At 40.4% G+C, this 144179-nt stretch overlaps 5 protein-coding genes and 1 long non-coding RNA gene across 10 annotated transcripts in view; 3 read left to right on the top strand and 3 right to left on the bottom strand.

The window, feature by feature from the left end:
- slc24a3 (solute carrier family 24 member 3) overlaps positions 1 to 16857 on the top strand; it is a 102496-nt gene extending 85639 nt beyond the window's left edge. The window contains exons 6-17 of the mRNA XM_029449470.1: positions 2244 to 2347; positions 3131 to 3205; positions 3435 to 3460; positions 3573 to 3626; positions 4212 to 4339; positions 4818 to 4978; positions 6146 to 6386; positions 8036 to 8202; positions 8596 to 8710; positions 9272 to 9384; positions 11558 to 11623; positions 11771 to 16857. Of these exons, the coding sequence (XP_029305330.1) occupies positions 2244 to 2347; positions 3131 to 3205; positions 3435 to 3460; positions 3573 to 3626; positions 4212 to 4339; positions 4818 to 4978; positions 6146 to 6386; positions 8036 to 8202; positions 8596 to 8710; positions 9272 to 9384; positions 11558 to 11623; positions 11771 to 11926 (1406 nt within the window). The 3' untranslated portion in view covers positions 11927 to 16857. The remainder of the gene's footprint in view (positions 1 to 2243; positions 2348 to 3130; positions 3206 to 3434; positions 3461 to 3572; positions 3627 to 4211; positions 4340 to 4817; positions 4979 to 6145; positions 6387 to 8035; positions 8203 to 8595; positions 8711 to 9271; positions 9385 to 11557; positions 11624 to 11770) is intronic.
- A 10058-nt stretch (positions 16858 to 26915) lies between these two features.
- On the bottom strand, positions 26916 to 69166 carry LOC115019801 (ras and Rab interactor 2-like). The gene is made up of 12 exons (XM_029449409.1): positions 68944 to 69166; positions 59158 to 59257; positions 51923 to 52023; positions 48593 to 48788; positions 47144 to 47255; positions 46261 to 46333; positions 44300 to 44391; positions 37199 to 38800; positions 30698 to 31006; positions 30471 to 30602; positions 30217 to 30380; positions 26916 to 29722 (listed from the first exon to the last, which is right to left on the bottom strand). The coding sequence occupies exons 2-12, from the start codon at positions 59215 to 59217 to the stop codon at positions 29252 to 29254; spliced, it is 3312 nt and encodes a 1103-aa protein (XP_029305269.1). The 5' UTR covers positions 59218 to 59257; positions 68944 to 69166; the 3' UTR covers positions 26916 to 29251.
- A 1815-nt stretch (positions 69167 to 70981) lies between these two features.
- Positions 70982 to 80257, bottom strand: LOC115019802 (uncharacterized). 2 transcript variants are annotated; one of them, XR_003833501.1, is made up of 5 exons: positions 79754 to 80257; positions 78286 to 78509; positions 78004 to 78163; positions 73606 to 73900; positions 72429 to 72567 (listed from the first exon to the last, which is right to left on the bottom strand). XR_003833501.1 is itself a non-coding variant. In XM_029449410.1 (4 exons), the coding sequence occupies exons 1-4, from the start codon at positions 80046 to 80048 to the stop codon at positions 72383 to 72385; spliced, it is 864 nt and encodes a 287-aa protein (XP_029305270.1). In that variant the 5' UTR covers positions 80049 to 80256; the 3' UTR covers positions 70982 to 72382. The 2 variants fall into 2 exon arrangements, 1 of the variants encoding a protein (XP_029305270.1); XM_029449410.1 differs by lacking the exon at positions 73606 to 73900 and having other exon boundaries at positions 70982 to 72567; positions 79754 to 80256.
- A 23378-nt stretch (positions 80258 to 103635) lies between these two features.
- Positions 103636 to 109625, top strand: ppp1r35 (protein phosphatase 1, regulatory subunit 35). 4 transcript variants are annotated; one of them, XM_029449926.1, is made up of 7 exons: positions 103636 to 103828; positions 105309 to 105534; positions 105649 to 105734; positions 106119 to 106204; positions 107412 to 107515; positions 107606 to 107696; positions 108010 to 109625. In XM_029449926.1, the coding sequence occupies exons 2-7, from the start codon at positions 105310 to 105312 to the stop codon at positions 108288 to 108290; spliced, it is 873 nt and encodes a 290-aa protein (XP_029305786.1). In that variant the 5' UTR covers positions 103636 to 103828; position 105309; the 3' UTR covers positions 108291 to 109625. The 4 variants fall into 4 exon arrangements, with proteins under 4 accessions (XP_029305786.1, XP_029305785.1, XP_029305783.1 ...); XM_029449925.1 differs by lacking the exon at positions 103636 to 103828 and having other exon boundaries at positions 105288 to 105534; positions 106119 to 106174; positions 107418 to 107515; XM_029449923.1 differs by lacking the exon at positions 103636 to 103828 and having other exon boundaries at positions 105288 to 105534.
- Positions 103912 to 136471, bottom strand: LOC115020061 (uncharacterized). Its single transcript, XR_003833528.1, has 3 exons — positions 136270 to 136471; positions 114293 to 114441; positions 103912 to 106262 (listed from the first exon to the last, which is right to left on the bottom strand). It is a non-coding gene; the product is annotated as an uncharacterized LOC115020061 (long non-coding RNA).
- The window catches only part of b3gat2 (beta-1,3-glucuronyltransferase 2 (glucuronosyltransferase S)), a 43925-nt gene continuing 30285 nt past the window's right edge, over positions 130540 to 144179 (top strand). Inside the window, exon 1 of the mRNA XM_029449927.1 lies at positions 130540 to 131237. Coding sequence (XP_029305787.1) covers positions 130704 to 131237 — 534 coding nt within the window. The 5' untranslated portion in view covers positions 130540 to 130703. The remainder of the gene's footprint in view (positions 131238 to 144179) is intronic.

The raw sequence follows: 144179 nt of genomic DNA, 5'->3' as shown, positions 1-144179 counted from the left end.
GACGGCTTCCCTGACCACCGGGGTCCACCACGGTGTTCGAGGGTTACCGCCCCTTGAGGCACCTAAAACCTCACCGCAGCTTCAGCAATAGGTTTTGAACATCACCCACTCAGGTTCAATGCCCCCAACCTCCACAGGGATGTCTGAAAAGCTCCGCCGGAGGTGTGAGTTAAAGATCCCCAGGACAGGGGCTTCCTCCAGACATTTCCAGTTCACCCGCACTACCCGTTTGAGTTTACCAGGTCTGTCCAGAGTCTTCCCCCACCCGTTGATCCAACTCACCACCAGATGGTGATCAGTCGACAGCTCCGCCCCTCTCTTCACCCGAGTGTCCAAAACATGCGGCCTCAGATCAGATGATATGATTACAAAATTGATCATTGACCTTTGGCCTAGGGTGCTCTGGTAACACATGCACTTATGAGCATCCTTATGTTCGAACATGGTGTTTGTTATGGCCATTCCATGACTAGCACAGAAGTCCAACAACAAACGACCATTCGGGTTTAGATCAGGGAGGCCCTTCCTCCCAATTACGCCTCTCCAGGTGTCTCCATCGTTTCCCACGTGTGCGTTGAAGTCTACAGAGTCCCCTACTGGAGCCCCCTGCAGGGCTCCATTCAGGGTCTCCAAGAAGGCCGAATACTCAGAACTGCGGTTTGGGGCATAGGCACAAACAACAGTCATAGTTTTCCCCCCCATAACCCGAAGGCGTAGGGAGGCGACCCTCTCGTCCACCGGGGTAAACTCCAACGTAGCGGCGCTCAGCCGGGGGCTAGTGAGTATCCCCACCCCGGCCCGACGCCTCACACCTTGGGCAACTCCGGAGAAGAATAGAGTCCAACCCCTATCCAGGAGTACGGTTCCAGAGCCAAGATTGTGCGTGGAGGTAAGCCCCACCAGATCCAACCGGTAGCGATCCACCTCCCGCACTAGTTCCGGCTCCTTCCCCCACAGAGAGGTGACGTTCCACGTCCCCAGAGCCAGCCTCTGCTGCCCGGGTCTGGTCCGTCGAGGTCCCTGACCATCACTGCCACCCGTGTGACAGCGCACCCGACCCCAGCGGTTTTGCCCACAGGATGGATGGATGGGAGGCACCACGTAGCTTCTTCGGGCTGTGCCCGACCGGGCTCCGTGGCAAACCCGGCCACCAGGCGCTCGCTGTCGGGCCCTCCCTCTGGGCCTGGCTCCAGACAGGGGGCTTCCTCCGGGCATGGGCCTCTCCTTTCCTTTCCCTTTTTTTCATGAAGTCGTTTTTGAACGAAGTCGTTTTTGAATGACTTATATGGCAATAAGCCAGAGTTATATTATTGTTGACAATATCTCATCTATAGCAGCATAGTTTCAAGTTAAATAGTTAACATCATTAAAGCTGTGTCAGCATGCTTTTCATCTTGTCATTAGAAGGTAATAAATTACATTTAAAGGTTAATGGACAATCTATCAAAAGGGTTTAAATATCTCGGCCTTCTGTTAAACCCCCGTTTAAAATTGAAAGAACGTGTTTAAAAGGAGAGTAAGGGTGAATGTACAACCTTTTGTGCATTTCATGATCTTGTCACATTTGAATTGCTCCTGATCTCATAACCTGGACCTGGAACAGAAATGAAACATGTTACAGTAACATGATTACTTGCCTGCTGTTCATGGTGTAAATATGTGGAGCCACAGAACTCAAACTGGATTATAAGTCAAATCATTTAATTGTTGTAGTTGAAACAGTTTTGAAGACTCTCATGATAAACTACTTTTGTTATAATATGTCTATTTTTTGTTTATTGTTGGTATTCTATATGTTTTCATATCCAGATGTTTCTATTTTATTGCAAAGTAAAGCTGGTTGTTCACAAAGTCGTAGAAATGACTCTTGCAAATAGATCTGTTGAAAACTTTTAGGCTTGTGACCCCTAAATATGGACATGAGTTCAACAGTCATTGTTCATTAGTATGTGATGGCTCTGAGAGGTGAACGTATTTCACAGAAAAAGGAAAAAAACTAATAGAGAAAAACTACAATTTCTTGTGACAGAATTTTAAAGTTCTTATTCCTTGGACGTCCTTAAAAAAAAATATATAAAAACAATAAATGTAACTAAGCTTCAATTGAAAATGATTGTTAATTCTTGACTACAATCACACCACAGAACCATGACAGCGTCACCAAAAAAAAAAATTGTATCTCCAAAATGTGAACCAATATCTTGTCAAATGTGGTCATCGGTATTTGTGTATCTGCTGTACAGGAGTTTTCGTCACGAAAGGTGACGTCGGGGTCGGCACCATCGTGGGCTCAGCCGTCTTCAACATCCTCTGCATTATTGGAGTGTGTGGGATATTCGCCGTGCAGGTACGGCGCAAACACACACACACACACACACACAGACCTATCAATAATGTTTTTTGGTCTCTTTCATTCTCTCGCTAATACACATTCACACAAACATTTATCAAGTATTTGAAACACTTCACTGTTAAGTATGCAGCCGTGAGCTGATCCTGTGCTGACATGTTTGTGCCAAGCCTCTGGCACTATGTGTTCTTTATTTTTAATTTTCCACAGTACGCCTAAGTTTTATAAAAAATAAAAACACAAAAATCATAAAAATATAACCTACACTCTCTCTCTTGTCATAACGGCATTTATTGTGCAGCAAAAGTGTGTGTTAGAAAATGATATGTGTCCCGTTCACTGCTGTAATCCTGGGAGAAAAAGAGAAACATACTTGCAAGATTTTTTTTCTATTCAGATTGCATGTTATGCAAGACCAACACACACACACACACACACACATACACACACACACACACACACACACACACACACACACACAGAGCTTGGTTTATCTTGTTAGTAGTGCACTGCAGTGAGTACATTGTGGGATTTGTTACTCAACAGGACCAAAGATGTAGTTCAGCGTCTGCAAGTTTTTGCATCGTCTTACTCCTTCTCCCTTTCTGTCTGTCTGTCTGACTGTCTGTCTGACTGTCTGACTGTCTGTCTGACTGTCTGTCTGACTGTCTGACTGTCTGACTGTCTGACTGTCTGTCTGACTGTCTGACTGTCTGTCTGACTGTCTGTCTGACTGTCTGACTGTCTGTCTGTCTGTCTGTCTGTCTCTCTCTCTCCCAGACAATCCGTCTCTCCTGCTGGCCTCTGCTCAGAGACTCCAGTTACTACACCTTGTCTATCTCTGCTCTTATAGTGGTAAGGAACAGCTTGATATAACCGAACACAGTCGTATAAACATAGCAAATACAAAGATTCATCCTGCAATCTCTCGGCTGGAGACATATTAATAGATTGTATCAGTTGGACTGATGTGATTGTCTACATGTAACTATGCCTTCAATGTATGTCCACAGCTGTATGAATTACATATTCAAATCTATGATGTTCACTTCTCTGTCATTTTCCCTCCCTTTCCATTTAACAGATCATATATGATGAAAAAGTGGTTTGGTAAGTCTAATCAAGTGTTGATGGTTTAAAATGAATGAATCAACAAGACGACCTCAAAGTGTAATGTACAAAATAATTCTCCTGGTAAATTGATCCAAACTGTGTTTTCCAGGTGGGAAGCTCTTACGTTGATTCTAATGTATTTCGTCTACATTTTGATCATGAAGTAAGTAATTAAGCTTCATTTCTGACGCAGTTTTCAAAGAACACTAACAAACAAAACATTTGTCTCCAACCCTTGGATCGCAGTTCACCTGTCAAAGCACATCAGTATAATGCTGTTCATCTTCACTGGTCAGAATGCTCTCCGAGAACCATATTGGAACTCAGTCTGCTGTATTAAGTCTGTGCTTATTCAAAATGATCACTTCCTGCTGCTCTTTTTCACATTAAAAGTTTTGCATAGACAAATCCTATGGACTTAATTACTGTAAAGCAACTGCAGGGTATCTTGCCTCCATGTAATGCATTATTTTTTATAATCACATGGGTGAAAGTGGATTGGTGAAGACACGATGTCAGACTTTATAGTGGCATTTAATGTTGCTGGGAAAATGAACAAAAACAGAAAACTACATCAAATATAAATAAAGATAAATATTGAAACACAACAAATCAGTTGTTGATCTTAGGTGTCTCGATAAAACAAAACTGGTGAATAATTGCATGTTTGTCATCAAAATTTACAAAAGAAACACACTGCAACATGAATGTTGGATGGGACTTGGATTTGACCTGACCTTTGTTTCAGGATGAACTCTCATGTTGTTCGTTTTCTGGAGAGACGGAAGAAGAACTCGTGCAGTTTGAGGAACGGAGCGGCCAGTAACGCTGAGCTCGACGATGGCTGCGACGCTACCGCTGTTCTACTGAAGAAAGGTACACTTTTTATTTATCAAGGATTCTGAAGTACTGGGAAAGTGGAGAAAATGTTTGATGATGATAAACTATTGTTTACCAATAAATAGGTTCAATTCAACTCCATCTTAATCCACAGCATGTTAGTTACTGAGCTTTACAGGTTGGTAAGTGCATTAACCCGGGATAGAGCCAGGCTAGCTGTTTCCCTCTTCCCTTCTTCATACTGAAGAAAAATAAAAGTGTTGTTCTATTCTTGAAGCGCCACTTCTTGACTGCAGAGTTGTACGATCAGTTGTGTGGAACCCTTTCTGTGGTTACAAACATTCTCAGAATACATTGAGTCCACTGAATTATTTAGGATTTGATTGTGTGTTGCTGAATTATACATTCTGACACAGATATTACCAGGTAGAGATGGATGCGTTCTCTTGGGGTCATGAGTGCATGTGTAAGTTGCATAATTACATGCATGTGTGTGTGTGTGTGTGTCCTTCAGCGAACCACCACAGGAAGCCGTCTGTGCTGATGGTGGATGAGCTGCTGTCAGCGTACCCCCACCAGCTGTCCTTCTCTGAGGCAGGCATGAGAATCATGATCACCAGCCACTTCTCCCCAAGAACCCGACTCACCATGGCTTCACGAATGCTCATCACCGAGGTCAGGACACACAGGCGCACTAAAGCTGCACTTTTAATTGAAAAAACAAACAAAAAAAAGATTGCTGCCATTTCCAATTGGAATCAGACTGCAGTGTGTTTTCCTCAGTGTTGCAGACCGCCTCTTTAACAAGACCCCCGGCCTACGAACCAGCTTGAGAGGCACTACGTATTTTTCTACATTTATCAAGCACGAGTCAAGACACGATGTACAAACCTGGTCCGAACATGCTCTACTGCTTCCAGTAGTAGAGCATACTGATCACAGTATGTGCTCTACTGATTCAAGATCCTCTGCTGTGTTTTTAGGAAAAAGTATCCTAAAAGGAAGACTGTATATGTTGGGTTTGATAATGTTAGCCTGCCTGTGCTTTACACCACCCATAATGCAGATGTTTCTCTGTAGACCAAACATGTTTGCACAAACAGCTGCATACTTGGACAGTTATTGTAGTGATGGCAAACTGTTAATAATTCACATGTTCGAGCCTCTGCGCCCGACCTCGCGGTGAACTCTGAGAACATCCATCATGTGAAGGCAGCTTTACGCTAATATCAACTTTAGCTTCTCCGACAGGATGAGCTGCTTCAGAGCCCTGAAACATGTCGTCTCAGTCGAGAGCTTTAAGGTTACAAGGTTAAAACAGGGAGATTCTGACGACTATGTTCACCAGCTGTCATTTACACTCTGCACTGCTGAGCTACCTGTCTGCACTTTACATGATCTCACTATTTAGTTGTCATTTATGAATCTAAAAATGACACAGAATGATTTTTCTTCTTCCAAAAACAATCTTTTTTGCCGAGCATAAACGTGCACATAGCTGAGTGGATATGGCTGTTTTCATTATAGCCGGTGAAATTATTAGATTCTTGTTACAACATTATTTGTTAATCAAGTTTATAACTGAAATGTAAATATAAAAACAACAAACAAATTGAAATTTTGATATAAAAACGATAACGTGTTCAGTCCTAGTGTGCCGCACAAAGAGCCACATACAAAAAGGACGACTTTTAGTCCTTTCAGTTTGATTTGAACTGACTAATCATTTCTGAATATGTTTGTATAACTGTGTGTGTGTGTGTGTGTGTGTGTGTGTGTGTGTGTGTGTGTGTGTGTGTGTGTGTGTGTGCGTGCGTGCGTGCGTTCGTTCGTGTGACACAGAGGCAGCGTCTAATCAACACGCGGACTTTGACCAACGGTGACTCTGATGTTCCAGTGAAAGGAGGAAGTAGGCGGGGCATAGAAAATGGGATGTCTGGGGCTGAAAGGGGTGTCGGTGTTCGCCATGACGATCGAGAGGCGGGCAACGAGACAGAGAACGAGGACAATGAGAACAATGAGAACGATGAAGAGGAGGAAGAAGAGGATAGAGGGGGACCCTTAGTACCCTTCCAGTGCCCAGGTACCTGCTGGAGATGGATCTGTGTGGAGTGTGTTGTTGAAGAGGATTTATTTGTTGTCAGTTCTGTTTAAAGAAGCACTTATTTGTTTTCTCTCCTTGAGAGACTCCACGAAGATGCAAACAGTCACAGTCACTGCAAAAAAAATTGTACCAGCACGAAACCAGAACATGAGCCATGTGTGTGTTCATCAGTGAGCTTTACTGCTGTTTTCATTTTAGGTGAAATTGATTGGTGTTTTGGTACAGTTGGTTTTCACGCCTGATGCGAAGCAAACAGAAAACTGCACATGAACCGTACTCGAGACCACCGTTTAAAGTGGACCCAGGCACAGGATCAGATTGGCTCGGTAAACGGTGTTCAGGGTTAGTGGTACGCCTTCCAAACCAAAAGGTTGTGAGTTTAATACCAGGGCTGCCACCATTGTACTCCTGGATAAGAGTGACTTACAGTAATGTAATACTAATAAAACAAACTGGACTTTGGGGTTGAGTGTACTTGTGTCGGGCCAGGTCTCTGATGTGAAGCCTCCATATTGTTGAATGATTCTGCTGTCAGTCTTAATGCTCAAAGGGGACATATTGTCCCCCGTCAGTCTGAGCCTATAGCAGTGTTGGGAGTCTGATTATTAATAAATATGATAGCTAATATTAATAAAGCTATTAATATGAATACAATCATAAAGTGGCACTACAGCCATGTAGGTGCAGTAGCTCAAATGGCATTAAACTGGCTAGTAATTATTCAAAATAATGTAATTCACATTAAATCCTTAATGGGGCAAAGGAAAATGATATCCAGTTGATAAAAATAGTCTCATAAAACATACTAGACTCGGAATCAGGAAGATAATTAAATGAATAACTATAAACAAAATGACAGAACATAATTTAACTATTTATTTGCTTTGGGAACTTTGTAGTTTGGATTTGTAGTGAACATTTAGTCCAAACTATTCTGATTTCAAAATGAGTATTACATGTACTTATTTTTCCCATAATTCTTTTACAGGTCGCTGAATGTTGGTTTAAAGGTTACTCACAGTCATGCACAAAATATGTATCCCAGTGAGCTTTCATTTTATTTTGACACGCCGCTGCAGACTCTGTGGCGCTGGACGTCAGTGTTTCTTCTAAATCTTCAATCTTTATTCAAAACCAAAATTATCACAAATAAAAGGGGGGAACACACAAATCACAAAAACATGAAAGTATAAAGTGAATTTTGATAAAGACATGAATCGTTATTAAAACACAGCTCAGCTCTGTTTGCCTCAGTATTTATCTTTCACAGCTGTCAGTCATTTTTGTACAGTAATTCTTATCAAATCAAAGAGTGATCGGATCAAATGATGTCTTTATCAAAATAAGTTGACATTTGATAACAGTTTATCAAGTTAAACAATGTATTCAGTTGTATCGTTCATCTTACTCCTGCATTCTTAGTGCTGTATTTCAACCACGTGTCTCCATCAGATACTGTATCAATCAAGTGCAGATGTCTCCAGATTTCACTATGTCGCTATATAATCCGATATAAAGGATGTATATAGTATGAGAGGGCATAATAATCTATCTTTTTAGCCTTTGCCTTTCTACATACAGTCCATGTAGCTCAGCCTTGACACTTCTCTTGGCCTGTGTGTTTGCAGCGGGGTGGTGTAACAAGCTGAAGTGGCTGCTGGCCTGGCCTCTGTGCCTGCTGCTGTACTTCACCGTCCCCAACTGCTCCACGCCTCGCTGGGACAACTGCTTCATTCTATCCTTCGTCTGCTCCACACTGTGGATCGCAGCCTTCTCCTACGTCATGGTCTGGATGGTGAGAGACTGGGAGAAAAAAGACGGGGAGGCAAATTGGCAGAGATGTAGATAAAAGATTTTCAAAAAGATCTCAGTGATATGCTATTCTTTAATGTCTTGTCTAGCAATTAACATGGACAAATTAATAAAAGTATTCTTTTACCAAAAATAGAATGAAATGATTGAAAATGGGCTGGAATTAAATGAAGAAGACGGGAGGACTAACAGTGAAAACATGATATTTTGTCTTTAATTTGTGTCCAAAGTGTAATTAAAATAGTTTAGCTGTATTTTCTGTACCCATCTCAAACTGACTCATCTTTCTCCTATCTCTCCAATAATAGAAGAAGAAAAAAAAGCACACACACACCAAAATACAAGCAGTAATCGTCTGTCTCTGTCTGTCTGTCAGGTAACAGTGATCGGCTTCACACTCGGTATCCCAGACGTCATCATGGGCATCACCTTCCTGGCAGCCGGCACCAGCGTCCCTGATTGCATGGCCAGCCTCATAGTGGCACGACAAGGTAATTACACACACACACACACAAAAAGGACAGGTTACAAAGCTGTCATTTAACACACACACACACACACACACACACAGGAGTGTGTGTGTGTGTGTGTGTGAGGGGGGGGGGGGGGCTATTCCGCTGTCCCCCCTTCCGTCCCTGTGGTGAGGCTGTAAAAGAAGGGGGGGTGATGAGGGAAGACAGCACGACAGGGTCCATTCCTCCATCCTTTCATCTGTGTTTATTCTTGCTCCGGTCATCAAATATTTAAACTGCTCTGTCTGTCTGTGTGCGGGGGCTCGCTCGGAGACACACTCGCCTCTGCAGTTTAGTCGTCCGTCCTTTGCTTTGTAGCTGCTGTCGCTTCATCGTTCGGTTGTTTCTGTGGCACGTCAGTCCGACAGGTAGCTCCACTGATGTCGCCTGTATCAACTTGTCGCAGCCCCTCACTCCCCCAATGTAACTTCCTGTCTCCCCGTTGCCAACTCACTTTTCCTTTAACGCCGTCTCTCTGTACCTTCCTGTTGCTTTGTGTTTTTTTTTGCTTTACAACTCTATCTTTATCTGTCTGTTTAGGAATGGGAGACATGGCGGTGTCCAACTCCATCGGCAGTAACGTGTTCGACATCTTGGTGGGGCTCGGCCTCCCCTGGGCCCTGAACACCCTGGCTATCAACTACGGCTCGGATGTAAGTGGCACACTTCTCCATGTACTTCACACCCCTTCTTCTCAAGGTCCAACTGGAACTCTTTCCAGCGACAGTGGGGATGTCTATTGCAGTCATTGTTTAGAATTCATAGACGGTGAAATAGGTGCTCCTTAGAACTTTAGATAATCAGCTAATTTAGTTTTTTTTTTCTCACTTTCAGTATTTAAGATACTTTCCATGGTGCAACGTAACACTTCCAGTTTCAATCACCCACAGCATGATGGAAGTTGTAGTGACAAAACTCAAAACATATATAAACTAGATGGAAATAATAAAAATAATTAGGCTGACATAATAAAAGTAAACTGTTGTGTTTGACGCTGTCAGCAGAGATGTGCACAGACATTTTGTAGCATTGGCTCAGTTGTTCTTTTTAAATGTCACCACCACACCCACTGCACTTCCATCATGCCTCCTTCTGATGTTGTAACATTATATAAATAAATACATTTTTAAAAAATTACATAAATGTAATAATAAAATGCACCTCTTGTCCATAAATCCATAACTATTTACAAAATAAAAAATAACAAAGACATACTTTAATTGATATAAAGTTATAAGAATGTGGAGGTTAGATATTTCAGTAATAATTACTTTTTGTAAAGTGCAGCTCTCATGAACATTATATCATTTACAAAATCTAAATAATTTCAGGTAAATATCAAATAACATAGCTAGCCTACACTGGAAAGATCAGAAGGAAATCTCAGAAACAGAGAAATGACATGTACATAATACCACTAACGGTAAGTGAAAATATGTTTTTTGTTATGATTTGGGCAAATAGACCCTTTCAATCCCAACATAGATGCAGAGTACAGTTTACAGCCCGCAGCATGGACCAGGGACACTGAGTTGGAGTCGGCCTTTGCTTGACGTTGTTATTTCATAGAAAACAGAAATAGCCCCAGACACTGATGAAGGCAAGATGGCCGGAAAACGTTTGGTGAATAAAGCATGGTGTAGTGAAGAGAAGAGCTGTGCGTCATGTTTTCATTTTGATGGACTTGCATTGAAGCTCACACTCCTCTACAGGCTGAGTGTGCACTCTCAAAGTAAGACATTGGTATTTTGTGGTTTAACATGCAGGCAAACTGGGAACCATGAGCAGTATCAGACACAATCATCTTTTAATGCAAAATCCATATTCCAGTGTAAAGGAGTAGACGATAAAGAGCTGTGTCTGACTGTCTTTGCACTTGGTCAAACGGTTGCAGCTGAACAGATAAGATAAACATCATATTTTATTTTTTGAGTTTTCTTTGTGCAGTTATAAAACGACCAGTGATGGATAAAGTGAGAAACTATGATGAAAAGAGAAAAGAATGCTATTCAGTAGTCTGTGCATTTGTCATGATTTTAAAAAATCATCTAAAATATCCAAATAACTGAACCCGATGAAACAGAGATTCATGAGATAACACAAAATATTAGATAAGAGATAAAAACTACAAGATACAACATAAAACAACAAAAGCAATTCAATGACAGACAAATAAGCATGAGCAGAGGCTGTAATTGAGGGGAGTATGGTAATAACTGTGTGTGTGTGTGTGTGTGTGTGCGTGCATGCATGTGTGTAGGTGGAGAGAATGAATTACTGGTTTGTCAATAGAAGCAGATGCGTTATGCACCATCACAAATAATCAACACAAAGAAAATAATTGAATGTTTTTCTTTTGTAAAAAGAAATTAAAACTCAGATTAAACAAGGTAATCTTCTCCAGAGTTGTTGTTATTTATTGATTTTGCAAAAATAATGAATAGTTTTTAACAAAAGCATAATTTTTCTGCTTGTTATAACTGCAGGGAGCTGTTCTTCTGTACTCTCCACAATAATATAAGCACAATGCAAGATTTATAAAAGTCCATGACGTTCCATAAAGTTGTCCATACCATAGCGAAAAATGTGAACATTTGTAGAGATTAATTTTGGAGGCAACGCAGTAGAATTAATTGATTTTGCAGCTAAATATTATATATTTATCTTAAACTTATTTTAAATAAGTGTTCGGGCCATTAGAACTCGCTGTCGAGCTGAGAGGGAAAACATTCATTAGAGCAGTTTAAGTTGTATGATGAAAGGATAAAAGTTATATTTCTTCACACTGATGTAATACTACTGATGTCTCACGTTATCTTTTTGCAGATCAAAATTAACAGCAAAGGACTGATCTTCTCTGTGGGGCTCCTGCTGGCGTCTGTGTTTCTGACTGTGAGTGTATGACAGCGTGACAACTTCCTCTCACAGATTTCTGACTTCTCTGTGTGTGTGTCTCAATCTGTCCATTGATCTGTGTACCTGCCTGTTTTTCCACCCACCTGCCCCCCTGTCTGTCTGTCTGTCTGTCTGTCTGTCCAGGTCCTCGGAGTTCACCTAAACAAGTGGACTTTGGACAAGCGCCTCGGTTTCACGTGTCTCTTCCTCTACTCCGTCTTCCTGTGTTTCTCCTGCCTTATCGAGTACAATATCTTCACCTTTGTCAACCTACCAACCTGCCGGGACTTACGGGAATGACTGAGACACACGCAAACATAACACACACACACACACACACACTGATATACAGTACATACGTGCACACACTGTATGCAAGGAATTCCAAGAGAATCCGAAGATAGAATTAGAACCAGAAAGTATAATTCTAAATATAATTAACAGCAAGAATTATTTGCAAACACCATTTGAGACACTCTGTTTGAGAAGACGTCCCACTTTGCTCTTTTTTCGATGCCTGTCTTTCTGCTCAGTGCAATATGGAGCTGCTCTGATGTTTGAGTGCGGGGTTGATTTCAGGAACAGAGATAGAAATGACTGACTTGATACAAGCCTCACACAGGACAGCACTGAGGACAGCAGCCGCAACAACAACACAAATAACCTTTTGTTCGACCACTGGTTGCTCCTGACGAGAGGACCTTTATTTTAAAACTCCCTGTATTTAGGTGTGAAAGTAGTCATGTTTACTAGCTGCTAACCTTTCCTGAGAGGAAAGGCGGGTCTTTTAGATCTACTAGTTGAGAGTAATAATTATAAAAGCAATGATGTAAATGGGTGGGAGCGCGTAGGTTAGCGATGTGGTACGGATAATGTCTAAACAAAGTTAGGGTCAAGAACAGGAAATGTTATGCAGATGGGCACATTTTTCAAACACCATTATCTTAGGACGTTTTAGATTTCCATTAGGTGTTCATAATTAAGTCTGTTGAGTGTGTTTGTTCAAAACATTTTAAGAAACACTTAAAATATAATGCCCCCCCCCCCTCCTACACAGAACCAGGGCATTATACAGTCACCTTTTTATAAATTAAAGCTGGGGTAGGCAGTATATCTTTGCGGTCGTTGGGTAAAAATGCAATAATAACCTCTCAGCATATTGTAATTCTAATGGTTTGACAAAAACTAGACCTATTAACCTCCTCATGGTTCTGTTTTCAGGCTTTAGAACTGTTTGTCCGTGACGGGAGTCTATCCAATCACAGGTCATTTCATTGAGAGAGAGCGTTCCTATTGGCTCTTCTAATAAAGCGTCTTTGCACGATTAAAGCCTGATACAACAGAAGAATATCCTGCAGGAGAAGTTTCTAATCTACCATTGGCAACAACTGCTTACACTGCAAACAACCCTAGAACAGGAAGGACAATATCAGCAAGGCGTTTCAGAGATGTAGGTTAGTAAAAGATTATTACCAACATTTTCTCTCCATCTCTCTAAAAAAAGTAGTTTAGCCTTCTTTGAGCTCATGGCTGCAGCACAACTGTGAAGGCTTAGTGGTTAGCAGCAGGCTAAACAACAGATACATGTTCTCTACATCTCTGAAACACTGGTATTGTAGCGAGCCTCTTACTGTATGAAGCGTGCACATGCTTGTTCGGTGTAGGGAGGACAGAGAGGAGAGCTGCAGGACGAGGCCTGTATTCTCAAATTCTGCTGGGTTTTTTGCCTTTTCCAGAAAACAACATACACTGGGTTATCACTTGAATTACAATATACTAAAAGGTTATTATAGAATTTCTGCCCAATAATGCCCAAAATAAACTGTCTCCCCCAGCATTAACTTCAATAGCATCACAGCTGTAGCTTCTATGTTTTGTACTGAAAAATAATTAGCTTTAAGGAGAATGTTTTTATTTTCCTTCTGTAAATAGCACACCTCTGTAAATACCCCCAGATGTCATATTTATTATTTATTCATGTCACACGCACATTTCTCCTCTGGAAGTCACAAAACACCCGGGCAGGTTTTATTTATTGACCCCGGGTTTCTGAAATCCACACAGAAGATCATTTCAGATGACCGCTCGTATTCAAACAAGCACAATTTTCTCGAAAGGTATTTGTCTTGTTGATTTTATCAATGACTTGATTTAGTTATGTTGTGTGTGTGTGGATGTTAAAAAGCAGAATTCAAACTTGCACTGAAAAGCTGAAACTAGCTTCACTGGGAGACTGTAACTGTTTCTCCCAAAACATGCTGATTATAAGGATAACATCCTTGTAAAATGAAGCAGGTTTGTAGGAAATGATCACGTCAATGTTTTAAGAATAGGGTTAGGGTTGATAATGATCTGCTGCTTTTTTCTCTTCTCAAAGACACCGACCAAATAGACTCAAAACAGCGGCGGCATTATTTCAAACAGCCAAGAAAGTTGGACGAGGTATTTCCTCTGTGGGGGATAGATATCCACATATTCACTCCTCCGGGGTCCCAAAGAGGAGGTGAGGTATTAAAGTGGAGGTATTGTAGGAGTAGAGTAAAGATGCAATATAAGCATCAGGACTTTTATCCCAGCTCTAATACTTAAAGGTTGAGGTCTCAACTTTATTTTTATCCAGGAGTTCTTTGTATTTTGTAATGCCTAATGTCTAGATTTGTCCAGATATGGTAGGTTTGTGGTAAATTGAGATAAATATTCCTACTAGTTTTAAGAGCATGTACAATGTGGTTCGTGAACCCTACGGGGGATTTTTATTCCACTACTGGAGTCGAGTCGAGGCTCGCCAACGAAGTCACATTATTCCTCAAAGACTTCATCACAGAAATGAACACTTCGTCTGTCAGAGCCTGTTGATCCATTCAAATGTCATCTTTTCCTCCAGATTTGTTCATTTGAAATGTCAAGTGCTCTAATCATTTTTATTTTATGGAAGACAATTGCTAAAACACAACTAAGTCTGATTTGTTTCAGGGACATTTTTTATTTATTGAGCAGTAATATAAAATATAAGATCTGATAAATATTGTCTTTCGAATGTACAAATAATTAATGTTATTTTTGTTTATATATCATACACATTTATTTATTCAGAGGCAGAGTACTCTGTGCTATGACCGGAAAACAGGGTTTAAATGTGTTTTGAATCTTATGTAATGCAATAACTATGAGCTTACAATTATGTAAATATGCCGCTTTATTGATCAAAGACAAATTTATAATAGAGTTTAACCTGATGTATTCAAATTGTCTATGATGTTTGCCCATATGTGACACTGTAACAGCATTCTTTATGAAGTTATTTATCAATGACTATACAAACAATCGAAACAGGACTGTTAACCTACGGAGCTCGACAACTCTAAACAGCCACAGTGTAATCATTGTTAAAGTCATTATCAAATACTGTAGATTCTGGTAATAATGTTACTATACCTCAGTGATCAAAGACACAGCTTTGAAATATTCATTAAACATTCATTCGAGTCCCATCGTTTCCTAATAATTTATTTGAAAGTTCCTCTGAAAGAACTATTTAATTTGGTGAAAGAGAATATTCTGAGACAGTAAGTACACAACTCATTTATTTGAAATAGTTGTGTTGAGTTCATAAGAAGTTGCTGTTTTCCAGAGGAAATATATGGAAGCCAATTTCTACCAGAAAAAGGAAAATAAAAATGAAATGTTAGAAGTTCCTAAACTAAAAACGAATCTCATAACTTATTGTTTGAATAAGTAAAATCACACCATTTTATTTTAAATAACTCTAAAATGTTGACTCGATCATCATTTTAATTAGTATCTAAACAATTTGAATTATCATAACTTATCTTAAATTAGTCATTCCTCACATTTATTTATTTTCCTGGTGGAAAAGTGGGCTTCTATAAATTCTCTAAAGACTTAATGATATGACGGAAAACATGACAGAGAGCCATTAAACAAGTAAATTCATCATATATATTAAATGTTCCCCTTAGACACATTTCAAATTATTGCATATTCATCTGACCTGCCTTAAAGACTCGAGGTTACACTACAGTGGAAAATTCAATCAGAACTGTGCAATATCTTTGGTTTGATTATAATTGTTACAAATGAAATAGTTGCCCAGGACCTTCTTCAGAAGTTACACTGATCATGTTCTTTCTAGGAAATTGTTAGGAAGCCGTGGGACCGATGAAAAAAAGTGTCTCTCTTTCAAATCCCAAAATGCTGATGACTGTTGGACTGATGTACACTGTTCAACGTTTAGTTTCAAAACATAAACAGTTGGAGATTTTAAATAAATGAATAAGTGGATCTTTAAGCATATATATTTTAGTATTCCGAGCTCAAACCAGTCAGCCACAAGCTAGCTCCTCCTCCTTTATGGTTGAGTGACTACAATACAGATATTTACTCTATACTATACTGAACAATCACTGGTTACAAGGCATCAATCATTCCTTCATGTTTTGAAGTATTATCAGTATCTTTACAACCCAGGGCATTTTTTTCAGTTTATCATATATCAGAAACTATCTGTATCATGCACTTTTAAAAATTGATGGTGCAGATTATTTGGTTCATTACTATCTGTGCTGCTATTCACTGCATGAACCTAACACCTGAAACATGGGCTACCATGTCTTTGAATCTAACCAAACTAACACAAAGACGCTCACATTTTGAAAAGAGGTGTCTTGTAGAGGAGATTTCTAAATAATTTGTGATATTCACATGGGTGATATTGCTGATGTACATATGTATATAGATAGGTGTAAATGTATTTATATATTTTTTGTCTCAATCTGTATATCTGTTGAATATATTTTCATAGATCCTAGGTCTCCCTTGTACCCCCCTTTGATGTGTTTGAGACCTCTGAAGCTATTGTCCTTTGTTTACTCGCATGGAGATATTTCAATATAATAAATTATTTATGGTAAATCTTAATGTACTTTGGGATGAGAGTCAAATGAGTTTTTAGATGGCACTGGATTTAGTTTGAACTGGATATCCTAGATGACTGCATGCTGTTGCTAGTATGGGATATAAGCGATGGAGAGTGAGAGTGAGAGTGTTTGCAGATGATACGTTTCTCTATGTATCCAAGCTTTACCTCTTCATACACAATAAACTTTTCAACAGATAGGTTTACTTTGTGTTTAGATGTTTTAAATGTAATTTTGAGAGATAATTTTGCTACCTGAGCATTAATAAAGTTGTCTTTGCTTAAGGTAACACAAGCCTTGTCCTGTAGTAAGTTTTTGGACATACAAACTCACATGCATGCAGAAACTTCCTCATAAGGGCTGACCAGTACCAGTACCTTTCATATGTATCATTTAACAGTTAAACAGTTACTTTTACTAAAGTGTCATACACATGAAGAAGAAGAAGTACTCTGATCATTAACTTAAAGGTTCTCTCTAATTAATTCAAAGCATATCTGTGATTGAGGGATTGCCTCCACACTGCTCTTAACATGGCATTGACTGAGCTGGCATCTAGCAGCTAATGGTGCTAACAGCAAAAACAGTGCAAATAACGGCAACACTTCTGACAAAGCTAACAGTGTTAACCTGCTGATGAACCAGAGGGCGGGCATTACGTTTCTGTGACAACGCGGTGAGTCGGGATAGCGTTTACAGCTGTAACCGCCGTATGAGCGGCATGCAGAGGAGCAGCCATTAGCCAGCCACACAAACATGCACACAGCCGGCCCAGCTACCAAAACAAAGAACAGAGAGGCAGAGTGAGAGTAACTTCATTCTCTGCTCAGGATAACATTACTACACTATATCTTCACAGAAATGTTTGCAATATAATTGTAAATAACAATAATTTACCTCTCTGGGAACCATCACCTTATCGTGGTGGAGAGGTTTGTGTGTCCCTATGAACCTAAGAGCTGTGTTGTCTGGAGCCTAGTGCTCCTGGTAGGGTCTCCCAAGGCAAATTGGTCTCAGGCGAGGGGCCAGACTAAGAATGGTTCAAAAACGACTTCATGAAAGAGAGGGAAAGGAAAGGAGAGACCCTGCCCGGAGGAAGCCTGGAGCCCCTGTCTGGAGCCAGGCCCAGAGGGAGGGCACGACAGCGAGCGCCTGGTGGCCGGGTTTGCCACGGAGCCCGGTCGGGCACAGCCCGAAGACGCTGCATGGTGCCTCCCATCCATCCATCCTGTGGGCCCACCACTCATGGGAAAAACCGCTGGGGTTGGGTGCGCTGTCACACGGGTGGCAGTGATGGTCAGGGACCTCCACTGACCAGACCCGGGCAGCAGAGGCTGGCTCTGGGGACGTGGAATGTCACCTCTCTGTGAGGGAAGGAGCCGGAACTAGTGCGGGAGGTGGATTGCTACCAGTTGGATCTGGTGGGGCTTACCTCTACGCACAGTCTTGGCTCTGGAACCGTACTCCTGGATAGGGGTTGGACTCTATTCTTCTCTGGAGTTGCCCAAGGTGTGAGGCGTCGGGCCGGGGTGGGGATACTCACTAGCCCCCGGCTGAGCGCCGCTATGTTGGAGTTTACCCCGGTGGACGAGAGGGTCGCCTCCCTACGCCTTCGGGTTATGGGGGGGGAAAACTCTGACTGTTGTTTGTGCCTATGCCCCAAACCGCAGTTCAGAGTATTCGGCCTTCTTGGAGACCCTGAATGGAGCCCTGCAGGAGGCTCCAGTAGGGGACTCCGTAGTCTTGATGGGAGACTTCAACGCACACTTGGGAAATGATGGAGACACCTGGAGAGGCGTGATTGGGAGGAAGGGCCTCCCTGATCTAAACCCGAACGGTCTTTGTTGTTGGACTTCTGTGCTAGTCATGGAATGGCCATAACAAACACCATGTTCGAACATAAGGATGCTCATAAGGGCACGTGGTACCAGAGCACCCTAGGCTAAAGGTCAATGATCAATTTTGTAATCGTATCATCTGATCTAAGGCCGCATGTTTTGGACACTCGGGTGAAGAGAGGATCCAACTCACCATCTGGTGGTGAGTTGGATCAACGGGTGGGGGAGACTCTGGACAGACCTGGTAAACCCAAACGTGTAGTGCGGGTGAACTGGGAACGTCTGGAGGAAGCCCCTGTCCTGGGGATCTTTAACTCACACCTCCGGCGGAGCTTTTCAGACATCCCTGTGGAGGTTGGGGCATTGAACCTGAGTGGGCGATGTTCAAAACCTCTATTGCTGAAGCTGCGGTGATGAGCTGTGGTCTCAAGGTCGTAGGTGCCTCAAGGGGCGGTAACCCTCGGACCCCGGTGGTCAGGGAAGCCATCCGACTGAAGAAGGAGTCCTTCCGGGTTATGTTATCCGGGAGGACTCCGGAAACAGTTGCAGGGTACCGAAGGACTAGAAGGGCGGCAGCCTCTGCCGTGTCAGAAACAAGGCAGCGGGTGTGGGGGAAGTTCGGAGAAGCTATGGAGAAGGACTTTCGGTCGGCACCAAGGTGCTTCTGGAAAACCATCCGGCACCTCAGGAGGGGGAAGCGAGGAACCATCCAAGCTGTGTACAGCAAGGGTGGGACCCTGCTGACTTTGACTGAGAAGGTTATCGGCCGGTGGAAGGAGCACTTTGAGGAACTCCTCAATCCGACTAACTCTACCTCTATGGTAGAGGCACAGCTGGAAGCTGATGGGGGATAAACGTCAATTTCCCTGATGGAAGTCACTGAGGTAATCAAACAACTCCACAGTGGCAAAGCCGCAGGGGTTGATGAGATCCGTCCAGAAATGCTGAAGGCTTTGGGTGTTGAGGCGGTGGTGGTTCCCCTATTTAAAAAGGGGGACCAGAGAGTGTGTGCCAACTACAGGGGTATCACACTTCTCAGCCTCCCTGGTAAAGTCTACTCCAAGGTACTGGAAAGGAGGGTTCGGCTGGTAGTCGAACCTCTGATTGAAGAGGAACAATGCGGATTCCGTCCTGGTTGTGGAACAACAGACCAACTCTTTACTCTTGCAAGGACCTGGAGGGGGCCTGGGAGTACGCCCATCCGCTCTACATGTGTTTTGTGGATCTGGAGAAGGCGTATGACCGGGTTCCCCGGTTGATACTGTGGGAGGTGCTGCGGGAGTATGGGGTGAGGGGGTCACTTTTGAGGGCCATCCAATCCCTGTATGCCCAAAGCGAGAGTTGTGTCCGGATACTCGGCAGTAAGTCGGACTCGTTTCCAGTGAATATTGGCCTCCGCCAGGACTGCACTTTATCAACAATCCTGTTCGTGATTTTCATGGATAGGATATCGAGGCGTAGTCGTGGAGGAGAGGGGTTGCAGTTCGGTGACCTGAGGATCTCATCGCTGCTCTTTGCAGATGATGTGGTCCTTATGGCATCATCGGTCTGTGACCATCAACAGTCACTGGATCGGTTCGCAGCCGAGTGTGCAGCGGTTGGGATGAGGATCAGCACCTCTAAATCTGAGGCCATGGCTCTCAGCAGGAAACCGGTAGATTGCCTACTCCGGGTAGGGAATGAGCCATTACCCCAAGTGAAGGAGTTCAAGTACCTCGGGTTCTTGTTCGCGAGTGAGGGGACGATGAAGCGAGAGATTGGCCGGAGAATCGGAGCAGCGGGGGCGGTATTACAGTCACTTTACCGCACCGTTGTGACGAAAAGAGAGCTGAGCTCTCAATATACCAGTCGATCTTCGTTCCTACCCTCACCTATGGTCATGAAGGCTGGGTCATGACCGAAAGAACGAGATCACGGGTACAAGCGGCCGAAATGGGTTTTCTCAGACGGGTGGCTGGCGTCTCCCTTAGAGATAGGGTGAGAAGCTCAGCCATCCGTGAGAGACTCGGAGTAGAGCCGCTGCTCCTTTACGTTGAAAGGAGCCACTTGAGGTGGTTCGGGCATCTAGTAAGGATGCCACCTGGGCGCCTCCCTAGGGAGGTGTTCCAGGCACGTCCAGCTGGGAGGAGACCCCGGGGAAGACCCAGGACTCGGTGGAGAGATTATATCTCCTCACTCCTCAGGATCCCCCAGTCGGAGCTGGAGGATGTGAAGGGAAGATTGGGGTTCCTTACTGGAGCTGCTGCCCCCGCGACCCGATCCCGGATAAGCGGTAGACGATGGATGGATGGATGGAATAAATGTACAAGTACAGAATTAACACCAAACTATAATTATATAAGTACTCTTGATGCAGAATGACCCATTTCAGGTTGTTTAATTAGTATATATGTTATATTATATGCCTGCATGGCTGTGCCTTGTCATCTGTTCTTCCTCTTTTTGCAGGTAACTGGTACATGGGGCTGTGCATTTTTGCTGATGTGGAGCAGTTAGGTACCAAAGTCATTAAGTTGCATTGTTTTGGCACCATTACTGTCTGTACCAAAGATGTTGAGATATTTCACAGGAATACACAATATACACAGTATTTCTACTTGTTGGTGGTGCTTAAGGAATGCTGACCCCTCAGCATTCCTTAAGCACTAACCAACAGGTAGAAATACTCAACAAAGTCATCAGGATCCATCCTTTGGGCGGCAGAAGCTCAGTACGTAGGGACTTGGCTTGGGAAACGGAGGGACCAAGTATGGACCAAGTATTGGCAGTGCTAAGGTGTTGAGGAAGGCATCGGACCCCCACACTGATCTATAGTAGCTGCCCATTGTTCCAAATACTTAGGATGGGTTAAATGCAAAGGTTACTTTGAACTCTGGACATTGTAGTTACATGGCATCTGCTGTAACCACCAGGCTACCAAGGAGCTCCAGCTGTCACTCCCATACTTTCTGTCTCGACATACTGTCTGTATGTCGAGTTCATCACACCACTCAACTCAATTATAAGACGCACACTTTGTTTTTGCTGCAGTATTTCCTTCCTTCCTTCCTGCTAACAGCACTATCTGCAGACACAAGAAATGTCATCCTCCTCCTAATGTTAATACTATTTTTAGCATGACTGTAACATTACAGATGAAAAAATAGCCTTTTGGCTAACTCTGGCACATTTACAGCAATGTTTATTCATAAACACTGTCCCTGTGAAATAAACTGATGAATACAAATGAAATAAACTCCCATCTATTAAGTGCAAATTATGCATTTAATTATTTCTCTAACATTCTCTTTTTGTCCGTTTTTTGTTTAATTTTAGTTTTCAATACGCTGTGTGGTACCTTAAATATAAAATGAGTTCCTCTTATTTAGATTTTCAGTTAATTTTGTGTAAAGAGGATGACCCCAATGTATTTAGTTTTCTAGTTGTAATACTTATCTATGATAAACATATGGTTTTGATTGATTCCATGCAGGTACATAATACATCCAAAGTGCTTACTGTTGGGTCACGTAGACCCCAACCACAGGGTCCGTGGGTCATTTGGTACCGGCCGCACAGAAAGATTGAATAAAAAAATATTTTATTTTGAAAAATTACCAGTTACATCTGTCTGTGCGTCTGTGTATCTTGACACATGTTAAGACGCTCGTCTCAGTCAAGTGATATTTTAATTCAAAAAGTTAAGCCCACAAGCAACAATGAGTGGAAAACAAACGTCTTTAAAGAGCTTTTTTGGAAAAGGGAAAAGACCCAATGAGGAGACATTTAAAAGACAATATCAGGAGTCCTACTTAAACTACTACTGTTTATCGCTCCAGGTGATTCTCATGCGCCTGCTCTGCATAATATACTCGCACATGAGGCAACGAAGTCTTCATAACGGCTTCGCCGGCACCCGGCAATTAAATACAAACCCTTTGGAAAGAAAAAAACATGAACAAGGACATAAACAATTACTGATGGCCACCACATCAACACATGCGAGTGCACGGAGAGCGTCATACTTCGTGACTAACTGTATTGCTAAGAGAAGAAACCTTTTACTATTGGTGAAGAATTTATACCCCTATATTGGACCGGCTCGTTGCAGAGACACAAGCTCAGGGCTCCCACTAATTCAGCGTAATGGTGAGTTTTTTATGCACTTTATATTTGCCAGCCGTATCATTTTATTCAAATCAAATCAAATCAAATCAAATTTATTTGTATAGCCCAATATCACAAATTATACATTTGTCTCAGTGTGCTTTACAGACTGTACAGGTTACGACACCCTCTGTCCTTAGACCCTCGCATCGCACAAGGAAAAACTTCCTAAAAGAAACCCCAAAATTAAAGGGGGAAAAATGGAAGAAACCTCAGGGAGAGCAACTGAGGAGGGATCCCTCTCCCAGGACGGACAGACGTGCAATAGATGTGGTGTGTACAGGATGAACAACAGAGTACAAATACAACATTTGACAGAAATTATGTTGTGTTGGAAAAAACGAAATAGAAAGTATGGATGAATCCAGGAAAATGTCAATAAGGCTTCCCGGTGTCCAGCAGGACCAGGTCAGCAGGCGCTCTCACGATTCATGATCCTGACGTAAACTTTATCAGTGGCAACCTGCCACATGAGAGACAGACACTCCGGGGATGATACCCCGGATGGTGAGTTAGTAACAACATTTACATAAATGCATACAGATAGAGAGGGAGAAGAAGAGAGGGAGGGGAGGAGAGAGGAAGAGAAGGAAGAGAGCAGGGAGGTGTCCACCGGCAGTCTAAGCCTATAGCAGCATAACTAGGGGCTGATCCAGGGCAAACCTGAGCCAGCCCTAACTATAAGCTTTATCAAAAAGGAAAGTCTTTAGCCTACTCTTAAATGTGGAGAGTGTGTCTGCCTCCCGAACACAATCTGGAAGCTGGTTCCACTGGAGAGGAGCTTGATAGCTGAAGGCTCTGGCTCCCATTGTACTCTTAGAGACTCTAGGAACCACAAGTAACCCTGCAGTCTGGGAGCGTAATGCTCTAGTTGGTTTATAAGGTACTATGAGATCTTTAAGATATGCTGGAGCCTGACCATTAATTGATTTGTAAGTCAGGAGAAGGATTTTGAATTCTATTCTGTATTTTACCGGGAGCCAGTGCAGTGCAGCTAATACAGGAGTAATATGATCCCATTTCCTTGTTCTTGTCAATACACGTGCCGCTGCATTTTGGATCAACTGAAGAGTCTTAAGCGACTTTTTGGGACAACCTGATAACAATGAGTTGCAGTAATCCAGCCTTGAAGTAACAAATGCATGGACTAGTTTTTATGCATCATTTTGAGACAGGATGTGTCTTATTTTTGCAATGTTACGTAGATGAAAGAAGGCAGTCCTTGAGATTTGTTTTATGTGGGAGTTAAATGACAGATCTTGATCAAAGATGACGCCAAGATTCCTTACAGTGGTGCTGGAGGCCAAGTTAATGCCATCCAGAGCTTCTATGTCATTAGAAAATGCGTTTCGGAGGCGTTTAGGGCCAAGTATAATAACTTCAGTTTTGTCTGTGTTTAACATCAAAATGTTGCTAGACATCCAAGTGTTTATGTCCTTAAGGCATGCTTGAAGTTTAGCCAATTGATTGGTTTCATCTGGTTTAATTGATAGATATAATTGGGTATCATCCGCATAACAATGAAAGTTTATAGAGTGGTTCCTTATAATATTGCCCAAAGGAAGCATATATAAGGTGAATAGAATAGGTCCAAGTACAGAACCCTGCGGAACTCCAAGACTGACTTTGGCTATCATGGAGGATTTATCGTTAACAAGTACAAATTGAGATCGCTCAGATAAATAGGACTTGAACCAGCTTAGTGCGGTTCCTTTTATGCCAACACAATGTTCCAGTCTCTGTAGTAGAATGTCATGATCAACAGTGTCGAAAGCAGCACTGAGGTCTAACAAGACAAGAACAGAGACAAGTCCTTTGTCTGATGCCGATAGAAGGTCATTGGTAACTTTCACCAGTGCCGTCTCTGTGCTATGATGAACTCTAAATCCAGATTGAAAAACCTCAAATAAACTATTATTATGTAAAAAGTCACACAACTGTTTTGCGACTGCTTTCTCAAGGATTTTAGCGAGAAAGGGAAGGTTAGATATCGGCCTATAGTTGGCTAAAACCTCTGGATCAAGACTAGGCATTTTAAGAAGTGGTTTTATTACAGCTACTTTAAAGGATTTTGGTACGTAGCCAGATAATAGAGACAGGTTGATCATATTTAATAACGAGGTGTTAATTTAAACAGTTTAGTTGGAATCGGGTCTAAAAGACAGGTTGATGGCTTAGACGATGAGATTGTTGAAGTTAGTTGGTTAAGGTTGATTGGAGTTAAACAGTCTAGATATATTTCAGGAGTTACAGATGTTTTTAAAATTCCAACAGTTGAAGTTAAGTCATTACCAATTGAGGTCAGGAGGAGATTAATTTTGTCTCTAATAATTATAATTTTATCGTTAAAGAAGCTCATGAAGTCGTCACTACTGAGAGATATAGGAACAGAAGGCTCTGTAGAGCTGTGGCTCTCTGTCAGCCTGGCTACAGTGCTGAAAAGAAACCTGGGGCTGTTCTTATTTTCTTCTATTAAGGAAGAGTAATAAGCTGCTCTGGCATTACGGAGAGCCTTCTTATACGTTTTAAGATGATCTAACCAGACTAAACGAGATTCTTCCAATTTAGTGGAACGCCATTTACTTTCAAGATTTCTCGACTTTTGTTTTAGTTTGCGGATTTGTAAATTAAACCATGGAGCTTTCTTTTTCTGTTTTATGATCTTCTTCTTTAGAGGAGCGACAGAGTCGAGTGTTATTCGCAGTGAGGCTGCAGCGCTATCAACAAGATAATTAATTTGTGAGCGACTAAAGTTAGCATTGGAGTCCTCCATTATATTGATATTGAGTCCTGGTATTGAATTAAGTGCTGATGGAATCACTTCCTTAAATTTAGTCACAGCACTTTCAGATAAACATCGAGCGTAGGATATTTTGCCTACTGGCTTGTAGTCCAGTAACAGGACTTCAAAAGTTATTAAAAAATGGTCTGATAGAAGAGGATTATGTGGACACACTAATAAACTTTCAATTTCAACACCATATCCCAGAACAAGGTCCAGAGTGTGGTTTAAACAGTGAGTTGGTTCATGTACATTTTGACTGAACCCAATTGAATCTAATATTGAGATAAATGCATTATTAAGGCTGTCACTATCAACATCCACATGAATATTAAAGTCACCTACAATAATTACTTTATCTGTTTTAAGGACTAAATTTGATAAAAATTCTGAGAATTCAGATAGAAATTCAGAAGTACGGACCAGGAGGGCGGTACACAGTAACAAATAAAACTGGCTTTATTGTTTTCCATGTTGGGTTTGAGAGCGTAAGAACAAGGCTTTCAAAAGAGTTATAGTTTAGTTTAGGCTTAGGATTGATCAAGAGGTTTGAGTCAAATATGGCCGCAACTCCACCTCCTCGGCCAGTACCTCGAGGAACGTGAGTATTAATATGACCAGGTGGAGTGGATTCATTTAGACTGACATATTCTTCATGTCTCAGCCAGGTTTCAGTGAGACAAAATAAATCAATCTTATTATCTGATATTAAATCATTTACCAATCCAGCTTTCGTTGATAAAGATCTGATGTTTAAGAGCCCACATTTAATTTTTCGATTTAGTTGCACTTTTGCAGCGGTGGTGTTTATTTTAATTAGGTTTTCATGTATAACTCCTCTTCTGTTAACCATAGACTTGATTAGTTTCAGTGGTCGTGGGGCAGACACAGTCATTATGGGGATTTGAGTGGGTGACTGCCCGGAAAGAAGCACAGAGAAGTGTGTAAGACTGCAACTCTTTGTCCTGGTCTCAACTCTGGGATTGTCATGGATTAGGTCCACTAATAGACTTTGTAATATTATTGGATATGAGATCTGCTCCAGCCAAAGTAGGATGGATGCCGTCACTCCTAATCAGACCAGGTCTTCCCCAGAAAGTCCGCCAATTGTCTACGAAAGCCCACATCATTATCTGGACACCACCGTGAGAGCCAGCGACGGAATGATGACATGCGGCTAAACATGTCATCATTCAAAAGATTTGGCAGAGGACCAGAGAAAACTACGGAGTCCGACATTGTTTTGGCAAATGTACACACCGACTCCACATTAACTTTAGTACACTCCGATTGACACGCAATCGCGTGTCATTACCGCCGACGTGAATAACAATCTTACTGTATTTACGTTTATTCCGTCATATTTATCCCCCCCCCCTTTGAAGGCCGGTCCGTGAAGATATTTTCTTACATGAAACCGGTCCGTGCCGTAAAAAAGGATGGAGACCGCTGAGGTAGACGATGAAACAATAATCACTCTGAACCACTGACACAGTGTGAAAATATGAGGTGTGACCACCATCTAGTGGCTATGTACTGGTACAACAGGTCTTGTGAGAATAGCTTTGATCAAATACAGACACAAATGTAATTCCATTTCCAATATTTATTAAGTGCAAAAGAATATTTATGATATCATTCAATGACAAATCATAAACAGGAAGATGTCTCCTCAAAGCAAATGACACTTTGACACTAAAAAGAACATTATAGAAATGTAAAAGCCATCTGTGAAAAAAAACCCAGCACAGAGACCTATAAATACTTACTTTGCTTATCAAAGAAAATATGGCAGTATGAGTCAAGTCAAACGATGAACACTTCGCACCCAGACCTTACATACATGGTTAGCTACTTTAAGGTTAATTACAGAAGATGAATGACATTAATGCTACTCAACTGCCTCCAAAAGCTCTCAGGTTTCCTCTCCACTAACCACACCTCAGACATTTACCTCTGTCACTGTACAACAGGAATTAATGTTCAATACTCAGTGAAGAAACAGCATTTCAATTAGATTTTCCAACAACTGGAAGCTTTAAATTCATAAGAAATTTTCAAGTATTTTTTTCAAACCTACAGTGCCAAATTCAATACTGATGTAGACTGTAGAGCAGAGAGAGACTATCCCAGTACATGTCCTTCTCCTGCCTACTGTGTCCTCACATCCATTTGTCTTTCCAAATATACAGCACGTTTCACTGTGACCTCAGACCAGCTTTGATTCCACACATCTGTTTTTTATAACTGACCACATTTTTTTCCACCAGGATAAAAACCTTTAACATTTGTCAGTAGTACAGAGACTTGTCAAAATTGTAACGCTGAAGCCACAGTTGTTCCTCGGTCACATATTGTCAATCTGTGGAAAAGATACCCTTTAAAAAGCAATATATCAGGTATGATACAGTATCATTCATATCACCAGGATAATCAGTCAATAGATAGATGAATGTTACATTTTCTTAAACACTGGCAGACTTGCCTGTTTCTAACATTACACTTAAACACAAACTACATGCAAGAGCAATATTTGACTAATTTTAAAAATGTTAATTCTCAAGATTATCATATAAAAATGCCATATTATATATTATACTTCTCATTGATAATGCTGGCATCTACCTGCAAATGCACAGGAAATGCGGCATGTCGAAAGCAGAAGGAAATTAGCCGTGGCTCAGTAGCCAGAGCAAAGATTTGACAAAGAAATACACTGTTATTCGATTATCTTTCAATGTCAAGTCAAAACAGAAAAGGAGGCACAGTTAGGCTCTGATATTCAAACAAGTATACAAAGAAAAAGGCAAAATTGTGTCTCTTTTTTCATTGGCACCACACTTTTGGCACCATAGATATTGTGTAAATTAAAGAGCATTTACACTGTGGGTAATGTTGCATATGTAAAAGACGATATCACTGGTTCTGCTGCATTGATTTTGATACTTTCATGAACATTTCTGACAGTGTTAAAGAAGTTTAATGCTAAATCGGTGCAATACTCTTTTAGTGCCTGCCGGTTTGTCGAGGTTGTATATGTACAGCACTTTTACTAGTAATGAGGAGTACAATAACTGCATGTAGACTAGTTGCCGCAAGGTATAAGAAAAGTTGTGCGTTGGTAAATAGGTTTTTAACCCTGCTACAGCACTTTCTAAACTTTGTTTTTACATTACAAGTGTGTGTTCTTAGCTGTACAGTTGAGTTCCTTTTCTTCCGATGAATTTTGTTGCAGTAAGGCTTATTTCTTTACACCTGAGGCCATAAATGTTGTGTTTCAGATGGAACTCTTGCTGTGTGCACCAGTCACCACTGGGTGTTGCCAAAGCCATCACAAATATATAAACAATCTGAGGGATTAACAGTTTCAAAACACAAACAACATAATAACAGTTTACCAGCAACTGTTGTAAGTAAATCATATTAATATCCATTAACTAAATAAACGATCTGCTGTAGATTTAAAATGATTGATCAAAGCTTACTTACATGTATCACAGATCTGATTTCCCTCTGTGTACCCTAAAGGTATCAACAAGAACAGCTGACCCTGAAGCACGTAAAGCACCAGAATTAAGGCAAGACTGTGAACACAACTCAACATCTCTACCTTAATTGTGTGTTTACACTTAAGAGCCGTGTTCAGCAAAGTGCAGCTCTGAAGCCAAATGTAGAGCCATGGAAGTAAAAAAAAATACTTTACTCCTTTCTTATTTTCCTCTTTCACCCGTGTCTGTCTGACATAACTTTCCATCAAGGGGAATGTTGACTGAGACGGAGGTGCTATCCAAAACGAGAAGTAAGGCTTTGTAAAGACACAGCGTTTTGCTCAGTCGAACCCTTTCAACATGTTTGTTAGAGATACTGGGCCGTACTGTCACAGCTGGGAGGCAAAGACCCTGTCGATCAGCCCCTGTTACAGTCATATGGATATAGAGTTGGCATTGAGGTGGCTGGTCGGCAGGCTGAGGCTCAGAGTAGGACTGAGGCCTGAGCTGAGAGCGGGCTGGGGGGAGTGGTGTGACAGGTTAATGCTGAGGTCATTGAGGTTGTCCAGGGGGTCAGAGGTCACAGTGAAGTTGTTGAGGTTGGGTGTAAGGGGAGCTGATGACGAGGTGTTGCTTTTGGCCATGCGGCGGAAGACAAAGTGGAAGGGAGTGGCCTGTGAGCGGCTGTGGAGCTCAGCTTTGATCTTCTGAGGGTGGGTGTCCGGTGCCAGCTGCTGGCTGCTGCCCTCCATCAGCAGGAACAAGCCATAGTTCTCAGGGTCCGACACTTTAAACTTCTGGGCACACAGGCGACACACCTCCTCCACGGGGGCGTAAGGTCGGACCTGTAGGGTCTTGGCTGTACAGCCGCTGTCCAGCTCCTGCAGCGCCACCCGCAGGTAGTTCTGAGAGACAGTCAGAAGAAAAACACAATCAGACAAACATTTTAGCTCTCACACTCACTGAACACAACTACTGGGTGGTACACCAAGCAAGGCAAGCACAGCCTGAAGCTGAACCTGCAATTTTGGTTAAATCCTACACTGTAGCTACAGCCATAAAACAATCTTTGATCCACCAAACCAAAGTATTTGGGGCCAATTCTACAATTTACACAGGTTGGTGATTGAACTTGGCTTTAGACATGTAATATGTATTACTTCCACTGCACATAGACTTGGTAGCTAATTTCTTTTAGGGGTGTCTCAGTGTCCATTTGTTATTTATTAAATGTATTTTTCTTCGTTTAATGCTCATACAATATAAAGAAAAAATGAATGCAACCAATTAATGCAACCTAACAAACCACATGAAAAAATGTATCATGTTAGTGTTAATGAAGTCAACGCCCAATAAGCTATGTCAACATACTCATGTGAAAGAAGACATGTGCCATTACCTGGAAGTCATCGATGGACGGTGCAGAGCGCAGGGTGGTGCGTCGGCGGTGCCACTGGTGGAGTGTGTCTCTGGTTTCAGAGCTCAGCACTCTGGCTGCCTGCTCCTCCTGGAAGTGTCTAATCAGAGACATGGCTCCATATGCGCTGGTCAGGTAGTAGCCACCTGGACACACAGAGGAAGAGGGTTAACAATATGTACATAGAAATGTTAAAAAGAAAATATTATTTTCTGTGGAGGTTTAAACAGACAGACCTTCTCCATGCAGCAGAGAGGGGTCCAGCAGCTCCATCATGTAAAGTATCTCATTGTTCAGCTGGGGCATGTCACACTGGGCCAACACGTAGGTCAGCATGGGCAGGAAGTCATCAGCACCATACAAGCGACCTGAGAGGCAGACAGACCAGTTTCAATTACAGATCTTAAATTGTATTAATTGGTTTTAGAGTTACATTGTTTGTACAATATATTTAGATGTCTACCTGAGTTGTCTTCCATGATGGTGTAGATGAGTTTGCAGACTCTCAGCAGCATGGTGACCTTCTTCTCAGGGGAGTACAGTTTACTCATGGTGTGGAACTTGTGCTTGATCTTCTCTATAGCCACGGGGTCCGGGGGCAGCGCGTCAGCTACGCCCATTTCCTGAGGCTGCCGGGCCCTGGCCAATGACAGGTTCTCCTTCAGCTCCTGCCACTCCCCGCTGCGAACCTGGAACTCCTGCAGGGCCGCGCTCACCACCGGTTTGAGGGTCTTCAGGATGCACTTGTGCATGGCCTTCTCTAGGACTTGGTCTGGTGAGAAGGGGGATATGGGTGAGCTTTTTCATATGAATTTACTTTGTCCATATGAACATTACTAGGATTTTATTGGATCCAAGGTAATCAAACTCAACCATGTTTTTCATCTCGATAAAAGAGTTTTAGGTAGGATGAGGGCAGCCCCAATGTGTGCCTCTCATGTATGACTGCAACATGCATTCATTTACAACAGCTCTGTTGTGTTCCTGTTGGATATCTGAACAAACAACTCCAGGATGTCTGAACACAAGCCTCAGATAAACAGCATTGTAGAAGAGACCATAGATCACTCTGACTGCTAAACATCTACTTGTATTCCCACCTCTGAGGACAAGCACGATAGGCTGTGTGACCTTAAATTATCTTTATGTGTGTTTATAATTCAGTAACCTGGTTGTATATCTGTCTACTGTCAGTGTATCATGAGGTTATTTCATTTCAGAGCAAACACCACGTCAAGGTTAACATCACATTCCTTCTGTGTTGTTGGTCAGGATCTACACGCTTTCCAAGGTCAGTTGGATTGTCATGTGTGATACCCATACTCTCATTGTTTACCATCTGTTTACATCAAAGTCTAAGACAGCAGTGTGTTGTTGTTGCTTGCAGTGCGGGGTGTGTATCCACACAGTGACAGTGTCAGCTTTTACAAGCTCAGCTTTTGCAATCCGACTAACACAAACCATGACATGATGATACAGACAGGATGGATGCAGAGAGGGAGGCCAAACCACAGCACTGCTGAATAAGGACCATGTGTGCATGCTGCCTGTGCATGTGTGCTGACTTTTCCTGAAGAAAGAGGTGAAGTCAGCCGTTTTTTTTTTTGGCTGAGCAGATCTGCACACGCAGATTTTACTTTCCACCAAAGCCTGATGGCATCCAGCATCTGCCATTCACGAGTCAGTTATTATGAGTTGATGAATTCCACCTCCCTCGCTGGGATTACTGGAACATTTCTCCACAACCACATTACAGTTACCTGCTGACACCTCAGCTGGAACCCAACCAGACAGCAACATTCTCACTTTCAATACAAATTTAAGACAAAAAGCTTTTAATTAAACATTTCTTGCGTCACAATTTTGTTAGCCAATAGTACTACGCTGCAAGTAATTATTTTCATTACTGACTAATTTGCAAAATATTTTCACAATTAATTGTTTAATCATTTGATTTACAAAATGTAGGAGAATAATGAAAAATGTTCATCCAAGAGCTCATTGAAGTTAATGTTATTAAATGTCTTGTTTTGTCCAGCCAACAGTCCAAAACCCAAATACATTTTATCAACGTAGCAAATATTCACATTAGACAGGTTGGAAGCAGCCAAATGTGCTTGAAAAGATTAATTGATCAAATTAAAAAATAATCTAGTTGTAGCCCTAGTACACAGTGAATGATGGAAGAAACTAGAAATTTGAAGTCGTAAATGACCAATATGCACTTTTCTTTGGCTCAGCAACAAAAGGCTTCTTCTTTCTGGCGTTTTCTATATTTGCTACTACTTCTCCTAGAGCTCAATAATCCCTGGACTCACCACAGGTCTGTTACAGTGATTATAAACAGGGAACACAAACATTCTTCACTCTGGGCATAAAGTTACGGCTGTTTTTGTGATTCTAAAGGGGAGAAAAATCCAGATTTACGGACATATATCTTAGATGTGTAGTTTCTGGCGTCATACATTTTCTGCACTTTAGAGGAACTAAAGACTGAATGCTGACCCCTCTGCATTCCTGTGTCCTGCTCTGGCATCAAAGTGAATTCATGCACCTAGCGTACATGGCACTGCGACATCACCAGACAAACGGTTAAGTCACAGTCTAATTCACTACGTCTAAGTCTGCCTTGTGTTATACGACAGACAGACGGTAGAAAACACAGAGGACGCAGTCTGCTTACAGGGAACTAATCAGTGAAGGTCAGCAAACAACAGGCAATCTGACACAAACACACACTTCTTGCAACAAAACACGGCCTCTTCCTGCTCCATATAAACATCCTCTCACCAAACATCGTCTTTGTTTTTTCTAGGCTTTAACTAAACACATTGTCCTTAACAATTCTACAAGGAAATGTTAACATTAATAGAAGACTGGGATGTTTTGTTTGGTTGTTTCTTTGTTTATTCCCCATGTACCAGAGGATTTTTAACCAACGGACATTTTTAGGCAACACCTTAAGCCGATAGAATTAAAGTAAAAGCAGATTCAACACATACACATGTAAGCACACATATAATGGCAAAGGCATGTAGACAATGAGACTCCTTGTAGTAAAAATAGCCAGGTGTAATCAGGAAGAAAAGTGTGTCTATCTGTCCTGTCACTGAGCCAAGGAGCTGTCCTGATACATAGATGACTTACTTCCTGCTTTATTAATAAACACCTTAAAAATAGCCTGTGTACTTATCTCTGTCCCTGTATTGATTTAGCAAAGACTGGATTATTCTCTCAACATCTACTGGATGGAAACGACCAAGGCCTTAAAGGGAAAGGAAGAGTTTTAACTTCTGCGTTGTCAATAGGACACTTTTAGATTCAAGCTAATATCAGACACCCTCTAACACAAATACAGCAAAGCATCAAAGGGGAGTTCTATGAAGCAAGTCAGTTGGCTCAACAAAACCTAAAGCCCAAACCAGAGATAATGGGTATAATGACGGTAGTTATCAACTGCCTTTGAACCGCCGACACCAGTCAAGAGGAAGAGTTATAATAGATAGCTATGAAGAATATAAAAAAAGCCACAATGTTGGTGTACATAAAGCAAGAGAGGAATGCTGGCAGGAAATTATTATTTGACCACTTAATGTGCTCTCCATATGTACGGTTTGTTTCTAAAGTGACAACTGCATATTCTAAAGACGGAATCGGAGTTTCGAGCTTCCGGTGGAATCGCAATGCATGCTGGTGTGGCGGGGCTAGAAAAGTGAGCACCAACTCTACAAGGGCCGCCATATTGGATTTCTTCTCTACGTGTTTACATTGTATTTAGCTTATTCTTCAAGCGTGTTGTAAACAAACCTACTACTCTACAATGAGTTCTGAACTCCTTTCTTATGATGAGGTTCAGATGTGGAAAGTCGAAGCTTTGAAAGTATTTTGCCGCAAGCGGAATTGAAAGGTTTCAGGAACAAAACTGGAGCTTATTGCCAGGGTGTTTGCTGCATCAGAGATGGGCATTGAGGAGCAACCAACAGCTAACGAAAGACTTTCAATCACAGAAAAAGAAAAGACGAAGCTTTTGGTTATGCCGAGTGGCGTTTCAGTGCCTGATCCCTTGACATTGCAGGATGGCTGAGTCAATGAAAACAACAGCATGACTTCTTGACCGCCGATATACCTCAGCGATATAACATTATTTTTAATGTCTGACCACCCAGGGAACGATGTCGAGTTTCATAAACCAACTTTGAACGAATACAAAAAAGGCAAAGCATTTAGACTGTTTGACTCTCGCAGATTCTGAGTTTTGCTTTTTGAAAGCAAAATGTACTCATTCAATGAAAGTTTCCCATACGCCACATTCGGCCAGGAATACTACAAGCATATTCAGTAGTTCAGTGAGACCAAGAAAAACCTTAGCGTGGCATACAGTATGATTGCTCAGATTTTCTGCATCATCAACTGAGAACATGTTAGTTCCTGTGTCAAAAAAATGCAATGCAAATTCCAAACGTTTTATGAAGCACAGAGCCTGATGAAGAAAACCTGGCTTAAGAAAGAAAGTCGTGATATCTATTATCTCTGATTGGGGTCTCAGTTTGTGTCGAGCCAGCTAACGCAAAGAAAAGCCTGGATCTATCACACTTGCCTCCTAGTACACCCCGGAGGTCTTATCCAGCTGTTGGTGTGATCATAACAAATGCACACTTTGTGAAGCACCACAAACAGAGCTGACGTCGAGTTGTCCAAGGCTATCTGCCGGAGAAGAGCCTCCAGTGTGGGATGAGTGGAATACAAGGAACTCTATTCTGCCGCCCACATGCCCCTTTCACCCCCCTTGAATATCCTGAACCCAAACACACACATGGTTGGGTTGCTGAGTGAGCGCTAGACGAGAACAACAACAACTACAGCAACTTCTTGAATATGTGCTCTGTGATTGTCTCCCTTTAATTGTTACACATTTTGTGTCTATGTCACCTATAAATGTGCTTAATTTAGCTTAGGTTGCATTACTTTTACTGGTATTTGAGCGATTATTATAAGTGATCATACTGAGTGTGAAATCACCCATCTCTCATTAACTAATGAATTAATACTGCATGAAAGCACACACTGTTTTACCAAAATACTGAAAGATAAATTCAAAGCAAGGAGAGTGGAAGAGTGAGAGACAGGGTTAGGAGGGGAGAGAGAGAGAGAGAGAGAGAGAGAGAGAGAGAGAGAGAGAGAGAGAGAGAGAGAGAGAGAGAGAGAGAGAGCAAAAGAAACACAGAAACCAAGAAAACACATAGAAAGAGTGTCAGTGAGAAAGAAAGTGGAGGGGGCTTGCCTCATATCCTGACTTGGATTGGAGAGTTAGTTAAAAAAGGAGTCGAGTTGAAGCAAGACAGAGATTGTACGAGTTGGCAGATGGTCACCCAAATGCATCTGCCTTGAAGAGAAAACACTCTCTGAAGCTGCCACAACAAAATGTTGTGCAACTATTCCAAGAACTGAAACCCCAGCAGTTCCCATTGTGTCATCCCTGTGAAACAAAGGCCATTCAGAAAACAGGCCACCACGACACGCGACATATAAACATGAAGAAATATAAAGAAATAAAAATGTTTTCCTCTTCTCTTTAAAATTTACAGTATTTGTAGTTCAATCAAAAAAAATGTTTAATCTCTGTTTAAAAAAAGAAAAAAAGTATTATTATTTGGGGCATTTCATGCCTGAGGCAACAGTAGAGCGATGACAGCTGTAGAGCACAAGAACTGATCAGCAACATTCTGAAAACGTCACTGTACTTTTTATACACTGTTAATGTGAACTGTTCGAAGCTGGTAATGGAGGTGCTATAGACTTGCATTATGGTGTGTTCAAGCTCTATTCAGCAAACAATTCATTCATTTCATTTTTATCATTTAAAAATATAATTCTAACAATTAAGAACTAACATGAAAATGTAAAATATCAGCATTCAAGATTTTTATTAATGTAATGCGATGGCTACTGATAAAAGACAACAGTTTTTAATCCGATTCATGACTTCATAATTATAGACCTGTGCTGAACTATTTGAATGGGGCCATTAGAAACAGCCCCCTTCCTCCTGAGATAAAACCCTCTCTGTGCTCTCTGTTTACATGCTGCTCTAGCCAGCCACTGAATCTTGGCCTAAATGATTCAGACCACTCTTCCGGCAGGTGTGTGTGTGTGTGTGTGTGTGTGTGTGTGTGTGTGTGTGTGTGTGTGTGTGTGTGTGTGTGTGTGTGTGTGTGTGAGCTCTTATGTATCTATGTGGTTGTGTCTGGTCGCCCTTTCATGTTGCCGTCATAGTATTGTAAGATGCAATAAAGGATGGCTATAATAAAGGGTAATAAGTGGGAAATGCAAATGTTAGTATTGGACAACAGGGTATTTGCACTCTCTCTCTTACAATCTTACTTTTACCTGTCCTTACTTTCTTTTTCAAATGAATACCGACTTGTCAGCATACATGACAACAAACAATGAACTAAAAGTAGCCTGATGGTCAGGGCTTCACCAGGTTTGTGTACATGCATTAAGACACGGGAAGACATCCAGAAGCAAACACGTGAGGTTTTCCAATGTACTCACTGCTAAAATATTGTTGTCACTGCATGTATCACAGTTTCTCTGGCATAGTGTTTCTATAAAAATGAGGATCTCTCTATAAATACATTAATAACTTACACTTCCTAAATGTAATCACTCAAATATTTGCAAACAGACCGAAATGACTCCCACCAACCTCCATATTTAGTTGAGGACGAGGTCATAATGCTTTAAAGATAGAAGTGTTGTAATCGAGCAGTACCAGATTTTCAGGAGTAATCTAACAGTTGACCAAAATTTTGTTTTTACTATTATTAAAACATTACGCTGAAATGGTTTTTCATATTGAGGCAAACATTACACGTGCAGTGCACAAGCCATAGCCATAAAACTAGCGAAATAACAAGAGCGAAAAAACAGCAAAAAAGAGCGAGAAAAGATTATCACTCACCGATCTGATCTTCAGGAATTAGGCTCTCGATTGGTGGCTGCAACTCAGAGCTCTGTCTCAGGTAGCTCTTCATCTGAGTGATAAACTGACGGAGAGTCTGTAGCATCTCCAGTCCGGAGGCGTAGCCCTGGCAAGCCTGGGTGCCCGCACCCTCGCCCATGTAACTCAGGTAGTCCTGCACCAGGCAGCCGAAGTACGAACCTTTATCCCGGGACAACTCCATCACCCTGCGGATCGCCCTCTTCTCAGGCGTCAGCAGTGAGTTGAAAACACCACTCATTTTACGCAGGTGCCCTCGCAGGGCCTTCTGCAGAACTAAAGCACTGCCGCTGGGGCGGCGCTTTGTGCGGTGGCCTGGTGGCACCATAGTCAGGTCCTGGTCTTGGTCCTGGTCGCTCTCAAGACTGACGCCATAGTCAGGCTCCTCTTCATCCTCGTCATCCTCATCATCATCGTCCTCCTCCATGCTGCAGTAAGGCATATGGGATGGTGGGATGGAGAGGGGGAGGTGCGTGTTAAAGTCAGCCACAGTGGGGGGACTGGGGTCATGCAGGTCAGGAAGGAAGAAGGCTGAGGACTGAGAGAAGTCCAGAGAATCTGAGGAATCTGTAGAAAGGCTCATGTCACTCAGCCGCTGGCCGCCCCCACTGCATTCTTTGCCTGCTTCTTCTTCTTCTCCTCCTGTAGCATCTGCTTGCTTGCTTGTTATCATCAGTGAAGAGTCTGGAGGACTGCTGGAGTCCTGGGCGTGGGTTCTGGCAGCATTACGCTGAGAGAGTCTGGCCCTGATGACGGCCTTCTCAATAGTCTGGTCCTCCAGCGCCAAGTGGCACTGGGCATCCTCCTGGCTAGAGGATGGTGAGGCCTTGGCCTGACGTGAAGAGGAGGAGAGCGATGGTAGTGAAATGGGAAGGGAGGGTCGGGGTATGGATATGGGGGAGCTGATGCTGAGCCTCTTGGGAGGGGAGGATGAGGGGCTGATGCTTAGCGAGGAGCCCAGACGAGAAAGGAGGCTGCTGCCCCTCTCCTCCACCTTCTCCTTGGGGACGTTGATCCAGGAGATCTTCTCTGGCATACTGCGTTGTCGTAGAGGGGGGGCTGAGATTTGCGACACAAGGCGAGGTGGGGGTGGACGTGGAGGTGGGGACCGCGGCACACTGTATGCACTTAGCTTCTGACTGCGAAAGCTGGTTTGGTCGTCCTGTAGCTTTGAGTTTCTGTCAAGGCTCTGAAGGTTGCTTTGACCTGATTGGCTGCTGTCACTTCGATCTGAGCTGCAGACCTGAGAACTGTCTCTACAGGAGTGTTGAGTGTTTAGGCTGAAGCTAACGGGATCCTCCCTCAGGCCTGGCTTTTCTGTACCAGAGGGATTTGAAGTGGTGATGTTTTTGCAATCTAGTTGATGAACCTTTATGAAGAGCGGGTTGATAAAGCAAAGTGCTCTGTTGGACTGGCAACACTCAAGCTCCGATGGGGTGCGAATTCGAAGCAGAGGGCGCCCTGGGGTGGTGGCCAAGGGGGGAGGTGGTCTGTCAGGAGCAGCTATTCCTGAAAAGGAGACTGAGCCCTTCCTCCTGTGGCACAACTGAGCATCCCAGAAGCCTGTGTGAGAGACAGAGAGATAAATATGCTACCTATATTATGTGGACAGGGTCTGTTACAACATGTGTGTGTGCCTCTCTCTTCCCTGGCAGCGTCTTCAAACCCCTTTTGTTTCACTTTTTACTTCACAACACCTTACACAACATTATCCACATGAACACTACTGATGTAACTGACTAACACACCTCATATCCAAATTCATCTCTCAGTTTATCTTCTTTGATATTATTAGTAACATTTTATTTGGCATTTTATGTCTGTTCCCATATATAATACTGACATATAGCTCTGGTACATATTGAACCGTGTTTGGTCTACTATTACACCCATACCAATGATGAAACTGTCACTTTGTTTCAAGCTGTTTTTTTGGTAGCTGACAAATGTATAGATTCAAAACAAGCTGTGCTATATTTATAAATGTATTTGTTTATTTGTCAGGGACAGTTTAAAAAAACATGTTGCATATAGGATTTCTAGCCAAGGCTAATTTGCACCGGCTGTCCCTGGTTAGACTTTTCTGCCTAAAAAGGTCATAACTTATCATTGTTCCCAATCGTACATTATTAAAATGGGCACATGTTAAATACTAACATTCTCATACAAAAAAATATATACTGAAAAATGCTCACCTTTACTTATGGCAACTTAAAATTTGACCTCTAATCCATTCCAATGACCTAATACAAGTCCAGCAATTAGAACCGATCTCAAAAAACCTCTAAATGCGGCTTTGTACAAAATCACTGCTGTTTACTTTTGCAGACTGAGAGGCTCAGTCTGTCAGGAAGAAGGAGGGAAAACAGCACTAAACTACTGTAACACAACAACTTTTTCCAAGTCCAAGCCGTACCAGACAGAGCAAAGCATGACAGGCACACAGCAGTGGGAACAATACCGCTTGAGGAATACGAGTACCAGACACAGAGCAGCTCCTTCACCCAGCAAGAGCAGAAAAAGAGAGGGCAGAAATACTCACTGTGATCCCAGAGCTCACACAGACAAGCTGTTGATTTCACACTCTAGTCTTAACTTCTCTGTACAGTTCTGATAGTGTTGAAGAGGACACACCGCTGTGTCTGCACAAGCTGAAACTCGACTGTTTTTTTGGCTCACAATCTGTGTTATGACTCACTCCTGTTAATGTGTGTGTGGGCGGACTGTTAGCACCACCTCCCTCCTTCCCTTTCAGTTAATGTTGCCTAGTCTCTCTCTCTCTCTCTCTCTCTCTCTCTGTTGTTCTCTCTCTCTGACACACCAAGACACGTTTTTCCTATATCCCTCCTACTCTACTCTTGTTTACTCTCACTTCTATTAGTATGTTATCCTTTTTTCTGGATTACATTATCTGATTATATTACTTATTACTAGTCCAGTGCCCGTGCAGCTAGCTTCTTGGGTTTCAAATTGAGTCTATGCACGCGTTTACAGTCGCAACGCATCATGAATGCAAAAGCTCCCATGAAAATGTTATGGCCTCAATAAAGTCAAAGCCCCATTAAATGTGCATGATCCAGGTTTGATGAACGCTTGGGAAGAAAGTCGAAGTTTAGACTGGCCGACATCATGGATGTATTAAAATAACTGGATACAGTGTTGGAGGCGGGGCCCCGTTCAGTCCTATGAAAGTTACTCAGTGGTGCATGAAGCCAAAATGGCTCAATGTTTGAGTATAAAGTCTCGGCTCAGTCACATGAATAGGCGGGAAAATAACTCTGGATTTGGCTATTAGCGCATTTTATAACTTTGAGAACCTTATGATTTAAATAAGGGCTTTTCAAGTGTTCGTACTGGGAAGTTGATTTACCTCATACCTTGTCTCTTTCCCAAAGTAAGGAAAAAATCTTTCTGGACCCCATGGCGTCACATGACCAACAATAATAACCAATAACCAATAATTCCACGATTTGGCCACTACTAAAATTTGCTTTAACGTCTGCCGCTCTTTCTGGGGGCTTGGCCGACACACAGAGAGACGTCTTTATTTAAAAGGAGGCACACCTTTTTGGCCACTCCGGGCACCTGTACTGTAACAGTACGGATGAACGTGCAACGTGTTTAACACACACACACACACACACGAACACACACACGCTATTTTGTGAAATATAACATACAGAGACCTCCCACAGTGGCAGTTAGCGGATGTGGTCGTTTCGTGGATTTTGATGCGCATTTATTTGCACTTTTACGACTTACGCAGGCGTTAACCAAGGTCCAGGCAGGCAGACCGGGTTTTCAGTTTTCTACAGAACCACTGATCTCAATAACTTTGAGTGCAGCACTGTCCTCCCTCAGGTCCTCAGCAACAAGCCAAGCCAAGCCAAGCCAAGCCAAGCCCAGTCAAGCCAAGCCAAGCGTGAAGTAGATCGGTAGAAGGGTTGGCGAGATAATCGAAACTCAGATACACACACACACACACACACACACACACACACACACACGTGTGTCATTATAGTATGATGTCATCAGATGAAGTTTTGATGATTCTGTTAATTAAAAGATATTTCACAATGTTTTTCTAGATACTTCTAATTTTGGGGAATTCTTTTTGATTACTCTCTTATACATACAGGCATGTTCACACAAGTATATGCAAAGCATAGCAAAGCGCTGCAGTACAGTGTTCAAACACACACACATACTTTCACACCAGGGACTGAGAGCAAAGAGGAATGTGGTTTGGCGTGTTTAATGTAGGAACTGGTAGTCATGGTAGAGTTAAGGGTAACTCGTAACTCATAGAGACATAAATATGACAGCTGAACTGGAGCCAAGAATAGACAGAGCTAACACACTGTACAGGACGTTAAGTCATTCACTTTGGTTCTTTCGAAAACGTAATTACCCACTTGGCTTATGTAGAAATGACAGCAAATAGGCAGATCAAACAAACACATACTTCCTGCATGCCAATGGATTAAAACAACGCTGCATGACCTTTAATATGCTCTAACACTTGAGCTGAGTAATAAAAGATTTGATTTGATTAAAGTGTTATGTCAAAGGCTTGAAAATTATAACTTGTAGCAGCTCTAAAGTTAAGAGGTAAATTATCTTAACTGATATGTGGCTGGTTGTGTCGATTTCATTTAGCAGATTGTTCAGCATCACTATAAAACAAACAATTGTTAAGTTTAATATTTTTGACACGGTTAACCTGTGTGGCTATTTAAAGGTATTAGGAAAACACTGATAACAAATATACAGTATCCTAACTGTGCATACATTCTGCAAACAACCCCATCAACAAGTCAATGTTTTTGATTTGTTTAATGTATTTGTTCCACTTAACAAAAACAAAGGAGCTGGCTGAGCATCTTGTGGACAACTTCATTCTAGAAATGAAATGCATCCCTTGTAAAATACACCACCCAAGCACAAATAAAAACTGTAATGGTAAATTAAGTTTAAATACCTACTACTTCTGTTTCATTTGGTTTCTGGGAATGTCAAAAAAATAAGTTTGTGGAGGGGGGCTCCATAGTGGCCAACATCTCACTTTTTCACCATGGCAAGGTAATTAAACTGACCCTGCCCAGCTTCTCATACTTTGAGTTAGTAATATGAACTTTAACTTTCAAAAGGCATCACAAACGATGACAAACAAGTCCAAATGAGTCAACAGTTATCTTTTCTCATCTTTCCCAGCCACTAATGTTGCTCCTTTGTACGTCCTTTGTACTGCCTTCAAGATCAAATATTTACTGCCGCTCAAGTACCTTCAAAGACACAAAACCCACCATTGTGTCACCTCACTAAACAAGAACCCTTTTATGAATGAAAGAGAAAGAGAGAGAGAGAGAGAGAGAGAGAGAGAGAGAGAGAGAGAGAGAGAGAGAGAGAGAGAGAGAGAGAGACTGAATAATACAAGAGAATGTATGTCTGTAGATCCTTGGACACTGGCAGTCTAGTCTATACATGAAAGCTTAGAGCTGAGTCACAGCAGCAGAGCCTGACTGGACAGAAAGGTCACTCTGAGAGCGTTATGAAAAGGGCAGTGTCGTGAAAAGATAAATCCACTTACACTTAAACCATCTTTGGATCAAAAAAGTACATAGTATAAATAAGAAGAAACAGGCATACAAAATAATGTCTGCTCTTTTAAGAAAAGAAAATATCCTAAATGACATTATTCTGTAACATCCATGGTCTTCATTATAGAAAAAACTTCACCTTTTTTTGAGACGGAAGTGTCAGATTATGTGAATGAAGTGTCAGATTATGTGAATGAAAATGTCCAATGTTTTGTGGTAAGTGTGTGCTGTAAGAAGGCCGAGGCCTTCCGCAGCTGGGAGGGAATAAAAAGCTCCAGAGGCAGCCAGCTCTCGCCTGAGTCCATGCCCAGTTGAACAGCACTGATCTGGGCCTGGAAGAGGCTTTTGTCCCTGGGGGTGAGTCATTTAGCACAGGCATGTCAGTTAATCCTTCGAGCAGGGGGGAAAGGGGTTGAAATGGATTTTACAAGTGCCACGCCTCAGAAAAAGAAAAGAAAAGCAATCTTTACAATTTTTACACACAACAGATGTGGGATGGAGTAAAATACGACTTTTCTGAATCAGCAAGAGGCTGGGGCAACTGCACAAATCAGTTTGGCTGCAAACAACTGATGCAATTTTACCAATGATTTATTCACACTGACAGGAGAAGTGTCTCTGTTGATGCAATAAGGAAGATTTATAATAAGCACAAGTCATAGACAGTGATACTATACCTCTGCACACAAGCTTTTCAGAGATTTCATGGTAACCCTTTCTGTAGACTCTAGTGATTTTAACCTGTTTCCCTGACCTACTAAAGGATATTTTCACTGCTTGAATATGATCACGGGAAAACCCAATGATGTACATTTACAGGCTTGCTGGTTAGCCAACATTACACATATTATGTTTTTTATACTAGTCTGTTAATTTGTACATGTGTAAACAGCTTCATTTGAAAATGTTAAAAGCCAATTGTTTGGCAATTATTGTCAGATAAAAAGGAATCACTCTTAGCATAAAGCATATATTGTGTTTGTATCTATATTGTGTTGTTTTCTGCTCCAATGTAATCAAGAAATGTTATCTTTATATCCCACCTTCAGCCTGCCATCAGTTCACAGATCCCCCAAATTGTATGCTTGTATGCTCCCAAATATCTGTGTGTGTGTGTGTGTGTGTGTGTGTGTGTGTGCACGTGTATCTGAGATTTGTTTATCTCGCCAACCTTTGGACCGATTTACTTCATGCATGCCGTGTGTGTTGCTGAGGACCCGAGGGAGTGCAGAGAAGTTATTTGGATGATTGGTTCTGTAGAAAATGCGAAAACCCGGTCTGCCCGGCCGGACCTTGGTTAGCACCGGCCCTAAGCCAGCGTGGCCACGTCCGCTCATGGCCACTCTGGGCCCTGCTACCGGCTACAATGGGTCGTCCCTGTATGTTTTCTTTAACTAAATAGCGTGCCTGTCCTTGCCATTGCGTTGCACTGCACTATTAATATTCAAATTAGAGAACAAACCTGCGCCAAGTTTAGCAACCTCCTCAAGATTAGCAGACGTTCTGGCTGAAGCGATGACTTCTGGAAGCTTCAGAGTGAAGGGCAACACATCCCTTGGAAAAAGAGAAAAGGGGAAAAGACTTGGTCAACAGAGAAAAGGAAAATCAAGTGAAAGAGGGCGGGCCTACAGTACCAGTCAAAACTTTGAGAAGGTGTGTCCAAACTTTTGACTGGTACTGTATTTTGAGTGACTGCATTGGAAAAGAGTAGCAAGATATAGCCTGGGTGTGCAGTGTATTTTCAACCACACGGCCGGAGGGTAATATGTCTCCGCTGCTCTCCTTCCTGTGGGTCTTTTACAAGCTTTCCAAAGGCCTCAGTCAAGCAAACCTGAGTGTTCAAAGCTGAACATCTTACCTAAAGATGTGTGAAGGACATAATGTCTCCTGTATTGAAATTGAAACCTGTACACTTTAACTATTATATACTGAAACACAGAAAGTGACATAAATGTGAAATGACATTTTGAATACAATGCAAGTATTCTAAATAAATAAATACAAATAGTATAATTAAGTGAGAGTAAGTCTTTAAAACATAGCTGTGTTTTTGACCTCTAGCAGCATTACAGAACATTTGTTTTATGTGTAGGTCCCTGTTTTGTTTGTCTTGTATGCACTAGGACTCATACCTGGAAATAAACAATCATTATTTAGAGCTGAGGTTAATTACAAAAACTCATACCAGTAAACCCAACTTTGTTTTAATACATAACTTTGGTATGTAACATTTCAATGATCTGCTACTGCTGGCCAACAAAGTGACTGTACTGAAAGAACCTTAGTGTCTCCAATAACAATGTTGAAATACTAATCCTGCAAAAATATATAAGGCTCATTGTCTGTCCTGTTTAAATTCCACACAATGAGTTTAGTATATCTGAATTCAGAAAAAAACTATTTATTTGCACTGGCATATATATATATATATATACACATTATATATATACACATTATATATATATATATATATATATATATATATTATGTGTGTATATATAATGTGTGTATATATATATATATATATATATATATATATATATATATATATATATATATATATATATATATATATATATATATATATATATATATATATATATATATATATATATATATATATATATATATATATATACATACATATACACATATACATATATATATACACACACACACACACACACACACACACACACACTGTATATATATATATGGAATGCCTTTTTCTTTAAATCCTTGACACTTCCGTATTTGTATTTGGTATGATTTGTAGCTTCGTTTTGTTGTATTAGGGCCAAAGCTAGACTCTTCACTACCCACAAAAACAATAAATCATAGAGTTATACCATAAAACATTTATAATGTGTGAGTATTTTGGAATACATGACGGATACAAGTTAGTGGATTTAATTTCACGCTTACCTTATATATACACCAAACAAAAAAAGCACCTGTCATCGCCCAGGTGCAATTCAAAAATGTTGACTTTTGTCTCTCTCTGCATACGTTTTCAACCCAATCCAAATATGTGTATATGTGTGGATAGAGGAGACTCTCAGGGTTCCACAGATATAAGAATCATGTTGATGGGATATTCTGAGCCTCAGTAATGTTGCAGCTATTAGCAGTTCCTGTTTTCAGTGTAGCAACGTCAGTACGACAACCATCACTGGATTACTTTGATACTCAAGAAAATATGATGATACTCAGGGCAAGCTCTGAAGTTATTTTTTTATGATTTCTAAACAGATTTGAATGAGTTATGACTGAGAGAAGAAGAACACATGTTTTATGCAAATTACAGCTCACGCCTTACATTTCTTCCTCTGGTTTGTGTAATATAGTGTTTGTGTATAAATGACAGGTGAACACGGAGCACATCAGTGCGGTTTGCATGTCTTTCTGTAATGAATAACTTACCTGCTGATGCAGCAGAAAGCCACCAGACGGAAAAGGTCTGCAAAGCTCAGGCCTGATCCCACCAAAGAGAAAGCTGTAAGAGCACAGAACATTTATATTTGTCCGTTTCATTTTCATGTATCACTCAATCATTTGTATTCCTTTGCTTCTTTGACTCTTGAGCTGCTGTAATAATTGAATTTCCCCAGTGTTGGATCAATAAAGTTCTTATCTTAACAACATTAACATGAAACATGAAAAACATTAAAGCAAACAAAGTTTGGTCAATCACAGCTCTAAAATGAACTACGTGGTATAGTAGTGTTCTTAATACCAAACCATAGCTTGCATTGAAAGTTTTGATTTCATTTGGATCTGGTTCAAAGAAATCCTGTGCTTTTGAGTTAAGACTGCAACTCCTAATATATAACATCATGCTGATTCCACTTGTATTATGTAACTTATTTCACTGGCAAAGGGCAAAGAGGGCATAGCTGAAAAACAATCACAATACCCGGAGCCACGTTTTAAGCAAATGCATGCAGGAATGGTTTAGTCGAGCTTTGTAATACCTACATTAACTTGAATTCTCCTCAAAATAATAAGATTTGTTTTATAAGTGTTATATGAAATAATCGGAACAAATTGCAACAAGAGTGAATATTATGGTAACCACTTTCCCACATTGGAGATTTGTTGCTTAATGGATTGTTAAGAGAACACTTACAACGGCTTAACGAACAAATTGCTGTTCCATAGCCGCCACACACGATCAGTAAGGTGTGATCAAACAGTAAGTTCCCAGACAAAAGCTTCATGTTAACCATGTGATTTAGTAACAATTAGAAACCTGATGCACTTCAAAAAGAAAAAACACATGAAGTAGAAGTTTCTAGATGCTTACTGTACTGGCTCTCCTTCACAGGGAAGTCTTTGACGGGAACTGCAGAGTCTTCGTTCATGCGTAGAGAGATTACTTTCCTCTGCAGGCTGGTTGACTTCCTCACCACGAATGTCTGGAGGCCAGGGCAGGACATGTTCAATCAAAAACAAATACTTCACTGTTTACTGTAAAACTGTATTGTTCTTTAGGGGGTTTTAGTGACTCAAGTGTCTTTAGAGAGATTATTGTCATAGTGTTTTTTATCTTTGGCCTCGCACTACTTTTTAAAGAGAGCGGTGCTCAGTTGGGAAAGGGTTGTGTCATGTACTGTCACTCACCAATCAGGATTTATTATATAATATTTGAATCATGATGTGATAACAATTGTGGATTTGTTTGCTTATGTTGCACTGTCACTCAAACTACAAACTCCAGAAGAAGAATATTATTTTGAGTGTTAAACTCTTTGAAAACAACTGAAGCTTTAAATCAAGCAAAACTTGTTCTAAAGTTTTATGAGGTGATTATGTTTTAGTACAATTCAGTAATATATAAATTATATAAATATAAATTGTGATTGTGATTGTATGATTAGATTTAAATGTAAGTTGCCTTGTGACAGAAAGGTAGTTTTGTGTCTTTTCCTTTGGACTTCTTTGCCTTTATTAGACAGTACAGCCAAAGATATACAGGAAAAGGGCCAGAGAGACGGGACGACACGCAGCAAAGGGCCGTGGCAGGTGATGTTCAGGTTAAGAAAAAAAAATGCAGATTAAAAAAAAATGGATCATGGGTAACCTTCATGTATAAAAGGAAAATGTCCCTTATCACAACAGCACTACCCATCATATACAGATCTGTTCTCATCTATTCACGGACGCATAATCATTTACACAAATGTACCTATGCATAGGCACACACAGTACCTAGTTCAGTTCATTGTGCAGTTATTTTTAAGATTACAGTTTGTCTTATAATGTTAAGTACATAAAACACTCTTTTGTTGGACTGTTGAAGATGAGTTAATGGGTGTTAGAAGTTTGTAGTGTATCATACAGTGGTTAGTCTGTCTCACGGGGTCTTAAATCATCTTCATCATAATCTATTCATCATTTTAAAAAAATAGTATGATAATAACGCATATTTAATAGCCTTTACCAAATTAGGATGATTTAGATGAATCGAGACTGTGCTGTCACTTTTCATGTCAACACACACAGGAAGCAGATTAATGATTTATTTTCCTGCAGCGACAGCGGCCTCTAAAAACACTGATTATTGGGCCTAATATGAAATATGAAAAACGCAATTATACAAAATTATTTGCGACCTCTGGTATCATATTGCATAATACTGAGGAGTTGTTGAGGTGATTGTTTCTGCCTGTCTGGGTGGGCTAAGATATTTTAACTTCAACACAAAAGTGAAAGCTTTAAGTCAACAGTGTGGATACAACTGCTGTTCCCTCACCCCAGTGGGTTGGCTCTGCAGTATATTTGTGGCATCCTGGTGGCTGAGCCCCAGCTGTAGCCACACAGCATGTGTATGCACCAGTCTGTCCAGAACATTGAGCCGCCGATGGAGGGAATCGTAGCCCGAATCTCTCGCTCTGATCCCAGCACAAGGGGAAGCCTGTAGGAAGAGACCTCCCACCTCTTCCCCCAGTCTGAAAACACGATAAAACAAATATGAAATATACAATCCCTGTAATGTACTCTCTTATATAACCAACTGAATGTTGCAGCAAACATTAACAGGATGTCAGACTAACTCCAGTGTGATTGGAATATCTTCATTAATGATGGGTGTATTTTTGGCAGGACGACTGCAATTTCTCTGTAAAGCAGAACATGAACAGGAAGTTCGTATTTATTTTACACTGGTAACGGACTACGATTATTGGAGTAGATACAGGGAGAACATACTGGGTGATAGGTAGACATTGATTAGAGTCAAGTGGCGAAGTCAGAGAACCTGAATTATTGCATGTTCTTGTACCAAAACAGAGATAGACATTTATCAAAAAGAGTTCTTCTTAATGCAGTCTGTGCAGAAAAGGGAGAGAAAAGTACGAAAGAAACACTAATTTGGTAAATAGAGAGGTGAAGGCAACAGGAACTCTCTCACTTAGCAGGGATTCCTACAGCACTGCGTTAAAATAGCACATGGGGATATGTTGTTTAAGGGACCAGTGAGACAATGAAGTATGATCCACGAGATGTCAAAACACTGCACAGCGGATTGTAATAATCACAAACAGAATTTTAAAACTCAACGTTATCAAGGTGGCAACTATTTTATATTCTGTCGTGACAATTGTTCATTGGCAAAGTAATCCACCACGAATGTGCGCTTGCATGAATTGATTGGCCAATGCAGCACTTTGCTTATTGACCTTGCGTTATGTTGCAGCAAAGGTTTAGCTTGATTCAACCTGCTTTGTTTTGACAGATTATTTCTTCAAGCAGGGCTACTGTTGGTCTGAGCACAGCTCATCATAGCACATCACAATTTGCCATTTGCAGACACTTTTGTTGTTATGTCTCCAGCCTGCATATTAAACTGTCAGCTGTCCTGATTCCACCTGTAAACATCAAACATATATATATTTTTTTAAACCGGGACAACAAGCAGTGACTGGATCATAGGAGGAACAGCTTTTTAGCAGCCTGGGGCTACTTTATATAATTGTTTTCAATGAGAGTGACGCGTTTTGCTCGGGGTTTCTACATCCTTAATGCATTTTGTAGGAGCGCCCTGAACACCGAGAGTTAAAAAGAAAAAAACTTCAACACAGCAAGAGCAACTGAACCCCAAATTGCTCCGAAAGGCACAACCATCGGTGTGTGAATCAGCGTTAGATTAGACGATGAGCAAGTTTGGCTCTTTGTATGTTGAATGTGTGTGTGAATGGGTAAATGTTGGCATGTAGTGTAAAAGCACTTTGATTTCATTTACTAGAGAGACACAGACATTTACCCACTTCACAGAAATATATATATATATATATATATATATATATATATATATATATATTGTATGTACATATAACCTAGTGTTCTTCATTGATTTTTATTGATTTCTTTATACAACATGTTTCCTTGTATGCGGCATTCAGAGTGGAAGGCAAATTAAGAATTGTATTGTACAGGGAAACCTCTTTTTAACAGTTTAACAGATTAACTTTGCATATGACAATACAAGTGACTTTATGGTGCGTGGCGGATATTTATTTTAGTTCACCCCTCTCCTTTCCTCCACTGTCTCTGACTGTAGGTGTGTGTCACCGCCCTTCGCGAAGTACAGAGGAGAAGGGAATGTGAATGCGCAAGGAAAACATTTTGTAAAGAAAAACATTATTATTTTTTGCTTTATCTACAAATAATTTTGCGACCCCCCTGCAGTACCTCCGCGGACCTCCTGTTGAAGACCCCTGCTCTAAACAATTACATCATAAACACATTGCTTTTATAGATTGTGTGCATGTGACGTCACGCTTACGTCCCAACCCGTAAATCAGCCATGTTGGATGATATACACAACCAAGACTGCGCCCGTTCACGTGTGAGTTGCTGCAACGCTTCGTAATTTTCTTTATATTTAAACGTCTAAGATTGAAAGAAAATGCCAATCGTGTGCGCAGTGTATAATTGTGGTAATAACGCTACTCGTGACCCAGAGAAACAGTTCTTTAGATTTCCTAAAATCATCAAAAACAACGATCCACAAAAGAGGGATGAATTGCTGTCTACCGAACGCCGTAAGCTGGTTTAGCAACATAACTCGTGAGGATTTAACAGAAGAAAAAGCACAATTCACCTGTGTGTGTGGCGTCCACTTTATATCTGGTAAGAGCTCATGCTAAAGCTATGTTTCTATGTTTACGTTAAACATTTGTGCTTATGATATACCCGAACACTGTAAGACCTTACTTCTCCATATCGCTGACTGGTAAATAAGTCACTATCTTTACATGTGATGGCAGCCATTTGCTCTTTTCTTCTGTGCATGTTTTTGTTTTGCTTATTCTTGAGACTACTTCACTTGCGAAAAGCAAAGCACCAATGTGAGCACATGCTTTGCTTAATCCAGACATACAATCACAGTGTGCGAGGATAACAGTCGCCGCTCTTCTCACTCACAAACCACGGCTTGAGCGGTGTATCTCGAGCTCTTTGAGAGTGATTTACACGGGCATGGACGAGCACCCTGTCATCTTTCACTGGTTTGGTAAGAAGACTACCAACCCAGCCAGAAACAAAGACATTATAAGCATCTAAGCTCTTGTATGCCTTCATTTGTGCGTTGGTTGCCCACAATGTTTGTAGCACAAGGTAGTTCACAATATCCAAATATTCAATCGGCGGTAATGACTCTACATCCTCAATATAATCCGACGGCTTTAGCGTGTACGGGTCAAGGCCGCACATGTGGACTTTTCCTCTGAATCTTGCCTTTGCAGAGGACTCTAGAGAGTCAGAATACTTTGAAGAAGTCGGAGTTGTTGTTGTTCGCTTTAGACGCCATTGTTGATTTGTTTTCCAACCAAAATGACGTCACACAGTTTTGTCATGTGTTTGCACACTACCTATAGAGATATAAAGAATTGACACAGACAGACAGACGCACGCAATTTGTTTTTAACTATGCATATGACAAACACTTGAAACCACCCGACCCGTCTTGAAACACGCAGCCCGTCTAGTTTACCATGCTTTGTGGTTGTGAATTTTTTTTCTGCGTTACGACGCAGTCAAAACCAGAAAAAATGTCTTATGTGCAGACACACTATGAGCTCACCCAAGGAGTGTGTCTGTCTTTGGGTCTCCTTCTGCAGGCTCAGTCTTTTTCCCCATTTCCTTCTTCAATGTGCCGATTTCCACTGCAAATGAGTCGATCAGCTACAAAGAAACACACGGAACAACACATTTATTTTAAGGAGGAATTACAGGTCAGAAACCAGTTCAAACTGATGTATCTGTGTTCAGACATTTGCACTGTTTTTTTTTCCTTGAGGTGTTGACTGGCATTGTGGTATTAATCTCATTTCTGCAAACTTGAAGGTGTGTGTGTGTGTGTGTGTGTGTTGTTTGCGAGACAATCTACCCCCAGCCTAACCACTTCCCACTGACCTTCTCACTAACCAGAGTTAATAAAGAGGAACATATAAAATATCTAGTCTCTTATCACGATATCGATATAATTGTGATATATTGCCCAGCCCTAACTCAGCAGATAGAAATCACAGGTCTTCACAGATCCCATGTAGGTCAACTTTCAGAATTTAGTGTTCAACTCTACAGTAGAATGAACAAAGTGTTGAACAAGTGCTTCAATAAAAGTTTTATTGGACTTGGCACACAAAATCTTCAAGTTTAAATAGCATAACCAGCTGGGGTATTTAATTTCAAATTTTTGAAATGATCTACATGACTTTAGCTGTTCTTTAAACCGGCTGTATTCTCAAAAGCAACTTTTAACTGTCATGTTTACATAGAGAAAATGGTGAGTTTGCAACCAATAGGAAGTGCCACATTCAGACGCCAGTGTGTAAACCTGCTATATATATATATATATATATAATTATTTAATGCACACACAAACCAAACCATGACAAAACAAGAATGTAAAAGCAACAAATTGTGGTTTCATTGGGGGTTATGTGCAGTGACTTCCAGAGCCTTGTCTAAACCAAAGAAATGCAAGGAATTTACTTTGGTGTATTACATTAACACAGAAAGAGAAATTAAAATGGAAAAAAATATATATATTATAAAAACTATTATAACAACTATTGTGAAAACTAAAAAATACAAAGATATGACAAATTATTACTGTGAAAAAATATGTACAGTATATCTGAATCATAAGTGGAAGAGCTGTGCAGTTTTAAAAGTGGTAGTATTGTGTAGAAATGTGCAATATAGTGATAGGAATGTGCAAAGGTTCACAGTATGGAATATGAGGAAGAGTTTTTAGTGTACAGATATGATCACAAAGATGTTGTTGATGTCGGGAAAAACTATTTTTTGCCCTGAGGTTTTTTAGCTTAATGATTAGATGCTATAACTAATGAGAAAATTAGGAATGAAATAAGAGTTGATTAGGTTGAGACTAAAACTAAGATCTCCCTAAGATTTGAAGAAACATTTGAATTGCTTCACAATCTCACCTGGTGCGTCTTAAACTCTCAACTGTTGAACATTGTTGTGCATTCATTGATTAAAATGCAGTTTATTGGGTAAACCTCAAACAAAGATATCAGTCACTGATTCTACCTGGTCACACGGGGTCCACTTTCATTCATTAATTGTTCATCGTTGCCTTCATTGTACTCCTTTATTCATCATTTACCTTTCTGTTTTAATAGTTTAGTTTTGTAGTTATTAGTTCAATCAACATTATATTTATAAAAACTTGATTGTATGATTTGTGTGTATGTGAAATATCAGGTCCCGGGTACACCGGGCCAGAACTTCGTAGCAGGCTTCACATTATGAGACTACATTAATTATGGCTATCAATTTTTCCTTTTGATGGGTGGTGCTCCGAGGTATTAAATTATGTTACTCAATATAAATCTTAGTGTTTCCGATTAGTCCCACCACTCTCCTCAACCTAGAGTAACAATTCAGTTGTTTATGATACATCATTTTGAATTATTAGTTATAAATATATATTTTAGTATTAATGATAAATAATCTGCTACAAGCAATTCACAGCTACAAAGTTCCCAATCATTGAACTTCTTCAGCTGCCGCAGAAAGAACATCCTCTGCTGTGCTTTCTTTGAGGAGGGAGCTGATGTTCTGCTCCTACTTGAGGTCCTGGGTAATAATGGAGTCCAGGAAGCAGAAGGACTCCACAGCGTCGACTGAGGAGTCACACAGGGTGATGGGGGCGGGTGAGGCTAAGTTCTTCCGAAAATCCACTATCAACGCCAATGTTTTTAGAGTGGTGACTTCTCAGTTTTTCTGACGGCACAAAGTCACCAGATGTTTAATCATCCCTACCAGAGATGAGTCCAATGAGGGCTCTTTTCATGTTTCATCTTCATCTCATCTGATCATTTCAATACACTGACAAGGACATGGCCATCTGAGAGGTGAGCGAGAGTGATGTGAAAAAGATGGGCGATAGCTGCTTTGTTTTAATGTGTGTATCATAACAACGGCTTGTACGTATGTCTTAGGTCTTCCCTTTTCCCTTTTTAGTTGGTGAATACAGACTACCTCCGCCTGCTGTTATGGAGAGTTGTTTCCTCTCATGCAGGCGCAGAACGTACGTGCTAGTTGGCCGTTGCCGTTTGCTTTGGCGAAGACGCAGGCGACGCAACAGTTTGCTCCGTCGCCGCTAGTTCTTTGATGTCTGTTTGGTGTGTCTGGGCCTTTAGGCTTGTAGTTGTTGATCTCTTTGAGGCCCCACCAGACAGAAGCAAAGTCATTAGCTGAGAACTGTTGTTGGAGTTTCTCAGAGTACAGTCGCTTAGCATCGCTCACTGCCATGCTAAACCTGTACTTTGCATCTTAAAACAAGTCATTGTCACCACTCCTAAACGCCTCTGACTTTTGTAACCTTTGCTGCCTGAGTTTAGCTGTGAACCAGGGTTTGTTGTTGTCATAACTCACCCTGGTGTGTGATGGTCGACAGCTGTCCTCACAGAAGTTGATGTAGGACGTCACAGCCTCTGTGTAATCATTCAGACTGTTGGTATTAGTCCTGAAAACATCTCAGTCAGTACAATTCAAGCACGCCTGAAGATCCTCCATAGCTTCACTGGTCCACCCTTTAGACGTCCTCACAACAGGTTTACAGAGCTTTAATTTCTGCCTCTGTACGCAGGAATCAGGTGGACCATGACTTAGTCAGAGTGACCCAGTGCAGCACGGCATGAGTAGTTTAACAGTGATCCAAAAATATTCTGTTAAGATTGACCCTGATTCTTTTCAGTGTTACACTGCTGTCATTTGTTTCATTTCCCAATTATCTGTCTAGTTAGGCAATGTCTCTGTTGGGTAAGATCACATCAGCTGCTTGAGCAGAGAGGAAACAATTAGCTCAGCCTTTTCGAAGGAAATCACAAATGTTGACTCATTGGATTTGCTAAAGTTACATTTGAGGATCATCACCACAAATTCTTTTAAATGAGAAGTTCTTAAAACAATCTGCATTGTGCACTAGATTTGTTTTATTTTCTGCAGACTGAGAATGTAGGCCTATTAAATGTTAAGAATTTGACTTGCTTTTGTTATTCTAAATTCAAAAAGTTTATTAGCATGACCGTATTAAGATACAGTAAAAAATGTAACTGTATCATTATTACTATGCTGTAAAATATTTTAAATACTTATTTAAAAAACACAAAAACATGAGTGTTTGAGGTGAAAGCAACAGGTTAAACTATGAAAAACACGATTGGAAACTATGGGGGGTATATGCTATAGAAACACAAACATTTACTTATGCAGATATTGTGAGTATGTAAAAATGCTGAAATTCAACTTTTACAAGGAAACTGAAACCATATTTGGAAAGGAGACTGCTGGAAATTCAGTGCTGACGTCGTGCAATAAAACCACCTTTAGCTAGCAAAATAACAAAATCAACCTTCAGGAGTCATGAGGAAAGTGTGTGTGCTATGCATTGGGACTAGCCAGACGACAAAGAGTGCAAAATAAACATGAAGAAAGATGCTGGAAAACTGCCCTCACTGTTATACTGTCTCCATATCCATAACTCGTATTAAGTACGCAATAATATGTATGGTACAATGAAAGGATATTCTAGCACCTTACTGTATAGATAGGTGCCTTGTTTCCACGTTTACAGCCACTTGTTTTGCTGTGGGGAGTTACTTTGACCCGATGCCAGTCACCTCTCTGTATGACATTTCTCTAGCAAAAAAACTATTAGATAATATATGCTGAAATTAAACTTTTGCTTATGGTGTTATCTTAAATTAGCATATCAATTATCTTCCTACGTTCTATAGTATCTTGAGTAGCTCTTCATGAGGTACAAGAACCTGCATTACAGTGTGTACTGATATGACTTATTTTTCCTACATATATATTAAGGCAATTTGCACTAATTTACCATCACAACTAAGTTATTATAAAAAATTATCTAGAATCTACTGTGCATTTAGAAATATAAAAAATAAATAGCAATATAGCATGTCACCCGCTGAGCCCTGTTCAGCTAAATCATGACTGAATTTTAAATCCTTATTTGTAAACCAGTGTTTGCCATCTCTTTTCTGTGGATCTGCCACCTCTCCATTCTCCATATTTGCTCTACGGTCCATAAGAGTAGTTACCGTTATGGATATGATTTGGATTGTGACAGAAGTGAAAAGGTTGTTATAAACAAATATAGATTAAAGCAGAATATATTGTTAGATAAAAACATTTTGTTAATGTTGGACATTATTGACTTTTGGACAGAGGACTGAGGCAGAGGACTGAGACAGCGGCACTGGTGCTCACTGTGCGTGTGTGGTTGAGAGAAAGAGGGGAAGAGAAGCCGGAAGGGGAATTACTGTATAACACGCAATGTTTCTGTAATGTATTCATTTAAAAAAAATGTTTTGAATGTCAACGTTATGAATGAGCCTTCAAACTATAAGTTACAAGCTACAGATCTTAATAAAGATGAGATAATTATGTGACAGAACACGATGCTGTGATATTGATGCACCAAGCACAGAATAACTGACTTTTAAGGGAGCTGTGGTTTGAATAGAGTAGACCAGTGGTTCCCAAACTTTTTATGCTGGGCCCCCCTTTTGTAGATAAGAATATTTTCGAGCCCCCCCCCTTGGAGCCCTGTCACAAACATTGTCCATGATATGCCAGCAGAGCTCAGGCCTTGTTGCGCCCCCCTTGCAATAGCTCTGCGCCCCCCCTAGGGGGCCCACCCACTTTGGGAACCACTGGAGTAGACATTGGCTGCTATTAGATTCATTTTTAATGTTTAAATTAGGGCTGTCAAGCAATTAAAAAAATGTATCTAATTAATTACAAGCTTTGTGATTAATTAATCAAAATTAATTGCATATATCAACATTTGCTGTGAGAAGCATTTCAAAATATTCAAATGGATTTTGGAAGATGAGTGAATCAATGAGTAGCATTATAAACTGGTCAACATGTCTTTTATTTCAATACTCTTTCTCCAATATCTTGTTTGCCACAATTATCTAAGACAACACAGACCATCAGTTTGACATAAAGTGCAATTTCAAATCTAACATAACATCTTTCATTGCACAATAAACAATATCTTTAAAAGTTGTGTCATTTGACGCCACGTGTAAAGCCTCCGTTAACCCCCTGTCCTCGACCACCTGCAGTCCATTGCAATACATTTGGTGATGGAGTTGTTAATGTGTCTCAGGTAGACCGACTCATTCTGCGTCTGAACGCCTGATCGAGAGATGACGAGACGGGTCGCTCACTTTAGCATCAGATTGGACTATATGAAAATCTAAACGATCAGGCTCCCTTGCTGTGAGGTGTGGTTGCACTTTAAGCCATGTGTGTTTAGGGCAGGCCTGTAATTATCACAGGCTGCAGGATAACAGTGACACAGTCTTTAAACTAAAGGCTGGCAAGGATCATTATTTGAACTGTATTCTATACTCTACAGCAGTGGTTCCCAAACGTTCTGTGGCCAAGACACACCTGAGTTCATATCCGGGCAGAATCCCCTCTGTAACACAGAGTATCACTGTTATCACTCTGTGAACATTTATTTAGCCTAGTCCTTGTAAGAAGCTATTCTCCTTCACACTAGCAGAGAGTCTTTGATGTGTCACACTCTAATATTTCCCACCATGTTCAAATGGCTGAAACGGCTTCGCTTTGACAGATTTCTTTTTTTTAATATATTCACAACTCATTTTTCACATTGAACAGGTGCTCTTTTATTAAAGAAACTAAACGCTTATGTCATTTATCTCATTTATGTGCACCTTTCAGTTGCTTTGCATATTTACATTCTCTCCTCTGTTCTGCTTCGTGAGGGGCGGAGCTCCGCTTCCGAACGCACACGCGCGCGCGAACACACACAATTACAGTCAGAGAGTGGAGAAAAGGTAAGGAGAGGACTTAAAAAATCTGCGCCACGCACGGACCTGATCCAGCCCAGGCAGCACCCTGCAGAGCAGTATACCTAGGGGAAACACTGAAGTAAATAAAAAATCATTCATAACCTTGTGTACAGTTAAATGCAATAGGCCTAATTGTTTCAAAATCCCACGGCACACCGGGATTTGTCTCACGGCACACCATTTGGGAACCACTGCTCTATTGGATAGTTAAGCACACTAAGCAGCTTCCTCTAAGCCGGTGAAATACATATATACAGTATAAGGTGATATTAGGCTTTGAATATTTCCTCTTTTGTGATGAATACATCAATTTGATGCATTGACTAACATGTGTTGGTTATTGTGCTGAATAGTATCTCTGATAAATACACTGACTGTCACAAATATAGATACCAATTTAATACTAATGTATAAAGACCATCCTTTTTATTGTAAACACTGTCCATGGAAATTTGTAGATTGCCATGCTCTCGACATTGCATTCTATTCTGTGGTGGTTGCTACATTTCTTTGTAACATTTTTAGCTCTCCACAGACTTGGGAGGGGAAAATATGCTGTGTTTGGTCATTGTCAAAACCCAATATTATCAAGTGGTGGGAAGGACATAAAGCTGTACACATGTCTACACATAAACACAAATAGACAAGATGCAGCAATCAACTAGTGTACATGGTAGCTCTGATAACAATAAAACTGTCTGACACGACTCAGACCAGCTCTATCCACCTCTTTAATTCTCTTTAATCTTCTCCAGGATTTATCCTGTAACTGAAAGGTTTGCAGCCCCCCCAAATAACACATTTCCCTACCTGGAGTGTTCTCATACTTGTCCAGGATCTTCATGTTAACTAGAATGGCTAATACCTACTGTCTTTACAGTTCTGTGTGCAAAACTTATTTCATTATTTGAGTGACACATACCTTGAAGAAGCTGCCTTTTCTCTCCTGCTTGCAGGGTTGGCTGATGGTACTGGTGGACATGTTGTCTGTAGAGCCTTCTCGGTCTGTCTCTGTCCACTGTCTGCAAAGGAAAGAGGAAATTACAGATCTAAATACAAAGACAAACAAAACAAGGCAACTCAGTTTTGACCACTCAAGATCCGTGAGAGGTGATTTATGAAGAGTGACTTGGAAAAGGCATTATTGCAGCTCTGTGACTCATTTTTTATCTTCTTGTCTGCCATTCTCCAAACCAGAGATAGCATTTTCTCCATAATCTCATAATTTTGACAGATTAGAACACAAAAATCAATCAACCGTAATTTTAAGTAATTTCCAGCGCGCTGACGAGCTGGAGTCTTCGGAGCGCATCTCCTCTCCTCTATGTGAGAAGCAGCTGCTGGTACTTGACTCTCACAGTGTTGTTTTCGGCCGCAGCAGAAAGCTGTTTTCAACAAAAGTTCTTTAAAAACCCACATTTAACTATCTGCTCAGCACAAAACAGCAGATAGACACAGTTAGTCGTGTCTTAACAGCCCGAAGCTTCCTTTTGGTGCCCATAACCTATAGACCTTAAATTAAAACTAAGCTATAGACCAAAATGTGTAACCGGTTAAAAATATACTTTGTGGTTAATGATTAACCGTTGACATCCTAATCAATGTTTGAAAAGTCATCTTATTCACCCTAACTGACATTATCATACTGACTATATCAGATTGTTTTGACTCTTTTAATGAAGCTGGATGATGTTAAAACTGAGTTAATATTTTAGAATATTGCTGCATAACATGAGTTTGAAATAGCTCAGCTATTAGTGGGTCGGGGGGTTGAAAAGTATTCAAATTTAATGTAATATCTTTGTTAAATGTGACCAGCATGTTAGATGTAGTCAAAAGTTTGCTGTGTTTCACCAACATAACCACACCCTGAGTACATCCTCAACTCCTCAGTCAGCTGGGATCCTGGACTACTGGTCAGAAGAATAAAACTACATTAATACCAGCTGAAACCTTGTTTTTCTTAAAGTCAACATTTTCACCTTTTAAATCCTTGTTTTCTTTTAAACGTACAATATGTATTTCTTTGCCACAAGGGGTCTATCCATAAAAACAAGAACAACAGATGGAGTTTGGTGACGTTGTGAAGTAGCATGGAATAAATGCAGTCAGCTACTCCCGGTTAGGATTCCTTCATTGTTCAATGTTCAGAAGGTTTTTAACAGGCGCCAAATTATCCGCAGAGGTCTCCACCTCTCCTTGTGGATAAAACTGATAAAAACACGAGAGCTGCTCAATTAATGTATTAGTATGTTTAAAATGCTAGTCTGCTCATAGAAAAACTCAACTGCGTATCAAATCTTTTGGGAGTGCAAAAAGTGTAAAAACACTTTTGGGAGGCCGTCATGCTTCTGTGCCACTGCCCTACGGTGGCAGCATGTGAAACACTTTTCTGAATGTTGCAACTGCAGTCCATAGTAGAAGAGTAACATACTGTGTATTACTGCTTTGGCCAACCTGCTCTCTGTTGTAGAAAGCAGATGGGTGCATGGAGTGGTTGCAAGCTAACTGCTAACGTTTGCTCAGCTTGTTTCTGTGATAATCTTTAAAGATTAAGGATGCACTGATTAATCGGCCGAGCATCGGAATCTGCCAATCGGCAAATAAGATGACATTTATCGATTGCAGTGGCCGATGTTTATCTGTTGCGCCGGATAGATCTTGTTTTAGTTATTTCCGGTCAGAATCTGACAAAGCTGGCGAAGTATTACACTCTCTTGGAGAAAGACCAGTGGCATATAGTATGTGCATGTCTCTTTCCATAAATGTTGCTCTGTTTTCAGGGAGCAGCTGTTCAGCTCTACGTCTCACATCTTGGATGAGGTGAAACAGACTAAACTGCAACAATGCAGAGATGCTCACAGTATCTTTAGTAGGATACAGGTATCTGGAGGTAGTTGTATAGCAGGCTCAAAAGGCTTCAGGTATTTTTATTTTTATTAATAACCTTATTAAAAGGTTGTTGCATAAATTTGTATGAAGACAATTTGTGTAATTAAGGACTGAATAGCTAAATAGCTTTACAGTGCCGTTGTTTTTTATAATGAAGACATATTTGTTTCCTTGGAACAGAAGGGGGATACATAACAAAAAACTAAATAAATAACAAAAACTAAAAACATTGGTATCGGTCAAATTGTTATTTTAAAACATCCCTAATTACAGACATTTGTGTACATGCAACATGGAGAAACAGAGGGGAAAACAGGTGCATTTGCTGGAAAGCCAGAGAGTGCTAGAAGACATGCAATCTTTCAGTTTTTTAATCTCCTGTCTCTCTCAACATTTCCTCCTCCCATCTCTAGTAAGGATCTGTTGGACCCCTTTTGTCAAAACAAAGCAGTAGAGTGTTTTTATGTGCGCAACTGCAAGCTTGTTTGTAATTCACAGTAAGGCCCCTGTGGTTGTCACTCAAGGAAAAAAATAAACACTGGACCGCAAGTTGTCCAGTGGTACATTAAATAACCCCTGAGTCACATAGTTTGCATATTTCATACTGTGTGACTTACAGACATAAATGGCAAACGTTTTTGAAAGGTCACTTCAACCAGAATCCCATCCCCCAAAGAAATGCTGATCACTGTGTTCGACATAATTGTAGTAGATGCTGCACACTTTTGTTGACAGTTTGGTCAAAGTGTTGTGTCAACTCTCTCACTTATATGCAAGAGGCTTTATTGGCATGACCATATGCTGACCGTAATTACATTACATTACATTACAGGCAGTGGTGGGCCGTCAGGGCCAGCAAGGCCTTCTCTGCTGGCCTAAACTGCTATGCTCTGCTGGCATTAATTTTGAAATATTTTTCCACAAATATGTATTAAATTATTCCCCATAGTCTATTCTCTTCATGTCATAGCTTTCCTCCTGGTTGCGCTGCTTCCAGCCTCAGATCGAGATTTGGAGGTCTGGCCTTTATGTTAGAGCTTTTATCCAATCATATTTCAGCCATAATGTGTTGCCAGGGTCCAAGAAATCTGCCCTGAGGCCTTCAGAATCAACAGTGCGGGCGCCTGTAGCTTAAAGTGAACGGAGACAAAACTGTGGCGTTAACCAATCAGATTTCGAGTTGGCGACATCGGGGCCAGCTAGCAGGCGTACGATAACGTCAGCACATCCACGTCTTTTGATTGGATACGCACTATTGAGAGGCAGAGCTATGCAGAGCTAGCAAACTGAACTTGAACAAGCTAGTTTGTGTAGATTTCTACAAGCTGTTTATTCAACCCACAATGGCTGAAGGAGGAGAAGAGATCGATTTGGTCGCAGATATCATTACAACGCCATTTTCGAGACAAACTTTTCAAGAAAAGATAGACATCGTGAGAAGAGAAAGACCAACTCTGACGCTAGCGAGTCTATCCCTGTGTCCACTGCTTCTGCCGAGCGGTCATTCTCGGCCTTAAAGAGAATTAAAACTTATGGCAGAAATGCTGCTGGACAGACTCAGCTTTCAGCATTAGCCTCCATGTCTATAGAAAAGGACTTATTGGTGGAACTGAAACGCACAGATGGACTGTACAACAGAGTCATTGAAGTCTTCTTGAGGAAAGAAAGGAGGATGCATTTTGTGTTCAAATAATCAGTTGTTTTGGTGAGTAACAAGCATTTTGTTTTTTGACAAATATCTAAAATGTTTGATGCTTCTGCAAGAGATGTAGAGATGTGTGTGGCGCACTGGCTCAGCTGTGCAGTAAAAGTACTCAAGGAGACTTGTTGAATTGTTTTGGTTTAACCTTTATCAAAGTGGACATTCAAGGCTAGGAATACACTTTCACCACTGTCGCAAAGATATCCTCATGAACAAATGCAAATTATTTGTGTTTTCTTTTATTTTCAGTGAATAGTTTATGTGTCTTTATTCTTTATCGTCACGTTTCTTAAATGAAACTGCTTTAGGTGCGACAATGCGCTGTTTAGTGAACACACTTGTTAAAGCTCACATACTTTTAGTGGACTTAATAAAACTTTGTAGACTAATCCCTTAAAAGCGCCTTTTATTTTTAAGTTTTGACAGTATCCTAGCGATCTTAAAGCTGGTAGTTCAACACTCTTAATTGTAAATTAAGATTAAGATTTATTGATTATAAATGCTTCGGAAATATTAATATAACTGTATCTGTTATATCTGTTGTACACGACTATGTTAAGGTGATGCAACGCCCGGTTGTACTGCGTTTCTGTCTAAATGTATAGTTTCTAGAGCCATAATGATGGTATTAAGAGGTGGAATAATTCAGGTAGGACTGTGTAGGACATCACTGAAGGCCGAGGTGTGAAATGCACGGCCCGCCACTGCCCCTCACAGTGGAGACATTTCATTTCCAAAGACAATCCGATTGACCATGCGCTTAAAAGGTCCTGCCTTTTTTTGTAACCATGAGGAGGACTAGCCTAAAATATTGTTGGAAGTCTCAGTGGACTTGAATGACAAATGACAAATGGCACACCTAAGGTCAGACAAGGGTACCAACTTTGTCTGTATCAAACCACTTTGCACTGGCTGAATGTTTTGATCTCTGATGTTTTAGATTGGATAAATCTGCCACATTTTCAAATGTGTTGTTAAAATATTGTTTGTCCATCTATAAGGTTGTTTTGTATAGTTCAGTTTATTGAATTCTCCTGCATGATGGTCTGTTACTGTCTTTCTAATGTAGAGTGTCATTTTGCTATAATCAGATAAGGGTGTTAGGAGGCTGACTGTGAATGCTCTCAGACAGAAAGTCTAAGTCTGTGTTGCTATATTCTACTGTGATACAGCCAAGAGGAGAGCTGTGTGTGTAGCGACCACATTCTCTTTCTTCTTTCTAGCCATTCTCTTTTATGGTGACTAGGTGACAATGGCTAGCATCTTCTTCTTTCATTCTCTAAAAATGATGTTGAGAATTATCCAGGCAGTTTTCAGATCCTTGGACCATGACCGGCCATTATGGTAAACACAATCTGTCTCTCTAAGTCTGTTACACTTATTTAAAATTCATTTTAATTCCAAAAAGAATAATATAGGGTTACAGGGTTAAAGTCCCTGGTTCAGGTGGCAGGAAAGCAAGGGCACAAAACAACATAGACAATCTGGCAGGTATTAGGTTGAAAGGGCCAGTTTTCAAGGAAAGGTGGAAAGAGGTGAGCAGGTGAATGACAGTCTCAGGTGACTGGGACCGGTGGGACGTTCTGAGAGCATAAAGTGGATAGATGGAGAATGACAATGCACAGAGCTGGGGAAGTGAGAATGTTGCTAAAGGGAGGGACACAGAACAGGAAAAGCAAGACTGAGGCAGACTTTATGATATTTAATAGTGTTTTCCTTTCATTTGTCATCCATCCATACATTCACAGAAATTATACTGTATTTGCACTCTATGACAATTAATCATATACTGCATGGCCCCTAGACAACTTAACAAAGCTGGTGGGTCTCTACAGTTGAAATACACAAAATGGGAAAATGGGGAAATGGGAAAATGAATCACGTCTGTGTGTCTCACTCCGTCTTCCTCAGAGAAAAACAGCATTGAAAGAAGAACTAACGATGACGATTACGCAGAGACAGAAAAGTCCAGGACTACAAAATAAATATAAATGTTCCTTTAATAGGAAATACAACAAGTCGTAGGTAAAATATTGCTTTGCTGTGACCGGTTACTTGTATGCTTCAAGCCCCATGTGGGTGGTATGTTAAAACAAGCTGATAGTAAGCGTCTTGTTGCAGAGAAGAAAGCCCAGGGCACCCACTGAATAAGTGATATTGCTGAGTGGCAATGTTGCTATATGTTCATGGGAGGAAAGTGCTGTGTGATTAACATCTAAATATAATTAGGATTTTATCAAACTGCAAATCTGCCAATTTTCAACTGTCTCCTACAGCCCCACCTTTTGAAATTCCACCATCCTCCATCTGCTTCTTTGCAGGAGCGCTGCTGGGCATATCCATGGGCATCAGCTCACCATGGGAGAGATGCTAGGGTCCTATCCTCCATGCGCAATGCAGGGGAGCATGGTTTAAATTACATGTCTCTAGAGGACCAGTGTATTGCCTCACTCTAATGCTGTCTCTAGATGAGGCACTTAAGGACAACGCACGCTGTCCCAGACCTGAGTGCCGGATGACTGACCACCTGCTCTCAAAGGTTTATGATACTGCTGCCCTGATGGCTTGCATTGGAAACTCACTCTCTGTTCTATCCCTCATCCAGTCCACAATGTTTCAGTCTGAGCGTGAAGAGAGAGTTTGCTGGGACCAAGTCACTGAAGTCCCTAAGGGAAGCCGAGAGACTGTGGAAATGGGCACATTCACTATTAGCCTCCTTGAGGGCAATGTACCTCCCAGGCAGATCAAATTATTTGGGATCCGTACGGGCAAGCTCAATTAGATGTATGCTCTTGCCAGCACCTGGCCGAGGGGTCTTCTCTATGCATTCCCTTCGGATGGTTCACAGGGTGTAATTGTTACATCACAGGGTCCTCCTAGTGAGCATTCAGGATATGGTTCTCCATGCTCCTCAGCCTGTTGGGCAGGGAGCCTTGGCAGCTTCCAATAAGGATGAAACTTCTGTCTCAGCTGGACGGGAAGGTTTGACATTCGTTTCTGAGCCTCCTTCAGCTCTGGGTTTGGGCATTGAGGGGGATCGGTCACTCCTAGTTGACCTTGAGCCCTCAATTTGTGAGACCTTGCAGAGTGCAAGGGCTCTTTCAAGGAGGATGGTGTATAAAAACTGATAGGCTGTATTTTCTTCATGGTGCAGGGACAGGGGGTCAGACCCAGTTTCATATCCTTTGCAGGACATGTTGAGGTACTTTCAGTATATTTTTGAAGATACAGCGGTTGACCAGTATGCGGCTGTCTGTTTCCTAGTCACACCACTGGCAGTCAGGAAAGAATGAAACAGATCGTAAGTTACAAATGTAACTATGATTCTGTGAGTTCCTGGATGACTGCCAGTCAGGACGTCCACTCGGAAACTCTTTTGGGGCGAGAAGATTCCGAAAAGGCGGGTGTAGGCCACCATGAGGTATTTACAGCAGGGACACGCAGGTAGTCTACATACACATGACTTTGCATCTGCAGTACACTGAAAAGGCTGCTTGCAGATGTGTCTGGAGATATGTTTTGTTTATCTTCCTCTTGAGCAGACATCTGCAGATGCCGATTATCTCAAAATGGCATAAATCGAGTAACAGATTAATTGGTCTATCACTAGTGCACATAGTTTGTCTTATAGCTCCTTTCATACAGGAGAATCACATACAACACTGGTTTACTGAGAAAAAAAAACATTCAACCAGCATTGGAGCAATAACAGAAACTTCACTGCATAACTAGCAAGTGGAAGTTACATTTTGGTTTCATTTCTCTCCTAGTATCTGTAGTAGGTTTCTATCAAAATTAGAAATGCCTGGTCACCAAAGGTGAGAAATTTCCAAGCTGCATTCAACCCTGGTCAGAAGGAAGGGGCGGCTGACGTGTGCTGTTCCATTTTGATAGATTGACGATGCAGGTTTGACCTATATCACTGAGTTGCTTTTAAGGGCAACCATTGTTGTTCACTCTGTCATGCCAAAACTATCAGTGTTGGCCCCAAAGAAAAACCTTGGTAGTCAGCCCGGCTGTACACTCGAGTCAAATTACTTGTAATAACCCATGTGTTTGCTTCAGTATGAAAGGTACAGGCAAATCAAGAAGCCACAAGGTTTATGTGAAGTGAGGTCTTGAAAATACACAAGCACTAACAAAGTATTTTCTATACCACAAAGAAACACACAAATGCCCACAGACACAATACCAGCTTACCAAAACCAACTAACTATTGTCCAAATCATTGCTATAGTATCACATTCTCTACTTATATGTGTTAAAGAATTATTCCTTACTCTTTAGGTTTAATATTATGTGAACGGGAACCATTCACATCTTTAAATGATCATTCTTGTAAGTGATTATACTTATACTGCTTCACCGAAAGTTATATCTCCAGAGTATATATTATCTATGACTATGAGTCACTCCCAAAATACAAAGAGAATTCATAGCCTTTGTGACTCTCTTCATAGGCTTAGGCCTAATACTTGTTCAATGGTATTCTCCCACTCCCCCCTCTCATTCCTCGTGGATTAGGGACATTTTTCTTTGTTAAATTAGAAAAGATTAGGTGGACTGTAGGGGTCCGTCTATAAAATGTAATAAGACACAGGGTCCCTTTTATACTTATGATGATATATTTTGAAGTGTGTTGTGCATTTGTGGTTTGATTTATTTGTTAATTATTTGTTGTGTTGCCACTCGAGTGGTGACCTACCCTTTGTTGTGTATCTGTTTTTATTTACTGTGTAATGTATGTGTGTATGTATATATTCTACTGATACTATATTACATTTGTAAAAATCCAATGTGACCTTTGTGATGTGAACAAAACTGAGGGGGAAAAAAAACAGTAATTTACCTGAGCAAAGCCAGTGAGCTTGATATTTTAAAAGGTGGTCAAACAAACAAACAAACAAAGGCTGCCAGACAAAGACACTTTTCTTAAATTCCTGTGGCCCAGGTTTGAGGTAGACAACACATTAGCAGACCTCTGACGAGATTGAAAAACCAGGGTCTTGGCCTTTTACCAGGAAATACTTTGGTTTTCCGATGGAAAAGAAAAGGGAGATGATATGTGCAAAGATGGGGACATTAGTTAAGGTTACAGTCTGACAACCCTGCAAATGCCTGGCAGCAACTGTTAAACAGCAATCTAATTACCAAACAGAAAAAGTAGATGACACACCAATCTGGAAACTGGAAACTTCCAGGGGCAAAATAAAGTTCAGTCTTGGGTCACAAGCTACAAAACACCACTGAAGAAAAGTGGATGTTTAGGCTTAACTGAAATATCACAATGCTCATATATCAACAGATGCTTCAAACAGAGTTTTGGGCATAGGCTTACTTTGTTTTCTTGACATTAATCTCTTAAATCACATTTCTCATTAAAAACTAAACATGGGTTCTGCATAATAAATTGCATAACTTCTAAATCTACACACGATGGGATGACTATCTGTTAAGACTATCAATTCGTAATAAATCACCAAGTTCACGTATATACGGCATACACCAAACTCAATTATTAAATCTCTCTATTTAATAAGTACACGATTATCAATACCGGCCATGAACTGTAGGGTACAGGAGCAAACCGCTAATAAATGTAAGATATCGAGAGATTGTAACTTATTCACATACCATAAAGTTTCAACCACACTAAATATACAGTATCGGGCTCATTACATTAATGAAACCTTTGCATATGTTATGCAGTTTGTGTCATATCATTTACACGCCAAATTGAATATTGATTCGCAAAAGCATTTTTAATCAGTTTATGCTCTGTGACTTTGCAAAGCAAAACATATTTCTGTATGCGCAATCATATGCTTATAAATGCTGCGTTCGCTTACTTCTGGGCTGGTTAAACACTGACGTCGCGCAACAGGTAACTTGTACAACACGTCCCGCAGGATTCCTTTAAAAATAATGCTACTTATTATTGACGGTGAAACAATACATAATGACCCTATGACTGGGAATTTCACTTTCTCAAGGGACAGAGCAATATGCGAGTTTGGAAGTTGGCTACAGACGGCAAAAAATAGGGTAACGGTATCACCGTTGCAGAATGTCAACACAAAGGATAGCTAACTTTAACGACAGTAGGCTACTTGCCTGTTACGGTGTGAGTGTAATTCCAGTTTGGCAAAAGAAAACTCCGCTGCTCCGACGAGTAGCTGGACATGTAAATGACATTATAGCTCCCTGCCGGGTAGTTGTGATGATTAATAAGTATTTCTTATATTTTAAGGAAAGGAAAAACAAGTGAACAGAAGCTGTCCTGTGCCGGTAGCTGCCTACATGGTCCTAAATTCTTTTGAGAAGCTCTTAGCTGGCTGAGCTGTTCTCATTGTGTAAAACAAGTTACCGCAAGAAGAAAGGACTTCCGTTTATACTTTTCAAAGTAAACTATGTATCACTAATGCGGCTTACTCCATGTAAAAAAATTAACAATTAAGTTGGATTTCGGGTCTGTGCGGTTTCCAAAAAAGTCCATAACAAACGAGACTACTCAATTAGACAATATAGTTGAAGTAAATTAGATTCGATTTTTTGATAATTCCTTAATTACTGTGGTCTTTCCAATATTAATTTTACTCCTAGATTATTCCCTCACAATAGCCTACCCAGTGAAACATATTCAGATCAGATAATCAAAACAGTAAATGTAGCATTAATGTGATCTGGGTGAAAGGCATATTATGTGTTATTTAAAACGTTTGCATCATAAAAAAAGTAACTTTCAAAATGTGCCCTGGCCTTATTGTGCAACATGTGACACAAATGTTAGATGCAGCAGCATTTCTTTCATGAGATTTTTGAACGTCAAATTCCATGTTTTTATTTTAAAGGAAAAGCCACACTACTTCCGGGAGTTTTCTTCCTGTAAATATTTAACTTGATGCCAGTGCCTCCTTCCCCCACAGCACTGAAGAGGGACAAAAACAAACTGCATTAACTTTCATATCACGTGTCCCGACTGGGAAAATGTTACAGGTCCCTCTACAAAGCTTGAGAGTTTACCTCCAGTTCAGAGCAATAACAACACACTGAGATCCCCTTTTCAAAAATGACCCAAGAGGGTGTAATTACTCTTCGAAAAAGACCACGTAGCTTACATTTTAAGACCATAATAATGGCAAAGCAACAAATCTAAACATGAAAAATGCAGTGCAACTGTAGAATGGAGAATGTTTGCATTTGAGTTGGTGATACCACTGCTCTATATAAACATTTGTCACATGGTACATCTTACCTACTTGTTACTATTTCATTTATCTGATTATTGTGATGTGTCCATACAGTTCAGGTTATTTAATGTACTCTCTTCATTTAAGTTTTATTTGCAGAAACTGCATTTCTGTAGAAGAAAAAAGTACTTACATTTAACAGTCCTTCCACTCATAGTAGTCGCAGAATTTAAACAGAGGGGGATTGCGTTTAGCTTGATCTCCGTCATGCTTTTCCATTAGATGACATTATACACTTCAAAGTCAGTTTCCACTATAATATTTGCTATACTGAATATTACTGTGGAGTAATGTGACATCATGGAGGTATGCGTCATCATGGCAACGTGTGGTACTGGAGACACCTACTGTAGCAGGAACTACCACAACAGCAGTTGTGGGTACTTTGCCATACATCTATATTTCAGTCTGTCTTTCTGTCTGTGGACAGATTTTGTTGTTGTGATAGCATCACAACCGTGCAAGATGCAGTCTCAAAACTTTAGAGTTATATAGTTGAGCTCAAAAAGAAGGTAAAGTTATGGGCGTCATCTGAGCGAGGAAAACTTTACAGCTGTGTAGTCGAGATCAATATGAAGGCCGAGTTTGAAGATGGGTGTGTCGGAGCAATGTTCAAGATACAAGGTGCAATCCAAGCTAGTTATTCAATTCAGGTGTCCCTGGCTGTAAGTCATGACAGTGTGACAGTAACCCAGCATGCACAGTATAGGACCCTGAAATTGAAGCAACTAAATGGAAACCAACAGTCATTCATTTTGTTATTCACAGTAGTCCTCCTACATGGACATGTCAAAATGTCTTCAGTGAAAAGGGTAACAAAAATGAAGCAGAGGATATTTTAACAAATATAAATAGTCTGAACTCCAATGTTCTTTTTATAACAAATGACCACTTACCACTCGTGCAAAAAAGACACATTTAATTAAGTTCAGCTTGGTTTATACTTGGAAACACATTTACACAGGACCAGCTTCCTTCACCCAAGAAAAGTGTATAATTTCACTGAAGCTTGAAACATAACATATTTATCACCTGAAAATTATTAATATACATTAAGAAACAAGAATACTAGAAGTGATAAACATCATACATACCTATATTTTACATGGTTTAACATACTTGCATTACAAAAAAACAAAAGCTAACCAAGCATTTGATACTGTGGTATAATTTGTATTTACATTATTTAACCCAGTACTGTAGTTATTACTGTCATTATCCATGTGCTGTTGGGCTGCATTCGACCAAATAATTTAAGAAACATGCCAGGAATATAAATCACATCATAATGTACTCTGTGTGATGGAATCAATCCTCAAAGACTTGAAGACACATTGTGTTGTAATAGCTAATTGTTTGACTTTGTCTTCAACATGTAAATAGTGTAAAGAGGACATAATGATGTGAATATAATCCCTGTCATATTTCCAATGTTTCCTTTGTGCTGCAAGGTTAATACAATTACTTAATTACAATTACTTAATTACTATGCACCTGCTCTGATTTCTTTGCAAAAAATGTTCTTATCAAAGTTCAAACTAAATGTTACCAAATCATAATTGGAAGCACTTTTCATCCGTGTTGTTGGAACAAACAAATCCAAATGAGACACAAAGACACGTGGGAACAGTCATGGGGACACTTTTTCTGTGAAATAGCATCTTCAGCTTACTGAACGATTGAAACCAATTACATTAGATGTTACTGCTTCATTAGTGATGACAGAAAATACCCTCTCCTTAATGTAATGCACTTCGAGACAAATGCTTTGATTTTGTCGCCACCTACAGTATAAACTGTGAACACCCACTGTACAAATTCTAACATACCCTCAGTAGAATAATAACACTGTATAAGGTATTATAGAGGGAGATAATATTGTTTGTGTACAAGAGGTGAAAAAAAAATACATACAGAAAAATTCATAGTGAATATATCCATTTATAATCAATTAAGAATAATGTGCACTGACTGATATTTCAAAAGAAAGATTGCATCGTCATTTTCAAGTTAAGTTCTGAAAGGCACACCATTGCCAGGTTCTTTCTCTAACACAGCTGAAGTAAGCTGTGTCTCCTCGTTGGGCTTTAAAAAAAGGACACATTTACACTATTAGAACTTTGGAGAAGGAACAATTCCAGAAGTGAACAGAGTGCAGAAGTCTTTAAAAAAAAAGATTATATTGCAATTATAACAGCAATCTTTTCATAATCGTGTGGCGTTTTTATTTTGGGTAATTCTTGTCTCAGAATGGAAAGCCTAATGTTTCGGTATCTTGGGATACCCAATAAGTGAGATAAATGTCAGAGTATGGAGCTTTGGTTGAAACTGTTACTTTCCTCAGAATCTGGAAAGTCCACAGGAGGTTTGCAGCAGCGACGGCCGGTCCCTCCCTGTCTGAATGGAGCAAACCGCAGCCATTTCTTCACCACGTCAGCGTACTGGTGATGTGTGGCCTCCTTACCCACTGGTGTTCGTTTCAGGGCACCTAAGGAGTAGCTAGAAATGAACCTTTGTACAGCTCAGTGTTATTTATTCACCATCCTTATTAAACCATAACATTATTTTCTACATGTTTTCTATCAGATACAGATTAAGAAACTGCAATCCAGATCAAACCACTTATTTTCTGATAAGACAACTCTAATCAGTTAGCAGAAGCCAAATGGTATGATAACGTCATACTGATAAGTTGAAACCTAGTCTGACTCAACAGATGTAGACTGGCACCATTGCTGCATTCTATGCTTAACGCCGCCCTTGTAGAATGATAATATGAGACAGACCTGGTTATGAGAGGCTAGTTGAAAACTGAAAGAAAGACTCATTAACCACGACTCAAACTTTGAAATGTAGAGTGGGAACTGGAGCTTCTTCCAGGAGACAGCAACATAAGAGGTTAATCAAACAGTGCAGAGGTTTTTTAAACTTAAAAAACATACAATTGTACACACTGCGCGGCTACGTTACGGCTGACCCTGAGAGTACATAAACCTGAGAAAAAAGATGCTCCTTACAAAAGGTAAAACTAGGTTTTCTTCAGTATCAAAATAAACCAATTAGTGCAAAGCAAAACAGAAACAGCTAAAAGCCAATTCTGCATACTTTTAAAAGGGAACATTTGCCATTCTCCAATCAGTGCTGATAGTAAATGTAGTCGATTGAAGCAATACATTCCTCAGTGTGTTCCATATTGACCGAAAAAGCTGAGTTCTCCTCCAAGAGTGCCTACATGTACCAGGAAGCATTGCGTGCGAGCTACTGACGCCCGGCCAAAACATTATTGCCGGCCAAGTGTTATAAGTTGCGTCTATACTAAAGCTCGTAATAAAATAAAAGTATTGAGGCTCAGTAGTCCGAACCAGCGTGAACCAAGATGGCAACAAGTCTTTATTATTTGTCTACATTGTCAACGGCAGCGCATTACAGCTTCACTCCTTCCATTTTTACTTTTCACAATAAAAGCCCAAGTTAAATTCACTCAACAAAATAGATTCCAGTAGCGTTAGGCGAGAGAGATACTTACTCAATGGTCTTCTGCCCTTTCGGCCCTGCTGGTCTTGGTTGAAATCCAGTTTATCTTTGTGATCCTTAAGGTCTCCAGTACAACTCTCCAAGTGAGTAGTAAAAAATGCATGCATTGTAACGCACACATAGGCTCTCTCTGGGTTGGCGTCAGCGACAGCATCCAACAGCACCTACCCATACTGACATTCATTGCAGCAGAATGATTCTGTTGGCATCGGAGGACAAATTGAGAACAGGCACCAGCACCATCCTAGTCCATCCTTTGTACTCATATTTTTGGGATTCCATTTTTGCTGTCGGAATACAAGCAAAATGAATAAGGAAGTTCAGTGTTTGCTGCTTGTTGGGTTACGAAGAGAGTCTATACATGAGTTTACAGTAGCAACGCTACAGTGTATGCATTATGAGTGCAAAAGCTGCCATGACAATGATATGTCTCAGTAAAGTCAAAGCCCCATTAAATGTGTGTGGCCCAGGTTTGATGAAGGCTTTGAAAGAAAGTTGAAGTTCAGAGTGTCCAGGGCTATTCAACTATATTGTTCAACATTTTCAGAAAGCTAAGGGCCCGAGGGACAGACATTTCAGAGCTATTATTCTAAGGAGGTAAATTGACCCACTCAACCTCTCTGGCCTTATTACATTACAGGTCATTCAGCAGACGCTCTTATCCAGAGCGACTTACAGTGAACTAACTACAGGGACAGTCTCCCTGGAGCAACAGGACTCCCTGGAGTCCTGCATTTCTACACCAACTGACCTCTTGGATTAAGTCAAGAAACAGCCGCATTTGTTAATAACAATTCTGTCGGGATCACATAGTGATATTTGTGTTTTGGTAAAACAGCGGCCCCGCCATTGCATCAGTAACCGCTCAGGCAGAAAGTGGTACTGCAGCACAGGAGACGGCGAGAGGCTTTCAAATCAAAATGATAATACATTTGGATGACGTTCTGTGAAAAGTTGATGTGATGAATCAGATGAAATACAAGCTGAAAAAGCCTGTAGTTCCCTCTTCTTGTTTCCAACTACGTCATTGTCACGTCAAATGATGGTGCTGGATGCAAGAAGAACAACAGATTTGCAGCAGAGCGTTCAGAGAGCTCAGATTTCTCGGTCAATATAGTACGAACTCAGTGATTTATTGCTTCAATCAACTACATTTACTATCAACACTGATTGGACATCCCCATAAAAAGGTGGCAATATTTCTCTTTAATGGTGCAATCATGCCAAAACCTGGCAAACAAAATAGTCTAAAGAAATAGAATCGTTTTGGCTGTCAGCATCTTCAACCAGAAGTGACAATATTTGTATGAGAGGGTGGAGCTAAGTACAATGATGAACAGGACAAACCAGACAACTCTGTGGTAGAGACCTGTCAATCACAAGGTAGCCAGGCTCTAGAGCAGGGGTATTCAACTAAGATTCTAAGAGGTCCAATTAGAGAAAATTTCCACCAGCAAAGGTCTGGAGCATCATAATGTCTAACGTGCGTTATGAATTAGTGTGAGATATATTGAAGTAGCCCAGTAGCTGTATCAACGTCTGCACGTAATCAACAACTGACTGTCAAAACTAATAAATAAAGTACAATTTAAAAACATTTAGACAATATTTATTGTCACTTAACATTGAACAGATATATATAGTACTGTAGATATGTATAATGTTCTTCTCGGGCTGCATTTAAAAATAAAATTGAGAAAATAAATAAAATAACTTTTGAAAAATTGTGCATCTTAAAATAAAGTGCTTAATCTTAGAAAAATTAAATAAAGTGTAGCAGCAGCTTGAGTTTCCCTTTTTCTTTAACTGTTTCACATCTTGATTTAACTCTCAACCAATGTTAGAATAAATCAGTCTTAACACATCTTAACAATTGAACAGTTTAACCCAGACTAGCACATCCTGGGTTAAACTGTTCTCTGTGGCTGATGATGCTGACAGGTGGCCCATTTGCTTGAGTGGGTATGTTTGGTCAAAAACGTTGTGCTTTGTCTCATAGTGGCGTTTCACATCACCACTGTAATGAGCACCACGGTCTCTGAGTATATGAGACACTGGTGTTGTGCTCCCAGTGGGAAGGATGAACATGAATGAGTCCATTCTGGGTTGAAAGCTCTGTTGACTTTTCTCTTCTTGGAGAGCGCCATGAGTAGTTATTTGTCTCTCCCTGTCTGCCGCTCACTCGTCTCTTCGTCTGTGTTTCTCTCCCTTTCTCCGTCTTCTCTCTGTATCGCTAACTCGTCTTTCCGTCTGTCACTCGCCTCTCATCTGTCTGTATTCAGAGTCGCAATGTTTCCCGCCTGGAATGCACAGACTTGATTGGCTGCGTAGCATCACGTGGGATGGCTTAACTCAAATGCAACTGGTCTGTGAGTTTCCTGAACCGCTAAACCAGTGCCGTAAATATGAGAAAAGCTGCGCCGGTTAAAATAGAAGCGCCCCGTCAAAAGTATTGATTATGGGTCCGGATAGGTCGGCGTCTGGGTCCGGACTCGGACCATGGTCCGCCTGTTAGTGACCCCTGCCCTAAAGCATACCCTGCTTTATTATTTATTTGACTCTAAATGGGAACATGATTTACAAAATGAACATCATGCTGTATTGAAGACTTGAAACTAGCGATTGAGACCATGAATTCATTAGGAAAATGTTTAATAAGGTAATAAATGAAGAGAGAAGTAGTGTAATTTTCTCATAGTCAGTGTCATCGTCATCTATCATCATGATTATTTCCAAACTGCAAGTCTAGTGAGTGGCTGGAAAATAGGAATTATTTGCTATGTGTTGAAACTGCAGAAGTAATTACATCCGTCACATATTGTACATCATTTGCAACGAGAGTTGTTTATTTTTCTTGAAATTTTCCTAGAGTAGAGAAGTTTGTAGACACTGGTGGAAAGGTGTACTTAAATAAAATGTTGAGGTACTTGTATTTTACTTGAGTATTTACATTTTAATCCACTTTGTATTTATACTCCACTACATTTTATAGGGAAATATGTTAACTCAATTACATTTATTTCACAGTTACTATTTACCTTTAATATAAATATTAAATATCTTTTGGTGGCAGGTTTGGACTATTTGGGGCGACAGGACAGTGTGTGTGGGATTAAATCATAATAAACTAAAGTGAAACCGTGTGGCTCATTTATGTGTTTTTAAGGAGCTCTATGGCACAGAGGAATAGGTTAGATCAGGCTTTGGATAGAGAAACAATAGTTGGTAGTAGGATTAATTGATTGTTGGTTTTAGTATTCCAAAGGATTTTTTAACAATAAAATTTTTTTTGAGAACAATACAGACTTACAGATCTACAGTATAGTCAGTGGTGGGCCGTCAGGGCCAGCAAGGCCTTCTCTGCTGGCCTAAACATCATCAGAATATACATTTAATTTTGATATATGTTTTCCACAAATATGTATTAAATTATTCCCCATAGTCTATTCTCTTCATGTCATAGCTTTCCTCTTGGTTGCGCTGCTTCCAGCCTCAGATCGAGATTTGGAGGTCTGGCCTTTATGTTAGAGCTTTTATCCAATCATATTTCAGCCATAATGTGTTGCCAGGGTCCAAGAAATCTGCCCTGAGGCCTTCAGAATCAACAGTGCGGGCGCCTGTAGCTTAAAGTGAACGGAGACAAAACTGTGGCGTTAACCAATCAGATTTCGAGTTGGCGACAGCCGGGGCCAGCTAGCAGGCGTATGATAACGTCAGCACGTGCACGTCTTTTGATTGGATACGCACTATTGAGAGGCAGAGCTATGCAGAGCTAGCAAACTTGAACGAGCTAATTTGTGTAGATTTCTACAAGCTGGTTTTTTTCAACCCACAATGTCTGTAGGAGGAGAAGAGATCGATGTGGTCGCAGATATCATTACAACGCCATTTTCAAGACGAACTTTTCAAGAAAAGATAGACATTGTGAGAAGAGAACGGCCAACCCCAACGCTAGCGAGCCTATCACAGCTGGGTAAAGGGTTTGTCCGCCACTTTCAAATCACTAACTACCCCTGGCTCACAGCCTCCGAGAGGCACTGCACATTGTACTGCTGGGAATGCCTGCCATTTACAACTAAATGTTTCGTAAATATTAATATAACTCTGTTGTTAGGGTGATGCAACGCCCGGTTATACTGTGTTTCTGTCTAAATGTATAGCTTCTAGAGCCATGGCGTCATAATGATGGTATTAAGAGGTGAAATAATTCAGGTAGGACTGTGTAGGACATCACTGAAGGCCTAGGTGTGAAATGCACGGCCCACCACTGAGTATAGTATGCATCCATTTTTGTGCCTTCTTTTATTGGTGTGGCATTTCATTCCCCTTTTGTGGGATCAATAAAGTTTATCTTATCTTATATTTAGATTCAAGTAGCATGCGCACTTACAGAAGAGGACCCCTTGGAGGCGAGTGTTCCTGAAGCTTCTCTTCTGTCCACGACCCACCCAGTTGAGCTCAGAACCAACAGCGAACGAAAGCACAGACTGCATAAGACGTCTCACTGCATCGTCAACCGTAGCCCCGCCCATCCGTGACAGGTAAGAAACCTTGAATTTGGATAAGGCATCAACAACTGTTTTACAGCAGACACTGAGCATACAAACAGCAAACTCACGGTACCTGTAGCCTTAAGCATCACATTGCATGTAAACAGCACATTTTTAACTACCATTCTCTTCTGTATTCCTGCGTCATCCAGCTGACTCTCCATCTCATCTAGCTGCTCAAGGGTCCTCAGGGGGAGATCCACGTCCAGAGCCTCCACATCCTCTTCCTCGTAGCCGGTCTGACCCTGCAGTCGGGCCTGAAGATCCCTCAGCACTGCCCACTGCCTCTGCTGCTCCTCTTTGATCTCCACCAGTAGGGCGATGATCTTCCGCTGACTAACAGTCTCTAGAGAAGAAGAGTTGGAGAGAAGTTGAGTGTGACAGGATGGGGTATGGAAAAAGACGAAATCTGGCTAGTGCCATGGACAACGTACCAAAGAATACCGGCATGTGATATTTACGCGATTGATATATCACCTCAGGAATGAAATGTTGATGACATGACACACAGCATAAGTTGTGTAGAACTGAATAAAGTTCATTGTAACTAAAATATCATGAGGTTATCAGGGTTTACCCCAGAAAATCGCTCAGCCCAATAACTTTACAAGCTTGTAGGGCTTGTAGCAACCGATTATGTAATAATTTCCTGAAAATGTAATAACGCCTGTAAATGTAATCAAATTTGAATTTAACCTGATCGAAAATGTAACAAAACCCAATAATGCAATAACTTGATCAATAATGTAATAAAATATCCTGACTGATATTGTACTTACATATTTAATGATAATGTTGAATTTACTTGCACTTTACATTTCAAAGAAAAGATACTATATTACATTATCCTTCAAAATTACTACATCATCGGTTTTGAGATAAATGACCCACCTGAGAGGTATGACATTATCGGTAAAAAAATCATAATAATGTCAGTCTAGAAATGTATCTCAATATCATTGTTTTTTGGGGGGGGGTTTATCGATCAGGTTGATTGCTAATTATATTAGATTGGATTATTTTTTCAGGAAATTATGGATTATGGAGTTATTATGAATCACTTTAGTCTAAATTAATGATCTCAATCAAAATCTTATAATTTTCTGTCACAGCTTAATACCTATATCATTCAATTTCTATTTTAATTTAATTCAAAGAGGTGCAAATGCATTTAATTGTTTTACTATGTACTTTTTAATACTTTCATACTTTTGAATATATTTGAATATTTGATACCTGCATATGTTCTAAATAATCCTGTCAACATTTTTACATATTCCCAGATAGGCCTACTACTAACACAAAAAAGCTAATCATATATTATAAAATCAATACAATGGCTAGTGAATAATTATGCTAGTAAAAGGTTTCAAATTCTAGAAAAAAGATTAAATTTACCATTAGAAATAATAGTGTCAAAATTCAAAATTATGCAACTTTCAAAAATAGCAGTAAATGTACATGGAATAGCATAAATAGTATTTTGAGAAAAACAGACATTGTATGATGCGACAAGCAATTCCTTTAAAATAGCTAAAACAGTATGTTTCGCTGTGGAGTGAAATAAATGTTTCGCGGCTAACAGTCTACCTGTGGATGGGGCAGAAAGTAACTTGTCAGCGGTTCCGGAGCTACAGGCGGAGGAGAGCGGCGGCGGCGGCGGCGGCTCTAAGCCGAAACTCACGTCCCCTCGCCGCTGTTCGTCTTTGAACTCTTCCACCGAGCGTCTGGAGACATGTTCAGCCAGACTGTGCATCTCATCGGTCACAGCAGACAGCCTCTGTTGGAGGGTTCCTCGAGCAATGTCTGCCATATGTTTGTTCACAAAACCCTCCACTCGTCGTTGCATCGGCCAGTTGTGGTTATCCCCATTACCGTGCTCCATTTAAGTTTTTTCAAACTGTGAACCGATGAAACGTTCCCGAAATCCTTTCTTAACCGTTAAATAACGTTTCTCTGCTCTCTTCGCTGCAGAGGAACGGAAGTTGAACATTTCCAGCGAACGATATCACGTTGCACAAACGTCACCAAATGTTGAAAGAACATTGGGGGGCGACTAACGAACTACGTTTCCCATAAGGCAAGCGCTGCACTCTTCTTCTTCTTCCTTTTATATATTGGCGGATGGCAACCTAGCGTTGTCGGTGCATTACAGAGATCTTCATTTCAATTAAGACTAGAAACAATAAAACAAAAGAAAAGAAAAGAAAAGAAAAATAAAACCTAAATTATCTTCATTAACCCAGTACCTTTAAAAAACTCAAACAAGTCTTTATATTTTCCTTCCTCAGTACTAAATACATTCTTGAGATTCAATACTCCCAGCCCACACTCCTTCTTCAGTTTTCCTCTGTGTGTTTCATATATTTTGCAGGATCCTGATGCATATTTCCACTAGGCACAATATTTTATTTAACCTTGTGTGCCCTAATCTCAGTTTTGATATGATTGTTTGCTCTCAAGTGTTTTTCCCTATTGCTTTAATTCCTCTTTATATACTGCTTTATTTTATATAGATGGTGTCCTTTGTTTCCTTCATCCCATTACTATTGCCAGACAGTCATGATGCTGTTCCATATTACTGCTTTAGCTTCATCTTTACTGAAAGTCATAATTATCTCCTCGTTAAGAGCTTGTTTAGCTAGAGCAGGAGTGTCCAAACTTTTTTCACTGAGGGCCACATACAGAAAAATATATGAAGGGCTGGGCCACTCACTCGGGGTGAGGTATATTGCCTTAAAAAAAATCAATCAAATGATGACAAATGCTTGATAATTAAATATGCTTAAAGGGGGGGGGGGGGGGGCAGCCTCCATCACAGCTTTCCATTAATGGGGTTTCATTTATTTTTGTTACAATAAGGGTTTGCAGCTCATTCTCAAAACAGAAGCCTCAGATTGCTTCTTAGTCAGGATGGTGATCCCCTTCAAGGAATGAGGGGACAAGGGGATGGATATATTTCAAGCTTCTTAAACAAATAAGTTATTGGGCTTGTTAACACATTAACTAATGTTTGTTAGAAAAAGTTATCAACATTAATTGAAAAATTTAGCTTTTTAACATGAATACTGTGTAATATATTTTTTAACTCGCCAATAATGGTAACAGCGTTGCACTCACATTCTTTCTTCAGTCTCTTCAGAGGAAACTTGGCCTTTCCCAAGCTCCGGTAGAAGTCAGGGAGGGAGAGAAGCTGATGTTGATTCTTCAGGGAATTATCACACTGCATTTCAATAAGTTCAAATTCCAGACTCTCTTCCACTTATTCTGCATTCACCAGGAAGGGAGTCGAGAACAGCTTGATTTATTTCTCAATGATTGAAAAATCTTGGAAGCGCTGACGTGAGACGTGTCATGAGAGACGTGATCATAGACACACATTTCCCCTTTTTAACAGAAAGGTTGGCATTTGGAAAAGCACATTTTATTTCGGACAGCGTGAGGAAGTGCGCAACATTGAAGTCGCGCAGTTGTGTCTTAAAGAGACGGAGCTTCACACAGAATGCTTTCATGTGCGCATAAAGTTGTGGTACCAGCTGGTCTTTGCCTTGTAGGCTCTTGTTCAGTGTTGAGATGACCAGTAAGATCAACTAGGTCTGCCAACCATACAGGGTCACTCAGCTCATAAAGAGGTTGGTCCTTCAAAAACAGGTTGATTTCTGATCTCAGGGAATAAAACCGCTGCGCATCAGCACACATCGGAATGATAGAGTACGTCCCCGTATTCAGCATCGACATCAGATAGGGAAGCTTGAAATTCTCTGTGGTAAAGTCCTTGTGCTCGAATTAAGTTGACAGTCTTCACAAAAGTGTTCATCAAATCGCCAAGCTGGACTGTCTTGGCACAGAGGGTTTCTTGGTAGATGATACAGCCTCACCTCCACTCTCTCTCACCTTGGCGTGCACCATAGGTGCCATTCCTTTGCGCTTGCCTGTCCTAGCCGGAGCCCCATCCATTGTAATTCCACACAGTTTATCCAATTTAAGTCCCATCTTTTCAATTGCACCTGACACAGCTTCAAACATATCCTTACCCGTTGTTGTGCCCTTTAGACTCCTAAGATCAAGCAGCTCTTCCGTAACGCAAAAGTCATCGTCAACTCCCGCAATTTTTTTTACAGCTGTGCGGTGTCTGTGGCATCTGTGCTCTCATCACATGCAATCGAGTAAAAATCAAAAGCATAAACTTTATCTGACACTTGATGTTTTAAGTTAGCTGACAAGTCTTCGATTTCTGGTTCTGGTTGAATTCCTGCATTTTTTCCGGACACATTATTCCTGTGACTTTAGTGAGGTACTCTTTTATAAAGTCACCATCTGATAAATATTTCCTGTGTCGGGCAATGAGTTAAGCTACCTGTAGCTGGCTGATTGATCGTGTGCATGTGACGTCACGCTTATTTCCCAACCCGGAATTCAGCCATGTTGGATGATATACACAACCAAGATGGCAACCGTTCACACGTGAGTTGCTGCAACGCTTCGTAATTTTCTTTGTATTTAAATGTCTAAGATTGAAAGAAAATGCCAACCTTGTGCGCAGTGTATAATTGTGGTAATATTGCTACTCATGACCCAGAGAAACAGTTCTTTAGATTTCCTAAAATCATCAAAAACAACGATCCACAAAAGAGGGATGAATTACTGTCTACCGAACGCCGTAAGCTGTGGTTTAGCAACATAAATCGAAAGGATTTAACAGACGAAAAAGCACAATTCACCCGTGTGTGTGTGGCGTCCACTTTATATCTGGTAAGAGTTCATGCTAAAGCTATGTTTACGTTTACGTTAGCGAGGATAACATCGCCGCTCTTCTCACTCACATACCACTGCTTGAGCGGTGTATCTCGAGATCTTTGAGAGTGATTTACACGGGCATGGACGAGCACCCTGTCATCTTTCACTGGTTTGGTAAGAAGACTACCAACCCAGCCAGAAACAAAGAAATTATGAGCATCTAAGCTCTTGTATGCCTTCATTTGTGCGTTGGTTGCCCACAACGTTTGTAGCACAAGATAGTTCACAATATCCGGATATTCAATCGGCGGTAATGACTCTAAATCCTCAATATAATCCGACGGCTTTAGCGTGTACGGGTCAAGGTCGCAAATTTGGACTTTTTTGCTGAATTTTGCCTTTGCAGAGGACTCCAGAGAGTCAGAATACTTTGATTTTTCTTGTTTTGTGGAGAAGCTTCCTTGTTCAAGACATTAGCTCCTCCTAGTGTTAGAACTAAGAAGTACAATACAGTCAAGCGCAAGTTTTATCTGGGCCATATTCCATTATACTTTTAGAATTTGCCCGTAGTATGGACACCCCTGAGCTAGAGAGACAGCCATTTTGTTCCCCTCAATGCCTCTATGAACTGGATCCACATAACACTAATTTATGTCTCTAAATGATGTAGTCTGTATAGTGATTCATAGAGTTTATCTGCTCTGTTTTGGGATGACATGGACTACAATGGACCTTTTGTGTAGCTTCATTTTGCTCTATCCACTGCAATGCATTTACAACAGGCAACATCTCAACTGTATGGAATTCAGCTGATGCAAACTAAACTAAAGGGTGGTGAGAAGAAAATCTATATACTGAATATATACTTGCAACAATGGAACAACAAAACAGAGTGTCAAATGTGAGTGTCACATCTAGCTGATAAAAGAGATACAAGAATGTCAAGGTGACATGACCAGAGTGTACTCTGGTCTCAATCGCTGTAAGTAGGATACATCTTAGATGAGCATAAGAAGAAGAAGACAGGAACAATAACACAGAAGGTGAAGACGAAAACATATGGATGAGAGTCACAGTGAACGGGAGATAAATGGAGACCCAGTTGTACCTGCCAAAAAAGTAAAAACTTTATGCAAGTATATTTTATATCTCTTTACTTTAGCCTTTTAATGGTGATATTTCATATATTTGTATCTTAGCCTTTTAATGGTGATATTTCATATCTTTTTATCTTAGCCTTTTAATGGTGAATTATTACTGGTTTAACATTGAATGTGTAAAGGTAACTAGGATACATTTTCAGAGTGTGTATTTTTAAAAAACTTGAGATCAAATAGACTGTTTTACCACGGGAAAAAGAGGAAGTTTCTCTGATAAATGTGTTTACATGTTCTTTACACAATTAGTGGAAAAGTGAAAGATTAAAGAATATATTGGAGAAAAACTGGCTTTAACCGATAGGTTTCATAAAACTTAACAAACAGGGGTTTGTTTATGAAGCGGGCTTTAACCAATGTAGCTGCTTGTTGTTCAGCTTGTCCCTAAACTGTATCCCTTGCATTAATTAATAAATAAATCTCTGTTAAATACACTAAATGTAATTAATCCAATCCACATTCTTGTTGGTAGTTGCCTACCAGAAAAACAATGATTCAAAACCTGCTCCAATTTGACTTTTGCCTTGAACTCATCTGGCACTCCTCTGGGCTGCTCCTATGGCATCTCTTGTATGCTGTGGAGCTGAAGCTCCTCCCAGGCGCTGTGTTTCTCTTCAACTGAGTTCAAGCTTGCAAAGGTTTCATCTGTTATGGGTAAAACATAGAAATGCTCGACCAGTGTCACCAATGCACATATTTCTGTCTTGTGCTATGGTTCTGTGAGCTGAATATTTGCTAATTGGACTGAGTGGTTCTGTTACTCTATGCATCATTGTTAATAGACATTTAAACTCGGTGCTATTCTCCAAATAGAAAAGGCACTGGGCTTTAAAGCAAGGAGGGGCCTGGCTGGTGCACACACGATACAATTCAATATCTTTACTGAGCTGCAACTTCCAGTCAGGCCACATATTCTTCTCTATATATCCTGTCTCCATGCTACTCTATTTCTACCTGTAGAAACTTCTAATTCCTTTCCCGACTGACTCTGCTCTGAGATTGCAGTTTTCTTGTCCTCAACCTTTATCCTAAATGTCCTTGTGGACCTGCTCCTAAAACCTCAGCTGCTAAAACAAACACTTTCTAATCTCTAGGATACGATGAAATGATGGTGAGGAATAATGGATTACAATTATTTGCTTTCTTACATGTCACTCCTCTTACTCCTTTGAGCAAATTGCTAAATTTCTATTCAGTAAACCTGATGTATCTTGTACAGTATTGCCCCATCCATCTTTGGTTGTTGACCATACTGCCTTACTCCAGCTTCCACTCCAGGGGAACTGAGTGTTTTCCTCTCCTCTGATCTGTTTTGCATATTGTTAGAGAAGGACAGGTTATACATTACATAAATCAAATGTGTATGTGGCTGTGCGATGTGATATTCTTTGCTTTTGAAGTTCTTCAGGTTCCGTGTTTCCCACCAGATGTGTGGGAACACCATCGCAACATGATCTGATTATATTGGAAGATGCAGGGTTCTTTCTTAGTCTCTGGTACAGGATCATACTCACCCGTCCTGTTGAGACTCTGACCTCCTTCTACAGCCCCCTTTTAAGACTTTTGATCTCTTCACTGATTTTGAGACAAGCGCCCCTAGGGGTACCACCTCCCTGTGTAGTCAGACTTCACCACGAAGAGGTCCAGTTTTTGCTTTATGGAGAATCAGTGTCTCCCGCAGGAGTGGGTGATATATTTACCCATTTACAGTGTGTCAGGTGTCTTCAGGATGCTCTTTCTTTGACTCGGACTGCTGTGGGTGTTGTCAATAGGACTTGAAATGGTCCATCCCACCTTGGAGAATGCCAGTGTTTCCTTTTGATGACTTTTAGGAATACCCAATCTCTTGGTTTCACTGGACTCTCCTCTCCGAGTTTTCTGCATGTGACACAACAAACAAATTTCGTAATATCTTTTCTTCGTAACAGTTATGACACTTCTTCTTCTATGTCTATTTCTAGATGCGATTGTTTGTCCATAAGTTCTCTCATAGCTGGAATGTAATACAACTCAAATGGCGATAAACCTCTTGCACAATGTGCATTTTTAATATTACTGGTGCTAAGTACTTTATCCAACTTATGCTGTTTTATACCATTTTTATTCTGCTATTTCATACTATTATTAATGCTCTTTCGCATTCATTTACATCAACACTGTGATTACTGTACCGCAAATGCTCTTATTCTGTCTAATTTATACGTTTTTTCAGTGAAGCTCTTTGGGCTGCAATTCTTAAATAAAGCTTATTCTTATTCTTATTATTACCTTATTTTAAAGTTAATTTGGCTGTAACCACTTTCGCTACTGTCATAGCGTCCACTGTATGTGTTGAGACTACTTCAACCCAATTTATATATGTCTATTATCGTTAAACAATATTCTTTCCTTAATAATTATTTAGTTCTGTAAAATCCATGCATGTGTGCTGAAATGGATATTCTTGAGTCGGCATTCGGCCCCCTAGAGGACGAAAGTTACCCTTTGTACATATTGTACATGCTACACAAAAATGTTTCATGTAGAATTTTTTTTCATGTAGTTTGTAAAGTCAGGTGGCATCCTTACTAGATGCCCGAACCACCTCAACTGGCTCCTTTCAACGCAAAGGAGCAGCGGCTCTACTCTGAGTCTCTCACGGATGGCTGAGCTTCTCACCCTATCTCTAAGGGAGACGCCCACCACCCGTCTGAGAAAACCCATTTTGGCCGCTATTACCCGTATCTCGTTCTCGTGGATCGCTTGTGTGAGAGTTGTAAATCTCTTTACACCTCTTTCACACCTCTCCTAGGGAGGGGGAGAAATGCATGCAGCAGCTGCAGCATCTCCAGCTGTGCCCTGTGGCCTCTGCACTTTTGTGACTACAACTCCTATCTGCTACCAAAATGCATTAATTCAAAATTATTATTAGATGCCTTGTAGAAGAGATGTCTTTGTAATATTTAGGACATGACTTGAAATGCTGTCGAATATCCGCTTAAAGAATGCTGCAGGTATAGGGTCAATACAAGAGGTGGAGGAGTTACATTCTATCACAGTTTTATGAAGCTCAGTTAATGTGATGCAGGTGAATTTCCCCATGGTTACATCACAATGGTTGCAGATGTGTCTCTGTGTCTGCATCATAAGTGATGCTGGCTCTGATTTTAAGTTATTTTATTATTATGGTGAACTAAGGACGCGCCGCTGGAGTTGATGAAGGCAGGACACGCCGCTGTAGTTGAGGAAGGATGGACGCGCCACTGGAGTTGATGAAGGAAGGACGCGCCGCTGGAGTTGATGAAGGAAGGATGCGCCGCTGGTGTTGATGAAAGAGGGACGCACCGCTGGAGTTGATGAAGGAAGGACGCACCAATGGAGATAATGAAGGTCATTGTGCATTGATCTTTTTTGCTTTGATACAAAGTCAACATTCTAAGTTACACTTTCAAGATCTTACAATACCGACAGAAACAGATTTATAATTAATTTGCGATTGAACGATGCAGAGCGAAATAAGCGTGCATGGCCTGGATGTAGTAGTGTGGAAAACTTGGGCAGGTTAAAGACCAGTTGGGCTGCTGCATTCTGGATGAGCTGTAGAGGTCGAATGGCACATGTAGGTAGCCCAGCCAGGAGGGAGTTGCAGTATTCGAGGTGTGAGATGACAAGAGCCTGGACCAGAACCTATCCTCCTGATATTGTAAAGTGTGTATATGCAGGAGAGGGCTGTTGTGGCGATGATGGCACTGAGGGACAGGTGGTCGAAAAGGAGTTAAGTCTTGTCGAGGTTGAGTTTCAAGTGGTGTGCATACATCCGCTGAGAGATGTCAGCCAGACAAGAAGAGATTTGTGCCTCCATCTGGGTTTCGGACCTGGGAAAAGACAGATTGAGTTCAGTCTCATCTGCGTAGCGGTGGTAGGAGTATCCATGAGAGTGAATGACAGAGGCAAGGGAATTGTTGTACAGAGAAAACAGGAGGTGACCCAGGACGGAGCCCTGAGGAACCCCAGTGGTGAGTTGACAGGGGTTCGACAGAGACCTCTCAAAGCTCTATCATCATATCAATGAAATCAATCAAGAATGTTGAATGCAGTCTGTTTCTGAAACAAGCCATAAAACATCCTCAATACATTGGAGCACCTTTTACCTAATGCAATGTAGAAATAAAGGGGATGTTCCCTGACCAGGAATCTAACCCTGGCCACGGCGGTGAGAGCGCCAAATCCTAACCACTAGACCACCAGGGAGCTTATTTGTTCACGTGGATTGTAAACAGTACACCAACATATTCAGTCCCACTTGCTTGTGCAGGAATGCTTGTTTGGATAATGGCTAAAGGGGTCACCTATATCTATTAAAGGGGAACCATAGAAACAGTAGTTGGAACACATGCACACATCTCTGCCAGAAAGGAGTTGCATTAGTCGAGGCATGTTGTGAGAAAAGCCTGGACCAGAAATTGTGTCGCCTTCTGGGTCAGGAGGGGACGTATCCTCCTGATATTGTAAAGTGTGTATATGCAAGAGCGGGCTGTTGCGGCGATGATGGCACTGAAGGACAGGTGGTCTTCCAGTAAAAAGGAGTTAAGTCTTGTCGAGGTTGAGTTTTAAGTGGTTTGCAGAAATCCGCTGAGATATGTCAGCCAGACAAGCAGAGATTTGTGCCTCCACCTGGGTTTCGGACCTGGGAAAAGACAGATTCAGTTGAGTGTAATCTGCGTAGCGGTGGTAGCAGTAGCCATGATAGTGAACGACAGAGGAAAGGGAATTGTTGTACAGAGAAAACAGGAGGTGACCCAGGACGGAGCCCTGAGGAACCCCAGTGGTGAGTTGACAGGGGTTCGACAGAAACCTCTCAAAGCTCTATCATCATATCAATGAAATCAATCAAGAATGTTGAATGCAGTCTGTTTCTGAAACAAGCCATAAAACATCCTCAATACATTGGAGCACCTTTTACCTAATGCAATGTAGAAATAAAGGGGATGTTCCCTGACCAGGAATCTAACCCTGGCCACGGCGGTGAGAGCGCCAAATCCTAACCACTAGACCACTAGGGAGCTTATTTGTTCACGTGGATTGTAAACAGTACACCAACATATTCAGTCCCACTTGCTTGTGCAGGAATGCTTGTTTGGATAATGGCTAAAGGGGTCACCTATATCTATTAAAGGGGAACCATAGAAACAGTAGTTGGAACACATGCACACATCTCTGCCAGAAAAGAGTTGCATTAGTTGAGGCATGTTGTGAGAAAAGCCTGGACCAGAAATTGTGTCGCCTTCTGGGTCAGGAGGGAACGTATCCTCCTGATATTGTAAAGTGTGTATATGCAAGAGCGGGCTGTTGCGGCGATGATGGCACTGAAGGACAGGTGTTCTTCCAGTAAAAAGGAGTTAAGTCTTGTCGAGGTTGAGTTTTAAGTGGTTTGCAGAAATCCGCTGAGAGATGTCAGCCAGACAAGCAGAGATTTGTGCCTCCACCTGGGTTTCGGACCTGGGAAAAGACAGATTCAGTTGAGTGTAATCTGTGTAGCGGTGGTAGCAGTAGCCATGATAGTGAACGACAGAGGAAAGGGAATTGTTGTACAGAGAAAACAGGAGGTGACCCAGGACGGAGCCCTGAGGAACCCCAGTGGTGAGTTGACAGGGGTTCGACAGAAACCTCTCAAAGCTCTATCATGATATGAATCAAATCAATCAAGAATGTTGAATGCAGTCTGTTCCTGAAACAAGCCAGAAAAAATCCTCAATACATTGGAGCACCTTTTACCTAATGCAATGTATAAATAAAGGGGATGTTCCCTGGCCTGTAATCGAACCCGGGCAGCTGCGGTGAGAACGTTGAATCCTAACCATTAGAACACCAGGGAGCTTGTTTGTTCACGTGGATTGTAAACAGTACACAAACATATTCAGTCCCAATTGCCTGTGCAGGAATGCTTGTTTGGATAATGGCTAAAGGGGTTACCTATAGATATTTAAGGGGAACCATAGAAACAGTAGTTGGAACACATGCACACATCTCTGCCAGGAGGGAGTTGCAGTAGTCGAGGCATGTTGTGAGAAAAGCCTGGACCAGAACCTGTGTCGCCTTCTGGGTCAGGAGGGGACGTATCCTCCTGATATTGTAAAGTGTGTATATGCAAGAGCGGGCTGTTGCCAAAATTATTTTAAAACTGATTGGAAATAGAAAATGTGGAAATGTATTGCCTTTGTCTAACCACATATTTTTTAGCAGTCCAATTTAATTGATGTATTCTTTTTTGAAAGTACATTTGGAGTTAAATTACTTTGTGCCCAATAATATCTATAGGCTAATGGTGGTCAGCATTTGTGAATATGTTATTATTCCTTTTAATGTCACGATCTTGGTTCTGTTTCCTGTTTTGAAATGTTCCCTTCCCCTTGTGAAAAATGTCTTGTATTACTTCCTGTCCTTGTGTTTTTCCCTTTCCCTGTGAATGTTGATTTAATCCTCCTGTGTCCATTCACCCTGCCCTTGTGTTTTTGCTTTTCTCCCCCAGCTGTATCTCGTTCCCTTGTGATTAGTGTCTGTCCCATTATTCCTTGTCTGTTCGTCATTCTGGTTACAACCCTGGATGTTTCCCCCGTGCCTCCTAGTGCCTCCTAGTGCCTCCTAGTGCCTCCTAGTATTCCCTCATGTTCCCTCGTGTCATCATGGTTTGTCTTTCCAGTTTACTTTGTACCTTTTGTATTTTAATAGCTTGATCCCTCAGTTGTTTTTGCTTTGTACATTTTTTTTTCAGCTTTGTTTTAATAAATCTCACTTTTATTAAAATATTAAATGTCTTTTTTTTTGTTCCAGTTAAAGTTAGTTATTAATCCATTCAACTATTTAAAAAAGATACTGCAGGAATACTGTACTGAATTGGAATTGGTCATTTCTAGAACAGGAAGAGAAACTGTGTTAAGATCATCTTAATTGTATCAACTCAGCAAAAAATGGAGTCTGATATCCTTTTCCACCTATTAAGGTTTTGTTTAATTATGTATTCTAAAGGCTGATAAATAATTTCATACAGTTTGTTCAAGTCTTTGTGGATAAAAATTCTATTTATAATTTGATTTTGTTCTGAATCCATTGTAACTTGAAATTATTCTTAGCTGTCTCATTAGCTCGTTTCTGATGGTTGTTGCTTCTCATTTAGTTTAATTTACTTTATATCTTGAGAATTCAATGCATTCTTGTATTGTTTCTTTTGAAGCTGGTAGTCAGATTTCAGATACTGTTGGTCCTGCTGTCTCACTGCTTTAGCCAGAGGTTCCATGCACATGGCACACTGGACAAGGGTCTCCCTGTCTGGTTCCCTCATGTATTTTGAGAAGTCTTGATAGGGTATCATTGACCTTTACTTTTGCTATAGTATTTTAGCCTGAACTAAATTAATTAAAGTCTTGCCTTTGTTTTGCAGAGGTAAACTTGCCCCCAAAACACACAATCTCACTGCAATTAAAAAGATTCATCACCTGCCACCCCTCTCCGGGAACCATCACCTTACCGTGGTGGAGAGGTTTCGATTGTCCCTATGAACCTGGGAGCTGTGTTGTCTGGAGCCTGGTGGTCCTGGAAGGGTCTCCCAAGGCAAATTGGTCTCAGGCGAGGGACGGGACTAAGAATGGTTCTAAACGACTTCATGATACAGAGGGAAAGAGAAGGAGAGACCCCCCGTCTGGAGCCAGGCCCAGAAGGAGGGCCCGACAGCGAGCGCCTGGTGGCCGGGTTTGCCAAGGAGCCCGGTCTGGCACAGCCTGAAAAAGCTACGTGGCATCTGTGCGTTGGTACAGTTGGTAATGCCTTTCTACATAATGCCATTTACTCCTGAAGAACTCATCGATCTGTCTAATGGAGAAAGTCCCCAGAGTCGAGTTAAACGTTCTGTTCTCGATGGAAGTTTCAGCTCCACAACTTACATAGACTCCATAGGAGTACCACGAGGTGTGCCCAATGAATTCAAAGCTAGAAATCAAATACTTGCGGGTCTTGAATCAATTTTCGTTCGAGTCACTGCTAACGAAAATGTAGATTGGATCAATTACATTTATTACAACCAGCAGAGATTTGTGAACTACACCAGAGATGCTGTCACTGGACTGCATGAGAAATCAGAGAAAACTAGCCTGATGACACAACAGAACAGAATTGCATTAGACATGTTGTTAGTTGAAAAAGGGGGTGTCTGCAAATTGTTTGGATCTATGTGTTGTACTTTCATCCCAAATAACACAGACCCAGATGGATCCATTACCAGAGCTTTGGAAGGACTCAACACACTCAGCAAAGAGCTTGCAACAAACAGTGGGGTAGAAAATTACTTCACAGGCTCCATGGAGCGTTGGTTTGGTCAGTATAAGATGTTGATGTTGAGTATTCTATTGATCATACCGATAATAATAGGTATGTTAATACTGTGTGGATGCTGTTGCATTCCATGTATCCGCACTCCGACCACTAGACTGATCACCACTGCCCTGACTAAAGAGAGAGAGACAGACAGAGAAAGGTCAATTTTTGATGCAAGAGGAAACCAAGTTACTTTTAGACTATGATATAGGGCAGGAACAAGACAGCCTGGAAGAAGATGATTTTGTGTGAATAACTACACAAAGTGTTCACTGCTGCCATACCTAAACTACTGATTATACTGTAGTTACAGTCTCTTACTGTAGTCACAGTCTCTCACAGTCATATATAGATATTACAGTCTTATACAGACATTAACAGTTTACTGATATTTACAGTCTTTTACTGATGTTACAAGTTTACTGATATTTACAGTCTTATATTGGAAGTGTTTTTTATTATACTGACGCTAATTGTCTTTATGCTGGAATAAAAAGTGGAGTTCTTTGTTTTTAAACAGAAGGTATTTTTTATTAAAGTTTATGTTTTCTACCAAAGGTACTTTTTATGACTGAAATAAAAACCAGCGCACCAAGAATTTATTCTTGTATACCATATGCTGAATTTGTATACCACTTGGTGCCTTATATTTACTGGATATTATACACACCATAAATGGTGTGTAAAGGGGGAATTGTGAAGTAAATAACTCCTGATTGTATTAATCCACACTTGAAAGACTATCGTATGTATTTGTCTACCTCAATCAATATGTATTTCTGCACATTATGTATTTTCTGCACTGAATGTATAACGAGCACAATATTGAATGTAGTAGGGACACTTTTCCCTTCAAGGTAACAGGTCTACAACCATCTCTTCCTGATTCTGCTCACCAAGGGGCGTGACCGCGCCAACGGGGACCAATAAGGAGAAGGTTACCGCCTTCTGTGTAGATATAGCCACATGTTTTATGAGTCTTTGTACACACTTCTTGTAGAACCGCCAGACAGCAACCTGGGTTTTGCTTAGTAATTCAGCCTGTGGAAGCGGTGATGTGATTAGTGTCCTCAGCTGAGAGTATTTTCCATGTTTGACTTATCACGCTAATAAATATATCGATTTAACTAGAAGTTTGCTGTTTTGATTCGATATTCAAGCTCCAAGTTCTTCAACTTTTTCCTCAACAGTATATACTGTAAATGTTATATTGTTTTATAATATTTTTCTGTTTATAATAATCATTCAAACATTTTCTTTGTTCGATCATTAATTTCCATTCATTGATAGGTAATTTTCTAAATTAAATAATCCCTTTTCTTTCATTTTCATTTATAGTTCATGTAAATTAAATATACAATATATCCATCATTATATATATTATTTATTTCAATTCATTTACATTTCATTTGTCAACAAGTTTCTCCAGCAGAGAGAAGAGTCTGTCCATTCTCTCCCTGCTCTCCTAAAACAAAACAAAATGTTAGAACAAGTTTAACTATAAACTACTAAACAAAAGCAGATTAAGTTGAAAAATAAGTACACATATTATAAATAATAAAATATGTATAATCAATCCGAACAATTGCACTGGACTTTATAAGTGATATTCAACTGTCAGAAAACCAAGCAGGTAATATGAAGTATAAATGATCTATGCAATCGACACAATCTATGTAAAATATAAATCAACATTTAAAACTCTTAGGTTTGAATGTTAAGGTCTTAAAAGTTCCACTTTCAAAGGATAACTTGCCAAGCTGCATCGTTAGTTTATAACTGTTATAAGCTATACGGTTATAGCTTAACGTTAGGCACTTACGTCCCGTAACTTAACCTATAATTTTAGCGAAAATGTTATGTTATAAGGTCCTTTGATTTTATAACATTAGTATTGTTAGCTATTCGAGCGAGTTGAAACCCAATACTTACATTTAAAAGTATATCCATTTGTCGTTACTGCTGGGTCGAGGGGCGCCATTTCTCGTCGGAAAAAAACTTCTCTGGGCGCGCAATGAATCTTGGGATACCTGAGGCCGTGAAGGATACATCAGATGTATCCTCCAAATCTGGGAAAAGAAGGCTGCATATGTCGGCCGCATTTGAAGGAATCGCCAAAATGGGACACCCCTGTCACGACCGCTGTGACGTAATCGGTCTACAAATGCAGCCTCCGAAGGCTGCAGCCCCTGAATTGAGACACAGCTATAGTGTAAGAGAGTACATCCCAAAGCAAATGAGGTGTTACAACTTCCAAAGGTTTGGTCATACAGCTAAGGCATGTAAAGACAGAGGAAGATGTGCCAGATGTGGAGAAGACCATGAGTATGGACAATCAGAATCAGAATCATTTTTATTGCCATGTAGGTTTCCACCTACAATGAATTTGCTCTGGTTTAGTTGGTGCATAAATATAAAAAAATTAACAATATATACTTGTTGTTCTCCGTCAGGGCTGCGCTTTATCACCAATCTTGTTTGTGATATTCATGGACAGGATATTGAGGTGTAGTTGTGGAGGAGAGGGGTTGCAGTTCGGTGGCCTGAGGATCTCAACGCTGCTCTTTGCAGATGATGTGGTCCTGATGGCACCATTGGTCTGTGACCTTCAGCAGTCACTGGATCGGTTCGCAGCAGAGTGTGAAGCAGTTGGGATGAGGATCAGCACCTCAAAATCTGAGGCCATGGCTCTCAGCAGGAAACCGGTGGATTGAGTCCTTACCCCAAGTGACGGAGTTCAAGTACCTCAGGGTCTTGTTTGCGAGTGAGGGGAGAATGGAGCGAGAGATTGGCCAGAGAATCAGAGCAGGTATTGCATTCGCTTTACTTTACTTGATGAAAAGAGATATTACTTGATGAAAAGAGATATATATATAAAAAATATAGACAGTAGAGACAATGCACAACACAAGGACAGCCGGCTGGGCATTACGTTAATGTAACGTGTAGAGGGGGGGAGGAAGAGACAGTGTCAGTAGGGGTCTCTGGCCTTGTTGACGAGGCCAACTGCAGTGGGGAAGAAACTGTTCTTATGGAGTGAGGTTTTGGTCCTGATGTACTGCAGCCTCCTGCCGGATGGCAGTTCCAATATAATCAGTGTCCACCAAAATATTGTGACTGTGGTGGGAGTCACGGTGTGGCCTATGGGGGATGTGAAGTGATGAAAATGGAAATGGAAAAATACAGTAGGTAAGAGCTCAGAGTAAGATCACATATGCACAGGCTGTCAATATGATGGGCAAGAGAGGAGGGATTGATGAGAGAAACAGCGTGGCAAAACAAACCACAGAAGAATCAGACAAGGCAAATGAAGGGGAAATAATGGTCGATTTAAATAAGTAAGTCACTTTCATAGCAGGGGTAGTAAATGCTACAATGGAGGGTTAAATCCATAAACGGAGACGAATACAAATAATCAATCTGACATAGGAGGATGTGCGAACTTATCTCAGTATTCAATCCAGACAGGAAAAGCATTGGGTTGGTATGGCATTGGTTGTGGTTTGGCGGCTGGCTACTGGTGGAGGGGGGGAGGGAAGCAGAGGCGAAGCAGACAGCGGGAGAGAAGCAGGGAAGGAGGCACACAAGAGAGAGAGATATAGAGAGAGAGAGAGATGATAGAGAGAGAGAGAGACGACAGAGAGCGAGAGAGAGATGAGACAGAGAGAGACAGAGAGAAGAGGAGAGATGAGAGAGGGACAGAGAGGACAAGGAGAGAGAGACAGACAGCGCGAGAGAGAGACAGAGAGGGAGAGGAGAGTAGAGAGAGCAGAGACATTGAGGAGAGAGAGGAGGAGAGTATATATATAAATATATAAAATATGATATATATAGATATAATATAGATAGACTCTGAGACAGAGAGAGATATATATATACATATAGATACATATATATATACATAATATATATATATATATATATATATATATCTATATATATACTATATATATATATATATATATATACATATATATATATATATATATATATATATATACATATATATATATATATATATATATATATATATATATATACATATATATACATATATACATATATACAACTGTGGTGGGAACCTGGTTCTGGTCTCTTGCAGTAGGCTGGGTCCAACACAAGATGTGGCCATGTGGAGCAGCCACCCCCATTTCAGTTGTCAACATTGTGTGAGGCTGACGTTACTTGTGTTACCTGTGTTACCTGTGTTAGCTGGTAGGCTAAAAAACATTAAAGCCTTGTTTTTCACCCAACCTCCTCTCTGTCCTTCATTTTTAGTGCGTGAGTGCAGGATGCACTCACAGTTGGAAGGCAATAAATAAATGGTCCTTCTACTACAATAGAATGTGAGAACTGTGTTGGCCTTCAAACCATATGTAGACCAGTAATCCTGTAAACCAGATTGTGTACAGGAAAACAAAGTTGAGACCAAATTTGGATTTTAAAATATTTGGATATAATCCTGTTAGGTGTGATAGGAGGGACGGAGTAGGAGGAAGATGTGCAACATTTATTAGAGAAGATATTTAATTTAGAGAGATAAGTATAGGAAATGAACAAGAATATGTAACAGAGATATAGAAGTGAGGGAGAGATTGTTTTAATGAACTACAATCCCTGCAGGAAACTAGATTGTATTAGTTTAACACAAATTGAAGGGCTAGATGGTAATATGGTGTTTATGTGGGGACTTTAATGCACAGAGCATGTTATGGGGTGGAGTTAGAACAGATGTAGATGGTGAGGTAATTGAACAACTGCTGGACAAAAATGGTTGAGAACCACTGAAATAGAGTATCGGCCACCCAGTGTGGAGCTTTACTTGTTGGATACAGTTTCTACTTTATAATGCAACACTGTCCTGTGAAATCCTGTGCATCTCCATAACATCACATTTTAATGAGAGAAAAACCGCACACTGTTTGACCTCGAACATTTTGCAGGCGAGTTCTTTCACGATTTATGTAGCTGAAGAAGTACAAGAAGTACAAGCATGGTTTGTCCAAACTGAAAATGTATTATAAATAGGGCTGTCAAGCGATTAAAAAAAATAATCGAATTAATTACAAGCTTTGTGTTTAATTCATCGTGATTAATCGCATATATCAATATTCTGTGATTAACTAATCGAAATTAACGCGTTAATTCGACAGCCCTAATTATAAAGTATGCTGTGATTCTAACTGGTAGGTGCACTGCCTGCCATGTCAATTCCATGTAAATGCTGTTAGTACTGCTCATGTCTGTTACTGCGTTCTCTAATAACTATTCTGTTTCCCTATCTTCAGACTGTTACAGTTTTTTGTTAGTTGTTTTATGTGCATTGCCAGGACAGCCATTAGTCTTTGACGGAGCAGCAAGAATGGAAATGTCTTTTGAAGGAAGCATAATGAGTTCCTTTTTATCAGTTGCCTTCCATCAAGAGGGTTTTCCTTTTTAAATATAAGGATTCATTGTTTATATTTTACTGTGTTAACTGTTAAATTCTGCATACATGGTACTGCATTTAGTGGTTTCTGGCTTGAATATTTGGTGTATGTGTTTATATTATTACTGTAAAATACGCATGTGGTGTGATCTCAATGGCTTAAGTATTCCATTTTACAAAAAAATACAGACTGTTTTCACCAAACTGGCCTTCTTCTTCTGCAGCCTTCTTCTCAACAAGACCCAGACCAGGCAACACTTTTCCAGACCAGAAATGAATGGCCCAGACCCGCTGCATTCATAACACCAGCTGACCGTGAGCATACATTTATTTTTTTGAGAATAAAAGGATCTTGATATATGAAGACACTTATATTGCTCATGCCATGTTGGATCTGGTATACTTTATGTTTGTTCCCTCTTTACTTTTTCATCTGAAAAGTAGGGTTGCTCTTGTTAGTCCATCACTGAGCACATTCAAACTGCATTTCTTTTCTGAGAGTACGTTTGACCACAGAATACTGGCATTTGACTTCTTCTTTTCTGGACCATCTCCCAGCTACTTAATGCTGACTGTCTGTAAGTGATGCAAAGACATTTTCAACACCTTTCAGAAAAGTGATATTAAATTTAGAGTTGTTCCAGGAGAGACTGCACCTACTGAAAACCAGAAGAGCTGACCTGAACTAGATCGACACTTTCTAGTCCACATGGTTTCTGGGTCAGGGCTCAGGTTACACCTAAATTTATGTATTTTCCTTGGTGTTTGCTAAATTTAAATTTCATCTGCCTGAGCCTGAGAAGATTTGATAACACAGCAAGTTATTGATTTGAATGTATCAGTATCAGAATCAGAAATCCTTTATTAGTCCCATGACAGGGAAATTTACGTTGTTACAGCAAAAGAGCAAGAGAGTAAAGTGGCGAGTACACAATTAAATAGAATAAAATACAGTAACAGTAATATACGTACAGAGTCGTTGATACAATGAGAGAGTGAATGTTGCACATGACAGTGGTAATTGCAAAGTTTACAAAAAGTGAAGTCCTGGAGATCTTCAACTCACACCTCCGGCGGAGCTTTTCAGACATCCCTGTGGAGGTTGGGGGCATTGATCCTGAGTGGGCGATGTTCAAAACGTCTATTACTGAAGCTGCGGTGATGAGCTGTGGTCTCAAGGTCTTACGTGCCTCAAGGGGCGGTAACCCTCGAGCACCGTGGTGGACCCCGGTGGTCAGGGAAGCCGTCCGACTAAAGAGGGAGTCCTTCCGGGTTATGTTATCCGGGAGGACTCCGGAAACAGTTGCAGGGTACCGAAGGACTAGAAGGGCGGCAGCCTCTGCCATGTCAGAGGCAAAGCAGCGGGTGTGGGAGAAGTTCGGAGAAGCTATGGAGAAGGACTTTCGGTCGGCACCAAGGTGCTTCTGGAAAACCATCCGGCACCTCAGGAGGGGGAAGCGGGGAACCATCCAAGCTGTGTACAGCAAGGGTGGGACCCTGCTGACTTTGACTGAGAAGGTTATCGGGGGGGTTGATGAGATCCGTCCAGAAATGCTGAAGGCTTTGGATGTTGAGGGGCTGTCTTGGTTGACACGCCTCGTCAACATTGCTTGGAAGTCTGGGACAGTGCCTAGGGGGTGGCAGACCGGGGTGGTGGTTCCCCTATTCAAAAAGGGGGACCAGAGAGTGTGTGCCAACTACAGGGGTATCACACTTCTCAGCCTCCCTGGTAAAGTCTACTCCAAGGTACTGGAAAGGAGGGTTCGGCCGGTAGCTGAACCTCTGATTGAAGAGGAACAATGCGGATTCCGTCCTAGTCGTGGAACAACGGACCAACTTTTCACTCTCGCAAGGATCCTGGAGGGGGCCTGGGAGTACGCCCATCCGGTCTACATGTGTTTTGTGGATCTGGAGAAGGCGTATGACCGGGTGATACTGTGGGAGATGCTGCGGGAGTATGGGGTGAGGGGGGTCACTTCTGAGGGCCATCCAATCCCTGTACGCCCAAAGCGAGAGTTGTGTCCGGATACTCGACAGTAAGTCGGACTCGTTCCCAGTGAAACCGCACCGTTGTGACGAAAAGAGAGCTGAGCCAGAAGGCAGGTACACACACACACACACACACACACACACGCACACGCACACGCACACGCACACGCACACGCACACGCACACGCACACGCACACACACACACACACACATAATGCTAGATTATAAAACATCTTTTTTGTAGAGTATGTTACTGAGCTCTTGACCGAGACTCAATGCTTTGTGCCAAGACAATGTTGATGAGGAACCTTTCGAAGTCCCAGATCCACTCAGCAGTCGGTGGAATAACCAAACAAGAGGGATGCTGTGTGCTGTATAGAAGCAGATTCAATCACTGTACTGACATTGTGTTTTGTTATTGACTCTAATAAAGTGCTAGATACTTCAACCACGTGTAGTTGTCAGATGGAAACGTAGCACAGATCTTTTGAATGGCACATGATGGCAGTCTGTGGTTCTTACCAAGTATTCCCCAGCAGAATCTCACCGGCGGTATGTCACATAGTGATACATTCTGTAACATACAAGATAATACATCCATCCATCCATCCATCGTCTACCGCTTATCCGGGATCGGGTCGCGGGGGCAGCAGCTCCAGTAAGGAACCCCAATCTTCCCTTCTCCGGGCCACATCCTCCAGCTCCGACTGGGGGATCCTGAGGCGTTCCGAGGCCAGTGAGGAGATATAATCTCTCCACCGAGTCCTGGGTCTTCCCCGGGGTCTCCTCCCAGCTGGACGTGCCTGGAACACCTCCCTAGGGAGGCGCCCAGGTGGCATCCTTACTAGATGCCCGAACCACCTCAACTGGCTCCTTTCAACGTAAAGGAGCAGCGGCTCTACTCCGAGTCTCTCACGGATGGCTGAGCTTCTCACCCTATCTCTAAGGGAGACGCCAGCCACCCGTCTGAGAAAACCCATTTCGGCCGCTTGTACCCGTGATCTCGTTCTTTCGGTCATGACCCAGCCTTCATGACCATAGGTGAGGGTAGGAACGAAGATCGACCGGTAGATTGAGAGCTTTGCCTTCTGGCTCAGCTCTCTTTTCGTCACAACGGTGCGGTAAAGTGACTGTAATACCGCCCCCGCTGCTCCGATTCTCCGGCCAATCTCTCGCTCCATTGTCCCCTCACTCGCGAACAAGACCCCGAGGTACTTGAACTCCTTCACTTGGGGTAATGGCTCATTCCCTACCCGGAGTAGGCAATCCACCGGTTTCCTGCTGAGAGCCATGGCCTCAGATTTGGAGGTGCTGATCCTCATCCCAACCGCTGCACACTCGGCTGCGAACCGATCCAGTGACTGTTGAAGGTCACAGACCGATGATGCCATAAGGACCACATCATCTGCAAAGAGCAGCGATGAGATCCTCAGGTCACCGAACTGCAACCCCTCTCCTCCACGACTACGCCTCGATATCCTATCCATAAAAATCACGAACAGGATTGGTGATAAAGCGCAGCCCTGGCGGAGATAATACATGTCAATGGTAATCACTTCAACCTTATTTGCTTATTGATCTATGTATTCTGTAACTTTGCCAGAGTGACCATTCGATTTCCCAAAAATACATCAAAGTTTCTGAGCTCTACACATTTGTGCACACAAGTAACTTATTCATTACGTGGCTAATCACCTGCTTGTTGTCTGTCCCTCTTCGAATACCTTTGGTAGGCTGTCTGCAACACCCAAACATCCAGACACTTTGATTTGAATACTGGGTGATCTGTAATGCAGGTTATGTTTGCACCATGTCCCTCATATTCATTGAATTCCTCCATGACATCCTTTTCTTGGCAGCAGCTCTTCAATTGCTTCCATAATTGTACAGTTTTCACATGTACACCTAAATGTACAAAAGAAGTGTACATGTACACAATATGCAATATCCAGAAAAAAGGCCAATATTAAGGTCATCTTAATTTCATACTATTTATATGCCTGTGTTTGACGACATTCTCGTAAGCAGCTCATAAGCCTGTTATGGTCGTACGGAGGTTGGATCTACCTAGTAGCAACTCTTTACCCGTTTCACGTAAGTCTTGTAAAGTTACGACATCATAACTTCCATGAACATCTGGTAAGTGTTCCGGCTACTATAGACTATAGTGACCGTCTATCTATCTATCTATCTATCTATCTATCTATCTATCTATCTATATATATATATATATATATATATATATATATATATATATATATATATATATATATATATATATATATATAGACTGTCTCACCTATAGTGAGACGGTCAGTATACAGACTATACTTTATAAACCATTGCTGTCCTCCGGTCTGTTTGTTAGCTAATAGCTAATGCTTTATATACAGCCTCGTAATAAATGACGTTTGACATCAGACACAACGATAGAACCTCAACCGCAGAAACTTCGAGAAAGAATCAAGTTATCAAGCTTTGCAGACGTCGATGTGTCCATGTAGAGAAATAATTGAATATTTAGGGATTGAGCAATTTGCGGACAACCAGTCAGGTTCATAACAATTCAAGGAAACCAAGCTATCGACTCGATATAGGATAGCTTGTGATCTATTTATGATCGAGGATAATGTTACGATTTATTATGATGTATTTACTATATATTGAGAAGTTCTATGAACTATAGTCAAATGTATATACCTGTCTGTGTTCTGTTGCCGCACAGGAGCTCCGCCAAATCCAGGATCACCGTCACCATCATCCACCTGTCCATTCCCGTCTGTGTCTCCATCTTGAATACTGTGTCTCGAGCTGCTCTGTTTCCACCACGTTAAACTCGCCCGCATGATCTAAATCCACAACACCGGCATCCTCTTCAATAAACTCCTCGTCTTGAAGGTGCAACGAGTCTATTGACGACTCACTCGCTTCTGTCGAAATATCCGAGCCAGAGTCCGACATCGCCACGTCTGCCGTGCTGCCGTGCTGTCTGCCGCTTCTGCCGAGCTGTCTGTGTATACTGGTGGACTGTATTCTACTTGTGACGTCAGAACACGGTGTCGGGTGTTTCCGGTGGTCGACATACTAAATCATGATTTATTAAATACTGCGATCAATGTGTCATAAATAACACATCATTTTACACCACAAATAGTATTTACTATCATCAGTAGAAATTCATTTTTATCATTTCGTAGGCTCTTTAAGTGTAATGAAATTTTGGACGCATCAGCCAAACTTGCTCTGAAACATAAAGAAATCATGGACATTCCACTCAGTAAATCTGAAGCCAAAGGGATAATCAAAAGAAGCATCATCAAGGAGTGGCAACACATTTGGGATAGAGGAAACATAGGACGATAACTTTATGCATTATAGCGAGAAGTGGGCACAGTGAGGACCGCTTAAAGGAGCACCAAAGAGGAGAACATATTAACAAGGCTGAGAGTAGGACATACCAGACTAAATAAAACACTGCACTTAATAAGGAAACATCCCTCAGGATTATGTGAGCACTGTCAAGTAGAGGAATCAGTGGAGCGTGTAATATTTTACTGTTTAAGTACTGTTGACAACGAAAAATACTAAAACAGATACTTATGAAGCTTGGAATGGAATAACTGAGTCTTAAACATGTATTGGACATTGGGTTAGGGAGACTATTCCAATATTTTAAAGACATGGAGCTTATCAATATAATTAAAAAATGTTTTAGGGGATAGATATTTGTGGTCAACATTCCATCACAGTAGGTGGCGGTAATGCCCCTTAACGCTGGTTGCCACCCGCTATAAAATCGAAGAAGAAGAAATTGTCTGAACCGTCTCTGGTCTGAGGAGGGAAATTTAAAGTAGTAACGGATTACTTCAGTCCTGAAACATTCGCATAATAAAAACGTTTAACGTTGAATCCTCTTCAGAGAGGGGGAGAGAGAAGCAGCCTTTGGCTTGTTCTTTTGGAAAGGATTTTGGTGTTCCCGAGGATCGTTTCTGAACTGACTAAATCAGGTAAATAAGGACGTATTAGCAATACAGGCTAATGGTAACCTCAACGTTTACTCTGTAATAAAAGTCAGAGACAAACAGTCCAATCAAAACCAAACAGACAAAATGTTAATTTATTCAACACATGACTTTTTCAGGATTAAATCATTCGAAACTGTTAGCAACCGGAATTTTATCGGAAAGTGAACTGCCTAAATTCACTAATTTACCTAGCTCGACTGTATTCAAGCGTTAACAGGTTAACTACTGGTTGAATTAGCTAACTATCAAGATAACAGTACAGTTAATACAGTGTTACTCTAGAAACCTAAAACTAGTTTGAACTGTTAACTAACAGATACAAGCTAACAACCTAACTGACTTCGCCTAATACACCTAAATAGTACGATACAAAATAACGTAATGTGAATCTCCAGGCACCCGTGATGAAAAATAACTGAGTAGCCTACGTTTACTTAAATACTGTACTTAAGTACAATCTTGAGGTGCTTGTAATTTACCTGAATATTTCCATTTAATGCTAATACATTCTACTTTTTACTTTACTACCTTTTTGAATGATACCTTTAGTTACTTTGCAGATTCAGATTATTAATACAAAATATAAATCAACTATAAGATTATGAGATATTATTATTGCTGTATACAGTAGGCCAATTAATTATCCACACCTTTACTGGCTGCAACGACAACAACGCCATGAACACTTGATTAACAATTAATGTGCTTTTACTTGAAGGTTATTTTGAGGCTAATACTTCTTTACTTAAGTTTTTAAATGCAGGACTTTTTTATTGTAACAGAGTATTTCTACATTGTGGTATTACCTAAGTAAAAGATCTTAGTGCCATACACAGTACAATTCTGTCAATAACACAATAAAATAATATGGACATGCTGGCAATATCACTGTAAAGTAACACAACATGGGAAAACGTTCCCTACATCTGATGAGGACATTATACTCTATGTCTAGGGCAGTAACCAGGGTGTAAAATATACTTTTAACATCATAAAAATGTCCACCCCAGTCTCACAGAGTCCAAGGTCAAATGTCTTGTCTTGTTTGACAAACAGTCCAAAACCCAAAGATAATCAATTAACTGATCTATATACAATGGAAAAAACACAAAATCTGACGTATAGGAGAAGCTGTAATAGAATATGTAAGATTCCAGATATTTATTGTCCTATGCACAGGTAACAGACAGTGTGTATCCCAAGAATGCATGGGGGGGAAAAAAAGTTTTCTACTTCCATTTTGCTGTAATATTATATTTTGTGTGTGTGTGTGATTTGCAATCTGGTGCTGTATATCATATTCTTTCCTAGAAAAATCGATAAAAGGTGTTTGTGTTATTGTTTATGATGCTGTGAGGATGATGTTTACAGCAGAGACTAATTTGTGATTTATCAGCACAAACATGTTCTTTAAAGGAGCATTCCACTTAAAATCAATGTTTCACTTAATGTTTCCTGTCAGGATGAGTTCCTCCTCCCTCCTCTCTACTTCGCCCTCTCCCTCTCCCTCTCCCCTCCCTCTCCCTCTCCCTCTCCCTCTCCCCTACTCCGTCTCTCTGACTCGATGTCCTGAACTCGACCTGTCCGTCACACTTAGCCCTGCTCCCAAGACCAGCCACACACACCTGAAGCCAAGTCAGCAAAGTGACCAATCACAGCTCAAGACTGGAAGAAAGGGAAACATACAGGTGATTACATCGTCCTGCAGTGTGTGTGTGTGTGTGTGTGTGTGTGTGTGTGTGTGTGTGTGTGTGTGATGATGATGATGATGATGATGTCATCCTGTGTCTTGTCTCCTGCAGGTGTGTTTTGAAGAGCAGAGCATAGACACACGCCCTGCTTCAGCAGCCAATCAGAGGTCAGAGGAGGACCAGAGGATATCACCATGGTAACCAGATTCTGACTGTTAATATTAAGGGGCAAATTCACAAAAGGATTGCACGGCTTTTGCGGCTGCTAAACCTGCACAAATAAGACAAAAAGAAAATATCTAATCCTCACAGCCCTTGCTTAGCCCCCCTAACTACGCTGCTAAGCAAAAAGCTTGTTGCTCCTGGGCTACTTTAACTTATTTAAATTATGTAAAATATATACATTTGCAATAACCTTCCAATTCAGAAAGATCAGCGCTAATAGCCACATGCAGTTAGAGTGAAATTATTAGTGTCTTCAGAGAGTTGGTGGGCCCAGCAATACAGCTCCTTGGTGGGACGAGTGGAGTAGCAGCAGTGTGTGCATGTGATGACATCAGCCTGTGTCTTGTCTCCTGCAGGTGTGTTTTGATGAGCAAAGCAGAGAGTCACGCCCCACCTCAGCAGCCAATTAGAGGTCAGAGGAGGAGCAGAGGATGTCACCATGGTAACAAGAGTCTGACAGGAATTGTTGAGGGGGAAAATTCATAAAAGGATTGCACGACCTGCAGAAATGAGACAAAAAGCAAACATGTAATTCTCAAAGCACAGGCTGAACAGCCCCCCTAACTGCACTGCCAAGCAAGCAGTGTCTCTGAGCTCCTGTGCTACTTTCACATATTTTAAATGAGGTAATATGCATACATTTGGCACCCAATTGGCCCCTTTCTACGCAAATGAGTGTGTGGATAGTAAGCCAACACTAGTTTGCCTGGCATGTTAAAGCTTGCAGCTCATGAGCAGACAAACGCACTATTTTATCCATTTCCTATAGGTTTGCTGTTGTATTTTGGTTTTAGAAAGGCGAGTAAAAAAAGACACCATCCTCCACAGCCTCAAATTACTGAGTATCTCTCTCGCTAAAGCCACATTCACACCACCTCAGCATGAGGAAAAGTCAAAAGTTTGACCCTAACTGTTTAGTTTCGAATAAATCTTTTGGAATTTGAGCAACATGTATATAGTTACTTAAATGTTCTAAATGAAATTGTAAACGCAAACAAATTAATATTCTTAAAATAAGAAATAGTTTTTGAAAATGACGAAGAAGGGAATTCAGGCATTTTTTAAATTACAATATTTCAGTGCTATTTATACAGTGGTATTTAAATTTCAACATTAAGAATTCAGTAGTTATTCTTTTTCGGTATTGTGTTGCTCATGAGATTTAAACCTTTTTATAGCAATTGTTATTCTTCCATAACTCCAACATGCTTAAGGATTTTAGGCACATGTTATTTATGAACATACAGTATATACATAAAATACACAGTTTAAGAGGTTGAATCTTTATAATGTGTCAAGAAACAGCTGCACATTCTTATCCAACACATTTAACAGTTTTGCAGCTCCACTACAGTTTGAACTGCATTTTTTACACTGACGTAATGTCGGTCTTTATTCTCTCGTTGGTTAAACATGGAATTAAAATGTGTTCTGTCCATGCAAAGTTTAAAACCACTTCCCAGCAACAGAACTTATCTGTGTTTACTTTCATTATTTTATCTGTAAATAGTCAAACGTTAAGATTCTTAAAAGTCTGACTTTGTTGCGTCTGTTTCTGAGTTTCTATTTTCTCCTCATCAGTAAGACTGTCAGTGGTCGCTGATCAAGAAAATCATCAATCAATATTCTTTCTTCCTCTCGTCTGTTTGGTGGAGACCCTCCTGCTGCACTATCCAATCAAGATCCAGGTCACCTGGAGAGGGCGGGGCTAAACACCACTCTGGCTCTGAAGGCAGAACTTCAGTCACTAAAGGTTCACACTGTTTATCAGTAGGCTATCTATAAATCATCACTTAGCTGATCAACAGCTGGTTCCCATGGTAACTGTATTGTTGTCCTGCAGGGGGAGGTGTTTAACTCACAGAAGTCCATTCAGCAGACTCTTGAGAGGTCAGAGAGGACCAAAAACCTGATCAACACCAGAGCTACTGAAGGTAAAACACACACACACACACACACACACACACACACACACACACACACACACACACACACACGGGGTGCCTCTCTTTTGCCTTATTTCAAGCAAGATGTTTTGGCAAGATATGTTGAGCCTCAGTTTCCATGTTTCAAAGGTGTCTCTCTTTTAACATGGCTTTTAAGCAGTCATCTCAGACTGCTAAATAATAGCTGCATTTGTTTTTGTTTGTATTTACTGTGTTTTAGATTCTACTTTCAACTTGAAGAGGTCCATATACATTTTGTATTTCACAACTTAAGTGTCTACTTGTCTCTCTCTGTCTGCAGAAGTGAATGTCTCTCGCTCTCAGCTTCTCTTCACCTCATTGGTCTGTGTCGAGGTGCAGGAAGATCAGCTGATCAGCCAGGTGCTGCAGCATAGGTTGCCGCTGCCCCCCAGTAATGCCAGCAGGGCAGCAGATGAGCCCTCTCTTCTTCTCTTCTTGACCTCCGACCACGTCAGACAGAAGCCCGTCCCACTAGAGGAGGAGCCTGTCAACTACAAGCCCTGCCCATTGACATGCCCCGCCTACTCCACCTTTGACCTCTACAAAAGGGGTAGATTCTGAGAGGCCAGGAGAGCTGTGATTGGCTCGAGGTACTCATTGAATAGTTATAATAAATATTTTAAATTATTAATATTAAATGGAATATGTTTCTATTCCTATAAAGAGCTTCATTTTGTTTTTTTTCTATAAAGTCTTGTCATGGGTGATGCTGTGGTACAGGTAGTCCAATCAGAAGCGTTTGTTACAGAACAGAACATGAAATGTAACTCTGCTGAAGTGGACAGAAGAACTGACAAACGGAACATAAATTATACTGAATGTCCGTTATTTGCTAGAGCTCTGTCTACAGATGGAATTATGTCAAAAGTTAATTATTTGCTTTTATGTGAAAGTTAAGAATGGAAGGAGTGTAGATGAATACGTGTTATTATTTAAATACCTTCCAATAAGACAAGAATACTGTGTGCATTACTCCCACCTGTTAGCTTTGGGCCAATATAAACTGATACACAGCAATTAGTTCATTATTATAAGTTGAAGTACTTACTGAAAGTCGGTTTTAGACTGGTACGTTTAAATGTCTGGATTTATTAGGTATCGGACTAGGAAGTATAAATGCTGTGAAGTTGAGTCCAAATGCAATTTGAATAATGTGACCCTCTAGTATTTAAGTGGTATTAACATAATTCAAATTGAAATGTTTTTTTCTGTTCATCACTATGAAACAGGTCTGAAGTATTTAGGCTGAAAAGTGTTAGAATACAAATGATTCCAATGGTATCTAAGAATACAAATGTTAGTGATGCTGAATCTGTTATCTGTGTTATGATGAGAACAGTACTTTTAGTAAATGTACTTAGTTACATTCTACTGCTGAAAATCAGGGTTTATACTGTTTAAAAATATGTGATTTAATAACTTTTGAAAACTGAGGGGCGTCAAACATTATTGAAGTTCCAGCAAATACTGTATGTCTGCAAAACATAGTGTTAACCATGGCCTAAACAAAGACAACTGTCTCTTCAGTGTACCTTTCAATCAAAAATGTAGTCTCTTTGGAAAAGTGAGGTTATTTTAAAACTAAAGATTTCTAAAACTGAATTCATTTTTGAAAAGTAAAGTCTTCTATTAAAAATAAATAGATTTTTGAAAAGAGACTCAAATATATATCATTTTTGAGTGAATGGATTTTTGAAAAGTAATTTGCAAAAAGTGAAATCATATGTGGAAAGTGAAGACATTTTTAGGAAAGCGAAGAGTGTTTTTCCTCCAAAGGACACAAGACAAGTGTGTAGAAGACCATATTAGTGCTCGGTAAAAAACATCCCACTGCACACTGAACAAATCATTCCCATATTGTTTCAAATAAATCACTCCCACTCTGGGTGGACAGCAGCTCTACTACTGCCCGGCTAGTTGTCTTGTTCCTCCGCCCACTCAGTCACAAGCCAAACACACTCAAGGTTATGTCTCTTAAACATCTTTTAAGCTTCAGTAATACATGTGTTGGACCCTTTTAAACAATATCCCATGATGTGAGCATGGGACACAGGTCAGGAAGAGCGTCAGATATTGTTAATGGGCTTTGTTAATAATTCTAGTCATAGTTCTTAAAATCAAAGGAGAGAGTCTAAAACATTATAATACAGTATTAAATGCCAAAATAATGTCCCCTCCAGAGTGTTGCAGGGACAATTGGACAATGGACTGAAGGTGATAATTGAATAACATTAAGACTTAAGATCTTAGAATAAATTGAATAATCTGAGCGTACAATTAAGAATTCTCAGGGAAAGAAATACCAAAGCTAGTCAATTATCAAGTACAACTCAACTGAGTACACATCAGTGAGTTTGACACAATAATTCTAACTCCAGGTCCATTTTCTTGCTTTTTCCTAGGCTTTCAACTGTGTCACATAGTCTTCATTAGTGGATGGATTTTACTTCGCTCAGTAGCTGTTATGACTTCATACGTAGCTCTTTTGGGACTTCTCATCTGTGTTATCAATATGTTGTATTAAAAATGGATGCAATGAGTATGTGGAAAGTGAAAGAGTTCGCTTGTAGGTATGCGCCAACAGAAACACTGCAGTTCCCCTCAGCTCTGATGGGAGTCTTAGGCCCATAACATTAGGGCACGGTCACACATGTACGAATGCAGGCAGATGGCCGAAAGGTCACAAGGCATGTGTGACCTTTCTGGTTTTTTTTCCACTCTCAACACTCTTTACTTTACAACTTCTCAGAAGTTGGTGGAGAAAAAAACTGCTAAAACAAGAGTGATTTCATCAGGTGGTTAGAAAAAAGCTAAGCATGTTGACGGTAAAATGTCATTGTTCAAGTTTAAGAATGAACTTGTTTAATTGTTTAAACACGATTAAGTTATTTCATGACAAACACGTATGGTGGTATTTCTGTGTACTGACATATGTACATATGTAGGTATTTATAACGTATGTATGTATATACGCATGTTGGTATGTATAAACCCCTTTTCTGTTAGTTAACACAATGACATATTTTAGTGTGCAGAGCTTAGCTAGAGGCATAATTCTCTGAATATGTTTGTCAACGCTGGCTAGCAAGTTTTGTTGGCTTGTTTTTTGAACAATTTCTCTGAATATGTACAGTCACTCACTCTCTGGGACTGCGATTGTTACGTGAGAAAGTTAACTTTGTGCTACTGGCCAGATTGGCCGACCCCTAACGTTACAGGCTGACTCAATGGGACAGTCTGACTTGATTACGTGCAGTGAATGGCCAGGCATGGACACACTTAGAGAAACCAAGCGTGTGTAGTAAAGAGTAACGGAGTGAGTATAAATCTTAAAAGGCCTATAACACATTTTATCTGCTATTTGCCAACTATCGTACAATACAATGAAAATATATAGCACAGTAAACAAGGGTAGATAAAATATTAACACATATTAATGGATTAAGATTAAGAACATGCTAAGGTAAAAATATATGTTTTAAGATGTTGTTTAAAGGTATTTACAGATTGTAATGCCTCAGGTCTTCTGGCAGCTATTCCAGAGGCAAAGACTATAGACACAAAATGCTGCCTCCCCGTCTGTCTCTCCTCACCCTGGAAATAATTAAAAGGCCAGTGAGATCAGAAAGTAGAACACTGCAGTAATCAAGCCTGCTAGTAATAAAGGCGTGCATAAGTCTCTCAGTATCTGCCTGTGAGAGAAACGGTAACAATATTTCTAAGGTGGTTCAAAGGCATTTGTTTGACAGTATTGATGTGAGATTTAAAATTCAGATTCGGGTCTAGAAGCACGGCAATACGTTTTGCTAGGGGCTTGGCATTTGGCGCTTTGAATTTTAAGTTAGTGCAAAGCATCTCTCTGGATCTTTGCTCCAATAATTAGAAACTCAGTCTTGTCTTTGTTCAATTGTAAATATAATATTTATTTATTTATAATAGAATTATATATATATATAAAAGAGACCAAGACCATCTGTGACACAAGGGGCGATTGGGACTGCAAATAACTTAGTGCAACCTTTGCACATACCCGAGGAGAAACACTGACCATAATATTAAATGCACAGCAATCAATAAAGACCACTCCAAACTGTAGGCAGGTTAGAAGCACTTCTACCAATAGGGGGAGGCAGAGGGCGTTGCCTCTTTAAAAGAGGGCCCTTTGATCCCCTGGTAGGGTGTCAAAGTCTCTTCTACTAAAATCTCTTGTAACATAAACTATATAATTGATAAAGACAGAAAACTCTTAACAAGACAATACATAGACCTTTTACATGAAAGTGTAATGAATGCATGAAGTGCTGTCTTTACTGATTTTAACACTAAAAGTTGCGAACAGCACCCTCCTGTCCAGTTCCACAGCCAAAGCCACGGACAAAAAGCAGTTCTGTCTCTCTCTCTCTCGCGCCGTTCAACGCCCATCTTTTGTTCCTTTATGATCTCCCCACACCCCTGACACAGGTGAAAATCATCAGTCATTAAGCACATGGGGATTCCTCCTTTCCAGTGTCCACAGGGAGATGAAAACCATTCCCCACAGTTCCTCACTACACAACTTTAAATCCACGTCAGATAACTAACATGTCTAACTAACTAATACTTTGTCAGGCAGGATTACTGAATGGAAATGCAACATAACAGATATATATATCTTCTTGCACACCTTTCTCCATCACTCATCCCAAACATTCTGTGAGTGTCTACAAACTCGGTTACATATTTTACTGGATCTCTCTTATTAAGTGGGAAACCTGACACCTGACGCATCTCATTCAGTTATTTCGGCTGCTTTCTTTAGCTGTGCCTGTGACACACATCCAACAATGATCAATCCACTCATTTTCACTTCAACTAAATTGATATTGCCAAGTTAGTCCTTAATCCAAATTGCGACTTCATGTTTGTCCCACAGAACTCCAGATTTGTCTTTGCTCCAAGTCACTTTTATTCTCATTATTATCACTGTTATCATTTCTAATTATAATTTCTTCTCTTTTCTTCTTTTTTCTCCTTGAATTCTTCCCACTGCTTCTGTCAAACTCATCTACCTCCATCTCCCCCTCGTCTACAAGAGAAATCACAGACACCCAAAGTTGTTCCTCCCAGTACCTGATTAGGTGGGCATGATAAAACGTTCAACACATATTCATACCTACTACAATTGACAATACTTTATGTAACCTCATCTGATACAAAGTGTGCACTAAACACAAGTATTTGTGATGTAGGGTGATGTATTTATCACCGTATGTTTGTATGGAGTTTTAAATGACAGCTTCTTTTTATAAAAAAGAGACATTAAATAAATTTAAGTGAATAAAATCTATTTCCATGGTTCAGATCATACTGTATTTTTGAATAGGTTAAAGTTGCACGTGTCTGATGATGATAAAAACAGGATTAATAGCTTTGGGACCATAAGGAAGGAAAGGAGAAAAAAAGACACCACTGAATAACACCTGGAACCTTTATCATCATGCAGAAATCACAAATGAGTTACACAATCTGAGCGCTCTGAGTCAAAACATTTAGGATTAACACTCAGCAATCAGTACAGATTACAGCTCATGAAAAAATCATTATCTCTCTGCTTCGGCAGTTAGGGCCTCGAGCTGATCTCAAGTAAACTTTGTGTGTGTGAAGCAAAGCCCTGCTGAAAAACTGATTGGTCATCTTCCTTCCGATAAATAATGATTACAAAATCGCTCATATACGTTCCAAACTCACTATTAACTGAAACACACTTTGTCGAATTTCGCCTCCATTTACTTTGCCACGAAGTAGCAGTGTGCTAACAGATAATCTCTCAGGCCGACACTGTGGCTCATGGCTAACGACTAAGTGTCAGTGTAACGGATGAGGCTGGTGTCTACACTGACCTGTTTACAGACACTTAAGGCTACAGGCATGAATGTTGCCCGTGATAAATAATTCATCAACAATGGCTAGAAAATTAACTGGTTCCAAATAAAGACCAAGCAGCCCAAAAATTTTGCTGTGAAGGAAATCTTTATGAGCAGAGTACTGGAAAGCAAAGAAGCTGCAGGAGACCGACTGTAGTTTTATTGTTGCTTGGCCAAGGAGAACAGAGGATGAGCATTACAGAGGGATTACAGAGATGTAGTCACAGTGTACGCCACCATCTATTCTGAAGGTCCTACTTTCTCTCTCTGTATTTATCCCAAACAGGGCGAGCAGTAAACTTGTTTACCTGAAGATGGATCACGTCAATGGATCCTCAAATCCTAGTCAACACCTTCTAAATAGGACAATTGAAGTACCAAGCTCACATAGCGTATAATAACATTTAGTGTAGACTTTTTATGAAATCAAAAACACACAGGAGTATACAATAAATGATCTAAATTTGTCCTAAATAAATCCATTCATTCGATCACAACACTAATTACAGACTATCTTTTACGAACGCCACGATTTGTCGTATGAACCCTTGTGGTTTAGTAGAATGCAATCATCCCCATCAGTCATGCCTGGTGTAACCCATTGGTCAAAACCCTGAAGGTCATAGAACATTAATTATCTTCATTGTCATCAAAACTTACCAAAACAGAACCATCATTTTCTGAAACTTTTGGAACTGCTGCATCGTCCTGCATGGTTCTCTGCTTGAGCCAACTCAGCAGGAGGGAACCCCTCTTCATTCGCTGTGGCCTCTCACCTCGTCACGGTTGGTAGGGGGAGCCAACCTGCACTTTGAATAGAATACAGTACAATAGGCAATGCATCAATCTACTCATTTCAGACCTGTTGTCATCATGGTTTTTATAAGCTACTGGGCGGTAACAAGAGCCATGTTTCTGAACCGAGATGCCCTAGGTCAGGGGTTCTCAACGGGGGCGGCAGTGCCCCCAGGGGGCGTTCAGAGGACGTTGGGGGGCGCTGGAAGCAATATTTTAGAAAGGGGGGCATTCACGTGTCTTTGGGGGACGTGTGTGTGTACGGCCCGCGAGGTAATTCATAAACACACGCAGAAAATCTACTCCAAAAAAATGAATCCAAATCTAGTCAGATATAGAATATAACCGCCGACTGATTGTTTTTCCTGGCCAAGGTCAGGGTCCTTGAACACAACACGAGCGGAACGTGTCATCACGTGGTCAGGTCATGTCAAAAACTTCAATATTAAACGTTAAACATTGACATCAGCAAACGCAGCATGGCGAGTGTAACAAAGAGAAAGGTGGATGTGGAATGTGCGAGGAGAAATGGACGAACGATTATTTCTTTGTGGAAGTAAAAGGCCAGTGTTTGTGTGGACACGCTTGCGGTCATGAAAAAAGCTCTCGAGCTGCATTACAGAACGAAACATGCCAAACTGCACGAGTCGAGTGCGTTTAAATAAAGTTAACATTGTGTGTTTTTAGACTTTTATTTTTATTTTGCTGAGCGATAAAGTGCTGCTTGAAAAACAAAAACAAGCGCCGTCCACCTCAGCTGCCACTGCTCGAAAGCATTGATGTTATTCCCAGGATACACACTGAATAAAACTAATCTGAATTAATGATAAAACACTAACACTCTGGTCGGGACTTGGACCAGCAGCAGACGAGCTGCACTCTGGCTGCTCGTAGTAGCAGAGCTAACACCTGCAGAGCTAACATCAGTAGAGCTAACACCTGCAGAGCTAACACCAGCAGAGCTAACACCAGCAGAGCTAACACCTTCAGAGCTAACATCAGCAGAGTTAACACCTGCAGAGCTAACATCAGTAGAGCTAACATCAGCAGAGTTAACACCTGCAGAGCTAACATCAGTAGAGCTAACACCTGCAGAGCTAACACCAGCAGAGCTAACACCTGCAGAGCTAACATCAGTAGAGCTAACACTTGCAGTGCTAACACCAGCAGAGCTAACATCTGCATCACTGCCTCAGACTTGTTGCTTTGTGCTCGTTTATTGTTGGATGCATGCTCCAAAGAAAGCACTCAGAGAAATATATGCCAATATTTGTTAAGGTATTAGGGTTAATGGTTTCCACCCTGCTCATGCCACTTTTGCTCCAAATAGGCTTTATTTTAAAATCGGAAACACTTGGAACTCTCCTCTACGCGAATGACTTGTGACTTTGCTTAGACTTAAGCCTTTTTATGTAAAAGGATTTATATCCTCCTGAAGCCTGATTATTATGTTATAAACATAATTGCACAGTAAATAAACACTCCTTAATAAAATGTATTTGTTTGCTCCCTGGGTACATGGTGTATCAGAGCAATTGAAGGTACAAACAACAAAACATTTGTTTAATAATATAATATTTATTATTATTTTGAAATGTTATTATGTAACTTCAATCTCAGAGAATTTTAGTTTTTATAATAACATAATATAGCAGCCTAATAATAAGAAAAATATAAGAATTGAAATACTAAATTAATATAATCAATATGTAATATAAATTATAAATACTAAGAATAATAATTAGAATAATACAAACAGAATAATAATCAACATTAGAATTTAGGGGAGACAAACAGGAAGCCTACATTTTATTTCATGGGGGGCGGTAAGGGACCTGGATAATGGATAGAGGGGCGCTGGCCCAAAAAAGGTTGAGAACCACTGGTGAAGCCGTTAGTCTCATCTGACACACAAGTTTGGTGCTGATGTGAGGGCAGCTTTAGGGAACGGAGACGCTGTGCATTTCTCAGAACATGACCCACGTATGTCACTTCAGGCAGACACAATTGCAGCTTAGCCAGAGAAGCTCTGTGCCCACACTCAGCCAGTCTTTGCACAAGCAGAATAGAATCTCTTTTACAGGCCTCTTTAGAGGGTGAAGCAATACAGAGGCGATTGACTTAATGGAACAACGTACTACCACCAGGTCATCATTAGGTGTTGAGACCATATTAGACTTAGTATCAGTCATAATTGGACTTATAAATGACCTCATATGTTGTATATCATCTCACCCTTCAAAAACTAAAATGATGCACTTAATATTTTCCCCCTAAGAATAATAATTTTTCTTACCTGCATTTTTCTTTTTAGGCCAGCAGAGGGCAGACAGTACAAATGCCATGCTCCAGCCTGGCTGCCGAATCTAAAATTGAGAAGCCACCACCGAAATGTCTTCAGATTCTGAACAAAGTACAATTTTTCCAGATAATTTAGCTGTAGGGATAGTGAGAATAGGTACATCACAGGGGCTTGACTTAGATATTAACATACCTCGTTCTTAATGTGGAAGAACAAAAGTTAAATTCATTTATTTTATTTATATGAATTAACTGTAGGAGAGACAACTATTTGAATGTGGAGAAGGTGAAAACTATTAAAATAAAGTGGAAATAGTCTCAGTAGCAGGTGACACCAACAACCACTTACTATTCCAATGGGTGATTTACAATCCGGATACTAAGTGTGTGTGATACAGCCAGTCTGCACAATGAGGTCCATTTCACAAGGTTAAAGCGTGCAAAACAGCTAAGAGAATATGAGGTCGTAGACGCTCTCAATTCCAACTCCATACACGTGTCTCAAGTTGCTAGACGGACTGTAACAATGAGCAGCATACGGAAGAGGAAGTCTTTGCACGGACATCCGCTGGCTACACCAGAATCCCCGAAATGTTGGCTGTTGCCCCAAGAAGCTAAATCGCCATCAGAGCCCCTTTGTTACTCTCTCATACTCCCAGGCTAATGTCTTCCCCTTCCAACTCTTTCATAAACTTGAATCCAGATAGGCAACACAAACGTTTTAACAAGGAGTCATCACATGCAACTTTTCCTGCTTTCATCAACTTCAATACCAGCCCTTCTGTGAGCATGATGTAGATTTGTCCGCAGCACCCACTTCAGTGTCAAAGATAGCAACTCCCACAAGGCGAAGATGAACATAATAATTTGTTGCCGATATTATGCATCAGCTCCAAAGGAGATGGCACATGGCTTGGCTTGAGGGCTACGCTAAGCCCATGAAAGTCTTGAAATGAAGAGCCACTCAAATCCAAAAGATGCATGCTCCAAAGAAATCACTCAGAGAAATATATACCAATATTTGTTAAGCTATTAGGGTTAATGGTTTCCACCCTGCTCATGCCACTTTTGCTCCAAATAGGCTTTATTTTAAAATCGGAAAAACTTGGAACTCCCCTCTACGCGAATGACTTGTGACTTTGCTTAGACTTAAGCCTTTTTATGTAAAAGGATTTATATCCTCCTGAAGCCTGATTATTATGTTATAAACACAATTGCACAGTAAATAAACTCTTCACTGTCCAGGGAGTGAAAGGGATGTGAAAGTAATAACTAAAAATCTTAGAAACTGCAGGACTTCTGCCATTAACTGTTATGGTGGTTATTGGTTAACCCAGCATTTTTTATACGAGTTGTAACAGTGGGTTGTTTTATTTTGTGTTTTGAGCTAACATTGGGAATATTCTACTAAATACATAGGGGCTTTAAATAATGTAATAACTAGATTAATCAATAGTAGCTATAGTTTATGTTGAGAGATATCTGTAATGAAACACATACACACACTCTTTAGCTTCTTTCCTTTGCAAAATAAATTGACATTCAAAACAGTCTCGTACTAAATCGTAACACTTCACACTCATCAGCTCAGCCAATATGTAGTTAACATGGCACGCATGCACACATTGTACAGACTTTACATTGACACTGTAAAGAGAATGTCTCCTCTGCTATGCTAATAGATATTGCCAGTAATTCAAGGTTAGTCAAACAGCAATGTGTTTGGTTGCTGGGTATGCTCGAGAGACTTTCCCGTCCTTGCTCGACAACAAGCTGGCAGAGCTACAGCCATCAATGTCATTGCACAGACAGCGATGTAGAGCATGTGTTTCTGAGTCCAGCCCTGTGATGTCCACAATGGAAAAGCCAGGCTGCTAGCCATACCAAAGTGTATTCACAGGGAGCAGTATGGAGGGTATAGGTGTGTGATGTGTGTGTGAGAGACAAATCGAGGAAGAGGGATAGGGATCATATGCATATTGAGGGCTTAGATATGTACTCTTTAAAAGGCTCCTAATAGATATTTTGTCCATTTCAGTCACACAAGTCAATGTCCTCACAGCTGCTGCTGGGCTCTTTATGTTGGGTCTTAACTGACTGGTGTGTGTGTGTGTGTGTGTGTGTGTGTGTTTTCTAGACCTCTGTACAGTACTGTCTCTTCAAACACACAAGAGGCAATTTTACCCTTTATTGGCTTTCTGACAAGGTCTAATATTGTTCATTGTTCAACAAAATGGTCAAAGGTGTTATTGCCAAACCCATAACTGTATTTTGTTGATGGATAATGCCAACTTCATTAGTGATTCAGGCCTAGTCACACTTACAAAGGTATTTTTGTATAGCGTTTTCTATGCATAATGAGCTTTTGTCCACACCCAAGCCCCGTTTTGGGTCACTGAAAACTGAGCGGTTTTTAAAACTCCGGCCAGAGTGAAGATTTTCAGAAACTCTGTTTTCAGTGTTGACTTGTGGACAGGAAACACTGAGTTTTGGGCTTGTAAGATGCGTCACTAATGACTAAATTTATATCGCAGTATTATTTAGTTTTTTTTGCGGTGACAGTATTATATCAAAGTATTACTAAATGAAAAGGGATACTGCACTCAAAACATGAGTACAACAACTGGGTATGTCATTGATCATATCTTAAGAAACCTGTCATTGGAATGAGTAGCCTGCCCCATGTTTGTTGTTTAGTAAATGTATATGTAAACTTGTGTTTATCACGGTAACAAAGGTATTGCCAAATCCATGTCGTGGCAGGACATATGAAACCATGAACTCATGAAACCATTGTATAGCCCACCCCTGTTAATGAGGCGACTGGTTGTGCAATGGCAGCAAAAAGAAATCCATTAATTGGTGGACATGGCCAAATAACCTTGCTAACTGGACTTTTTACATGTTGATACATAAATATATATTTACTCTTCCACTATATTGAGGAACAGAGGCGTAAGTATGCGCTACATAGGTCACTGCAACATTATCCAACACTCCCACAGGATAGACCCCAACGCCATCTTCGCCGGTGGCCGGTGTGCGTGTGTGTGTGTGTGTTCTGCAACCTGCTCACTAGCCTTGACAACGCTTCAATTGCGATATTTCTTTAAACCATGTGTGGCAGGGGGGTGTGGTTAGGGCACCGGCTGCTGGGGAGAGATGGGAGTGTCTCAGCTGGAGGCCAGACAGCTGAACGGAATCAGGTAATCGGTCTCACAATAAAGGCCTGGTGATGGCCTGGTTCTGATCTTTTTTGCAGTAGGCTGGGTACCGGACTGAACGTGGAGCTCCAGCCATACCACCCTGAACACGCCGGACCTCCTGCAGACCTGGAAGCTAAGCAGAGTTGGGCCGAGCCTGTCCAAGACAGACATTGTCATGAAAAGTGCCTGAAAAGGCTGAATTTGAGTTGATGAATAAACTGTCTGTTTTTCCCATCCCTCTTCTCCTGTCGGTTTTATCCTGATTGTGAGCAGAGACGGATGGGATTTATTTTGAGAAGGAAGGAGGAACCTGTTTACAAAAATACCAGTGTATGTGTGGACTAGGCCTCAGTCTACTGATATCCAAAAGAGGAACTGGAAATGTTGTGATACAACTCACAATTATGAATTAAGCATGATTTTTAGTTGAAGTGCCCTTTAAAAGAGGCGGCCCTGGTTCGCCTCATGAATTACTCATGTTTCCTTTAAAGAAAACAGAAAAAAACAACAACAAAGAGACACAATTGCCACACAAGATGAATAAAAAAAAAAGAAGAGATGCAGAACAGCTAAAAAGCCTGCTAACAACGACAAACAGATGCTGATGATATCCGATGTTGTAGTTGTTAAGTTCTCTGTGTGTATGCTCTCTGGCAGTGGAGCAACATGTCAATCATTTTAATCTTCAATAGAAGTAAACATGTAGTGTATAATGTGTGTGGTTCAAATATTTTTCCTACTGGACACTTTAAATAATTTTAACAATACAGCAATGTCCAACCGCTATTGGTAAATGAATTTAAAATAGTAGCATTGCTACATGTAGTGCATACTCTGCTAAACTGTTCATGTTGGTGTTGTTATTTCTGCACAACTGGTCCTATCCTTTTAATCTGCCATTATTGGCACTTTTAAAGTGTTCCAGCCCCACACAGATTACAGATGCACACATCGTCTGCAGTCCTTTTGTAATACATATGAGAACTGGATTTGGCATTAAAAATGGCCATTTCAGTCACACAAATCAATGTCCTCACAGCTGCTGCTGGGCTCTTTATGTTGGGTCTTAACTGACTGGTGTGTGTGTGTGTGTGTTTTCTAGACCTCTGTACAATACTGTACATATGAAAATGCGCTCCACCTGACAATACATGCAATATATTGAGCATTGTACAGTAGGCTATGTATGAGTCCTCATCTAGCTGACACACACATTTTAATGGTCTTCATCAAATACACTGTGCAGCATAACCAGAAACTCTCCTACAATGTAATGCAATCCAATAAAACAGTGCTGATTTATATTTTACCTTGGTGGTACTTTTTACCTGATAATTGTTCTTGACATTGTGTCAGAGAGGAATGATTAAACTCTGTGGTCATTATTATGGTTGTAGTGGTTGGACTGCATTTCAATTTAATACGGTCTAACAGAACAACACTATAAATTAAGACCTCAAAAATGACCTTACCTCTCTGACAGTGTCAACAGAAGTTGAACTTTATTGCTATTTTATGTTTCAAAGAGGTAGGATTTATTTCATGACAGTTACTGGATTGTATCAGGATGTACAGGGATGTTCTATTATTGACTCAATCAGCGTAAAATACATCAGCCTGATAAAATGACATGATAGAAACACCACCAAAGCAATTAATGCCTGGAGATATTAACATTTGATTTAAATGCTATTGCTGAAGCGTTTGGGCTCGTTCCTGCTCTGAGGAAGGCCTGTGGATGAAACCCGTCAGCACTGACAATTAGATCAAATGTAAAGCTCTAAAGGCATTGATTGCTTTGGGGGTGTGACACTTTTTTCTACCTAAGCACACTTTCTGCCTTTAAAGTACTGATAGAACTGATGGTCAGAGCTTTGAAAATAAAACCCAATTTGTAATTAAAGCTTCAAGCATCGCTTAGCGTGCTTGTCGGCATGTGCGCCAGCCACCGTCTTGTTATGACCACGTGACACTACGTAAAAGAGTACACTATTATTTACTCGGTGGAGTAGATGCTGCTATATTTCCTACTTCCACTAGGGGGTTCTATGACTTTGGCTCAATATTGATGTGTGGTTGTGGTCGGGCTGGGATTCTTATCAAGCAGGTCAAGTTTGTTGCAGATTGGACGACGTTAAGTTAAGTTACAGACACTTCCTGTTTCATGGTGAGGAACACTACGATATTGCAAAGGTGTTTGATGAAAACTCGAAAGCTTGGCAATTTAATATTGAACATATCTTACGGTAAAAGCTTAACGCTGACCAGACTTGAAGTGACTCTGTAAATCTGTGAGAGGAGTTTCTAAAGGTTTGACGCATGTAAATCGTCTAAAAATAACCTCTGGTCCTTTGACCTATGACTTCATCGTTTGAAGTATTCACTATTCCTTCGCAATTTAGTGTCACATTGGTTATAAGGTTATTCCAACCAAAATTTAAATTTTTCCGATTAACTATCTTGGAGAAGTTAGTAAAAGTTCTCTAAAAATACTCATCATTCAAAACAGCCGACATGCGGGTAGGCTCTGTCTAATTAAATACAATTTGAAATATGTCTGCAATGACCAGATTTACCATTAATATCAGAGTAACTATTGGGCTCCTGGCTTTCGTACTTAGGCCTAAAAAAATATTATATGGTGTTTTCTGTATGAAACATCTTGCATCTTGCTAATCTTGATAGCATGAAAGTGTTTTTTGTTTATTGTTTCCAAATTAAACTATTTAAAGATTGTGGGTTTGTGCAGGATGTCTTGTGTTGTGCTGGTGATGATTCTCTCTGACCAATCAGTGGTCTGCAGTGTTTTACATCCACCTTCTAGTATCAGCTCAGCTCGCTTGGAACCTCACCTGAAAAAGTACCAGGCACTATCCACAACTCTTGCTGAACCAAAAAAGAGCGAGTCAAATCGAGTAGAGCCGTGTTGTTCCATGCAGTGAAAATGCGCCATTACACTCCTGACTTATTTACTACCTATGGCATGAAATGTCAAGCGGCGCCTCTAAACGTTTTTCATCACGGTGCCGAATGTATCGTCACCCACCAATCTGTAGAAGTGCTGGAGAGAAACTTATTTCTATGCTAATCGTGTTGACAAATGTGTTGTGATCCGGTTGCCATTTTTGAGCGGATTTGAATTCCCCCCCTGAATTGAATTGTACTGTGAATTATCATATAATTGCATTTTCAGACGTGATTTATGTGCTCTGGTTAGTTGGTGGCGACATTTCTTCAGCTGGTCTGACTCCAAACACTGCAGGATGTTTCTCCACCAGTAAACATCAATCTTCCCCCCTCCCTCCTCCTGCTCTTTTCTTTCTTCATTCATTTGGTCGTTTTCTCTCTTCCTGTCTTACTTGCTTTCATTCATTAATTCTTTGCTTTTTTCTTCCAGTTTCCCTACAGACGATGCTTTCACTTGCTCTTTTATACTTTCCATCTTCCATCACCTATCTCAACTCTAAAGAATGACAGTGAGGTGCTCTCAGGGTTATACAGTAGCTCTGCCTCCTTCATATCACACACACACACACACACACACACACACACACACACACACACACACACACACACACACACACACACACACACACACAAACAGCTTATCTTCTCTCTCATTGTTTTTTTTCCTTCTCTATCTCATGTGCTGGAACAGTCTCTCTCCGTCTCTTCTGTCCTCCTACAGTATTAGAAATGTATAGATAGATAGTATAGAAATGTCTCTGAAAGCTGTCCACTGAAAATAGGGGTAAACATTTAAATGCCAATAGAACATAACATGGTCCTTTCAATGTTTACATGCACAGGAATGTTCCACTATTATTCTGAATTTGAAAATATAGTTAATTTGATATGGGTAATGTAAACAGCATATTTTGTTTGGAAATTCCAATTAGTTAATCCTATTTTGATGCAAAGAAAGCTAAATGGCAGCTCCAGCCGTTCCGTTTTGCATATTTTGACGTGATAGGGGTCATGTTAGTCGGCGTATGCACAGCTGCATGTAAATGGCAACATTCGTGGATTTATATATTCTTTTAGCCATGTTAACACCTTAATGGAATAAGGTCAAAAACCTTGTTAACTGGTGATACTTTTAATAGCCTGCATAGAGCTGGAGCAGGACTGCTGTATGCATTGACTGGGTGAAAGAATAATGGACTGGATTAACTGAAAATGTGTGGGTTTTTTGTTTGTTTCTATCACACTTTGACAAGAACAAAACAATGGCTGATATAAAGCACAGCTTTTTCAGAGCTCAAGGTGGGGGCACACGTTTGCAAACTGGCAAACAAAGTGCAAAACAACTCAATTATTACATAAAGTTAAAACTACTTGATATATTTATATTAACATTGAATCAATGTTTTTTGGGTTGTAGAGTAATAGATGTTTGATGCCTTTACAACCCCATACTAGGGGTTCCCTCAACTCTAATTATTATCATTTTTTCATTCATACACTGAGCACGCAGCTTTCTTCAGCCAAAAGCTCTCGTAAATATACGACGAGACACGTCCGGCAGATACACACACCTAGTTGCAAACTAGCTGTCTGCCGAACAAAGCTAGAAACTAGCTTGTGAACATAGAGCATTTTAAAGCTACAAATCCAGATGCACTTAAAAGAAATACTTGTCTCAGTAATATCTTGTTGCCACATTTGTTACCTCAGACAAACAAAAAACATAACCTCCTTGTCGGTTTGTCAGCAGGGTTATGGTAAAAACAACCATTTTCATGAAACTTAGTGGAATGGCGTAGCATGGGCCGAGGAAGAACCCATTACATGTTGGAGGGGAATCAAATCACAGGGCGGATACACACATTATTTTTCACTTATGGAAACGGCTTAACGGAAGGTCTGCACTCTCTGAGTTTCCTCCTAGTTCTATGCTACTTGTTTCATGTGTTAAATGTTCTTTTGCTGCTTTTTTTTTTTTATTAAATTGGATTTTTTCAAGGTTCATTTATTGTCATTGTACAACACAGGGTTGCATAACAAAATGCTTTTGAAGTTCCTTTATGCTGCACAAGAAAAGCAAAAAACTTAACTAAACAAAAACAGTAGTGCATTCCTGTAGTTAATTTTTAGAATTTGCATCAGGAGGAATGTGGTCGGAATATGTGCTTTACCCATTGCTTTACATTGGGCTCATGTCTAACTTTACAAACTGCCACTTAAAAATCTCCATTTATCATCTGACAAAGGTTATGTTATTACAAATTATCATTTAATTTAGAAATGCTTTCCTTAGCTGTGAGAATTAACGACATGCTGAGTTAATTTGTTTGAAAGATGTTGTTCAGTGGCTGATGCTTTACATTGCGGAGCAGTACATACTGTATCTGCAGCAGGACTGCTTGTGTGACACAAAGTTACAATCATCTATACTTAAACATGTTTATTTTCGGCCAAAATGTCCTTTCAGTTGTCTGTCATTTATACTTACACACAAAGCATTTGTGGGAGACAGGTGATTGACAAGGCAGTTTGACAAGTGATTGACAGGTTTGACAGAAAGAAGAGATTGAAGACATTTTTTATAAAGATTGATGGATCAGGAAACGACTTGACACTGGACTGATGTGACGATTGCAGCCTCTGACAGCAGGATTTAAAGGATCAATACATATCCTTTTTATTCTACAATACAATGGCGGGATGAAGTTGTTGATTTTAGATGACTAAAACATTATTTGGTTTGCTGCTGGGACTCAACGCATTAAAAGAGTCAAGTATTGCTACAAATCAGCTTGTTTTTAATGTCCTACATGAAATAGAAATTCTCTCCTTCCTCTGTGTAAAGACCCTGTCACACATATCTGTATGACAGAAACGTATGCTGGCTCATATGAAATATCGGCAATACGTTGATATAAATTAAGGGTAAGTTGTGATCGTTCGAAGGACGCAGACGATCCGCCGAACACGCCAGACATACGGCCCTGTCACACAGTTCCGTATGGCAGAAACGTATGCCGGCATATATGAACATTAGCTCAAACTTTGTCAGAGTCCAAATACGTCCAACTTTTCCACAGCGGTGTTGTAGCTGACTGTTACGTCCCCTTGAGGATTATAACTAATTATTATACGTATTACTCACAGGGACTCTATATACCAGGGGTATTCAACTAAATTTCTAAGGTCCAGTTAGAGAACATTTCCGCGAACAAAGGTCCGGAGCATCATAATGTCTAACTTGCGTTATGAATTAGTGTGAGATATATTGAAGCAGCCGTATCAACGTCTGCACGTCAACAACTGACTGTCAAATCTAATAAAGAAAGTACAATTTTAAAACATTTAGACAATATTTATTGTCACTTAACATTGAACAGATATATATATAATACTGTAGATATGTATAATGTTCTTCTTGGGCTTCATTTAAAAATAAAATTGAAAATAAATAAAATAGCTTTTGAAAAATTGTGCATCTTAAAATAAAGTGCTTAATCTTAGAATAATTAAATAAAGTGTAGCAGCAGCTTGAGTTTCCCTTTTTCTTTAACTGTTTCACATCTTGATTTAACTCTCAACCAATGTTAGAATAAATCAGTCTCAACACATCTTAACAATTGAACAGTTTAACCCAGGCTAGCACATCCTGGGTTAAACTGTAACTATATAAATAATAGTAATAAAATAAAAATAATAAATTGGCTGTAGAATTCACCGTCAGCCGACGTAGCTTATATCTAATGTACCTCTAACGTATTCACGTACTGTATTCACGTAGGTATTCACTAGGTATTCACGTACGTATTCCGTATTCACGTATGTCTAACGTAACGTAACGTCTGCATAACTTATGAAGCACATGTTGGGTACGTCCGAAAAATTTTAACACACTCAAAACATTTTCACAGACTCAGCGTTCAACAACGCACCCCAGCGTAACACAGTGAGCTCTTAACGAATACTACTTATACCTTACCTTATATCAACATACACCAGCGTATTGGCAATATTTTGTATACGCCATATTTTTGTATACGTTATGCATTTGTTGGGCACTCGTCTGATACATTTTGTATAAGTAAGTGATACACTATCAATAGGTTAGACATGCGTATCTGTATATGTTCACTTTTCCGATCCGATGACAAGTTGGATGTATTTGGACTCGGACAAATCGTGAGCTATTTTTCGTATACGTTTCCGCCATACGGATATGTGTGACAGGGCCTTTAGCTCCATAAATCCATTGCAATTTCAATCAAAATGATCTAATTCAACATTGTATTACATTGCTTGATGAGTCATCTTAATTTTCAAATTACATGTTTGTGAACAGATGAAAGAGCACGCAATCAAACTTCATAAAGCATGACAATTGAATATTGGAATAGAGCCTGGGAAACCATTTGCTATGCTCACATCAGTCTCTTAAAAGTGATTTATCATTGAATAAACCTATTACTTGGTTTAAACCTTTCACCCAAATCAATTAGCATATGATTGATTTTGTTGAAATTGCCAAATATAATGCTTTAAAAAGTACTGCCAGTAAACATCAGCTTTCCCAGGCCGCTACCTAATCACACACAATCAAAGGTGCTTTCAACCTGTGAAATTATGAACTTGTTTACCTGCAATGAGTTTAGTGCGAACCAACTCTATTAGCGTGGCAGAGTGATTTCTCTTCTCTTTCCTGCCAACAGATTTCTTGATCCGTGGTGTGTGCATAATTAACCATCAATGATTAGCTTCTCGGCTGAAGTGGAGAACACCAGTAAGCCAGGAGCTCTCACTCTTATTTGTTTCAAGGACCCCTGAATGGATCCACAATGGACCACTGATGCGTTTCCTCACATTCTGTTCAGATGAAACCCATCTGAGAAGTCAGCTGTGTACAATACTACCTTGTATAGTCCGGTAGGGTTAATGAAGAAGAAAGGGGGGGACCTACACTGTAAAAAAAATACTAACTTGCCAAAAGGATATTAGTACTGTTGATTTTATGGTTGGAGTTGGTTGATAATGTTGGAATTTGATTCCATATTTTACTGTAAGAGTACAGGTTTTAACATTAGAAACTATTTTGCAATATAATTAACATGAAAATACCATACACAGTAAAAAAGAAAAAGTATTTAAAAATATGTTTGCCTTTCTAGATTGCCTTCGTGTCAAATGGTCATAGAGTCATGAATACTAAACACTGGACCCCGACCAATCATAGCTTTCTGTCTTTCAATATTTACATGACATAGGTAGACGGTAAGGAGGTGTCAGAGGCCGACTTCACTGTTCCACCTGACAGCACCAACAACATCATTCCTGTTTTTCTTTTCCATGTGTGGAAGAGTTCTCTAGGCCAACATCACAGAGCACATTGTAGAAGTTGTTAAACCAGACAAGAGAAGGCCAGGTCTGAAAAATGAATCCAATGCAAAAGTGTCTTCAACTTTCATTCTCTCCATATATCCAGCAGCGGGCGACTCCACTGGTTGCCAAAAGAAGTCCGGTTGTAGAGAAGTCTATGAGAAAATGGCCCTACTTCTTGATTTATTAACAGTTAATAAGTTAGTTAGTAGTTAGTTAAATTCTTCTTACAACATGATGTTCATTTTGTATGATGGTCCCATTTAGAGTAAAATACAGGATAAAGCAGGGTATGCTTTTACTCCACCATTTCATGTCATTTCTGGTTGCAAAAAAAACAAGATGGTGATGGCCAAAACGCCAAACTTGAGGTTTAAAAACTGTAGTCCACAAACCACTGAGTGACGTCAAGGTGATTACGTCCACTTCTTATATACAAGGTATGCTTTCACTATAACAAGACCGAAAACAAACAACAGAGTTTTAGCCAATGCCCCAAAACGATGTTGATTAACACTCAAGTGACAAGCTACTGTGGCCCTGAAGGTCAAAACAAGATGACATTTTACATGAAATGTTTTTCCGTTTTGGGAAAAAAATTGTTTTATGAAATGTTGTTGTGTTTTGTGAAATGGTGTTCCGTTTTCACCTTTACGGCCACTGTACAAAGCCTTTTATAGCTTGTCATTTAATTTGGAGGCCCATCACTTATTTTCGTCCCCATCGCCTGTAATATTATGTAGTCCGAACCATGCATTATGCATCTTCTCATTGTTGTGTGAGTTTCGCAATATGGAAAGTAGCCTTACCAGTTTTCTTTCATTTTGACAAAACCAAAATACATTAATTTTATTGTCATATAAGAGTGAAACAGAAAATCCTCACATTTCAGAGGCTGAAAGCAGCACTTTCTTTGCTTTTCTCTCTTAAATATTATCGACATTTGATACATTTTGAGTAAATCAACTCATCAAGTTAATGACTGAGAGCACTGGGGGTCCTGGTAGCCTAAAGGTTTACCATGCGTAACACAAATCCCTGATTCAATATTGCTCAGGCTCGATGTTGCATGTCTTACCCCCCTCTCTCTTCACCCATGTTTCTTGTCTGTACCTACACTGTGAACTATCCAGTAAAGACAAAAATAACTATTGATTCTAATCATTTACAGTAAAGATGGTTATATATAGATCAATCGATCTTTAGATTGATCTTAAGATATTCATCTTAAGTAGAGCTGCAATTAACAATTATTTTTATTAATCTGATGACTATTCTATGAATGGTTTGTTCTAACAGCGACACATGGCCATCACAATTCCCTAAAGCCCAAGGTGACGTCCTCACGCTGCTTGTTTTGTATAATATCACATGAGGCAAACTCAAGGAACAAATCATCACAATCCTTTATAGGTAATTATGATCTGAAAGAATGTAATCAACTTTTAACTATTAAAAGTTAACTTTTTTAAGTTAAAGAATAAATCTGTCAAACTGTGGTCTGTGGACCTCATATGAGGTCATGCCATGACCCATTGGTTATCGTTTTGTCCTGACATTTAAAAAATGTACTTGTTTTGAGTTTGGAATAAACCACCATATAAGAAAAGATGGATAAAAGCTTGGTCAATTTCTGAAATAAAATGTTTCTCATGTTATCAGCATCGGGACCCCCTGGAACTCTCTCAAAGACCCCTGGAGGTAACCATGTAGTATTTTTTATTAACTACTTTATTCTTGACAAACACAGTATGAGGTATGACACAGGCTTCTCTCTCTGCCTCTCTTTGTCTCTCTGCCTCTCTATCAGCTGGGTTTATTCTCAGCGCACACTGATGCGCACAACATAACAAGCCCCCCCCCCCCCCCCCCCCTCCTTCTGGCGTGCTCTCTCTCTCTCTCTCTCTCCCCAGGTCCGCTCCTTTATCCCGTCTCTCCTCCTCTGCTGTGCACCTGCTCCTCCCTCCTGCCTTATTATCCTCTGATTCAGAGCAGCGCTCCGTCCTCGCCAAGTGATGCTCCAAGGCGGCGCAAATCGGTGGGTTATCACCGCCCGCTACAGGGAGGACCGCTCAGCCCTGTTTTTCACCTCTGGAAACATGCGCTGAAGGACGGCACAACATGGGAATTTAACGGGGCTTGTGAGAGAGTGAGCTGGAGGAGGGTAGGACGACAGAGAAGCACTCAAGTCCCATCCGAGAGAAGAGAGGAAGGAGGAGGAGGGGTCTCCGGGGAAACGGTCCAGCTGGGACGGGGGTACGAAGCGGAAGGTTTTGTGCTTTACATAGTTTGAAATGAACCTGTTTTTGTTTTTTGTTTGTGAAGAATAACATCCCATGATTTAAAGGAAGGTTCTTGGAGTTTCGGTTGGTGCCTCTCTATTTGTGATGGAGTGAGTGAAAGAGAGGGCACACGGTAACTTCACCCTCGCCATGAAATCAGTGTTTTTCAGCCGTTTCTTCATCCTGCTGCCCTGGGTCCTGATTGTCATCATCATGATCGATATCGACAGTAAAAAGGCGATCCGGGCACCAGCAGTCGGACGGACCGGCAGGGCTCAACGGGCCGCCCGGACTGGCGCACCGGGGGTCGGTGGTACCCAGAACCAGTCCGCTCTACCTGTTATCTACGCCATCACTCCAACTTATACCCGTCCGGTGCAAAAAGCGGAGTTGACCCGTCTCGCCCACGTCTTCCGCCAGGTTCCCCGGCTCCACTGGATCGTAGTGGAGGACTCGACGACGCGCACTGAGCTGGTGGCGCGCTTCTTGGTGCGGTGCGGCGTGCAGTACACGCACCTGCATGTGCTCACTCCCCGCAGGTTCAAGCGCACCGGGATGCCGCGCGCCACTGAACAGAGGAATGTGGCTCTCGCGTGGCTCCGGCAGCACCGGGGCAGGCGGGACGCCGGGGTGGTTTTCTTCGCGGATGACGACAACACATACAGCCTGGAGCTGTTTGAGGAGGTAACCGGACATTTAATCTGTCACCTGTGTTATCATTGTCTGTCCTGCTCAGTTCTCAGTTCTTCACTTTACCTCTAACCAAGAGCATCATGGGAGTAACAACGTGTGCCATTTAATGTTAGCTGTAGCCTAGTTCTTACATTTTAGATAGCTAAACTACATTAATTTAAAATATTTTAGTTTGAAAACCATGAGGTGGAAACATACACATGGAGTTTATTGTGGTTTAAATGATTTAGCCTACACATAAAACTAAAAATAACAGAAGTATTATTAGCAAAAAAAGTAGGCTAACTTACCTAGAACCACACAATGTAACTTCTGAAAGAAAGGGTGACCAGACCTCCAGTGCTGAGGAGAAGCCATAAAAAAAATGTGTTGTGTGTTTAAAGCAGACCAAAATAATATTTTACGTGGCCTTGCAGGCAACAGAGCCTACCAGTTGATGTCCCAGTCACGTTGTGTTTGTTTTGACCAACATATCAGATTGCTGATCACTTCTTCTTATTCTTCTTCACTCTAGTTTTAGAGAAAACTGCTGTGGATAACTTGGCTGTTCAGATCGGACAGTTGTGTCTTTTCCGTAGTGTTTCTATAATATAGTTGTTCTCTCTATCGATAACATTTATGTCTGTTAGTGTGTCAGTCTGGTAGAGTAGTTTGTCTGTCTTCTCTGTCTCGTAAGTTTAAATAATTAAATACACCGTATTGAACCGTTGTAGTTTGACCATTTTCTTTATTGTGTGTTCCAAATTTTACAGTAGCTTCACTCACCATGGTCCTGTAATTATTTTATGGCATGGTTTACAAAGTGACTTAGTACCCAATTGTATCATTCTACACGATAGTTTATTACAGTACAACAGTTACCATGGTTAAAATACATCGGAATTGTTCCCCTATTTTTATTTCATAAGAAAAACCATGAAATAAATAATGAAATAGTGTCCACCGAACTGGAAATGTCCCCTTTTTCCGTTTTAGAATGTTATCAAACCTACATATTGCTGTATAACTGACCGCTAACTTAATGAGACAGGTCACTGACCATGTGACTCTTCTGTACTCGTGCTACTGTTAGGCTATGTTTCAGCATTTAACATTGTCTTTGTTTCTGCAAAAGTAGGCTTGCTTTAAAGAATCAGAAATAGGCTACACAATTGTCTGCTAAATTAACCCTTTCAGAGTCATATTATTATATCATTAGATGATGATTAATATTGATGCATTAACAACAACATTGTAATATGTAGCCAATGTACAGGGAGGTACTGTAGGGTTGTTTTATCCAACAGTAGACCTATTGCATCATATCTAATTTGCTGATCACATGTTTTGAACAAGCGGGAACATTTGGGACTGAGCAGTGAAGGTTATGCAGTAGTGCCAAAATTTGTAGTTCATCGAATGGCCACATGAGGCTGGTTTCAAAACGGTCTCAATCTGCACAGACCCCCATGTTAAAATGCTTAACTTTACAGCAGAATTAAACATGTTTAAAGCCTGGTACAAAAAACGCCCACAACCCACCTGTTTTAATTATATTAAGAAAATAAATATGGAGACTTCCTGCTTTTCTCTGTTTGACATCATACCAAACTGAATATCTTTTGTTTTCGAGTGACAAAACAAGACATTTGAAGACATCACCTTGGACTTTGAGAAACTGAGACGGACACTTTTCACTATTTTCTGACATTTTATAGATTAAACAATGAATATACAATCTAGAAAATAATCATCATATTAATTGATAATGAAAATAATCATTAGTTGCAGCTCTAAAACGTTCCTGAAAATTGTACTTAACGTAATTGACTAAATCTAGTTTCTACTTGAATGTAAGTGTTGGAGCCCACCACCTAACAGCCCTGATAAATCTCAGAACCGTCCCTGCACACCCTGTTGAAGGATTTTGACCCACAGATTCATTTATTGATGTAATGTGGGGATATAATAGAGGAAGGAGCTATATATATTTAATAGCATGTACTATTTGAGAACCCTTTTCCCACATCATGACCGCTGTGAGGGTAAAGGGTCTATTTCCCCCATTTCCGACTGTTCTGTTTGTACTGTGCTCCAACCATTATGCTAATCAGGAATAATCATCGTTAGACTGTCCCCAAATGGGATCTTTTCAAAGGAATTCAAACATTGAAATTCGCCAGTTCTTCATGCTTATGGGAGCACACAGAACTCAATAAAGAACCTTGGGAGGCTCCGGACCCAGTTTTGAGGAGCACTTTTCTCATGCCAAGTCCTTTTAAATATCTGGATATCTGTAAAATCTTCTGATATATAAATACTGATAAAAATGATATTGACTCTCTGTCGTCTGCAAATTGTTGGCTAGATGATATGCCAGTATCAACGTAGTATATTAATACCTCAATGTAACTCAAGTCTGTTTATATCTGAGAGTGTGTCTCTGTTATGTCATGTACGTATATGGGTTTCTCTTTTCACAACGTTCCGTTGTCTTTATATTAAAGGCACACAGCCGTCCTCCAACACACCATACTCTACACGTCCAGGTAATGAAGAAAGACAGATGCAGATGCAACAAAACAATCCTCCACTCTCATAAATGCACAAACACTCTGAAAGAATGCTTCTCTGATTTCTGATTGCTCACTATGATTACTGCCATTCAATGATAGCTGGCCGCAAGTCTTAAATTACTGTCATTTTCAACAATAATGAAATGTTCAGAATTCAAACATTTTATTTAAATTAGCTGATAACGCTGCACTGAATAATATAGTAAAAACTAAGCATTTTACTGGCCCTACGTAAAGATTGCATTGAAACATGTTGATTTGAAAAGATAAATTGTTTTCTTCTTTTGAATGCAATCTGAGTTTACATCTAAAATCGGTTCTGCAAATAGCAGCATAAACCAAAGGCCCATTAACATTACGGTGCACTTAATGTGAGTTCTGCAGCTAATTCTGTTCCCGTGAGGTTTGTTAGGACGTGACAACAAAGTCTGATGACTGAACAATGTACAATGAACAATATGAACAATTGTAATTACTGGAGAATAGAAGTAAAAGTAAGGGTTTAGTTTCACTATCGATTGACACTTGACTTTTTGATCAATTGTTTGATTTGAAAAGTGTCAGAAAAAGATTCCTAAAGAACAAGATGAAGTCACAGTGCAAAACCAGTGTATTAAAAATAATTTTTCTGTCCTTTTACTAATTGATTAATCAATTAAACCGTTCAAACATACTTATTTTAACCCAAACCTTGATCTTCTCCTAAACCTAACCAATCAGTTTTGTTTTACTTTACAACAACATGTTTAAACTGTGACTGTGTCATAACGTGTGGGTAGATGCAGTCTGAAGCATTATGATGGTAGTGATAATAACTGATTACGGCCATTTAATGGGTTGATAACACTCAAAACTTTCATGGACACTCGGGGACATTCGTTGAGTCCCTGAATGCAACACTTGGGTAAATCATGAGTATTGTGAGCCCAGTGTAGTGTAGCTTAGTCGACTCTGACACATAGTCTCAGTGTTAGATTCTGTGCCTGCGGCTCAGTGTAAAGAGCATCTCTTTGATTTGTTGATAGCACACTGTCCTCTCTCAGTCCTCCTGCCTATTTCATTACCCAGCTCCTCTGTGCAGGTAATGGCCTGTCATAGAGAGATAATAGGCTGTCACACAGCAGTAATAACCTGCAGAAAGTGTCTGAAGGCTTTAGACAGATGACAGTCACTGTGCTTATGGTGGGTGGCAGCCTAATATTAAAAACCCTTATATCATTTCAAGAAGAAAAAGATCAATAATTGAGTTGACATTTTTCTAACTCAAATATTTTTTTACCGTGATTCTTAATTAGTACTGCCATATTTAAATATCAAGAGTTATAGGTCTCCATAATGGAAAAATGACAAAAATCCACAGTTCTCGTCCTCGTTTTCTTCCCCAGCAACCACTCACACACACACATGGCATGTGAGTAATGTACTGTATTAAGATAGATGTTTAATGTTTCAATAATACATAATACTCCAACACTAAATTCATTGGTGTCATCATCCAATGGCTGTTTGAAATATAAAAATGTAACAGGCTTTGTTAAAAAATATATTAGGAAGTAACTATTGTTAGTTACATGTGTATGTGTACAACTGTCAATTTTTTAAAGCTGGGGTAAGATACCATAGAATAATGTAACGGATAACTCATATACTTTATTCAGTAATTAGACATTAGACACGAGCACAGCTTTTGGGGTTCAACCACTGAAAAGAAGCCTTTTTATTCAATATTTAAATAATTGTTTCATTCTATTAGAGCACAAGGCAAGGCATTTCTGACCTGAAGTTGCCCAATTAACAAATGAGGATCCCCAGCTGCGACAAAATCAGCCTCATTCCTGACTTTGGGTTGTTGATTACATGAAAGTATCTGCCCAGGCTCTTTTGCTCGAAGAGCGAGCTACAAACTACCACAGAGTAATGAGCAAAATGTGCTAAATCGGACCCTGCTTCCCCCCTCTTATGAAAAAAAACATTGGTACGTAGCAAATGTTTAACAAGCCTCCCTGCATCCCCCGTCTCTCTCTGGCAGAGAGAGAAGTTAGGTGAAAAGGCATTTAGCATTGAGTTAGAGGGTGTATTCTCTGCTGCCGCACATTAGTCAGGTCTCAGTTTGGCATTATTTAATATGCACATGGCACATTCCGGCTGAGTCACCTACAAGCAGTCAATAGGGTGTCAGAAAATGCAAGACTGCTCATTTAATGTAGCCCATGCAATTACACCTTGATTGCCCTTCAACACACACTGTTTCCTGTTGGTTTCCGAACATGATTTAGCATGTTTTGCCCTTGTTTGAATGATACAGGGTGTAATGGCAAATTTCCAATTTCCAAGTTCCAATTTCCAATGTTCTTATGCCATCTACACAGGTAGGTGTGTGGGTTCTTACGCAGATTTAGTTCCGGTTGTAGTTGAGTTTATAAAGTTGTTTTTGGGTTTATTGCAGATGAACTGGGTGGTGAACATACCGGGTTTCCCTGTGCTGTTGTCTAGTTGTAGCTGTTGCCGTTCTTGGTGTTGATAGGGTTGTCTGTTGCTGTTCTGGTTGAGTAGTAGCTGGTTCGGCTGATTCGTTCGGTTCGCTCACTGTCCTATGCGGCTTGCTCACTGTTCGGTTCGGTAGCTCACTGCTGTGTTTGGGTCGCTCACTGGTGAGAACTGTTTGCTCTGTGTCCTATCACCCACTTCCTGTCACCTGTGCACTCTTATATACTGACAGCCCCGTGCATTTAATCACCGCCACCAAGTGTCCAAAATGATATTGCAGGGCTTAAACCAAATAATAATAAATGCCAACAATAATGCAAAACGGCTTCTACACAGGGTTTTGTATATCACCTTTAAATTTGACTATTTTCATTCAACAATCCCAAAAGGTTTCCCGTAGTTTCTTCCAGAAATGTATTCCAGACAAGCTCGTTCAACAGCATTTAAACCATAATTTGTACAGTAAAACCCTATTTATACCGATATATTTTACTATATATGGAATAATGGAATTGGAATTCCCTAAACCACAGTGGATGACTTGTGGGTTATTTTAGTAAAACATCTCCCATAGCATAGCAGGAGGATTTCTCTGGTGGGAGAAAATAAACTGGGAGAAGATTTTACTTTTGCAGTCCAACAGGAAAGTTGTATCTCTATCTGATGCTCAATAATACAGTGTTCACTCACAGTTCAAGGTAGAGTGATACTTGTGAAATGCAAATGCGTATGTAGCACTTAATTCATAGTTTTGGTTCATTACAACTTTGTTCTTATTCTTGTAGTCTTTAATATGATTCTGTGACCCACCTAGAGTTCACAGAGTACTCAAATATTATCAGGACCAGTATCTAAGTCCGTAAGAAGGGGTTGGAAGAGAGAATTGACAGACACAATAAGAAACTAGCGCCACAGGGTACTTTCAACTTAAAACATATTGAAGATTTCTGCATAAAAATGATAAGTTTCCTCTATAAACTGTCATTCTGGTGTTAATTAACCAGTGAATACTGTACTTAATGCATTCAATGTGACAGCAATTATTTTAACAGTGCTTTACAGTTTAAACATATAACATAAATCTATGAAACAGGTTAACACATTTCACTTGCAATAGAAAACGTCTCTGAAGTGTATTAGAGTTTAAGATTTCTTAAGTCTGTTCCTATAAGTTCAACCTTTGTTGTGATCACTTCAGCTAGCTTCAGTAATGTGGTAAGGCTACCACACAGGTTTTCTCCAATGATGTGAATGAGTGGTGGTCTCCTCCATGGCAAAAGGTGATCTTGGTCCAACTTCTTGGGATAGGGAGGTGGTCAGATTCACGGTTGGCTCACCATCTCCTTTGTGAAGGAGAATCCACAATCCAAAATCTAAGGGAATTTCCAAGGAATCTCAAAAACCTAGCCTGTGTAAAAACAACAGTATTACTACATTTAGTAATACAATTCCAATTCTCTATGGCCATAATTAATATCACATCAAAATTCTCACATTACTACTGTAGCACTACTGAGATCAAATCAATTAGAAATAGTTTTAACTGTACAGCAGCACAAGCTCTCTTATGGAATATGTTATCCCTTTTACGCCACTAATTATCAATTATATTTAGCTTTTTTATCCATGAATTATGATTGAAATCGACGTGTGTATCTTTTTGAATCAAGAACCGAATAAAAGCACAGCATCTTAAATACCTCACATACTTATATTCAAGGTTATGGTTTAAGTGCACACATCCAGTAGTCTCCTTCAACATATTACATATTATTAGCAAGTAATCAAATCCAGCATCAAAGTATAATAATTAAGCAGCTCAGGTTTAGTATTTTCTATCAAGTTATCAATTCAGAAATATGCTGCTTTAACACTCTTAATATCACAGCAGTATAATAACATCCCGTGTCACTAACTACTATAGTTAGCCATCGCTAGCTCAATCAAGGTAACCCACCAAGACGCTGCGAATGCTGCTAACTCCTGGTGCACGGTCCTTGGATCGCCTCTTATACTTCACATAGATGTCTTATCAAAGTATGCTTAGCTAGTGATCCACTACCACTATAATAATGTTATAAGTGGTAGTGGATAACTATCATTATTATTTGAACTAGTTTCTAACTTGAGTAGCACTCATCTAGTCATATAGCCAATAAGAACCAAGTCTGAGCAAAATCACTCGGACTCACACATTGTTTAGCAAACTGAAAATAATATTGGAAATAAAGTTGTTCTGACTGTCACAAACAGAAAATGATTCCATGATCCATGATGTGTCTCCTCTTTCCTTGTGATAACAGCAGCTTAATTCACTAAAATTACATTGAAATTAAAAGGTTCTTGTCCGTCTCATTAAAGCAAAAGGCACTCACCGAACAGCTTCAGGTACATTACCACCTCCTTCTCGACTGGAAGAGGTCTGACCCTGATTTACATGTAGCCCAGAAGACAAAGGCAGACTGCAATCCGATGTGTGATCTGGCCAAGAGACACATAAACTGTATGTGGCGAAGTGTAAATGAAAGAGTCTCACATTTCATCTGGATTTTATCTGCATACATGACACTTGAAATGATGAGTGTAAGTGAGGTCTTAGAGAGAGAGGTTTTAAATAAACCCCCTGATTAGCTAAGTTAGAACCAGCACTGTCTGTTTGTGTAATATTCATCAATAATAATATATCCATTAAATTGTGAAATATATTTTTTAAACTTAATTTCTAGGTCATTGTTATCAAGTGTTTCTTTCATTCTATTTCTTTTCAAGATAACAGAGTTTAGCTTAAGAAAATCTAGCCCGTGTTGGGCGTCCACACAATGTAACAATGCTGAGTCCTTGGCTGCGTTTCGTCCCCTTTCTACATGCCAAAAATATATCTTTAAAAAAAAAGAAAATCTAGCGTGTGACGGGAGACTTTGGTATATCACAGGTCTTTTCAGAGAGAGAGTGTTCATATTGGCTGTTCTACAAATGCAGTGGCAACATTAGTAAACAATTAGACACTTTTGGTTTTTACCTCCAAATAAAAAGCATAATCTGACTAAACTGTTAGCTTGTTTGATCATCTGACTCCTCATTTTGCTTTGGTGAGTACTGTGTTTTCATAATAATAATAGAAATTACGGCCAGAGTTATCTGATAAAACTACTCTTGAAACTCATCTTTGTTTATGTATAAATGGTTGACCTAAGAGTATATAATGACATAAGTCGATTATTTTGACCCCAACTTTCCCTTTTTAAATGAAGAAACCCATTCACACTTGGTTGAGTAACAAGCAATCAGGAAAATTAAGCTGTGCTTTTTTCCTCCTCTTCATTCCTGAAAAGCTGACTCTGGGGATCGAAGGTTCTTCAGCTGACGGCAGCATGGAAGAGCTGTTTGATTCAGCTGCAGCAGCCTGTCTGCAAGGCAACCTTTTTTTGAATTATTGAACTCCCCCGGCCCTGAGAGCTCAGCAGCAGTCATAACTACTATTTTAGGGAGCAGGTACTTAGGCAAATGCCCCGTTCTGAAGTGTGACTCAGGGACACCTCTCTTGGTTGGTGCCATACTTGGTCTAGTCAGTGTACATTTATTATGATTATATTATTAGTTTGGGCAGGGCTTTTCATACTGTGTATTAGTGGTTGACACCCAGCTGTGCTAAAATGCAACTAAGATCTTTTCAATTTTGAAAAGATTATTTATCTTTTTAATTTCTTTGATAATTCTTTATTTTGCATACATAGTGTTAATGTTGGTGTATTATTATTTCCATTATTGGGCCAAAGACACATGCAAACATTGAGGATACATTTAATCAAGTGCCCAGGTGGCAGACTCCAGGCCAGCAGAGAATCATGGAGACGATGGTGGTGGGGGGACCAGAACAGAGAGAAAATATTGGGATAAAGGCAGAGCGGAGAATGGAAGAATGGAGAAATAGGAAATTCAATTTCCTCAAACCCCTATAAGCAATTATCATAATTACATAGTGTAGTGGGAGAAGCGAGGGTGGGGGGTTGTAATGTCAGGGAAGTGAAGCAGAAAGGAGACGAACCTCGCCAAGAGAAATTGTCTATGGTGGGGTTGGTGGGAGGATAATGAAGGGGGGAGAGGAAGGTGATGGAAAGGTGGAAGGCTTTTAAGGGCCAGTGTGAATGTAAAAAGGCGCTATGCACCATCTCTCTGCTTATTTCCACTGCCTTGTTTTTTCTGAATATGAAGTTTGACCCCACACCCTCTCAATACTGCCTCATCAAATTCCCATTTTGCCCTTGCTCAGCACATTGTGTAACATCAATTGGGATACAGTTATGTTAAAAAGCTCACATTCATTGAACCTGTTTAATAAAAAATAAAATTGGCACAATGTTGTTATCAGGGCTTGTGGCAGGCTTGTCAACCCTGACAAGGACCATGTACCAAAAACTGTTTTCTCTGATTTCCCAGCTTGTTAAGTCCACAAGGAGGTTCTATATGATCTCATTTTATATACTATATATTGATATTTATTTATTTATTTAAATCAATTCATTCATTGTAACTTATTGATTATTGGCTATTATCCATGATGTGTGAACATTATAAGGAGCTTTAAAGTTCAACATTTTGGAAAAAACTCTTGTTGGCACGGTTATCTTTATGTTTTGTCTGACCTGGTTTGAGGTACAAAAATTGTAATTGTATGAAGGTTTTAAAGACGTGTTGATTCAACTGTATGATGGTGTGTGGAGACTGTCCTCCCTTACTCGCACAACTCTGCCTCTGATTGGCTCACCACGATATCTTACCCTCCCTCCTCTTGCCTGAACGTAACCAATCCAACCAACAAAGGCAACCAATCAGAGACAGAGTCATAATAGCAGAGTGTGTATTTTTGAAGAAATGGGCCATCAGAGGAATTGATGTTTGTTTTTGGGGAATGGACTGTTGGACAAATGGGCTTTTGTTCCAATGGGGCAATATTTTGGTGTTTGGAAATAATGGGCCTTCGGAACAATGAGCAGTCCCCCTTACAGAACTGCTGGAGTTTAACATAAATATTTTGGTTTGTGCACAAAATGACATTATTGGACAGTATAAATACACTTATGCATGTACAGTATATGTCACAGCCTGGTTGCATTTTGGTTTCCTGTTTTATTTTTAAATGTTCACTCCCCCTTGTGTCATGTCTAGCTGTACTTCCTTTCTGTGGGTTTTCCCTCCCTTCCTGATTGTTAATGTGTTCCTCCTGTGTCTATTTACCCTGGCCTTGTGTCTTTGTCTTTCTCCCCTAGCTGTGTCTTGTTCCCTCGTTTGATGTCTGTGTGTATATCCCTGTCTGCCCCAGTGTGCCTTGTCGGATCGTCTTTCATATTACCTGCCCGTTACCTGCCCGTTTCCTGCCCGTTACCTGCCCGTTACCTGCCCGTTACCTGCAGTGCTTCCTGCCGTGCCTACCTCTGCTTCGGTTTTGTGTTTCATTCATTTTCTTCCAGCTCATTTCTTCCTTTCTCTTTCTCCAATTGTCTCTGCCATGCAAATTAATAACAAACAGATAAAAATACACTTGATTAAAATCACACCCATCTACCCAAACACTTGTCCCGGTGCGCAAGCAACACAATGACAGCTCTTTCGCCATGGCAGGAGGCAGGAAACAAGAGAATCCGTAATAGATTTCATATACTCTATCATTAAGGGTCTCTTTGTGTGTAAACACAATTCACTTCTCACCTATTTGTTTGCAGGGAAGGGAGTCATAGTTCATTACCCGACAGGGCCTCAGCGCTCCCAGACAGTGTCCTGGCTGCGATTCAGATGAAATGTGATTCCTCTCAGCACTGTATTTTTCACTCTCGGCTTTTCTTTTGTTCACTTGTAAATAGCATGCGTTTACTCACTGAGCTGCCGGTCTTGTAATTTGTCAGGACTTGCAAGATGTCGTGCACACAGCTACATCTGAAATTATTTACAAAGATGAATTATTTGTTATCTCAGTGCAGCGTCTGCCCTCTGGTGAAGATACCCATATTGATAATGAGACAGGAGCTTTTTTAACACACGACAGTGTTCGCTGGTGGCTCCGACTATACAGCCTAAACTGAGGACAAATCAACCGCCTTCACAGACTCAACAGTGAAGCAAAGAGAGCTTGAGTTTTCAGCACGTTTTATCAGAAGAGGAGAATGAAATGACATGTTCCTGGAATCATTGTAGTCTTTCACTCAACACACATATCCAATAAAAATTATATTATTACATATTGATTTAATTCCATTTCATAGGTGTGCTCGATCGAACAACGACAAGAAAACACTTTTTTCTTTAGAATACTCCACCTGTTCTCTCTAAACAACAACACTGAGGACATATGATGGTGAGACAAACATAGTGTAGCTGTCATATATTTGCAATCATGGAAGACCCTAGGAGACAGTAGTGGCACAAGAGGAAGTTTTGAACTCTGGGTCAAACAAGTGCTTGGCTTGGCACCACCTGGAAGTTGCTCGCCATCTGATCCAGAACACATATTGTATTCAGTTTCTCCACAGTGATTTTATTAGTCTTATTTCAGAGTCTTTCCTTACAAATAGGCAATTTTCAAAGCATACATTTTGGAATGTCATAGCAGGAAAAGCACAGGTGTAATTGATAACATTAAAACTACATTCCCTTCAGCTGAGCTAGTTCCCGGCTCACTGTCATGGCTTACTGGGACACTTGATGGAACTGAGACATCGTTAACCTAATTTGCAAAACATTCTCACTTCAAACCAGTAGCCCTACACTTTAGATTATAATGCTCTAGCGTCAGTTTTGGACATGATGATGGCATGTTAGTTTCCGCTTGTTACGTGCATAGTGTCTTTTCAAAATTCACTTGTTGCTTTTCCTGCTATGAAAAGTCAAAAAGTCTGCCTTAAAAAAGGTCCATTGAGGGTCTATGAAGTGACAGTGTTGTGTATACAGATTGAAAAGCTCAGGGATTTGCTCATGTGCAATCTTCTGGGACCTCAAGGGCCCTGAAGATTTGTTATTTTGGGCTCTATAGATAAAACTGACTGGACATGAAAATCAGGAAAAATCTCATATCTGGAATGATTGGCAAAAATGTACAGATAGTAGCAAAATGGAACTTTTTCCATATTATTCCATTGTGGATTATTACTATTAAAATACCAAATTAGGACGATACAGAGGGCTGATGTGCCTGATGCTGCGGAGAGATAACTCCATTAAACTGAATGCTCAAGTCATTGAGTCCCTAGTTTAACATGTGAAACTCTATTGATCTCCAATAATGAAATGGCTTGTTCTGCTCCAGAAACCAATGAACTATGACTGTTGTCTTCAGATTTAACAGGTGTAGCTGCTTCACACAAAATTAACAGGAGACTGAATGTGTGGACCCTGAGAATTTGTTGAGTTTTTACACCCCGGAGAGAGATGTATTCTTTTGGAGCCCTGGCACTTCAGGACAAGCAAAAAAACCTAATATCCAGAAAATCCCACTGTGTGCTCTCACAGCAACCATTACTTTGTTTTCCTTCCCCAATTCAGTCCCTGTGGGCAGGCTGCAGAGTTTGTGTTTGATGACAAACCTGATCATAAGGGTGAGCTCTGGGGTTTGTAGCTTTCTTAGACTCTCTAAATTGTTAGGGTTGTCACTAGGACCTGCTAACTAAAAAAACATTAAATGGAAACAGATAAACAATGAAAAATGTTGTCTTCATGTTTTCCTTTGATACATCCATCAAAAAGTCTCTACTGAGTAAAAAAAACGATATAAAAAAGGGAGCAAACCAGAGGGAAATTACTTTAGAAAAGTTCAGGGAGTTACAATGGGAGATCAATGTGAACTGGATTATTGTGGACTGTAGGAATAACATGTAGAACTCATAGCTTCTCTGAGCACTTG

This window comes from Cottoperca gobio, chromosome 15 (assembly GCF_900634415.1).
Source record: "Cottoperca gobio chromosome 15, fCotGob3.1, whole genome shotgun sequence".
Classification (NCBI taxonomy): domain Eukaryota; kingdom Metazoa; phylum Chordata; class Actinopteri; order Perciformes; family Bovichtidae; genus Cottoperca; species Cottoperca gobio.
The sequence above is the reverse complement of the archived record's forward strand: the minus strand, read 5'-3'. Positions and strand labels throughout refer to the sequence as shown.

Excerpts from the sequence above, each read along its gene's own strand:
- LOC115019801 (XM_029449409.1), bottom strand. The coding sequence starts at position 59,217 with ATGTCCACCAGTACCATCAGCCAACCCTGCAAGCAGGAGAGAAAAGGC. Across the intron at positions 52,024-59,157 it reads GAAAAGGCAGCTTCTTCAAG|CTGATCGACTCATTTGCAGT; the intron begins GTATGTGTCACT and ends GTTTCTTTGTAG. Across the intron at positions 30,381-30,470 it reads CTCTCTGCTGCATGGAGAAG|GTGGCTACTACCTGACCAGC; the intron begins GTCTGTCTGTTT and ends CTGTGTGTCCAG.
- LOC115019802 (XM_029449410.1), bottom strand. The coding sequence starts at position 80,048 with ATGGAGCACGGTAATGGGGATAACCACAACTGGCCGATGCAACGACGA. Across the intron at positions 78,164-78,285 it reads CAGGAATACAGAAGAGAATG|GTTTCTTACCTGTCACGGAT; the intron begins GTAGTTAAAAAT and ends TCCAAATTCAAG. Across the intron at positions 72,568-78,003 it reads CCTCCAAGGGGTCCTCTTCT|GTGCCCTGAAACGAACACCA; the intron begins GTAAGTGCGCAT and ends GCTACTCCTTAG.
- ppp1r35 (XM_029449923.1), top strand. The coding sequence starts at position 105,295 with ATGTTTCCTGTCAGGATGAGTTCCTCCTCCCTCCTCTCTACTTCGCCC. Across the intron at positions 107,516-107,605 it reads CAGAACTTCAGTCACTAAAG|GGGGAGGTGTTTAACTCACA; the intron begins GTTCACACTGTT and ends GTTGTCCTGCAG. Across the intron at positions 107,697-108,009 it reads CAACACCAGAGCTACTGAAG|AAGTGAATGTCTCTCGCTCT; the intron begins GTAAAACACACA and ends CTCTGTCTGCAG.